This window comes from Chelon labrosus (genome assembly GCF_963514085.1).
Source record: "Chelon labrosus genome assembly, chromosome: 1".
Taxonomy (NCBI): Eukaryota; Metazoa; Chordata; class Actinopteri; order Mugiliformes; family Mugilidae; genus Chelon; species Chelon labrosus.
Genome location: NC_140337.1, coordinates 28,677,637 through 28,821,815, shown reverse-complemented (window position 1 = coordinate 28,821,815; position 144,179 = coordinate 28,677,637). Strand labels below are relative to the sequence as shown.

The following is a 144,179-nucleotide window of genomic DNA, read 5'->3' as shown; positions in this document are numbered from 1 at the left end:
GCATGTGTTCAGTGCTATATACAGTAAATGATGTTATTTAGCGTTGATGTAAGAAGATGGAATCTCGAATCAGAAATCACATTGCAAACATAGTCAGTTTCATGCCTTGGTTTGTGCAGCATATTACTGATTTCTGTCTTTGATACTTAAAGCTTCCCACTGCTGGGACTATATGAGGTGCAACGCTCATCGTCCAGCTGTCTGCGCCTGCAACATCTGATGATTCCGGCAGAACCTGAAGACCTGGAGGCTCTTTACATTTCTTCTATCGCTGTAACGCAACTTAAGGACTGAAGCGACAAGTCACATGAACAGGAGCTGGACTGTCTTTTAGATCTTGTGCCGTTAATAAGAACAGACTGGATGTGTTATGAAATGAACGCTTTTAGCACAACTTTCTTATGCAGAATAAATCTTTTCTCCTTCCTTGCAAAATTAAAAGCCTGAAGCATTGAAACGAGCAGCTCTGTGAGTTTGTGTTGCCTTTCTTGTTTTAATGGGTGACACACATTTCCCTTGTCGCTCAGAAACAATTCTTCCATAATTCCATAAAGTCAAACGTTTTTTCAGAGCCAAAACCTGGTGATTTGGACAAACACATTTTTTACTGCAGACGAGACAGCACAGAATACACATTAGAACCCATAAAACTGCTATTAACACCATAAACGGCCACCAGAGAGGATGATTTTTAGCGGAGTCCACAATGAAATAATTTGAAATGATAAAACAGCTTGGTATTAATGCATGAACATAACTGAGGATGCTAACAAAGGAGGAAATCAATAAACAAAACCATGTTGTATGTGGCACATGTATGTGAGCCTCTCTGGTCTGGTTGATGTTGTTCTGTTGGACTCGACAGATGAAGCTGTTGCTGTGTCTCTTGTCCACAGTCACTCTGCTGTTGACAGTATAGAGGTCATCAGGACCTCTGACTGTCTCTGGAGGTCCAGCAGAAAGCAGGTTTCCCTCAGGCTCCAGCCACAACGCCTCAGGCTCTGGATACCAGCCTCTCGATTCACAGCATACAGTTGTTCTTCCATTCTTGTTGGAAGTAACCTCAATGACAGGTGTAGAGACTGAAACCTGATGATGAGACATTTTTCAAATAGTGAGCTCAGATCAAAGTAAACTTAGTAAATCAGTCTTTATTAAAATGCCTCTGTCAATGTTCTCAAATGGTTTGACTCACCAACAGTGAGTTGGATGGAAGCTTCTTTCTGTATCGATGGAATGTATTCCACCAGACAGTTCCACCTTCATTATTTTCATGGAGACGTTTCCATTCTTCAGTTCATCTACAGACAATCGCGTGCGGTAATAATGAGATGGTTTTTGAATCTGGTAGACCAGTCGTCCATCTTCACGGACATGGACGTACTTTGGGTCCAGACCAGGTTTGAAGGTCTCTGAAGTTAAATTGAACTGAAGCTAGTAGTTAAACCCATGAAACAAGCCCACATCCCTATAATACTAAAGAAAATACCACCGTTCAGTACATGGTGACCAGCAGACATGAGTGTTCAGTCATCAGTCATGTTGTTTAATCTGTTGCACCATCTTGTGGTTGAAATGAAACATTGTTCTACAAACTACAAACACTTCATTTTGAAGAGATATAGAGCAGACGGACATGTTTAGTTTCCTGTTCAGCTGTTAACGATCACTCCGCCACACAAAACCTCTCAGCTGTGAATATATGTAAAGGTTTAACGTTTTCTATCGAGGTGAACTCAACACCTTTTGTCTTCTTGACCGTTCTCAGACATTTCACACCCCTAACATTCTCTCGTCATAGCAGATATTAAACACAGATTAAGTAGACCCTCCTGATGTGGAGCCATTGTAAGAGACCCTATTCAACAGCTTAGTCCAGTCACTCCATGGTTCGAGACGAGAGCTGCTCGGTTTATTAAGAAATTAAAATAAGTTTTTTTCCATCTATGGAGATGAACACATGTTTAATAGAACCTTCTATGTTGGCATTTGTTCTGCTTTATTATTCAGCAGAACTGGAAATTTTCAAGAGGACAAACAATGAGAGGAAAATACAAAACCTCAGTCATTGTGATGAGCATTGATCGAAAAAGTATGTAGGGTCGATTTTTGAGAGACGGGCAAATAATACTCATTACAATCAAGACACGTAACACACACTCACAGAGATGTTTGTTTCAATGCTTCAGGCTTTTAATTTTGCAGAAAAACAACAGTAAAGATGAGTTCATTGTGCAGAAGGAAGTTTTGCTAACAGCGTTCTTTTCATAACACATTCAGTCTGTTCTTAGAAAAAGGCACAAAGCCTCTGAGACGACCCAGCTTCTGTTTATTTGACTTGTCGCTTCACTCCTTTAGTTGCGTTACAGCGATAGAAGAAATATAAAGAGGCTCCAGAGTGATTAGCTTAAGAAATAAGAGCATGAAAACACAAACATCAGCACTCATCCACCAGTGTTTGTGACAGATGCTTCTGTTTCTGGACTCATCTTTTTTTCTTAGCGCAGACAGATGGGCGATGTTCATGACACTGTAAATCATCCCAGCACTTGGACCCTGCAAATACCAACAACAACAAAAAAAAGGATTCAGTCCAGTGCAATACCAACTAAAACCTGACACTGACTACATTTATATGGACAATATTTCCTTATTTCAATTAAAATAATTCAAGCTAAACTGTATACATTGATGCTAAATAAAATGACCTGATCAGATATTTCAGCAGATGTTTCTCACTCAATCGACTGTTTTCTTTTACTATTTATCAGTTAAACCAGTAACACATTCAGTTTTCAGATGAAATTAGGAATTACCTCCATGATTCATTTGTATGCAGTGTTGGGAAGCCTTGTGGTTATTGGGCTCTCCAGGACACCAGTTTGAATAGTGGAAACGTGTCCCATCACTCCACAGCCAGGAATTCTCCTAAAACACAGATTTAAATAGAATCTGCATAAAAAAAAATATATATATATTTTCTGATATTTTCATCAATGGAAAATCAACTTGATCTCATATTTTCTATGTATAGCTTTTAAAAAAAGAAATTACTGATTTACAGATGCAGCACATATTATTACAAATCCAAATGGTTGAACAAAGCAAACGTGTTGCTGGAGTTACAGGAGAATCTAAAAACCTGCAAAACATTAGTTACACTGTGAATGTGGTGTCAGCAGAGGGCATTGATAGTAAATGAAATAAAAATATGCTGCATGAACATAGATGACAACTGGAGGAGGATAGGAGGAGGTGGTGGACACAAACTAAAATAACTTATTCATCTGAAATGATGAACTAAATACCTCTTGAGCATCACTGCCTCCAATCCATGTTTCTTTATGCTCATGAGTGCACATCAGTATCAGCCGCTGGATCTCATGGTACTCGAACACATTATGGATCGATGCAAGGTTTCCACCCAGGGACTGACAGTTTTTCTGCAGTGGAGATAAACAGAGATAAATGAGTTGTCAAAGCAATAGCAGGACTCACAATCAAGAGGATGCAAGACATAACAAAATAAACCCAGTGATTACCTCAGCTTTAGCCCAAGTCATGCTTTGTGGAATGTAGAGGAAATGGCGTCCCTTGTACTTAGACCAACCATGACAACGTAAAGACCTCTTGATCAGTTGACTCTTTCCTGAAAACAGTCTCCAGTTATAGGTTTAATATATAAACTTTTATTGAAACATGATGTAATAATGTGAGCTGGAAGAGATTTTCACAGCATTCATTAACTACTGTGATGAGTCTCATGTCACTGTATGCAGACGATACACTCACCATCAGCTCCAGTCAGAGTCATCACGACACAAACAATCACCATCACTGGCAGCGTCTTCATTGTGGAGATGATGCTGATTTCTAGCTTCAGTCAAGAGAACCAGACATGTTGGAAATATTTAACACCCACATGATGAACATTCAATAAAGGAAAAGACAATAAGAGTTGGTAGCAGACCTGCAGCAGAGTGATCCTCTCTTCTTCGTTCTCTCTACCAGCCTGAAGCCATAACCTTTCAAGATAAGTGACAGCTATTAAATGCAGTTACTTATCTTATCATCTTTCACAGAATGAGGAACTGGCACAGGTCAACAAGAAGAGAAATACCATTATCAGATGATAAAGCATGGTCAGGACACCAAATGTACAATTTGTACAATACAAACTTGTAGAGTCACCATTATTAAGCTTCAATAGGCATTTTCATGTATCAGTCCTACTCGCAGCAGTGGCTGGAGGTATCGTGTCCTTTTGTGCATTTGTTCCATTCTTGTGAGTCTGTTATTCTCAGGAAGTTCCCTCAAATTTGTCCTAAACATTGTCTTGGAGTCAAGGATGAATGGATTCAAATTTGACTGCCAAAGTTCACAAAACACGCTGCTGACCACAACACAAGAGTTCACGTGGTGGTTAAGGACACAATGACACCCTCTTGTCTTTTTCTTCCTGCATATGAAGTAGGACAGGGGGCCTCCTCTTCCTCTGTTAGATACACCAATCAGCCACAACATTAAAACTACTGACAGGAGACGTGAATAACATTGACCATCTTGTGACAATTCAGAGTTCTTGAGAAAAACTTTTGGACCTGGCATTCATTGATGTGGATGTTACTTAGACATGTAGCACCCACCTGGACCAGACCAGACACCCCCACCCCATAGCAATGACACTCCTTGATGGCAGCAGCCATCCCCAGCAGGATGCAGCCTGACACAGGCACACACACAAAAACGCTTTAGGAAAACTTAAAAAAAAAAAAGAAGAAGATGAAGAACAGCACAAGGCCTCCAAATTCACTAGATCCCAAACTGATCAAGTATCTGTGGGATGATCCACAGAGGCCCCTCCCCTCAAAGTCCCCCCACTAACAACATTCTGTTGGTAGACGTCATAGGACACCCTCAGAAGGCCCATGTCCATTCTCTGATGAGTCACAACTGTGTTGGAGACAAAAGGGAGGCCTACACAATACTAGGAAGGTGGTTTTAACGTCATGCCTGATCAGTAACCATCCATTACAAAGCAAGTGTCTATTATTTGTCATCCACTTACTCCAACCAGCATTGTCCATCACGCTCCAGAACATAGTAGTAACCAAGAAAACAAAAATGGCTCCTCATCCCTACTTGGCAGGATTGTGGTGGTAAACATTCAAACCTGGGCTGTGCAATATGTGCCTCGTTTAAAAAGGTCTTGGAGGAGTCGAATCACTGGTTGGCCTACAGGAAGCTGAAACAAAAGATGATAAATAGGGAGGGAGCACCGTACCACACAATCAACTCACACACATATGACTCATAGTCATAACACATCTGTTAATTAACTTTTAAGCAAAGACCTAAAGGCTCTCGATCAAAACTGACTGCTACATGGAGATATTCATGATTCCCTCCAGCAGCTGCAAATGATGCTGCTGCCACCACCATGCTTCACCATGAGTATGGTGTACTATAGCTGGTCTGCTGTTTTATTTAAGCAAAAATTAAACTTTTTAGGCAAAAAGTTTGATCTTGGCGTCATCAGACCATAACACATTTATCCAAATGGTTTTTCAACAACAGACACATATTTATTCCACTATGAAAGTCTTTGTAACCCCATAGATGCATTTCGTTTTTCTCAGTATGAACTTTAGACAAACTTCAGGATCTTTCATGTGCTAGTGCATTTCCACAAGCGTGAGAAAGTGAACTCAAAGGAGAAGTTAAAAGGGTGACTTCGGCAGTTTAGAGTTATTTATATTTGTGCTGCATCATTTTCTCCATCAGTGACATTTAGTATCATGCTGAATCATGGTAGATCCCCATCTTTGCCGGGCCACTTCCCAAAACCACAAAGACAAATGCTCCATGTGTGTGGTGCAAACAACACAGCACATCAGCCAAAGAACACAATGTCATATATTACCAGTGAAGTGTGAGGGTCAATGCATCATGCTGTGGGGCTTCTTTTCTTCAGCTGGATCTTACGTGGAGGTGGAGGGAATCTTCTGTTGTCTGCTAGAGAGGTTTCACATGTGCATGACAGTAATTCAAAACACAAATTCAACACTTCAGCAATAAAAAAAGATTAATGTCTTGGAAGGACCAAGCCAGAGCAGAGACCTGAACCCTTACAGAAAATCTGTCAAGCAACCTGAAGAGTCAAGTCACCAAGTCAAGTCACTTTATTTCGTCTCCCCAGGGAGAAATTTGTATTGGGTATAAGGGAAGTTACTGCATCAACTAACAATACATGCACATACCACAGACAGCAAACAGCATTGTAAAAAAAAGAGACAGTCAAGGCATAAAAAGTACAAATATACAACAGACATTTGGGTTTCTGTGCAAACTCGCCTTACATGTGCGTGTGCAAAGAAGCTATACAACATTCATTCCACACATACCATCCATGCTGTGCAATAGAGCTATCCAACATACATTCTGTTCTAACTTACACACACTCATTCGTACTTACATCCAATTCATGCTAACAACATTCATTCTGTACTGCCTTACATGCCTCACAAACACTCATTCTTGCTAATGTGGCCGGGCGGTGGCTATTTTACCCTAATTTTTAATGAGGGAAAGGATAAGTGAAGGAGAAAACTTGAGGGAAGGAAACTAATGCAGACAACGCCACCTGGGGACTTGCACCCCAGGATATAACCCGAAATAAAACAATAAGATAAGGACACAGGTTCGACCACTGAGGAGTCAGAGACCGTAGTTCTTGAGGAACAAATACTTTTATTATAAATGAGGTAAAGTCAGGAGCAGGACTAAAGAAAAACTAAAACTGGTACTGCTGCTGAAAGTAGATAGAAGAGAACAACAAGGTAAGTATAAGACAAAAATATTTTATTAATACAATCTAAAAAATCTACAGTGACGCTAAAACTAAACTAACACACATGGGCTGGGGCCTCAGGGGGAGATAGACTATGTGGTGTGCACCCCGTCCTACTGGTACAGCACTATGAAATAAAACAAAACTCAAATCACTCAAACACATGCATAAAAAGGGTGCTCCAGTGTCTACTTGCATACAATGGACAGGAGTGCTCACCACTGCGTCCGCCTCCCACCTGACGACTCCCAGGCCACACGGAAAACAAAAAAGGACAGAAACTTCCTGAAACACAGGCAGAAATAAACAACAAAAACCACAACCCAATTGCTTATTAAAATGATCCCTAACCATAAACCCAAAACAAAGAATCAAACAGAAATATACTTAAACTAAACTAACTTAAAGCTGGACCAAACAAAACAGAAACAGAACAGCAGGTGAACCTAAAAGACAGAAAAAAAAACATGTTAACAGGGACAAAATAAAGCTAAATCAAGTTAAAGAAACACTAAAAGGACCCTACTCACCACCTTAGCACTCAACCACCTGGAACCAGCAAGAGAGGCTGAATGAAGCCATCTTGGAGCCTTAAATGCTGCACCTGGGCAGAGGGGGAGGAGCTAAGGGAGGTACCCTGACTGAGATTCACTACAATCTACCCCCAGATTTTCAATAGTCGGCCCGACGATTAACACTCACTGCCATGGCCTAAACACAGCAGAACCACTAAGCACAGGCCTCAGAGAATCAGCAGCCCCAATAGCGCTACTCCCAGCAGCCTGAGGGAGGTGGTGAAGGTTTAGGTGTCTGCCTGCATTTGCACGGATGGTTCTTCTCAGGGGGGCGCCACTGGTGCTTGAGGTTGCAGCATTGGATGGTGGAGTCACTAGACCCCCACGTGGTTGGGGCATTGCAGCAGCCTCAGGTCGGTGTGATGGAAGAGTGGTGGGAACTGGCTGAGCTGGTGGATGATTTCCTGGGACAGCCATGGGTTCAGAGATCACCACAGCCCAATCACCACCAAAAGACTCCTCGTCAGCAGGGGTAGATCTCCTCCTTTCCAGGGGCTCACTGGGGGGACAATCCACAACACAGTCCACTTTGCCTTTTAACAATGAACGATGAACATGCTTTACCTGCTGGAGGTCCTGGACAGGAGCTACAGTATACACTGATCCTCCCACCCCAGGAGCTTTCAGTACTTTATATGCTGTCGAGCTCCAGAGGTCTTGAATTTTGTGACGGCCCCTTACTCCAGTGTCTCTAAGGAGGACCAGCTGCCCTTCTTGCAGGGGGATATCTTTAACATGCTTATCATAATGTTCCTTCCGCCGGGCAGCTGCAACATCCAGGTGTCTGGTTGCACTCTCAAAGGCATGACGTAGCCGAGTCCGATGTTCCACGATCCAATCATTGGGGTGGCCAGCTACAGGTTCCTGTATTCTGCCCAAAAGAAAGTCAACAGGCAGCTGTGGGTCTTGACCAAACATCAGGAAGAAGGGGGACTCACCAGTGGACTGATGGGCAGTGGTGTTATAAGCAAAAGTCACTTGAGGCAGGTAGCTGGACCAATCCCTCTTCTTGGTCATAGGAAGAGTGCGGAGGAGGTTGTGCAAAGTGCGATTAAACCTCTCACACTGGCCATTTCCAGCTGGATGGTAAGGGGTGGTATGACTCTTCTCAACACCATACATATGGCAGAGCTGCTGGATGAGGTTACTCTCGAAGTTCCTGCCCTGGTCTGAATGGAGACGACTGGGCACACCAAACCTGCAGAACCACTCATTAACCAATACTCTGGCCACTGTTGATGCCCGCTGATCATGGGTTGGGATGGCTTGAGTGTACTTTGAGAAAACATCAGTCATGACCAGGATGTTCTCTGCCCCATTCTTTGCAGGTTCCAGGATGGTGAAATCAATAGCCAGGATCTGGTTTGGACGAGAAGCAAGCAAGTGACCCATATATGCACAGGCAGTAGGCTGAGTGTCTTTGGCTACCTGGCAGCGCTCACATTCCCGACACCACTGCTTGATATCCTGGTGCATCCCAGGCCAATAGCACCGTTGACGGACCAGCTCTATTGTTCGCTCAGCACCTTGATGTCCATGTTCATTGTGTAACTGCTGCAGTACCTGTGTCTTGAGTGATACAGGAAGTACCAACTGGAGCACTTCGTCTCCTCTAGGGAGGATGACACGGCGATGGAGCACCCCTCCTTGTTCCACCAACCGGTCCCACTGTCTGACCAGCACAAGAACCTCTTTGGAGGCCTGGCGTCGCTCGGCTGCGTCAGGGGCCCTCTTTCTAGTCCAAAATGTCATGAACTCTTTGATGGTGGGATCAGCTTCCTGTAAAGCATACAAGTCAGGTGTAGAAAGGCAGGGCAAAGCTGAAACAGTGGCTTGGGTCACCTGGTTCTCCCCTGCAACCTGTTGCAACAATCCTGGGACCGACGTGCCTGGGGCTATGTGCTCTGAGGTGCAGCTGCATGGTGGATGCTGCCTGGAAAGCGCATCTGCGTTCTTGTTGCTTCGACCAGGTCTGTACTTGATAGAAAAATCAAAAGAAGCCAACTGTGCAGCCCAACGATGCTCTGTAGCACCCAGCTTTGCGGTGGACAGATGACTGAGAGGATTGTTGTCCGTGTACACCACACACTTGTGTCCCAATAAATAGTCCCTGAATTTTTCTGTCATGGCCCATTTAAGGGCAAGAAATTCCAATTTCATGGAGCTATAATTTGTCATGTTGCGTTCTGTTGGCTTTAGGCCACGGCTAGCATATGCAATGGGTCTAATCTTACCCTCTTGCTCTTGGGAGAGTACAGCACCCAGTCCGCTGTAGCTGGCATCAACCTCCAAGATGAACGGTAAGGAGAAGTTGGCATAGGCCAGGACTGGAGCCGACACCAGCTTCCTTTTCAGGCCCTCAAAGCCCTGTTCACACTCCTCCATCCATGCAGTGGGCAGGCTTTCTCCTGATAGCTTCCGGGATTTAGTGGCAGTGAGTTGAGCAACCAGGCGATGTAAAGGGGCTGCCAGCTTGGCAAACCCCTCAACAAAACGCCTGTAATAGCTGGAGAATCCTAGGAAAGAGCGCAGCTCCGACACATGGTTAGGCCTTGGCCACTTTGCAACTGCCTCAATTTTGCTAGGATCAGTGGCTACACCTTCTCTTGAAATAATGTGACCTAGGTAGCTCACCTCTGGCCTAAAAAAAAAAGAACACTTCTCCAACTTGGCTTTGAGTCCTTCTCGTTGCAGGCGACCCAGCACAGCATCCAGGCGTTGAACATGCTCTGTCACAGTGGCAGAAAAAACAACATCATCCAAATATAGCAACAATGATTGACCATGCTGGTCCCCAAAAATCCTTTCCATCAATCTTTGGAAAGTGCTGGGGGCATTGCACAAACCAAAAGGCATCCGATTCCACTCAAACAACCCAAAAGGGGTGCAGAAAGCAGTCTTTGGCCTGTCTTTCTCAGTGACTGGTACTTGGTTATATCCAGCAGCCAGGTCCAAAGTGGAAAACCAATGAGCCCCTGATAACGCATCAAGGGATTCTTCGATACGTGGCAAGGGGAATGCATCCTTCCGGGTCTTGCTGTTCAGAAGTCGGTAGTCCACACACAACCTGAGACTGCCATCTTTCTTTTTCACCAACACGATGGGAGAAGCAAAGGGGCTGCTGCTTTCTCTGATGACCTGTGCATCCAGAAGCTGACGAATATGGGCCTTTACAGCCTCATACTCTGAAGGTGGAATGCGCCGATATCGCTGACGCACTGGCACATCATCTAGCAATGGAATATCATGAGAAATGAGGTTAGTACAACCTAAATCTCCCTCAAAGGCTGAAAAGATATCACTATATTTCTGCAGTAGCATCCTAACTTGACCCTGCTCTTCCTGAGTGAGTGCTGTTAGATCAACTGCAGCAATCTTATCCTGCACCAACCCTGTAGTCTGTGAAGAGACATTAGCTGCTACCCCCTCCTCCACAAGGTTATCAGGTGGGTTGACAAGGTAGGCCTCACTAACGGTACCTAAAACGGTACGAGGGTACAGTACAACATCCTGGGCCCCCACATTGACAATGGGAATATACACAGTACCTTTAACCATGTGAACCAGAGCTGGGGATGCTAACAGCCCAGCAGGCAAGCCACTGCTAAGGGGTTCGAACAAAATCTGGTCTGCCAAATGTTGGGGGCCTGTGGCTGCCACCATTTTCATAGTACCCCCTGGGACTCTGCAAACCCTCCCCCCTTTTACCTTTACATGACCTGAACATTCAGGAGGGGCTTTAAATGCTGCACCTGGGCAGAGGGGGAGGAGCTAAGGGAGGTACCCTGACTGAGATTCACTACAATCTACCCCCAGATTTTCAATAGTCGGCCCGACGATTAACACTCACTGCCATGGCCTAAACACAGCAGAACCACTAAGCACAGGCCTCAGAGAATCAGCAGCCCCAATAGCGCTACTCCCAGCAGCCTGAGGGAGGTGGTGAAGGTTTAGGTGTCTGCCTGCATTTGCACGGATGGTTCTTCTCAGGGGGGCGCCACTGGTGCTTGAGGTTGCAGCATTGGATGGTGGAGTCACTAGACCCCCACGTGGTTGGGGCATTGCAGCAGCCTCAGGTCGGTGTGATGGAAGAGTGGTGGGAACTGGCTGAGCTGGTGGATGATTTCCTGGGACAGCCATGGGTTCAGAGATCACCACAGCCCAATCACCACCAAAAGACTCCTCGTCAGCAGGGGTAGATCTCCTCCTTTCCAGGGGCTCACTGGGGGGACAATCCACAACACAGTCCACTTTGCCTTTTAACAATGAACGATGAACATGCTTTACCTGCTGGAGGTCCTGGACAGGAGCTACAGTATACACTGATCCTCCCACCCCAGGAGCTTTCAGTACTTTATATGCTGTCGAGCTCCAGAGGTCTTGAATTTTGTGACGGCCCCTTACTCCAGTGTCTCTAAGGAGGACCAGCTGCCCTTCTTGCAGGGGGATATCTTTAACATGCTTATCATAATGTTCCTTCCGCCGGGCAGCTGCAACATCCAGGTGTCTGGTTGCACTCTCAAAGGCATGACGTAGCCGAGTCCGATGTTCCACGATCCAATCATTGGGGTGGCCAGCTACAGGTTCCTGTATTCTGCCCAAAAGAAAGTCAACAGGCAGCTGTGGGTCTTGACCAAACATCAGGAAGAAGGGGGACTCACCAGTGGACTGATGGGCAGTGGTGTTATAAGCAAAAGTCACTTGAGGCAGGTAGCTGGACCAATCCCTCTTCTTGGTCATAGGAAGAGTGCGGAGGAGGTTGTGCAAAGTGCGATTAAACCTCTCACACTGGCCATTTCCAGCTGGATGGTAAGGGGTGGTATGACTCTTCTCAACACCATACATATGGCAGAGCTGCTGGATGAGGTTACTCTCGAAGTTCCTGCCCTGGTCTGAATGGAGACGACTGGGCACACCAAACCTGCAGAACCACTCATTAACCAATACTCTGGCCACTGTTGATGCCCGCTGATCATGGGTTGGGATGGCTTGAGTGTACTTTGAGAAAACATCAGTCATGACCAGGATGTTCTCTGCCCCATTCTTTGCAGGTTCCAGGATGGTGAAATCAATAGCCAGGATCTGGTTTGGACGAGAAGCAAGCAAGTGACCCATATATGCACAGGCAGTAGGCTGAGTGTCTTTGGCTACCTGGCAGCGCTCACATTCCCGACACCACTGCTTGATATCCTGCCGACAACGCCAAATGTGGCCGGGCGGTGGCTATTTTACCCTAATTTTTAATGAGGGAAAGGATAAGTGAAGGAGAAAACTTGAGGGAAGGAAACTAATGCAGACAACGCCACCTGGGGACTTGCACCCCAGGATATAACCCGAAATAAAACAATAAGATAAGGACACAGGTTCGACCACTGAGGAGTCAGAGACCGTAGTTCTTGAGGAACAAATACTTTTATTATAAATGAGGTAAAGTCAGGAGCAGGACTAAAGAAAAACTAAAACTGGTACTGCTGCTGAAAGTAGATAGAAGAGAACAACAAGGTAAGTATAAGACAAAAATATTTTATTAATACAATCTAAAAAATCTACAGTGACGCTAAAACTAAACTAACACACATGGGCTGGGGCCTCAGGGGGAGATAGACTATGTGGTGTGCACCCCGTCCTACTGGTACAGCACTATGAAATAAAACAAAACTCAAATCACTCAAACACATGCATAAAAAGGGTGCTCCAGTGTCTACTTGCATACAATGGACAGGAGTGCTCACCACTGCGTCCGCCTCCCACCTGACGACTCCCAGGCCACACGGAAAACAAAAAAGGACAGAAACTTCCTGAAACACAGGCAGAAATAAACAACAAAAACCACAACCCAATTGCTTATTAAAATGATCCCTAACCATAAACCCAAAACAAAGAATCAAACAGAAATATACTTAAACTAAACTAACTTAAAGCTGGACCAAACAAAACAGAAACAGAACAGCAGGTGAACCTAAAAGACAGAAAAAAACATGTTAACAGGGACAAAATAAAGCTAAATCAAGTTAAAGAAACACTAAAAGGACCCTACTCACCACCTTAGCACTCAACCACCTGGAACCAGCAAGAGAGGCTGAATGAAGCCATCTTGGAGCCTTAAATGCTGCACCTGGGCAGAGGGGGAGGAGCTAAGGGAGGTACCCTGACTGAGATTCACTACACTTACATAGTCACCCATACATCCAGTCCATTCTATATACATTCCTTCATCTATACCTCCATTTCTGTACCCCCATACATTCAACCTTAAAAAGTACTTTACTTCCTAGTCTATATACAGTCATGTGTAAATACTCCATTTCTGCATTCAGCCCTGACCATGCGTTACAGTCCTACAAAAATATACATTTGTGGAAGAGGGCTGCAAACTCATGTTGTTCCATTTTGTTCCAGGCTGGTAAACCAGTATCCAAATAATAATAATTAAAGGGAGCTTCGACTACGTATAACCACAGGGTTGTGCACACTCATGCAGTTGGACTATTTGGTCACACTGTACTGTAACTGTTCAATTAGATGACATAGATAAATTTATTGATAGATAATATAAAGTGTTTTATGCCTTTTTGCCTGAACCGAAATGTAGCATTTAGCTTTTTTTGGTGGCGACATCTTCAAGGGGCATCAGACAGTATGAGATCATGACTGGTCTTGTCAACTCATACTGTCAGAAAAAGTTCTGTTCCGCTTCAAAGTACCATCTGACCGAGTAAGGTCCAAATACCAGGATGTGTTCTTGCGCCCCCCGTTCCACTGAAGACGCATCTGGAGGTAACTTGTTTAGTCTTGGGACAGCAAGGCATCCCAGAATGCGTTTGACAGGTGTTATGAAATGCGCTGCTGTATTGCAGAATGACCGTCCTGCGTCCTCCTGTCCTCCACAGTCACATACTTGTAGGTCTGGACTTGACAGGTTTGATTCTGAACTACGAATAGACAAGTTTACAGACTAGGTGGTGATAAATGCACAGTGTAATGGGTCATTTTTGAAATAAAACCGGAAACACATGGAAAACAAGGCCGACAGGACACAAGGACCAGGGCGTTTCCAATATAGAAAACGGAAAACACACTGAATAACAAAAATCCCGAACTCACTAAAGACTACTGTGATAAATACAGGAGATATGACAGAGTGCCTTGTTCTGTAAATGTTCTTTTGTTTGAATAACTGTTGCAACAACATCTGTGTTTTGTCCTGTAATTGTTGTTACACTGTTGTGACACTAGTTGGCACTACAGAAAAGGTTGTTAGGTATTGGGATTAAAAAGGAGGTAAGAAGAAAAAGATGGATCGTGGAGAAGACGACTGAAAGCCTGTGACTCTGCTGCCACATTAGTTGTAGTAAACATTACTTATCATTAGCAGTAAATTCAGCTGTGATGAACCTGGAGGAAGCTGCTGTTTCAAAATGTCCTCAGTACAGAATGGCAACTGACACATAACTGGCTGCCACACAAATGACATCAAAATCTAAATTTCACTCATTCTTAAGAATTAAAACTTTTTATATTAACGTTTATACCAGAACTCATTTCCTGTTTTGCAAGGTGCACACAGCAGCATCTGATGCATCTGACGGTTTCACTGATTCCTCTGAGATACCGAGAGTTACATAAGCATTGTTTACGAGGCTGCAATATGTATTTTAAATAGAACATCTCCTTTTAAGGAGTCAGCTCCTGTAATTGTAGATTTGCTGCTGCTGGTGTAGTGGTAACATGCCAGAGTCCCATCCTGTCATCCCGGGAACTTTAAATCCACAGTGGCACCTCCGTCTGAGATAACACGACCAAAGTGACCATCGTGGATCGGTTCTCCAAGGCTGTACATCTGATTCCCTTCCTAAACTCCCGTCTGCCATAGAAACCGCCAACCTGCTGGTCCAACATGTGTTCTGTCTCCATGGCATTCCTGAAGACATCGTGTCTGACCGGGATTCGCAGTTCTCTTCCCGAGTTTGGAAGGCTTTTGGTCAGTCCTTGGGCACCATTTGTAGTCTTACCTCTGGCTCTCATCCCCACTCCAACGGCCAGGCAGAACGGGCTAATCAGGATATAGAGGCTTCTTTACACTGCGTGGCAACATGTCTCCCGGCTTCCTGGTCCACTCACCTGCCATGGGTTGAAAACGCCCACAACTCCCTGGTCAGCTCCGCCACAGGTTTGTCTCCTTTCATGGTTACGCATGGGTTCCAGCCCCCGCTGTTCCCGAGCCAGAAGGCTGAAGTGGTGGTGCCATCAGTCCAGGCTCAGTTCGCATAGCCGACAGACACCGTGTTCCTGTCCCGGAGTACCAAATGGGACCGCAAGTCTGGTTGTCAGCTCGTGATCTTCCCCTCCAGGTGGACTCCAGGTGCCTCATGTATGAAGTCTTGCTTGGATTTCCTTCTAAAACATGGCGTACGCTCAGATTTAGAAGCATTTGTCCTTTGTACATTCCAATCGAGCGTACCCGACCCCTTCCTGTCCATGCCAAATTATATTTAAATTGACCCTGCACCTGAGATTCCCCTCTCTGCACGATCAGAAAATGAAAACATAAGAATGAGACGGGAAAAAAGAAGAACTTCACAAAAAGTGAATTGGAGACGCTACTCACTGGAGTGGAGGTGTGCAAAAATGTCCTCTTTGGCACGCTGCCCTCCACGCGCCACAATGTTGGTTAATTGCATTTGCGCATCACATATGATCTGTATATTAATCGAATGAAAATGTTTCCTGTTGACATTTACAAATTCATCATGTGATGGCGTTTTGAATATCAATGTGTGTGCAGTCGATAGCTCCAATTACATTCAGAAAACCGGTTCTCGCTGCAAATTGCTCTTTAATGTTGACCTGTTCAGATGCACTGTATGGGAATTTGATATACCTGGCTGACATGAGGATAATTCCGTCCCACACGGCTGGCATGGCTCTGCTCAGGGTCGACCAGCCATGGTGTGGGCGTAGGCACGTACAAAGTTCGCGGACATTTCACTCTTGATACATCTGAACTTTTCCGTGAGCGAGTATGTACGGAACGTTTTTGTACGCACGCAACCTTCGTACATGAGGCCCCTGGTGTTTTTGTTCTCTTTTCCTGCTCTCTCTCTCTCCCCATCATTAGACTCACCTGGGCAGGATTCTGGCAGAGCATATGACACAGCTGCGACCACTCTTCAATCAAACACTCTTTAAAAGACTGGCCGTGGCTTCCCTCCAATGCCAGATAATTCCACATGTCATGGTTTGTGCCAGCTCTCCTGTATTGTCTTGCGTCTTTAAGGTTTAACCTTTGCCACTTTTGATTTATCTCTTGTGTTTCTTTTTCTTCCCTTCCAGTGCCTCCCAGAGAGAGCCAGAATCCAGCAGTTTCCAGCAGCTGCTGTTTGCCTTCTGCATTTTTGTTTTTGTTCTGGGATTTACAACTCAGCTAAGTCTTGAGAATAAACTGAACTACACTGACTTTAATACGCGGTCTCTGTCTCCTCCTTTGGGGCCCGGCCCCCGGCTGGACACACCTTCACACATGTGGCCTTGTGTTACTTCAGTCTCTTTTCTTGACCATATTTATCTAATCCCAATGGCATTTTGAAGACTTTGCTGTACATCCTGGTGGAATGGATCAGTGATAAGATGTCCCCTGGCATCCAGCTTGATGTCATAGGGAGGTGACTGATGGTTGCACCGTTCCTTAGACAATATTTTCTGCTTGGTCTTTGGAGGCGGCCTCTGGTGTACAGCAACTCTCTGAAGTTAAATTGCACTGAAACTAGTAGTTATACCCATGAAACAAGTCTACATCCCTAAAATACTAAAAACAAAGCAACTTTCAGTACATGATGACCAGCAGTCATTTAGTTTCCCAGTTGACCTTCCTCTGTATAAATGCTGACTAACACTGATTTGTAAGGGAAGCTGTGTTTAACCCGGTTCATGGTACGGTGGTGTTCAGTCATCAGTCATGTTGTTTAATCTGTTGCACCATCTTGTGGTTGAAATGAAACATTGTTCTATTGCAAACACTTCATTTTGAAGAGATATAGAGCAGATGGACATGTTTAGTTTCCTGTAAACTAACAGGTCAGTAGATGATGCAGTCAACATGGCTCTCCACTACATCCTGCACCACCTAGACTCTGCGGGGACCTACACACGGGTCCTATTTGTGGACTTCAGCTCTGCATTCAACACCATCGTCCCAGAGCTCCTCCACCACAAACTGTCCCAGCTCACTGTGCCCCCCTCCATCTGTCAGTGGATTACCAGTTTCCTGACTGACAGGAGGCAGCAGGTGAAATCGGGTAACACCTGGTCCCTCAGCACTGGCGCCCCCCAGGGATGCGTTCTCTCCCCACTGCTTTTCTCCCTTTACACCACTGACTGCACCTCAAGGGACCCTTCTGTGAAACTCCTGAAGTTTGCAGACGACACCACCGTCATTGGACTCATCCGGGACAGCGACTTCCCTTCTGCATACAGAAGGGAAGTGGAACAGCTGGTCCTCTGGTGCAGTCAGAACCACCTGGAGCTAAACCCGCTCAAAACTGTGGAGATGACAGTGGACTTCAGGAAGAGACCCCCATCAACATCTCCTCACCATACTCAACAGGACAGTCCCAACAGTCATTCAGGTTCCTAGGCTCCACAATTTCACAGGACCTGAAGTGGACCTCCCACATAGACTCTGTAAGGAAGAAGTGTCACGGGGCAGAAGTGTGGGTTTTAGTATGATTTGAATATTTTGTTTTATTGAATTTTAACCTTTGCATGCTTTTACTTGTGTTGTTTTTAACCATTTTATTTATTATGTTTTTAATGCATGCGTGTGTTTTTAACTAACTACTGCCCGTGAACACACCACCATTTGCACCTGGGAGGCTCCGCCCTCTCCCCGTACCACGGAACCAATCGGTAGCGGGGGAGAGTGGCGGAGGGGTATATAGAAAGGTACGACCCGGAAAAGAAAAAAAGGCACAATGGGAGAAAGACGCCAGAGGTCCGGCGATAAGATGTAAGAACACAAGGAGAACGTGATGGATGGATGGATGGATGGACGGACGGACGGACTGACTGACGGACTGGGAACTGAGAGGACACGAGTCACCACCATGGGAGAGGAACGCCAGAGGGACGTCGTGGCGGCGTGAGGGGAGGAGAATGAAGAGGAGGCCGTGATCGAGCCGAGAACGAGGCGAAGGCAGCGGGTGTCCCAGCAGCGGGTGTGCCGGCCGCACGTATGAAGAGACCGCGGAGCGTTACTACATGAAGTTCTCGCAGCGGCAGGGCAGTGCGCCCTGCCTGGCGGGTAGGTTTCGCCCTATGGGCCGTCAGTAACGCTCTCGTGTGTGGTTGTGCGGCGGCACCTGTACCCGTGCGATGTGTGGACACCCGTACTGGCCATGTTGTTTCTTATCTTCCAGGTGTCAGCCGGGCAGCCCACTGCTAAGGGCCAGAAGAGGCGCCTGCGGCACCTGCGGCACCTGGAGCGGTGGAAGGCCTCCGTCATCTCCCCTCTGAGCCGCCTCGTCCCCGGTCTGGCGGCCATGATTGACTCTCTTTTTATTTTGTTTTAGTAGTGGACAGTTTTTAATGTTTATTTGTATTCTTTTAACTTTTGGTTTTAAAACCTTTTTAAGGTTTTAACGTTTTGTTCTTTTATTGTTTTTTATTTATTTTAAGTTCTTTTAATAAACCTTTTGTTTTTAGTACACCGGCTCTCGTTGGTTTGCCGTCCTCTCTCTCCTCTGGTCGCTGTCAGCGTGCTCTCCCCCGATAAATCACCAGTACCTGTGCTTCCCCCCTTTCCCTTCAATAACAATAATAACCTTCTCTTCATCTCATCATATCCACTTCTCATCTCCCCCTCTTTCCCCTCGTTACAGATTTTGGCGTTGTCGGCAGGATCGGGGTAAGAGCACCTGCAGTGACTATGAGAGGAGGCGGCCATGTTGTATGCCGGTGTACCCTGATACACCTAGGTCAGAGTTTTTAGGACCAAGTGACTGTTTTAAAATGCAAGGTTGGAGGAACACGGACGAAGCTGGAAGGAACTCGGACAAAGTTGGAATGACCCCCCAGTGCGATGTGAAGACGGTTAATGTTTGCAGGGACTGCAATTATTAAGATCTGGGGAGATGTCACGGGGCAGAAGTGTGGGTTTTAGTATGATTTGAATATTTTGTTTTATTGAATTTTAACCTTTGCATGCTTTTACTTGTGTTGTTTTTAACCATTTTATTTATTATGTTTTTAATGCATGCGTGTGTTTTTAACTAACTACTGCCCGTGAACACACCACCATTTGCACCTGGGAGGCTCCGCCCTCTCCCCGTACCACGGAACCAATCGGTAGCGGGGGAGAGTGGCGGAGGGGTATATAGAAAGGTACGACCCGGAAAAGAAAAAAAGGCACAATGGGAGAAAGACGCCAGAGGTCCGGCGATAAGATGTAAGAACACAAGGAGAACGTGATGGATGGATGGATGGATGGACGGACGGACGGACTGACTGACGGACTGGGAACTGAGAGGACACGAGTCACCACCATGGGAGAGGAACGCCAGAGGGACGTCGTGGCGGCGTGAGGGGAGGAGAATGAAGAGGAGGCCGTGATCGAGCCGAGAACGAGGCGAAGGCAGCGGGTGTCCCAGCAGCGGGTGTGCCGGCCGCACGTATGAAGAGACCGCGGAGCGTTACTACATGAAGTTCTCGCAGCGGCAGGGCAGTGCGCCCTGCCTGGCGGGTAGGTTTCGCCCTATGGGCCGTCAGTAACGCTCTCGTGTGTGGTTGTGCGGCGGCACCTGTACCCGTGCGATGTGTGGACACCCGTACTGGCCATGTTGTTTCTTATCTTCCAGGTGTCAGCCGGGCAGCCCACTGCTAAGGGCCAGAAGAGGCGCCTGCGGCACCTGCGGCACCTGGAGCGGTGGAAGGCCTCCGTCATCTCCCCTCTGAGCCGCCTCGTCCCCGGTCTGGCGGCCATGATTGACTCTCTTTTTATTTTGTTTTAGTAGTGGACAGTTTTTAATGTTTATTTGTATTCTTTTAACTTTTGGTTTTAAAACCTTTTTAAGGTTTTAACGTTTTGTTCTTTTATTGTTTTTTATTTATTTTAAGTTCTTTTAATAAACCTTTTGTTTTTAGTACACCGGCTCTCGTTGGTTTGCCGTCCTCTCTCTCCTCTGGTCGCTGTCAGCGTGCTCTCCCCCGATAAATCACCAGTACCTGTGCTTCCCCCCTTTCCCTTCAATAACAATAATAACCTTCTCTTCATCTCATCATATCCACTTCTCATCTCCCCCTCTTTCCCCTCGTTACAGAAGGACCAGCAGAGATTGTACTTTCTGCGTCAGCTCAGGAAGTTCAACCTGGCTCAGGAAGTTCAACCTGCCTCAGGAGCTGCTGATCATCTTTTACACTGCAATAGTCCAGTCTGTCCTGACCACGTCAATGACAGTCTGGTTTGGATCCACCACCAGACATGACAGGGACAGACTGCAGGGAACAGTCAGGTCTGCAGAGAGGATCATTGGTACCAACCTTCCCTCCATCCAGGACCTGTACCGGTCCAAAGTCAGGAAGCGGGCCAGTAAAATCTCCACAGACCCCTCACACCCTGGTCACAACCTGTTTAGACTCCTCAACTCAGGCCGGCGTTACAGAGTGCTGTACGCCAAAACCACCCACCACAAGGACAGTTTCTTCCCCCGTGCTGTCGCTCTGATGAACTCTGAGCAGTCACAGAGTGTGAGACCATCCACATGAACAAACAATAACTCTGCACTACTGTATATAGTCACTGTACAAAACCCTGGCTTGGTGTATATATCTGCTCTTATTCTATATTTTATGTGTATAGATTGAGATTTAGTTTATTTTATCTTATTTTTACTTTTAATTTTCTTCACTTATTTAAGTTTGTGTGTTTATGTACAAGACAGTAAAGATACCTGAGTCAAATTCCCTGTATGTGCACATACCTGGTCATTAAAGCTGATTCTGATTCTGATTCTGTTCAACTGTTAGGGATCACTCCGCCGCACAAAACCTCTCAGCTGTGAATATATGTAAAGGTTTAACGTTTTCTATCAAGGTGAACTCAATATCTTTTGTCTTCTTGACCGTTCTCAGACATTTCACACCCATAACAATTACTCGTCATGGCAGATGTTAAACACAGATTAGGTAGACCCTTCTGATGTGGAGACTCTACAAGAGAATCTATTCAACAGCTTGGTCCAGTTACTCCATGGTTGGAGACTCAGATTATTAAGAAATTAAAAGAAGTTTTTTTCCATCTATGAAGATGAACACATGTTTAATTGAACCTTCTATGTTGGCATTTGTTCTGTTGCATTATTCACCTGAATTGGAGATTTTCAAGAGGACGATCCATGAGAAGAAAATATGTAGGGTAGACTTTTCAGAGACAGGCAAATAATACTCATTAAAATCAAGACACGTAACAAACACTCACAGAGACGCTTGTTTCAATGCTTCAGGCATTTAATTTTGCAGAAAAGCAGCAGTAAAGATGAGTTCATTGTGCAGAAGGAAGTTTTGCTGACAACGTTATTTTCATAACACATTCAGTCTGTTCTTAGAAAAAGGCACAAAGCCTCTGAGACGACCCAGCTTCTGTTTCGCTTCACTCCTTTAGTTGCGTTACAGCAATAGAAGAAATATAAAGAGGCTCCAGAGTGATTAGCTTAAGAAATAAGAGCATGGAAACACAAACATCAGCACTCATCCACCAGTGTTTGTGACAGATTCTTCTGTTTCACGATTCATGATATTTTCTTGGCGCAGACAGATGGAAGGCGTACATGACACTCTACATCATCCCAGCCCTTGTTCCCTGCAGGTACGAAAAAAAAAAAAAAGAAAAAAAAGAAATTGGTCCAACAGCACACCAACTAAAACCTGACACTGACTACGTTTACATGGACAATATTTCCTTATTTCAATTGAATAATTCTAATTTATCCATTTACCTTGATACTAAATAAAATGACTTGAACAAATATTTCCATTAATGATTACGAACAGATGTTTCTCACTCAATCAGCTGTTTTCTTTTACCATTTATCAGTTAAACCAGTCACACATTCAGTTTTAAGGAGAAAATAGGATTTACCTCCATAATTCATTTGAATGCAGTGCTGCCCATTGCGGGGATTGGGCACACTACCAGACCAGTTTGAAAAGCTGAAAGGTGTCCCATCACTCCACAGCCAGGACCCGTTCTAAAACAAAAATAGAATAAAATAGATTCAGAATTAAAAAATATTTCCAGAAATACAAACACTGGGCCTTGTGCAGTGATGGAAACTCAAATGTATCTCATATTTTCTCTGTATAGCTTTTAAAAAAGAAAAGATTGATTTACAGATGCAGCAGATATTATTAAAAATCCAAATGGTTGAACAAAGCAATCGTGTCACGTTACAGGAAAATCTAAAAACCTGCAAAACATTAGTTACACTGTGAATGTGGTGTCAGCAGAGGGCATTCACAGTAACTGAAATAAAAATATGCCGCATGAAGATAGATGACAACTGAAGGAGGATAGGAGGAGGTGGTGGACACAAACTAAAATAATTTATTCATTTAAAATGATGAACTAAATACCTCTTGAGCATCATTGCCTCCAATCCATGCTCGTTTATTCGCATTAGTACTAATCTTTATCATCCTCTGGATCTCATGGTACTCGAAGACATCGTGGACTGATGCAAGGTTTCCACCCTTGGACTGACAGTTTTTCTGCAGTGGAGATAAACAGAGATGAATGAGAGTTGTCAAAGCAATAGCAGGACTCACAATCAAAAGGATGAAAGACATAACAATATAAACTCAGTGATTACCTCAGCTTTAGCCCAAGTCATGCATCTTGGAATGTAGAGGAAACAGCGTCCATTGTACTCAAACCAACCATGACAACGTAAGGACCTCTTAATCAGGCGATTCTCTGCTGAAAACAGTCTAAAGTTAAAGGTTTAATATACAGACTTTTATTGAAGCATAATATAATAATGAGAGTCTTTGTTGAGGGTAAATTGAAACTGATGAGTTGTCAGTTGTCTATTAGTAACTATGTCTTGGCATTGAAACATTCTTAACTAGTCATCAAGACTTTCTGGGAAGATAAACACCAACACTAGTCTGACTGCAAAGGATGACAGCAACAACATGCATCAAACGTCAGTAGAAATCTTTGAGATATACCCACTGACCAGTTTGAATATCACTGGACTTTGCTTCTGGAGGAGTTTGAAGAGATTTTCACAGCATTCATTAACTACTGTAACGAGTCTCATGTCACTGTATGCAGACAATACTCTAGTATATACTCACCATCAGCTCCAGTCAGAGTCATCACGACACAAACAATCACCATCACTGGCAGCGTCTTCATTGTGGAGATGATGCTGATTTCTAGCTTCAGTCAAGAGAACCAGACATGTTGGAAATATTTAACACCCACATGATGAACATTCAATAAAGGAAAAGACGATAAGAGTTGGTAGCAGACCTGCAGCAGAGTGATCCTCTCTTCTTCCTCCTCTGTGCTAGCCTGAAGCTACAACCTTTCAAGATAAGTGACAGCTATTAAATGCAGTTACTTATCTCATCATCTCTCACTAAATGAGGAACTGGCACAGGCAGAGAATACCATTATCATTTAAAGCATGGTCAGGACACCAAATGTCCAATCTACACAAATCAAAAGTTTTTTAATCCACAATTATTGTGTTATATAAATGATCAAACATCCATAAACTTGCAGAGTCACAATTATTAAGCTTTAATTGGCATTTTCATACGTCAGTCCTAGTCACAGCCGTGGCTGGCAGTATTCATTTCTTTCTGTACATTTGTGTCATTCTTGTCCGTCTGTTATTTCGAAGTTCACTAGATCCCAAACTGATCCAAGTATTTGTGCGATGATCCACAGGGACCCCTCCCCTCAAAGGCACCCCACTAACAACATTCTGTTGCTAGATACCACAGGACACTCTCAGAAGGCCCATGTCCATTCTCTGATGAATCACAACTGTTTTGGAGACACAATATTAGGAAGGTGGTTTTAATGTAGTGCCACTTGTACCTTTGTGTAACAGATGATAAAGTGTTGTGCAAAGCCTAAACAATTGATGAATGCCCAAATGTCCTACTTTCATATATGCAAACAATACTACCCAAATAGAAACACTGTAGAACCTCACTGCTAAGAAAAGAGACATGTTTTGTCTCAAAGATGAAGACATTTAGGAACAAAAATGACAAATCATTCCTAGAACAACAGCAAATGACTTAACTAAGACACTTGAAAACCATCATTAGAAAACTCAGAGTATTGTTTGAAGATTACTCTTTGGAGAAATGTTCTCTGCTCTGCATTTGACAGTTTGGCCGCACTGGCCATTGCCATGTCTGGAGGTAAAAGAGCTGAAGACTAGCAAACAGAGAACACCAACCCAACCATGGTGCACAGGAGTGACAGCATCATGTTGTGGGGGTGTTCTGCTTTGGAGGTACTACTTTAGAGTGGTGATCTTAACTAATCCTAATAGCATTAAACTCCAGGAGTTGTGAAAAAAAGATTTGAGATGTATCTGGCTAAGGTGTACTGTACATAAACAGAAAATGTATCTGTACATCCCAGAATGTGAGTACTGGTTTAGGACCAGCTTGATTTGAATTGTTCTATTTGAGCTACATTTAAAGCCTTGCAACCAATGCTACTTTACACTATATGAGGAAATAATGTCAGATGATGCATTTAATCTTCCATGTTTGCTGTATTGTCAGAGAAAGTTTTATGACATTGAGATTTATACCAAAGAGGTGGACCCAATAAGTTAATAGAGTTTTGAGAGCTTTGGCAAAATGAATGAATACACCACTTTATATCTCACTGTACTCCTGTACACTAGTATGAGAGTGACAATCTTTAAGAATCTGATGGGGTTGTTGATAAGAGTTATGTCTGCTGGTTCTGCATTCTTCCTAAGGCAGGGGCAGACTGAGCTCAAAGAGATTGAGGAAGTAGTCATTCGGCCGTATGACAGCAAGATTAAGTTAATGCTTATGCTAACAAAAATGCTTTTTCCACACAAATTGTGATTGTCTTTGTCACAGACACACTTATACATACTTATATATAGTAAGTAGATAGTTTTAGACAAACAAGTGAAGACAAAGGAGAAATTGAAAAGTTCACAGAAGGTGAGAGTTCTATTCATTTATATAGTTTTCACTGTGTCACTGTCTAATATACATTTTATATAATCTGCATCATTGTGGAAGATATTCTTAAAGTACAGATAGATGCTTTTAGTAATGAATTAAATGAAGTTGCACATGCACACACAAACCTGCTTCAATGGTTCAATGCAAACTGTGGGGGAAAAAAATTGCTTATGTGGCAGTGTGGATAAAGATGTCAGGAAATGTTGAAACACTCCAGTTTGGTTATGACTGAACCAGACAGTGACTGTTGTCTGTCATGTTTTTTGACGACAGATAACAAAGAACGAACAGAAAAACCACAGCTTCAGTTTTTGCTGCAGTCTGTCTCTTTCATGGCTCAATTCAGCGTGAGAAAATGTAGAGGCATCCAGCATCTTTTCACTTTCAGTTATTTTGTTTGGTTCAGATAAACAGAGATGAATCTGATCTACACATCTGTTCTATTAAACAACTAAACTTGCTAGATTGAGAACGCTCAGTTTTGCGACTGTAGACCTAGGCTGCTGGGAGATGATGCATTGAGCACCTGTCCTCAAATTCTTTTGTTAGCACTGTGTCCCTCTCTCCATCTCCCTTTCCCTTAATTGAATTGAACACTGCAAATATGTGTCAAGGGGGTTTGCGGGTAATGGGGGGGACCCAAATGCAGGACAGAGCGGCAAAGGCAGGGGTAGGCAAAAGGTATTTAATGAAAAAAGCAAGACAAAACTAAAGGCACTGCAGACATGGCATGTAGGCACCAGCTAGAATTGGTTTAGGGTTTGTTGCTATGGTCACATACGGGGATGTGGGCCACGTGGTGGTGCATCAGCCAGGTAGTAAAATCAGCTGTTCACCTGGTGAAGAATGACTGAACTGAAAGGGTGAGGGGGGAAGTCGTACTTTTGCTGACCACATGTTCTCGAATAACTGACTCAGTGTTTTTTTTGGATTGTTGGACTACTCACCGCTTGTGTTTTAACAGCAATAAATATGCACAAACCTCAAACTCGAGACATGTTTTATTGAACAGCCAGCGCGTCCGGCAGGTAAAGTTTTTCCCCTGTTTAGCCTCTCAGCGACTATAATGTTTGTAAGATGGTCGCCCAACATGGCAGGTATTCTAAACTTGACGAAACAGAAATTTCTATGAAACATGATATGTCAGAGAGCAAAGGCGAAGGCAGGGCTATACGGTATATACACAAGAGACATAGGGGGTGACGAGACACAGGTGAAACAATCAGGACGGAGTACACAAGGAGAAACCAATGACAATCAAAAGGGGGAAACACAGGAAATAACACAAGACAGGAAACCAAAAACTTAACAAAATAAAACAGGAAACTGAATACAGGGAAACTAATCACCAAACCATGGCAATATGGACACAGGTGGACAGGGGATTTAAACCTTCCACCTCACAAATTCTTTTGTTCTAAACAAAGGGATGCTGGTTGTTTCTGGTGTTCACTCATGCACATGTTCACTCTCTTTCTCACACACGGAGATAGTTGGTAGATTTTATGAGACTGTGGACAGTCATGACTAAGCGATGACATTTTATAGTCATTCAAAGTGGTCATACACAGTGTATTCAGATAAAACCTGTGTTTACACAGATGCTGAAAACTTTATTTTGTTACTGTTTAATGTTTTTGACTGTGCTTGTAAGAGGGTAGACATGTAGTAAGTGATACAACGGGTGTACTTGGACTGTTTCAACCATTTATAAAGAATGCCTGCATAAGTCCCAGTAGGTACACACAACTCAACACAAAGTCTTTTGTGGACATTTTAATTCAGCGTTACAGTTTAGAGTATTCTGTGGATGGTCACTGTCGTGTCTAAAGGATTCATATGAACAAACACTTGTTGCAAAATCAACAGTAGTCAAGTTACAACATCAACCAACCCTCCCTCAAGAAATACGCTGGAAATGGCTGTGTTTACTGATTATTTGGAAACAGATATCTGACCCATCTTTACCACGTTATACTCTGTAAACAGCATCGCTGGGAAACATGTCAAGTTAACAGAGACTTTAAATATTGATTTTTATCAAAGCTCAAAGCTGCAACCTTTGCTGAAATAAACACCAATTATCATTTAAGAAAATGAAACTCAAATGAAATTACTTTTCAGTGATAAATATCATGATATATTGGTACGGATTACCACTCCTGTTATGTCTGGGGTCAACTTGACCCCATTCAATGATATGGTTTCGATGTCCGGTACCCATGTTGTACTCATCAATGTTCTTTGGGGTCAGTTTGACCCCCACCTCTTTAAACTGTATAAAACATTTAAGAAATTTCAACATTTTGTTGTGGTTGTGCAGTTGCATAATATTCAAAAAGCTTCAGGGCCCTAACTTATCATGCTGTGGGGGCAGGAAGATATTGATAGTTCACTCAACATAGGGTGAAGTAACATATGAAAGCTTCCACAGCAGCCTTCTAAACCTTCTGAATTTCCCTTGATGCTTGTTACGCCACGGTGTAGGGCTTAAAGTACGTAACATGAACACATGTTTTTAAATCACATCATATCTAGGTTTAGAGTTCTGCTTAACTTAGTTTGGGTAGGCCCAGGTCATATTACCAGTTTTGTTGGAAAAGTCGCGCTCTGGTGTGTTACTCTTTTAGTTGGCAGTTCCTGGTGGAAGGGCCAATCTGCTGTTCCAGTGCTGAGGACAGATTCCTCAGCAGGCTCTCGCGTCACTGCTGTGAAGAGAGGCCTGGAGTAGCTCCTTTAGATAGCAGGCTACTGAGGCAGCCATGGGGGTAGGACCCAAACGCAGGACAAAGTGGGATGAAGCAGAAGTTGGCAAGAAATATATTTAATAAAAATAAGACAAAACTAAAGGCACTGCAGACATGGCAGGATAATCCAAAACATGAAGACACGAAACCACTGGGAGACATGAATACGGCGAGGTGACAAGAAAAGTGACTAGAACGAGGTGACAGAGAACAAAGGGGAAGGCAGGGCTATTGCTGCGTTCCAGAAAACTGACAGGTTGGAAATTTCCAACTTCCTACTAGGAAAACTGCTCTGGAATGCCACTTGAAGTCGGAGGTCCTACTAGTGAAGTCGGAGTAAACAAATCTACGCCGACTTCATGAGATGTAGCAGCCTGACGTCACAGAACAATGGCGGCGCCCACGGACATGCATACTGTGAATGTTAAAACATAATTTACTAGACTACAAAATGCATTCATGTTTTTTTTTTTTTGGTCATACTAGATATCGTCCTATTACACAACATGACTTTTGCGTGAAGATATGTCGCTATAATCTCTCTGCATGAAGTTGAAGATGAAATGTAGCCTAACGTAACGTAACAACAACCATCACAGAGAGAAAGTATATTACCAAATCTGGTGAAAAGAAATTTGGGAGACCTCAATTTCGACCATTGTCAGTAACTTGGGAAAGTCTTTAAAAGGCTGGCCATGGCTTCCCTCCAGTGCCAGATAGTTTCACATGTTACGGTTTGTGCCAGCTCTCCTGTGTTGTCTTGCGTCTTTAAGGTTTAACCTTTGCCCCTTTTGATTTATCTCTTGTGTTTCTTTTTCTTCCCTTCCAGTGCCTCCCAGACAGAGCCAGAATCCTGCCCCAGTAGCTGCTGTGAGTTTTTGTTTCTCCTGGAGTTTCCAGCAGCTTTTGTTTGCCTTCTGTATTTTTGTTTTTTGTTCTGGGATTTACAACTCAGCTAAGTCTTGAGAATAAACAGAGCTTCATTGATTTTAATACGCGGTCTTTTCTCCTCCATTGGGGTCCGGCCTCCAGCTGGACACCCCTTTACACATGTGGCCTTGTGTTACTTCAGTCTCTTTTCTTGACCATATTTATCTAATCCCAATGGCATTTTGAAGACTTTGCTGTACATCCTGGTGGAAGGGATCAGTGATTAGAAGTCACCTGGCATCCAGCTTGATGTCATAGGGAGGTGACTGATGGATGCACCATTCCTTTGACAATATTTTCTGCTTGGCCCTTGGAGGCGGCCTCTGGTGTAAAGCTCTGAAGTTAAATTACACTGAAACTAGTAGTTATACCCATGAAACAAGTCCACATTCCTAAAATACTAAAAACAAAGCAACTTTCAGTACATGATGACCAGCAGTCATTTAGTTTTCCAGTTGACCTTCTTCTGTATAAATGCTGACTAACACTAATTTGTAAGGGAAGCTGTGTTAAACTCAGTTCATGGGGCGGTGGTGTTCAGCCATCAGTCATGTTGTTTAATCTGTTGCACCATCTTGTGGTTAAAATGAAACATTGCTCTACTGCAAACACTTCACTTTGAAGAGATATAGAGCAGACGGACATGTTTAGTTTCCTGTTCAGCTGTTAGGGATCACTCCGCCACACAAAACCTCTCAGCTGTGAATATATGTAAAGGTTTAACGTTTTCTATCAAGGTGAACTCAGCATCTTTTGTCTTCTTGACCGTTCTCAGACATTTCACACCCCTAACAATCACAGCAGATCGTAGATTAAACACAGATTAAGAGACCCTATTAAACAGCTTAGTCCAGTTACTCCACGGTTGGAGACGAGTGCTGCTCAGTTCATTAAAGAAATTAAAAAACACTTCTTTTCCCATCTATTGAGATGAACACATGTTTAATAGAACCTTCTATGTTGGCATTTGTTCTGTTGTATTATTCACCTGAAGTAGAAACTTTCAAGACCATCCATGAGAGGAAAATACAAAACTTCAGTCATTGTGATGAACACTGATCGTAAAAGTATGTAGGGTAGACTTTTAGGAGACTGGCAAATAATACTCATTAAAATCAAGATATGTAACACACACTCACAGAGACGCTTGTTTCAATGCTTCAGGCTTTTAATTTTGCAGAAAAACAACAGTAAAGATGAGTTCATTGTGCAGAAGGAAGTTTTGCTAACAGCGTTCTTTTCATAACACATTCAGTCTGTTCTTAGAAAAAGGCACAAAGCCTCTGAGACGACCCAGCTTCTGTTTATTTGACTTGTCGCTTCACTCCTTTAGTTGCGTTACAGTGACAGAAGAAATATAAAGAGGCTCCAGAGTGACTAGCTTAAGAAATAAGAGCATGAAAACACAAACATCAGCACTCATCCACCAGTGTTTGTGACTGATTTGTTTGAGGATTCATCATATTTTCTTGGCGCAGACAGATGGAAATTCTTCATTACACACTCCATCATCCCAACGCTTAGACTCTGCAGGTACCAAAAAAAAAAGAAAGAAAGAAATCAGTCCATCGTTACACCAACTAAAACCTGACACTGACTACATTTACATGGACAATATTTCCTTATTTCAATGAAACTAACTTATATTTAACTGTTTACATTGATGCTAAATAAAATAATCTGATCAGATATGTGCATTAACAACATTACTAAAAGATGTTTGTCAGTCAAGCAACTTTTGTCTTATACCATCAGTTAAACCAGTCACACATCCAGTTCTCAGTTGAAATTAGGATTTACCTCCAAAATTCATTAAGATGCAGTGTTGTACACCGCTCAAGTTATCGGGCTGTCCTGGACCCCAATTTGAATAGTGGAAAGGCGTCCCATCACTCCAAAGCCAGATTTTCTCCTAAAACACAGATTTAAATGGATTTCGAATTAAAAAATATTTTCTGAAATACTTGATAAACACTGGTACTTGTGCAGTGATGGAAAATCAGATGTATCTCATATTTTCTCTGTATAGCTCTTAAAAAATAAGAATGATTTACAGATGCAGCAGATATTATTAAAAATCCAAATGGTTGAACAAAACAAACGTGTCACTTGTGTTACAAGAAAATTTAAAAACCTACAAAACCTTAGTTACACTGTGAATGTGGTGTCAGCAGAGGGCATTCACAGTAACTGAAGGTCCACTGTTACATGATGCACTAAATACCTGTGAAGCATCACTGCCTCCAATCCATGTTCGTGGATTCCCATCAGTGCTAATCTTTATCAGTCTCTGGATCTCCTGGTACTCGAAGACATCACGGACCGATGCAAGGTTTCCACCCAGGGACTGACAGTTTCTCTACAGCGGAGATAAACAGAGATAAATGGGAGTTGTCAAAGCAATAGCAGGACTCACAACCAAAAGGATGAAGGACATAACAAAATAAACCCAGTGGTTACCTCAGCACTAGCCCAAGTCAAACTTCTTGGAATGTAGAGGAAACTGCGTCCTTTGTACTCAAACCAACCACAACCAGTGGAGGCTTCTGCTGAAAACAGTTTGGCAGATGTCCAGCAAAAAAAAATAACATATAGACTTTTATTGAAACATAATATAATAATGTGAGTCTTTGTGTCATGGTATTGGATTTTGAATATTTGTGACTCTGTTTCCTTGTGGTGTTCCTCCCTCATTAGTCTCATTTTTCCCAAAGTTAAGAGGCAAGAACAAAATGTCAATAAAGATCTTTGGGACTGTTCAGACATTGCATTAAGATCTGATCTGGGAAATCTGATCGCAAGTGGCCAGTGTAAAAGAGAGGTGTTCACCCTCAGGACTCGGAGTGATCCGATCTCTGACCACCTTTGGAGGTGGTCTGGGACGCATGTGTCCACTTTTCTTCCTTCGTGCGAATGCAATGTGTCCTGGGTCTCATATAGTCAACAGGGTTTGCCCTGCATCAGTGGAGTTTTTCCTCATTCATTCAGAAAAAAAACAGACATTCAGTATTATTAATTATCGCCTGAATAAGTCATGTCTGTTCATCAGTAATGAGAGCCTTTTAACATATTCTGTCCTAACTAAAGAAGAAATAAATCTAGTTACACTGAGGTCACTGTGTGTGATTCTGCCATTAAATAGCGTATCAGCATGTGGTTAATTATTGATGTGGTCATGTTGATAAGGAGCCATATGTGGTTAAGTTACATATTCATTCAATCACCGATGTCTTTATATTCATGTATTACCAGAGATCACAGTGCATATGGAAGGTTTCCAGGGTTGGAGTTATAATCTGAGTTTTGTGCAGGTTTAACTACCGTAAGGACGGAAAAAAAAAATAACTCGACTTGTGCCAAAGCCATGACGCACACACAGAAAACAGAGCTGTTCTTGGTTCTGGAGCAGCAGTAGAGCTCCATTAGAGACAGCCGCTGTTAAAAAATTCTACTGCGCCCTCAGACGATGACGGGGTTCATTTGCATGCTGAGAAACTGAGACTGGAGTGTGTTGGTCTGAACACACTCACCTAAAGCTGGTCACTTTCAACTGGATTCACAGATGGGACCTTAATGTAAGGTCTAATTAGGCCCTTTGAGAATGACCCACTGACCTGTTTGATTGTTTCCGGTCCGTGGTTCAGGGAGAGCTGGAGAAATGTTACACACCATCCATTAACTATTAAAACTAGTCTCATGTCACTGTATGCAGACGATACTCTACGATATACTCACCATCAGCTCCAGTCAGAGTCATCACGACACAAACAATCACCATCACTGGCAGCGTCTTCATTGTGGAGATGATGCTGATTTCTAGCTTCAGTCAAGAGAACCAGACATGTTGGAAATATTTAACACCCACATGATGAACATTCAATAAAGGAAAAGACGATAAGAGTTGGTAGCAGACCTGCAGCAGAGTGATTCTCTCTTCTTCGTTCTCTCTACCAGCCTGAAGCCACAACCTTTCAAGATGAAGGACAGCTCTTAAATACAGTTACTTATCTGTCATTAAATGAGGAAGTGACAAATGTCAACAAACAGAGCCATACCATTATCAAATGATAAATAATGGTCAGGACACCAAATGTCCAATCTACATAAACCAAAGGTTTGTTAACCCACAATGTTTGCCTAATATTAATAATTAAACATCCATAAATTTGCAGAGTCACAGCCATGGCTTGAAGTATTGTGTCCTTATGTACATTTGTCTCATTCTCAGGAATTTCCCTCAAATTTGGCACAAACATTGTCTTGGAGTCAAGGATGAACAGATTCAAATTTGAGCACCAAAGTTCCCAAAACACGCTGCTGACCACAACTCATCCACCCCATAGCAATGACACTCCTTGATGGCAGCAGCCATCCCCAGCAGGATGCAGCCTGACACAGGCACACACACAAAAACGCTTTAGGAACAACTAAACAAACAACACGAAGAACAGCACAAGGTGTTGACCTGGCCTCCAAATTCACTAGATCCCAAACTGATCAAGTATCTGTGGGATGATCCACAGAGGCCCCGCACCTCAACCCATAGGACCCAAACCTTTCTGTAACAGATTACTCCATGTTATTCATGTTAATGGACACTAGTGCACCTTACTATCATTCCTATGTATATAATATATATTTGTCCGTCTCTATTTCTTGTACATTTGTTCATATGCTAATTCTGTACATTTGCTTATACTATTTTTATTTTATTTTACTAGATTTTACTTTTATCTTATTATATTTAATCTTTCTTTTACTTTTGGTTCTTAAGAGTGTTTTTTTATGTGCAACTAAGCTACTGTGACCAAGCAATTTCCCTTGTAGTTCAATTAAGTTTATCTAAGTCTAAATCAGAGACTGATTCAACCATTTATAATGAATGTCCGCAGAAGTCCCAGCAGGTACACTCAACTCAATACAAGTCTTCTGTGAACATTTTATTCAGCATTACATTTAAGGTTATTCTGGGAATGGTTCGTGTCCATCGTGTCCGATGGATTCGTATGAGCAAACACTTGTTGCAAAATCAACAGTAGTAAAGTCACAACCAACCCTCCCTCATGAAATACTCTGGAAATGGCTGTTTACTGATTATTTGGAAACAGATGTCTGACCTGTCTTTATTACTTTATACTATATATATAAAGATCATCGCTGGAAACTTGTCAAATTAAACAGAGACTTTGCTCGTTGTTTTTCCCTTTAAGACACAGTGAGAAGTTTTCTGCTTGACCGTGTCACATGAGCTCTTCTTGGACTACATCTGCTTTTATTATTGCAAATACATCTGCAAATTATTATTATTATTATTATTTTGTCAGTAGTGGATCAAAGACATCACAAAATGAAATCCAAAGTAAGTGTTACCAGGCTCATAAGATTGGCTATGCTAGGCTACAGATGAGTAGGACAGGAAACTGAATCAGGTTAAATACAAATGAAATTGTAGCGCTGTACAGCTAACATGAGTAAAACAATACGATAAATCATCCAGTTGTACTTTACATTAACACATTAACATCAGTTTGGAGGCTTGCTGCAGCTCATTCAATGAAATTAAATATTGATTTATAGTCAAAGCTCAAAGCTGCAACTGTAAGGGAGGAGGGGAGATGAGAAGTTGTTATAATGGAATAGAAAAAGTTATTTTAAGAGGGGATACAGGTTCTGTAAAAAATCGGGGGAGAGCACACTGAACCAAAGACAGAATCCACGTTGTTGCGTAATTCTAAAACACTCATTAATTTTCAGGGTGGGTGGATTTACCTCCAAAGGTTCAAACAGCATCAAACAGCGCTGCTCCTGCTTGGCAGACTCTCCATGACAGAAGTTGTTCAAGTTGTCATTGTGATCAAAATAACTCCTTAACCATGAGGAACCCTGTGAGGAAAGAAAAACACGACTGATTTATACTGGAATTCATACTTATTTCAAGAATGATGATTTCATGATGATGAATTCCATACCTCTGCACTTTTAGGGTCTCTAACCCATACTTGTCCATGCTCCTGTCCAGCTCTCTTCATCATGCCATGGATCCCTTCAGCGTTCCCGGCTTCAGACACAGATGCTAGAAATCCAGGCATTGCTATTATCTTGGGCCTGCAGTTTTGCTGCAGTGGAGAGGAGCAAAGAGAATGGAGTGATCAAGGAAAACAACCTCAGTGATGAGACACAAAATGTGCAGAGTTAACCTACCTCAGCCTCAGCCCGAGTCATCTTCTCAGGAACGTAAAGGACGCAGTGAGTATCAAATGAAATCCATCCATGAGGGCAAGATGGATACCAATGATGATATCCACCATGAAGTGTAGTATCTACACAAGACAAATACAGAAGAGAGGGTGACGTTTAGTCGTGAGTAGTTGCATTAAACCCTTTTGACAAAGTGTCGTAACTGTTGGCCATGCCTAGCTGTTTTCATCTGTGTGAGATAGAGATGTTATCATTGGATCATACCTTAGCAAAAAGAAGTTTTTTCAAGTATACTACAAGTATACTTATTTTATACTAAGAATAGTATAGTGAAGTATACTTGGCTTATACTGAAAAGTATAAAGAAAAGTCTAAGACTAAGTATATATATACTAAGACTTACACTTATACTTTAAGACTAAAGCTTATACTTGTACTTTGGTATACTTTTTACTACTTTCTGCCACAAAGTACTAATACTTAGTATATCTTAGTCCAAGTATATAATAAGATCAAGTCATTGACTTGTGCATATATTTAATTTAGCAGAATCAAAAGGTTTTTCCACTACACAATTTATTTGTGGTATTACCCCTGTTAGAAACTCAAGATCATATAGTGCTGGACTTTAAAAGTTTACAGTAAATGGTATGTGTGTTCACTAGCATTATATTTATGTACCTTAAAAACATACACAACAACAGAAACATTGCAGAGCTGCCGACCTTGAAGAAATTTTATGAGTACAACCCCCCACATCGGCCACCCCACACACACGTCATGTCACTTTATGATGATGAGGCCTCATAAGGATTGTTCAGCGTTTTCCAGTTCAGCATTTTCCAGTTTTACATGGAGCAGTAAACTGAAACCGGCGAAATGCGAGGTGCAACAAAATGCGTACCAAGAGAGCAGCGAACCGTACAAGCGTACTTAAGCGTGCCGAGTACGAAAAATGCGTACATGTTGGCAGGTCTGACATTGACTTGACTTTATTGATCAAGTTCTAGTCCCTTTCATAAGAGTTTGGCAATGGTGTTAAGTACACATCATCATCTGTTTCAACAAGAACACATTTAGTTTCATGTCAGGCCACACAGCATTAACAGTTTCGTTTTTTTATCCTCATATATAAAGTACTTTGTACTGTGAATCTTTACATACAGGCCTGTCTGATTCAGTAAGTACCTCAACTAAAACACAACATAGTTTGGCACATGAACAAAAAGCAGAAATTTGATGTCAACACGTTTGTTTAAAAATAACCAAGTCATTAATTAAACTAAATGTATCATCTTTCAAGCATACTGCACTGTTGTAGCTCTTCTTTAGTCTGAAATGTCCACATCCAGTTTGCTTGTGGTAGGGTTCTCAGTGTTGACTTCATCATCATCTTCTTCACTATTGGAAGTGTTGCTCCAGTGTTCTTCTGTGTTGATTAGGTTATCTTTATTATCATTCTACATGTGAACCAAGGAAAGAGAATGAACAATGTAGTTAATAAAACGATGACTGAAATTGTACAGGTGGTTTACTGTAGCCTTTGCCTTGTGCTGACAATGTTCTCATTCGTCTACACTTGGGTTAGACTAGAGGATAGGTCAAAATGTACCACAGTTAAGATAAACTGTCTGTTAGATGGTATGAATGCACTCAACTATTACAGCAAACCTCTAACTACATGTACAGTAAACTACATGTGTGCACTGTTGACACTTTTTGAGGGTGTCACTGGAAGCCCTCTGATGAATATTATATAAATCAGTGACGTGGCATATGACATGTGGTAATGATTATACCTACTTGGGGAGCTGACAGCACAGTTTAGGGAAGATTCTTAAAGTTGAATCAAGCAGGATAAGAAAGTTACCCAGATACATGGGGGAATGTATCCTGGCAACAGAAGGTGTCCTGACATATTTCAAGATTGGATGTCTGTAATAACTTGGACAAACTGTGTCATTGTATTTACCTGTTGAAAGGCAGTATCCAAAAGCCTAGGTGTGGAGGAGCGCCTACTGTTGAATCATCTCTAACTTCTCTGTGGGAAACAATAGGTCGACTCATGTCATCTTGTGTGTTGTCCTGTAGTTCTATCCTGTCCTGGAAAGGTGGGGTGTTCAAATATGAATGTTTATTATTACTCAAGTCATTTCATTCCCCATGGGTATACTGACTGCATTTTTAACATAAAATCATCCCAACATTTTTTGGGAAGATGCATCCAAAGGAGACTGTACATAGTGCGTGGGTAGCAATTACCTTTGAAAACAAAACCAGATTCAACATTTCGCCTTAAATTACTATAATTATTTGTACAATATATACATATTCAAAACTAGGCTACAAATTGATGAATTCAATCAATGTTGCTCAAATAAATGTATTACAAATTAATGCAACTAGTAATTTATATAGTCCCCAAATAAACTAAAATAAAACATTACATTTTAGTCTGACATTTTCAACTGATGATGATTTTTCTTACATATCAAACCAGTTCAACATAAATATTCAACTGTAAACGGTCATTTAATGTAAAGCTAGACACATGATAATCTTGGCGCTAACCTCACATCACCAGCAGCCTGTGGAAAGTAATGGAATGGAATATTCTACCAACTGTGTTGAACATAAAGCTCTGCTGCACTGTAAACAGCAAGCTAGCTGCTGTGTTCTGATCTTAGACATCATGAAATCATAACAGTCTTAATTCATTATCTGTTACTTACTTTTACTTTCCATCTGTACTTGTTATACCTTGAAGTCTCTGCTGTGTAATCATCCAAATGTCTTTTATAAGGTCTACGACGTTTCTCCATGTTAGCTCTAATGAGCTAATTCAGAAGCTTCTCATCTCTCGCTGTCACAGTGTCGCGCACATAAACTGTACGGTTGCGCTTTGCACTTCCGGTCCATGTTCCCGCCTCCCTACCTGGCAGCCAATGGGAGCCTAATTTCAAACTGGCGTCCATCGCTGCAGGTAACGATCTTGTTCTCCAAAGAAAAACCAACGGTCCCGTTCTCAACAAGGACAGAAGGAGAAAACGACATGGAGGTGAAGTGGAACATTAAAGGCAGAGAAAAGTCAGACGGTCCAGCCTTTTTCCCAGCAAAGGTTTTAATGTTTGGTGGTAAGTTGTTGCATTTGATTTCTTCCCAGTTACCTTGATAGCATTGATTTAATCTGTCACTTTGTCATAGCCCAGTGGTTTGCACGTGACGTCACCGCCGGCATGCTGCTCATTGTTTTCCATCAGTTACCACTCTGTCATATTCAGTCTAGATCAGGGATGGGCAACTGGCGACCTCACTCGAAGTGGCCTTTAGATTAATTTTTGATAATTATGAATCTGTATCCTCTGCGGCACTGAATCAGTTGTAATGACACAGTTGGCCACTAGATGGCCTCTAATGCAGACGCTGCCCCGTCTGCATTAGACCCGTCTTCTCCACCAGTGAAGAAGAGACGTTAGCCACGGCCAGTGCCATCGAGAGTTGTAAAAAATGGCGGCGCTTTTAACCGCCTACTTCCGGATTTGAAAGTCGGATTAGTTCCAAACACTGCCATTTAGGCGTTCGACCTCATTCATTTACATTGCTGCGAGTTGAGTTGTTCCAGAGCTAAGCTGCTGAAATATCGACCTCTTTTGAATTGTCAACTGTCTATATTGTGTCAGAGGCCCTTTGCGATGCTTATACTGGTCTTCATTTGTATATGCACAGCGTAATTATTTATGTTTTATCTTGGTTGTTTCAACCAATTTTCTAGCATTGCGTGCTAGCTAATTAGCCAGCGCGACTTCCCCTGCTGTGAAGGTAGTTCGGTAATGAATCGCTACCACCTTTATAGCAACTTTTATTTAATTGAATTTTGGGATATACTAACTTTTCATTATGTGACGTGTTGGCTGTACTTAATTTGTTGTACTGTTCCTGTTCCATGTTCACTTGGCTAGTGTACAATTTGCCCAGCGCTGCTTGCTGATGCTTGATGAGATGCTGATAGATTGCTATCCCGTATGTCAAGGCATTGTCGTGACTCGTGATTTGAGCGAGGGTTATTTAATTAGGAATAACGGGAATTTTAGGACTGGCGAGTTTGGTGTTGTGGTCCTGGGGGTGGCCACTCATCAGAAGAAGTGAGCTAGCTTCTAGGCGAATTCTGGAGAGACCGCCATGGCAGACCTCTTTGCGTTATCACGAAGGTAGGCTAATAGCTGAATCGGAATTTATAAGCAAAATCACGGGAATCAATAGCCTAATACAGCCCAGTTGTGTTCAAATGAATATCATGAGACGTCTACCATCAGATGAATGATATGGAAAAGTTAAGTTAGAGCCTCTAAAGCCAGTGCTACTACCCATGCGACTACTACTCTCTCGATCGAGAGAGAGAGTTGCGACACTCTTTGATGTCGCCGCTATGGCTGTCACGTGGTTCATGTAAACCCAATTAGTTCCTAAACATGCGCTGGCTGTCATGTTCTTCTATGGGACAGACAGCAGCGATTGCATTATTGAACAGTAAATATAAAATAAAACACACACCCAAGTACTTTTTCAGCTGTTAGTACATTATTGCATTTTTGTTAATGTCAGTTTTGCATTTGGAGAGGCAGGGTGACAACGGAAAAAATTATACTTAGATAAGTTTTAGGCTACATGGAGGGAAAAGCTTAGTGTTCATGTTCGCATGGGTAGTAGCACTGGCTTCAGAGGCTCTAACTTAACTTTTCCATATCATTCATCTGATGGTAGACGTCTCATGATATTCATTTGAGCATAACTGGGCTGTATTAGGCTATTGATTCCCGTGATTTTGCTTATGTGGTTGCTCATGAGCTCATAGGGTATCTCTGTGTACAGTGTTTTGAGACCATGCTTATGGTGATACTGCACTCTAAATATCAATAAACTTAAACTTAAACTTAAACTTATAAATTCCGATTCAGCTATTAGCCTACCTTCGTGATAACGCAAAGAGGTCTGCCATGGCGGTCCGTCCAGAATTCGCCTAGAAGCTAGCTCACTTCTTCTGATGAGTGGCCACCCCCAGGACCACAACGCCAAACTCACCAGTCCTAAAATTCCCGTTATTCCTAATTAAATAACTCTCGCTCAAATCACGAGTCACGACAATGCCTTGACATACAGGATAGCAATCTATCAGCATCATATCAAGCATCAGCAAGTAGCGCTGGGCAAATTGTACACTAGCCAAGTGAACATGGAACAGGAACAGTACAACAAATTAAGTACAGCCAACACGTCACATAATGAAAAGTTAGTATATCCCAAAATTCAATTAAATAAAAGTTGCTATAAAGGTGGTAGCGATTCATTACCGAACTACCTTCACAGCAGGGGAAGTCGCGCTGGCTAATTAGCTAGCACGCAATGCTAGAAAATTGGTTGAAACAACCAAGGTAAAATATAAATAATTACGCTGTGCATATACAAATGAAGACCAGTATAAGCATCGCAAAGGGCCTCTGATACAATATAGACAGTTGACAATTCAAAAGATGTCGATATTTCAGCAGCTTAGCTCTGGAAAAACTCAACTCGCAGCAATGTAAATGAATGAGGTCGAACGCCCAAATGACAGTGTTTGGAACTAATCCGACTTTCAAATCCGGAAGTAGGCGGTTAAAAGCGCCGCCATTTTTTACAACAGAGGTCTATGGGAGTGTCGCAACTCTCTCTCTCGATGGCACTGGCCACGGCTAAGAGCGGAGGAGAGAGAAAACTTGATCGAGAAAATCGTGTGTGTGTTTCAGGTGAAATGGGAAGAAGATTGTTCACAGAATTTAAAAGCAAACCTATGTGCTTAGTCTGCTTAGAGACTTTATCTGCCATGAAGGATTCCAATTTAAGTTGCCGCTACAACACGTTGCACAAAGTTAAATACGAGAAGTAGGCTATACTGAAGCTGCAAGGCCTGCTATCGTAGCGGACCTTAAATCAGAAGTACGCAAACAACAGCGACTTTTTACCAGTGCCCACTGCTAGTAGTGGTGAGATAGAGTGGGTATACAGGGACAATGTTGAACTCTTTATTAGTGTAAAAATTTACAAATAAGTTCTTGCAATTAATGTTTGTCTAATGTTCTGCAGGTTTCTGCCATCCTTGAAGAGGATGGTGATTTGTATGTTTTATTTTCATGAGCCCTTTGTACTAAAAAAAATAACCAAGTGGTTATTTTTGTTTGCTTCAAGAAACACGTGTGTGTGTGTGTATATATATATATATACACACACACACATACATACACAAACATATTTAAAATGGCAGTTTTATCATATATGGTTAAGTGAGCGGTCCTATGTGGCCCTCTGGTAGTGTCGATGAAAAATTGTGGCCCCCTCCATCATTTAAGTTGCCCATCCCTGGTCTAGCTGATTCAGGTGTGATGTATGTGCATTCCCTCTATAGAGTTTTTTTTTTCCTGATTGCATTTAAGTTCAGACATGTACCTGATAAACCATCCTTCATGCCTCTTTAACAATTGCGTTAATTGTGGATGGTGAATAAAAATAACACTGAAGTAATGTTTTGTGTTTTTCACTCACAGTCCATGTCCAGGCCAAGTTCCCCCGACACCACCATGCAAGATGTGAGAGCAATCAGAAGAAAGAAATGCAACAGTATAAGCTATGCCAAGCAAGTAGCTGAAAAGAAGTTATAAAAGTAACGTTTTTGTTTCTGTCAAGGTATTTATTATTTTTGGTTCCAAACACGGGCACTTTTCTTTTACCTTTTTCTTTTGACAAGAAAGGACTTCAGTTCTCAGTTGGAGACACTGTTTTGTTTACATTTTTACATGTAAATGTGAACAGCAAAGAAGGACTTGATTTCATAGAAGCTCTTTGTTTTTGAAATGCACATCTTTAATGATTTAAGCAGGTATTTGTAAATACACTGTATGGTATGTTATAAAATGTTATAAATATATCAAACTTGTTCTCAACGTTCTGTCTTGTGATTTTGTAAATACACTGCAGTCTAGTGTACACACAGTATGGGTTAACTTTAAGAATACTTTAAGAAGTATATTTCAAGTATATAAATAGTGTGCTACAAGTGATATGCTAAGCAAACTTACAAGTATACTTGTAGTATTACGACAAGTAAACTAGTAAAATACCAAAAAATTGTGTTTTTCAGTTTCAGTAATTCTAAGTTCATACTTACCCTTAGTAAAAAGTAGTATACTTGAAGTTAATTTTATTAAGTATGCTTGAGTATCAGTATACGTATAGGAAGTATACTACAGACCATTTACTTGTAGTGTACTAGAAAGTATACTAATTTAATACTTCTTCAGACTAAATTGGAATATTTTTAAGTTTATAAAAGTATACTTTAAGTATACTTTATAAGGTAATTTTAAGTTTACAAAAGTACACTTTCAAGTATACCACAAGTACACTCATCTATATACTACTAGTGTACTAGTTATATACTTCTAGTCCATGTTTTAGTTTATAAAAGTATACTCTAAGTATACCACAAGTACACTCATTTATATACTGCTAGTGTACTAGGTATATACTTCTAGTCCACATTTTAGTTTATAAAAGCATACTTAAAGTATACTTAAAACGTTCCAATTTAGCCAGAAGAAGTATTAAATTAGTATACTTTCTAGTACACTACAAGTACACTCATCTATATACTACTAGTGTACTAGTTATATACTTCTAGTCTACATTTTAGTTTATAAAAGTTTACTTAAAGTATACTTTTATAAGTAAACTTAAAGTATACTTTTATATACTTAAAACGTTCCAATTTAGCCGGAAGAAGTATTAAATTAGTATACTTTCTAGTACACTACAAGTACATGGTCTGTAGTATACTTACTATACTTATACTCAAGTATACTTAATAAAATGAACTTCAAGTATACTACTTTTTGCTAAGGGTACCGTAGATATGTTCATGTCTCAAACAGGCCTCATTCTAAATCAGAGGAACCAACACTTCTTCGACTCAGGTTGGGTCGCAGTGCTTACACCTCAGTTCCACATCTTATTTCCATCTTCTTCTGCATCGTCTCTGATTACACTCAGCGATTAACACAAATCTGATGAAATACAGGTTCACCTGGTGGCATACTTCCTTCTGTCCAAGGTTGATCTGTGGGACCTGTCAGAGCTGCAACGACAGTTTGATCAGGGTGTTAGAACGCAGACACAAGAAATAATCACATCCTTTACTTCATGATAATCGTCTTCTCTAACACCGATGATACAACACGATACAAACACAGTTTTTCAAGTCCTGTATTCAAACGTAAAAGGTACACTAATAGAGGATTTTCACCAACATGTAAATAAAATGTAATAGCCCAGAATGTCCTTTTATGAAAAGTAAAATGCGAAATGTGATGGAGTAGAAGTATTAAGAGTCAGAAAATATTGATGTTGAGGTAAAACACTTCCTACTTGTTCTCATGTACTTTACACCACCAGCATCAATACTCACCAGCAGCTCTAGTTAGAGGCATCACGGCGCACACAAGCAAAGACACAGCCAGCATCTTCATGGTGGACAACCTTTCAGAGAGACAGACAGTAATGTCTATGTGGAGCAGACAAGCCAACACCGATGAGAAAAGAAGATGATGGGTGAGTCTGAGGCAAACCTGGTGTAGAAAGATCTTCTTCTTCACCTTCTTCCTTCTCAGTGTCAGCCTGCAGGGAATGTGTCAGACAGGAAAGAGCTTCTCTTAAATACACGTGTCCAGGTGAAAGCAGGATCAGAGGCCAAGATTATTGACTATGCAAAGATATAAATGCAAACACGAATTTGAAGAGCTTGAACTAATTTGAATGAAACAAAGAGCTAAAGATGAGTTAAGTTGAATCTGATCTTAGAATATTTGACTTGAATTATAGTTTAAACTGATTAATTGATTAATACATATTGTGTTTTCAGTCATGTAGAATAATTTATATTGAGATGATTGAACTGCCAGTGATTATTTTCCTAAGCAGAATTATTTAAATAAAAATTTAACGGAGTTGATATTTGATTGGCTCTGGTATTTTATATTATGTCTTTCTTGTGTAAATACTGTGGACTTGATGAGTGATGCAGGTCTGCCCCCTGCTGTTAGAAAGACAAACTGTGTCAAATCTTGATTTCATTAACATAAAGAGAAAATAGAAGAATGTTAAAATCAAAGGAAATGAATGGACTCATATATTCATTCTTCAAACCAAGAACCTGCTATGTGGGCTGTTTATCCAATAAATTGTATTTTCTTCTTTAATTATAAACACTTTTTCCATTCAGATCTCAAACGTTTGGCGAACAGAGACGGTGCCTGACGACCACTGACCTCTGAGCTCCCTCATCAGCATGCTCTTCCCTTCCGCTGTCCTCTTATTTACGTCTCAGTGTGATATCCGACTCGTCCTACTGCAGTAAATAAGCAGGAACTCTATCGATTATATTATTTATTAAAGAGATGGTAAAAAGGCATGCTTCTCATTAAAATCAAGACACGAAACACACACTCACAGAGACGGTTGTTTCAATGCTTCAGGCTTTTAATTTCGCAGAAAAACAATAGTAAAGATGAGTTCATTGTGTAGAAGGAAGTTTTGCTAACAGCGTTCTTTTCATAACACATTCAGTCCGTTCTTAGAAAAAGGCACAAAGCCTCCGAGACGACCCAGCTTCTGTTCATTTGACTTGTCGCTTCACTCCTTTAGTTGAGTTACAGCAATAGAAGAAATATAAAGAGGCTCCAGAGTGATTAGCTTAAGAAATAAGAGCATGAAAACACAAACATCAGCACTCATCCACCAGTGTTTGTGACAGATTCTTTTGTTTCATGACTCATCCCATTTTCTTCGCGCAGACAGATGGATATTGTAGACTACACTTCTCGTCATCCCAGCACCTGGATCCTGCAGGTACAAAAAACAACAAAAAAAAAATCAGTCCAGCTCAATACTGACTAAATTTACATGGACAATTTTTCTTTATTTCAAGTAAAATAATTCTAATTTAACTTTTTACATTGATGCTAAATAAAATCATTAGATCAGATATTTGCATTAACAACATTACTAACACATGTTTCTCAGTCAAGCAACTTTTGTCTTTTACCATTTATTAGTTAAACCAGTCACACACCCAGTTCTCAGTTGAAATTAGGATTTACCTCCAAAATTCATTTTTAAGCAGCTCTGTGGACCTTCGTAGTTATTGGGCTCTCCAGGACACCAGTTTGAATAGTTGAAAGGTGTCCCATCACTCCACAGCCAGAAACCCTCCTAAAAAACAGATTTAAATAGATTCTGAAATAAAAAAATATTTTCTAAAATACTTGACAAACACTGGGCCTTGTGCAGTGATGGAAACTCAAATTTATCTCATATTTTCTCTGTATAGCTCTTAAAAAAGAAAATATTAATTTACACACACAGCAGATATTATTAAAAATCCAAATGGTTGAACCAAGTAAACGTGTCACTGGTGTTACAAGAAAATCTAAAACCTGCAAAACATTAGTCACACTGTGAATGTGGTGTCAGCAGAGGGCGTTCACAGTAACTGAAGGTCCACTGTTACATGATGCACTAAATACCTCTTGAGCATCACTGCCTCCAATCCATGTTAGTGGATACTCATCAGTGCTGATCTTTATCAGTCTCTGGATCTCCTGGTACTCGAAGACATTACGGATCGATGCAAGGTTTCCACCCAGGGACTGACAGTTTTTCTGCAGCGGAGATAAACAGAGATAAATGAGAGTTGTCAAAGCAATAGCAGGACTCACAATCAAAGGGATGCAAGACATAACAAAATAAACTCAGTGATTACCTCAGCTCTAGCCCAAGTCAAACTTCTTGGAATGTAGAGGAAACTGCGTCCTTTGTACTCAAACCAACCACAACCAGGGGGGGCTTCTGCTGAAAACAGTTTGGCAGATGTCCAGCAAAAAGTTTAATATATAGACTTTTACTGAAACATAATACAATAATGTGAGTCTTTGTGTCATGGTATTGGATTTTGAATATTTGTGACCCTGTTTCCTTGTGGTGTTCCTCCCTCATTAGTGTCACCTGTGTCTCATCAACCCCTCAGCCCATGTATATGTATATATACGCCTGCCTTTCCCTTTGTCCCTGGTCAAGCTGTCTGTCAAATTACTCTGTTGAGTTAAGTCTGTTGAAGTTACTGCCGTTTACTTACCAACTGGTTCCTGTATGCTTTTTGTGTTTCCTGGTGGGTAAATTGAAACTGGTAAATTGTCAGTCCTCCATTTGTAATTTTTGTAAAACCTGCACTATGTTTCAGGACTGAACCATTTTTAATAGCATTAAGAGGCAAGAACAAAATGTCAATAAAAATCTTCAGACATTGCATTCAGATCTAATCTAGGAAATCCGATCGCAAGTGGCCAGTGTAAAAAAGAGATGTGCACCCTCAGGACTCGGAGTGATTCGATTCGATTCTGATCACATTTGGAGGTGGTCTGTGTCTGTTTTTCTTCCTTAGTGTGAACACAATGTGTCCTGGGTCTCCTATAGTCAACAGGGTTTCTCCTGCAACAGTGGAGTTTCTCCTCATTCATTCAGAAAAAACATACATTCACTATTATTATCGCCTGAATAAGTCATGTCTGTTCATCAGTAATGAGAGCCTTTTAACATATTCTGTCCTAACTAAAGAAGAAATAAATCTAGTTACACTGAGGTCACTGTGTGTGATTCTGCCATTAAATAGCGTATCAGCATGTGGTTAATTATTGATGTGGTCATGTTGATAAGGAGCCATATGTGGTTAAGTTACATATTCATTCAATCACCGATGTCTTTATATTCATGTATTACCAGAGATCACAGTGCATATGGAAGGTTTCCAGGGTTGGAGTTATAATCTGAGTTTTGTGCAGGTTTAACTACCGTAAGGACGGAAAAAAAAAATAACTCGACTTGTGCCAAAGCCATGACGCACACACAGAAAACAGAGCTGTTCTTGGTTCTGGAGCAGCAGTAGAGCTCCATTAGAGACAGCCGCTGTTAAAAAATTCTACTGCGCCCTCAGACGATGACGGAGTTCATTTGCATGCTGAGAAACTGAGACTGGAGTGTGTTGGTCTGAACACACTCACCTAAAGCTGGTCACTTTCAACTGGATTCACAGATGGGACCTTAATGTAAGGTCTAATTAGGCCCTTTGAGAATGACCCACTGACCTGTTTGATTGTTTCCGGTCCGTGGTTCAGGGAGAGCTGGAGAAATGTTACACACCATCCATTAACTATTAAAACTAGTCTCATGTCACTGTATGCAGACGATACTCTACGATATACTCACCATCAGCTCCAGTCAGAGTCATCACGACACAAACAATCACCATCACTGGCAGCGTCTTCATTGTGGAGATGATGCTGATTTCTAGCTTCAGTCAAGAGAACCAGACATGTTGGAAATATTTAACACCCACATGATGAACATTCAATAAAGGAAAAGACGATAAGAGTTGGTAGCAGACCTGCAGCAGAGTGATTCTCTCTTCTTCGTTCTCTCTACCAGCCTGAAGCCACAACCTTTCAAGATGAAGGACAGCTCTTAAATACAGTTACTTATCTGTCATTAAATGAGGAAGTGACAAATGTCAACAAACAGAGCCATACCATTATCAAATGATAAATAATGGTCAGGACACCAAATGTCCAATCTACATAAACCAAAGGTTTGTTAACCCACAATGTTTGCCTAATATTAATAATTAAACATCCATAAATTTGCAGAGTCACAGCCATGGCTTGAAGTATTGTGTCCTTATGTACATTTGTCTCATTCTCAGGAATTTCCCTCAAATTTGGCACAAACATTGTCTTGGAGTCAAGGATGAACAGATTCAAATTTGAGCACCAAAGTTCCCAAAACACGCTGCTGACCACAACTCATCCACCCCATAGCAATGACACTCCTTGATGGCAGCAGCCATCCCCAGCAGGATGCAGCCTGACACAGGCACACACACAAAAACGCTTTAGGAACAACTAAACAAACAACACGAAGAACAGCACAAGGTGTTGACCTGGCCTCCAAATTCACTAGATCCCAAACTGATCAAGTATCTGTGGGATGATCCACAGAGGCCCCGCACCTCAACCCATAGGACCCAAACCTTTCTGTAACAGATTACTCCATGTTATTCATGTTAATGGACACTAGTGCACCTTACTATCATTCCTATGTATATAATATATATTTGTCCGTCTCTATTTCTTGTACATTTGTTCATATGCTAATTCTGTACATTTGCTTATACTATTTTTATTTTATTTTACTAGATTTTACTTTTATCTTATTATATTTAATCTTTCTTTTACTTTTGGTTCTTAAGAGTGTTTTTTTATGTGCAACTAAGCTACTGTGACCAAGCAATTTCCCTTGTAGTTCAATTAAGTTTATCTAAGTCTAAATCAGAGACTGATTCAACCATTTATAATGAATGTCCGCAGAAGTCCCAGCAGGTACACTCAACTCAATACAAGTCTTCTGTGAACATTTTATTCAGCATTACATTTAAGGTTATTCTGGGAATGGTTCGTGTCCATCGTGTCCGATGGATTCGTATGAGCAAACACTTGTTGCAAAATCAACAGTAGTAAAGTCACAACCAACCCTCCCTCATGAAATACTCTGGAAATGGCTGTTTACTGATTATTTGGAAACAGATGTCTGACCTGTCTTTATTACTTTATACTATATATATATATAAAGATCATCGCTGGAAACTTGTCAAATTAAACAGAGACTTTGCTCGTTGTTTTTCCCTTTAAGACACAGTGAGAAGTTTTCTGCTTGACCGTGTCACATGAGCTCTTCTACTGCAAAAAGGCGGCTTTAAAAAATAAGAAAAAAAAGTAATAAAATGAGGAATATATTACTTGAAATAAGCAAAATTATCTGCCAACAGAACAGGAAGATTTGACTTGACAAGATTTTTAAAAACAAGTGAATATATCTAGCCTTAAAAACCCAGGGATTTCTTCAAACTAGTGTGTTTAGACTAAAAACAAGTAGATTTGTATGGATTTACGGAAAATATTTAAGAATTATTTTCTCAATATGTAGGACAATGTGCTTAAAATCAGCATATGCTAGTGCCATCATCTTAAAATAAGGTTTCATGTAAGTAAATATATCTTAAAGTCAGTACAACCAAACTTAAAACAAGTACATTTGTCTAGATAAGTAAATCAAATTTAAGAATAATTTTCTTGATATATAGACAAATATGCTTGTATTCAGCATATGCTAGTAGTATTTTTTTTTCACTGGAAAAAATGCCCCTCCAAAAATAAGCAAAAAAACAACAAATAGAAGACGTTTTTGCTTGAAATAAGCAAAAAAATCTGCCAATGGAACTAGTGAAAATTGGCTTGTCAAGATTTCTTGAAATAAGATGTGATATTTAGGACTTTTGAGATAAAGGTGATCTTGAAATTAGCCAGGAAAACTTATTTTGAGCTATATTTTAGTGTATTTAACTCGTTTTAAGTTCTAAAATAGTGACATTGTCCTAGATTTCAGACCATCACCAACTTGATATAGGATTAGGAAGTGATTATTTAAGCATTTTAGGATAAAATATGCCTTGAAGTTAGCTGGAAATACTCATATAATGCATTTTTTTACTCATATTAAGAAGACAATTATTCTCAATTCAAGTGCATTTAACTAACAGTAAGCTCTACAACTAGATTTAAGACAACCACCTACAATGAAAACAAGCCTTGCATTAAACAAACAAGTATTTATTTTCTCTGCATAAGAAATGCAGGAGTAAACAGCTCTTACAATTGAGTGCAGTTAGTCAGTTACACTGAGAATTCACAGCATGTAGTGTATGACTGGAGCAGTCATGTTTTGGCTCACAGTATGTATGGGACTGTAATAAAATAATAATAATTTAAAAAAAACCATAGCAAAAACATAGCATAACATGCCATATATGTGTAACACATGGATTACAGTCAGACATGAACATCTGACATCTGTCCCCTCAATACACTTACAAAGTGCTTATTGCAACATCCAAGTTAAGGGTCTTGGGCTAACATTAACATGACTATCTGACCAATGTGTCTCTCAATACATTAACAAAATATTATTGCTACCTTAACATTGGGCTACATTTGCTAAATTACGAATACGAATGGAAACGGCTTTATTCACCAACAAAAGCTTTCCAGTCAGCCATGCCCTTCTTGAAAGATGGTGTGAGGTCTCGCTCATGGATTGTGTCCAAGAGGACCTCCGTTTGTATGACAGAAAGCAGAGTAGCTACACACCTGGGGTAAGTAAGATGTAGAGCATCGTAGTAGGCCATAAGGTATAAAACACCCTCTGTAACCTTGTCTTTTGGGAGCGTAGTTATCGGCACATCTCCCACAACCAGGAGGCAGTTGGACGAACTCACGATAAGGACTGGACAGGAGAGAGGGCGTTTCTTCAAGTAGTCATTGGGGTCTTCTTTCTCCTTAAACACATAACATGGACATCTTTCCATTAGGATAAAGCACTTTTGTTTAAATGATCAATTCCATATTTTTCTAACTGAGCCCTTTAGAAGTCAATCAAATAACCTTCTAAAGCAAAATTTGGATGAAAGGTGCAGTACACATTAAGTTACAGCTGAAGTTGCTACTTTTAACGGTCCTCAATGCATTTCCTGTTCACTTACAATCTAAGCCTTCCAAAAGACTGAAATCATACAAAGCAGTGGTATGCGAAGCAATCGCATTAAGTAAGCCTGCATCGTAGTCGTGTTCAAGTGTTGTGATGGGAAAACAGTAAACAGAGCTAAAATGAAAGGTTCTAAAAACACACCGATTGTGGCTGCAAATGGGAACTATTAGCTATGAGCTAACCAGCTAACCAGCTTCTAAATCTGTGTCTGGCTCCCAGTTTATGCTAATATGGTTTGTGTCCAAGGGTTTGAGAGAGGGAGCGCTTTGGTTGAGAGATATAGACAGTCAATGAACAAAAGAAGTGTAAAATATGAACAACCACACAATGGTAAATTTGTAAATGCAATGTTGGAACTCACGTCTGGCATTGCTGCCTGAGTCTGGGGTACTACTCCCTTCAGAAGGGCAGTCTTGAATGCTACTCCCTCGTGAGGAGCGATCCAGAATGATTGTTGAGTCACTTGAATCAAATTCATCTGGGTCACTTGGCAGCTCAGATTGGCACTTTGGCTCCTCAAGTCGACGCCTCTTTGGATTGGTCTTTTGGGGAGATCTCACATTTTGCAATCTTTTGTGTAGCTGTGACAAGACAAATTCAAATAAATGCTTCAAATATCAAACAAATACCAAACATGAAACACCTGGTCATCACCTGGATTTGACCTACCCATGCATTCTTGCTGCTCAGGTCTCGGTCCTGGAGCATGGGGTAGTACAGCACTATTCTCTTTGCCATAGCTGTAATTTCTGGTTTTGACGGGTATCTGTCTCCGTCCCCCATTGTCCTCAGGATTGCGATCATACTGGTCATGGTGTTTCGGATGAGCCGGCATCTGAGGTCCTTTGACATTTGGCATTTGCTCTCTCTACCTGTCTTCGCGAACTCAAAATATTGTTTTCGGACTTGCTCTAGTTCGGTGTCGGTGTGCAATACATATTGTGGGACGGATAACTTCACAACCTTTTCAGGTGTTGTGTGCTTTGCGGGACATCTTTTCATTGGAGTGGATGTCTGAGGTAGGGGTGACCCATGAATAGAAGTAGAACTGCACGTTGATTTTGAGTCTTCTCTGGCAGTTTCCTGTAAAAGATAGAAAAGATAAAAGCAATTTTTCATTTCCACAGTGTCTTAACAAATTGTGATGCAGCATTGACAACTCTACAAAGGATATAACAATAATCATAAATAGTTTGTATTAATATTCTCCTTTTAGTGATAATAAAATACTAAAGGTAGGTTTGGTGATTACCTTATGGTGTTACATATAAATAATTACTAAACAAGCAGAAAAGGAATAAACTTAAACCTGTCACTGTCAACTAAACTAAATCAACAAACAAACAATTTAACACACCTATTGGTTAACATACCTGTTCCAAAACCACTTAGCTAATTAATGTTAGATAGATAGATAGATAGGTTTTATTTGTCACATGCACAGTTATACATAGTATAATGCACAGTGAAATGTATTGTTGTACCTGCAGCCAGTAGTAAAAACATATATAAGTACTACAGTAAATAGTAGAGTGTTGTGTCAGAGCAGAAACTGACCTCTTCAGAAACACCGTGACAGATTCGCCAGACCGCTTTTCGGCGCAAGAAGTTCTCTGGGCCTGGGAAAAGGTCCCGCAGATCTTCACGAGACAGACTGCTCATCACTTCTTCACTTATGTTTGCAGCTGTGACATAATGTAAGACACACATTGCAGGATGAATTAGTGCCAGAGAACAGCCAAACTACATGAAACTAGTAAAAGCTGTCATTTCATTCAGCTAGCTAACGCCAATTTCATTGAAATCAGTTCAGAATTAAGAGTTACTACCGATTTTATAGTGAGGACTGCAAGTCTCAATACACATCGTATTTGTTTAGCCTTAGCTGATCTTGACCTCTCTGATGAATCAGATTTAACTGCCAAATAGGTTTTCACTTACAAGGAATTTGTCTTGGCAGGGCTCTCAAGTGTCACGCATTGAGCGTGACAGTCACTCATTTCGGTCTTTTGTCACGCACTCCCGCCACACATTGAATTTCTCACGCAGAAAAAATATTTATATTTAATATGCCTCAGCGCCCAAAATTTCTCTGGTCGTGCCTCTCTCACTATGGAACCGGCAGAAATCAAGCGCGTCTCCCTAGGGTTGAGCATGCCACTGATCTGCCAATCAAAAAAAAAAGGGGGCTACACAATAGCCAATCAGAAAATAGCATTATTGTATCTGGGTAAGATTTAATGCAACAACCAATGAAAAAAAAGCATATCCTGGAATTGTTCACGTGATTCTGCTACGACGTCTTCCGAACGAGAGGCAACCATGGAGCTCCAAGCATCGCTTTGAGCACAGAGTAACTCCTGTTGTAATGTTACAACAAATTCACAACTTGTTTGACGCAAACAATGAAAACTTGACTGCTGTTAGACAATGTTTCTCAGATAATTAGCTTTCTGCAAGTCTGATCAATTATTATTAACAACAACAAAAACACTAATAGCCTAATAATAATATTATTATATTATTAACCCTTTCATGCATGAATTATGATAAACTCAGTCAGGATTTTTTTACTAAGTGTTTTTATACATCCTTAGGGATGTAAAACAAGGTTTGAAAAAAAAAAAATTTCTATGTGTATTCTATAAAGAAATATTTATCTGTCCACTCAAGTGTACTTCATGCATTTTGTACTGTAAAAAAACATCAATGTAATAACATGGTAGTTATATAGGTATAGCTGTAATTTAGTTATACAGTTGTAATATGGTATTCTGTTGGAATGGTGGTTCCTCCACTACTCTGTAGTCTCTCTCTGAGGTCAATGCCAGCTTGTCTTTTCCTTTCTGGACAGCGTACAGCACAGGTGTAAAACTGATCCGTGAAAGGGCCGCTGTGGCTGCAGGTTTTCATTCCAACCATGCAGCAGCACACCTGACTTGGCTCAATCAATCAACTGAACTGCCTTCACACAGTCATTTCAAGTGTCCTCTTGCTTGATTGGAACAAAAACTTGCCAGCCACACCCACTGCATGGGTGCTGCATGGTTGGAATGAAAACCTCCAGCCACAGTGGCCCTTTCACGGATCAGTTTGAGACCCCTGGCGTACAGGTTTGTATTGTATACAATGTCATCAATCATATCCTGGGTGAAAAGATGCATGAAGAAATCTATTACATCTGCTCCCTCAACATTCATCTTGCTCTCTCCTAAGAAAAGCGGCAGGTCTCCCTCAAACTGGTTATCCTTAGCTTTCCAGACATTTCTGACACTATCTTTACATAATATGTCACCTTAGATGTTACTTGATGTAATTATATTTTTTTTACCTGCAATGGTGTCTTTTTATAGAAGGTAGAAACCGAAATAGCCGAGGTGTTTTGTGTTTCTCCCTCTCTGTCAGCCATCTTGGTTTCACTGACTACTTTTTCCCATTACAATGACCAGCCAATGGGATTTTTTTGTATGGGATGATGCACTAGCTTCCACTAGAGTGGACTATATGCAGCAGTGCCCAAAATTGCAGGCATATATAGAGAAAAAACACTTTTAAACAGCTGTACACTGTAGTGACCTCTATGCATGAAAGGGTTAATATATCACCCCCATTCCCACAACCATCCAACCCGGCCGCCTTTTGGGGGTTGGTGCGACGGCGGGGGGGGGGGGGGGGGGGGGGGGGGGGGGGATATGTCACTCTTGCCTGTCTTCAAAACTTGAGAGCCCTGTCTTGGTGTTACTGGTGCATAATAAATATGACGTAAAAATAAAACAATGACTACGTTAAAAATGTATATTTGACTACATTACCTCTTAAAATCGACACCGTGGCGTCATCAAGTTCATCCATGCTGTTAGCGGTTTTAGCTAGCAAGTTAGCTCAGCTAACGTTAGCTCGTGCTCGGCTGCAACAGTATAAACTACAAATATACATTGAAACATGGATAATATTTAAAACGTATGTGACTAAAAAACACGAGATACTCGATACAACTTACCTGCAATGAAATACGAATTCAAAGCGTCTCCGACGGACGAGGTGTCTTTATTGCGCGCTTAACGTTCCCTCAGTAAACCGTACTGCGCATGTTCTTCTTTGTGTTTGGTACTGCGCATGTCTCTCAACAGATACGATAAACACGTGAGATGTCTCACTCCTTAAAAAAAAACAGATGAATGTATTACGCTCACTTTTCGTTTTTTTCAGAGATAGAAATAGCCATGGAGTGTGCCATCTCGTTTTCGTTTAATCTTTAATGAGGGCTGCACCTGGACAGTAACGTAAAATAGCGGGACAGCCTGCCCACTGCTGAACCATAGACTGTTTATGTCAGTAATTAATTTTTAAATCAATTAAAAACAACTAGTTTCTGAATGTATGAGGAATTTATTGTATATATATGAATGTCACAATTGTGTTTAGCTTAAAAGTCGCTGCATATTTCAGATTAGTTATTCTGTAAAGGTGACTAAATAAGAATTTACACCGTTTATCCCAACATTTAAAAGTTAGGAACTACCGATAATTTCTCCCGGGCTGGATATAACGTGTTGGCTTGCTGCACTCGTCTTAACGTTGAACCTTGCTCTTCCAAGATGATTTGGCGTTATTTCATATGCTACATTATTCTTGAAGGTGTTGCCCCATATGAAATCAAATGTGTTTTAAAGCATCTTGTGCTTTCATATGGAGTTAGACACATTCAACAGTGCAATTATTGGTTTCCCTTACTCTCTTTGGATGCAAGAGATAATCCTTGCCCCATATCTGTAAATACACTTTCATCAAATGACAATAAACTAAAACAGTCAGCAGGGCAGATGCTGGTTTTGTTAAAGATCATGCCATTTCTTATTGACACAATTGGAGAGAATGAGTACACAAATGCTCCTTAAATTGTTAGAGATAGTCAAAATTCTGTTTTCACCTATTATTGCTCTCCCAACTCCTTCAAGGCTCCTTCAAAGAACTGTTTCCAGATACAAATATTATACCTAAACAGCATTACCTTCTGCATCTTGCTTCTCAGATTAAGGCTCTTGGTCCTATGGTGAGGCATATGCGCTTTGAGTCATAGCATTGCTTTTTCAAGCAGTGGGCTTTGAAAAGTAGTTTGAAGAATATTTATAAGTCTCTTGTGAAGCACAACCAACTATATGAATGTAGTCACAATGTGCATGAGACAAGTCCAGTTTTTTCAAGTGAAGGTGAAATTGGCCCAGTCTGTGAGGTTAAAAATGTTCACTATGTAGAAGGAAAGATTAAAGATTTGGTAAAGTGGATTATGCAACATGGAAATAAGTATACATGTGAGAAAACTTTGGTTATTTGTAACAGAGTTTGGACGAGTAAATTCTTCAGTGTATTGTTTTGAATGCCAGCCTCTCTCTATAAATGAGTGGAATGATCATTAGCTTATGAGGTAGAAGTTCCCTACCTAGCTCAAGCCAATGTTTTTGTGGATGCTGAAAAACTTGATTAATACAAATTAATACAAATACTTGAGTCTGTTTAGTGCAGAAATTAATGTTTTTAACCACAAATATTAAGACTTCAGAACAGTGTAATAGATGTCACTACTTATTTAGAGAAAAGGTTGATGTGCTGCTTTTTTGTTTTCTTTTTTTAAAGTTTAACTTGATTTTCTGGGGAGCATTTCATTGAACTTTTCCTTTTTCTCCTCCCACTATTGAACCATTTAGATAAGATCGGTGTGTATGAGATACTTTATTAAGTAACTGATTATTATTTATTTATTTATTTATTTATGTATTGCATTCATGTATGAATGGGGTTTCGGTATATTATCATTATGGTATTGTAATATGTTCTGAATAATATTCAGATAGACTGTTAAATATCATTTGAGAAATGACATTCACTTTTTACAGTTTCAAGTCATACATAACAGTTTATTTAGCTTTTCAAATGTGGAGATGTTAAAAGATCCTCTTTGGATTTGCCTCTGGTAATATGTGCATCATTATGTTTTATTCCATTTTGTTGGAGGTTTTTTTTTTTTGGTTAAAGGAATAGTTCAACATTCTGGAAATCCCTAGTCTTGTGATCACCATGAGGCAAACAGCAGAGACTCCAGAAAGTCACAATGAGTTTTCGGCAAAATCCATTGAAACTTAAGGCTTTCCAATAAACAAGATGTATTTTCTTAAATCAAGTAAGTCTAAATCCTGAAACAAGATCATTTATCTTTAGCAAATAACACAGCAGCTTAAAAACCTCGGCAAAAGTCAAAACAGCTTGTTTCATATGACATATGACTCAAAACAAGATATTTTCAAGACGTTTTCACTTAACAAGATATTCAAGATGTATTGTCTTAAAACAAGTCCCTATGTCTTGCTGAAATTGTACTCTTTAGGCAATTGTGTCTTATATTAAGTGTAATGAGATATTTTGACTAGAAATGAGACAAATATACTTGGTAAGATTTAGATTTTTTTGCAGTATTCCATACTGGGTACAGATGTTCCTGTACACTATTCCAGCCACTTGGTTGTGTCTCTCCATGTACGCTGACCCGGCTAGCATCTTACACCCTGCTATTATGTGCTGGACTGTTTCAGAGGCATCTTTGCACAGTCTGCACCTTGGATCTGATCTACTCTTGTAGATCTTGGCCTCTATGGCTCTTGTACCTAGGGCCTGTTCTTGTGCTGCCATGATCAGTGCCTCTGTGCTGTCTCTGAGTCCAGCCTTTTCTAGCCATTGGTAGGTCTTCTCGATATCAGCCACTTCTTCAATTTGGCGGTGGTACATGCCGTGTAGGGGCTTGTCCCTCCAGGTGGTCTGCTCCTCTTCCTCTGCACTCTTATCGGGTTTCAGTTGCCTGAGACATTCACTTTGTGGCCATTTTTTTGTGGCCATTTTTCTGATGTACTCTTGGATTTTTGATGTTTCATCCTGGATAGTGGCCTTGATGCTCACTGGTCCTCGGCCTCCCTCTTTCCGCTTAGTGTACAGTCTCAGGGTGCTGGATTTGGGGTGAAACCCTCCGTGCATGGTGAGGAGCTTTCTTGTCTTGATGTCTGTGGCTTCTATCTCCTCCTTTGGCCAGCTTATGATCCCAGCGGGGTATCTGATGACTGGTATTGCGTACATGTTGATGGCTTGGATCTTGTTCCTGCCATTCAGCTGACTTTTCAGGACCTGCCTCACTCTCTGGAGGTATTTGGTTGTGGTTGACTTCCTTGCGGCCTCCTCATGGTTTCCATTAGCCTATGGGATACCAAGGTACTTGTAGCTGTCTTGGATGTCACCTATGTTGCCCTCTGGTAGGTCGACCCCTTCAGTTCTGATCATCTTGCCTCTCTTTGAGACCATCCGGCCACACTTGTCCAATCCGAATGACATCCCTATGTCGTTGCTGTAGATCCTGGTGGTGTGGATCAGTGTGTCAATTTCTCGCTCATTCCTGGCGTACAGCTTGATGTCATCCATGTAGAGCAGGTGGCTGATTGTTGCTCCACTTCGGAATTGGTACCCGTAACCACTCTTTGTGATGATCTGACTGAGGGGATTCAGGCCTATGCAGAACAGCAGTGGTGATAGTGCATCTCCTTGGTATATGCCACATTTGATGTTGACTTGGGCAATTGGCTTTGAGTTGGCCTCTAGGGTTGTCTTCCACATTCCCATCGAGTTCTGGATGAAGGCCCTTAGGTTCCTGTTGATCTTATACAGTTCCAGACATTCCAGTATCCATGTGTGTGGCATTGAGTCGTAAGCTTTCTTGTAGTCGATCCAGGCGGTGCACAGGTTGGTCTGTCTGCTCTTACAGTCTCGGGCGACTGCTCTATCGACCAGTAACTGGTGCTTGGCTCCTCTGGTGTTGCTACCAATTCCCTTCTGAGCCCCGCTCATGTATTGAGCTACGTGCTTACTCATCTTAGCCGCAATTACGCCTGACAGGGCTTTCCATGTTGTGGAGAGACAGGTTATTGGCCGGTAGTTGGATGGGATAGGCCCCTTCTGGGGGTCCTTCAGGATTAGGACTCTCCTGCCCTGGGTTAGCCAATCTGGGTGGGACCCATCCCTTAGCAGCTGGTTCATCTGTGCTGCTAGGCATTCATGGAGTGCTGTTAGCTTCTTCAGCCAGTAGGCATGGATCATATTGGGGCCTGGTGCTGTCCAGTTCTTCATCTTTGACACTCTTTCTTGGATGTCTGCCATTGAGATGGTTACTGGTTCTTGTTCTGGGAGGTTGCTGTGGTCTGCTCTTAGATCCACTAGCCACTGGGCATCTGAGTTGTGTGATGCCTCTTTTTCCCATATACCCTTCCAGTATTCTTTCACCTCAGCTCTTGGTGGGTCTGGCCGGTTGTTATTTCCTCCCTGCCACTGAGAATACACCTTGGCTGGTTCAGTGGAGAACAGCTTGTTTATTCTCCTGGCCTCTGCCTCCTTGGTGTATCTCTTCAACCGGGTGGCCAGTGCTGTTCGTCTCTGTTTGGCAGTTTCGAGTGCTTCAGGTATGGAGAGCTTGGTGTACTTTCTGGGTGCCCCTTTATTCACCATGTTGCCTTTCTGCAGTTCTGTTAGCTGGCTAACTTATCTCCGTGTTGCCCTTATCTTGGCCTCTAACCGTATTCTCCATGGTGGGTGCTGCCTGTTATGGTCTGAGCCCATCTTGTAGCCAAGCATTTCTAGGATTACTGTTGCTGTACTGTGTATCAGCTTATTGGTCTCAGTGATGGTTCCCGTAGGGATTGTTGTTAGTGCAGCATTCACATCTACTAGTAGATCTTCTGAAGGTACTTTACAAGTCAGCTTCGGTATTCGTCGGGGGTTCCAGGCTTCTAATTGTGTCATGATCTTCATTCTCAGGTCAGCAGCTCTTGCACTGAGGCTGGTGTCTGTTGGGGCTTGGTACCCAATCTCTGATTGTGGGGGTGATGGTGACATCCCCCCGCTGACCTGTCGTCCTGACGCCCCCTTGCCGTAGCATTGTTGTTGTATCTCATCAATCTCTAGTTGTGATAGGAGTTTTCGATTGCGGATGTTGGAACACTGGGCTAACAGCTGTTTCGTTGTTAGCCTTGATTGTGGGTTTCGAAGTGACCATTGGTCCCACATTCTCTGCATGTATCCCTTCTCTCTAGGGTTGCTCATATAGTAGCATTCCAACAGTTCTGTGTTTTCCGCCCTTGTCCATCTATGTCTTGTTCCAGTAGCCCATTTCTCATCAGGTTGCCCTGGTTCCCTAGCACCTGTTGACCCGGGCGACGTCCGAGCCGGTGTGACTCTGTCATTTGTCTGTACTCTCATGTTCCTGAGGTAGGCCTGATACATTAAGGATCTTGCCCAAGGATCCTCACTGGATGCAGTTGTGTTTTTGCCCTCACTGCCCTCCCGTGTGGTAGTCCACGTTCCTAACCGCTCGACTATCCAGCATATATATATATATATATAGCCCTTACAATATTAAAAACCCAACAGTTACTTATTGAGCATCACTTCCTTTTAATAGAAGAAACCTCTGAGAGAACAAGTGAGGATGAGAGATTGTCAGCCCTGACCAGTCAGCGTAGAAATGTGAATGAACATGTGGTATCCAGTGCAGCTTTTATCATGAAGCTTTACAGCCAGCTTGCTCTGTTGTCAGGAAATATTTCTGGCTGCACTGAAGGAGGTTGGGGCATGAAGGCTGATACATTTTTTTCATGATTTAAAAATGTCTTAACATTTGATTTTAAAAGCATGCACTAAAGAATTCCTTTTTTGTTATGCATTGAGATTTTGGACTTCTGAAGTTTGCGGGTCATTGAGAGACGTCTCTAAGCTAATGGCTGGCTCCCTGGCATGATTAGAAAATAAACGTGTGATGTGTACTGAGCTGGAAAACAAATGTACATTATAAACAGATTGAAAAGCACCAGATCCAATAGTGAACCTTGGGGAACAAATCTACCTACTGGCAAGAGGTAAAGAGATTTCAAGAGATGCTGAAACACTCTGGTTTGGTTGTGACTGAACCAGACTGTGTCTGTTGTCTGTCATCCTTTTTGAGGGCATATAACAAAGAACGAACAGAAAAACCACAATTTCAGTTTTAGCTGTTGAACCCTCTCATGGCCCAATTCAGTGGGAGAAAATGTAGAGGCATCCAGCATCTTTTAACTTTCAGTTATTTAGGTTGGCTCAGATAAGCAGAGATGAATCTGATCTAGACACAGTGGTCTATTGAACAACTAAACTTATTATCAAATAATATTTACTGCTTATCAACAGAGCGTAAACTTAATGGATCTGAAACTTGCAGCAGCATAGCATTAGCCTGCTTACTAAAAGCAGTGTTGTTTTCGTCAACGATGACGATGACGAAATTATTTCGTTGACGAGCCTTTTTTTCATGACGATAACGAGACGATGACAAGCTAAACATGGCTCTCTCATGACGAAAACATGACGAGATGTTTGTAAGCTTTCGTTGACGAGACGAGACTGGACGAAAATGTTAGTGGGTGTTTTCGTCAACGATGACGAAATTATTTCGTTGACGCCCCTTTTTTTCATGACAATATGTTGTGGGTGGTCTGTCAGTCGTTCGAAATGCATGACAGTTCTGCCTATTGTCTGTCAAAAGCTAAAAAGTATCAGCAATGGTGCTGCATCCTTGTTTGGTCACGCCCACCACATGGCATCACGCCAGCAGACCTTAGTGGCAGCGGCAAGGGCCTCGTTGGTCAGAAACGACGAGATGATCTATGGCAGGGGTGCTCATTACGCTCATTGCGATCGACCGGTAGATCGCGAAGGTAGTGCGGGTAGATCACGTGCCACTGAAAACTTTTTTTAGATGTTAGCATTGACTGTATATAGGATGTTAGTCTAAAACATTTATCTGTTGCAACTCCAAAACAAACAGCAAGACAAACCTTCATCTTTATTTATTTTACTTTATATTTGCAACATGCCCTCAGATCAGCGGCACACATCCACAGCCACTCACATCTTCAACAACAATTCAAGACTACCGTCTTTCTTAAAGAGACAGCGCTATTTTATCTAAAGGTGCAGTGCACCAGTTTTTCCTCATAAAAATAAAAACAAAGCTGGATAGAGCTTTTAACACTGTAGCACCAATTAATATGACTGTTACCATTTTATCTGTGTGTAATGCATAATCCTTATAGTAGATCAGAAAGTATTTGCTGTTGGGTGGAAAACTTGTCTGTCTAAATTCCTTTATTATTGTAATTATTGGTGAAAATACTTTTTTTTCTTTTAACTAAAATTGACTAAAACTAGACTAAAACCTTTTTGAGTTTCCGTCGACTAAAACTAGACTAAAACCATCACATATAGACATGACAAAAATGTGACTAAAACTAATAAGCATTTTCATCCAAAAGACTAAGACTAAGACTAAATCTAAAATGGCTTCCAAAAACAACACTGACTAAAAGCTGAGTCAAAGTGCTCTGAGAGCTGAGAGGATGAGAAAAATCTCCCATTGCCAAGTGATCAAAAACTAATAATAAATATGTTGTCTCCACGAGGTCAATGACAGTTCTTCCCTTCATCTGCTAATCTGTGTTTGTCATGTGAGCCTTAGTCAAACAAAGAAAAAGATGGGCCTGAACACCTCTTGTGCAGCAAGTCTGGAACGCTGGGGCTGCTGCTGCTCTTCAAACTCAGGCTACAGCGTCTGTGTGGACATAGCTCTATAGCTCAAAACAAACGGTATACATACAGCTACAGGATGAATCCGAAAATAAAGATTTTCAGAGGAGTCCACAATGAAATCATCTGAAATGATAAAAGTATGTGGTATTATTCCATTAATTTTCTACATTTCATGTAAAAATCATTCAAAACATCAGTTAATTTGTACACAAGTCATGAAAATAGACAAAGAGGACCCAACCAAACTAATAAAACTAAAATATTATACTTTGGTATTTGTTTATTCAGGAAAAAATGAGCCAATATTATATATCTGTGAGGTGCAAGTTAATTTCAAGGCCGAACTAGAGTCCATCTGTTCAGAAGTGTTTCCAATCAATGTCAAGAGACTCAGGTGTCGATCAGTTCCTCATTCAGTTTAAAAACATCAAGGATTTGTCTCAGTCTGATCTTCACAACACAACAAAATGTCAGGACATGTGTTCACAAGCTGAATCTGAAGAGAAACTGGGTCTTGCTGACCCAAGTGGTTCTACAGAAGAATGGATAAAAAGAACAAGATGAATGTTTAGCAATGGCCAAGTCAAAGCCCTGACCTTAATCCAATAGAAATGTTGTGGAAGGACCTGAAGCAAGCAGTTCATGTGAGGAAACCCACCAACATCTCAGAACTGAAGTGGTTCTGTTCTGAGGAATGGGCTAAAATTCCTAAAAGCTGCTATAGACAACTGTTCAGCAGTTACCGGAAACATTTAGTTACAAGCAGAGCCGGCCCAATGCATAAGCGAACTAAGCGCCTGCTTAGGGCCCCGCGACCACTAGGGGGCCCCAGAGAGCAATTCACAGATTTTTTATTTATTTTATTTTTTGATTTATCTTTGCATGTATGAGTGATGCTTTCTATATGATCAAAGATATACTACTGTACAAAAACACAATTTTATGTCAACAGAGTGCTGCTGCTGCTGCTGCTGATGTAGGCCTAGTGGTTCTTACTGCCTCTCTGTAAATGTCAAAGCTCCGCTGCACCGGTCATGTGCGCCCAGAGCCAGCCTAAGTTTCCATGGGGTCCTAAGCAACATTTGATTTTGGGGCCCTCTATTTCTGCCACCGATATTGATTGTTGATCATTCACACACCTACTATAAACTCATTGCAGCTCTGGCAGTGTTGTTTACATTATCCTATTGTCAGCCTGACATGTTAATTTGTAATTTCAGTGTGTAACATGTGTAACAAAAAGAAACCAGTAGACAACATATTTACTTTGAAAGTGTAATCTGGTTTATTATTTTTGGTTTCAAAAAACTGCAACAGCAATGTACAATAATAATTTGTAGTGCAAGAACAACAATAAAATGCAACAAAATGGGCAACAAAATGGGCCCCGAAATCAAATGTTGCTTAGGGCCCCATGGAAGCTTGGGCCGGCTCTGGTTACAAGGAGGTCACAGCAGATACTGGAAACAAGGCTTCACTGACTTTGGTTAAACAAACACAAAACAATAATACGTATTTCTTTAATTGGGTTCTCTTTGTCTACTTGTGTGAAATTGCAGACATTTCTGAGTTGTGCAAATACTTTGAAGCGGCACCGTATATTGGAAAGCCAGCAAAGCAGTAAATCATTCTATGAATTCATCTTCTACCTGGAACATGTATGTGAGCCTCTCTGGTCTGGTTGATGTTGTTCTGTTGGACTCTACAGGTGAAGCTGTTGCTGTGTCTCTTGTCCACAGTCACTCTGCTGCTGACAGTATAGAGGTCATCAGGACCTCTGACTGTCTCTGGAGGTCCAGCAGAGAGCAGGTTTCCCTCAGCGTCCAGCCACAACACCTCAGGCTCTGGATACCAGCCTCTGGATTTACAAGATAAAGTTGTTGTTCCATTCTTGTTGGCAGTGACCTCAATGATGGGGGTGGAGACTGAACCTGATGATGAGACATTTTTCAGATAGTGAGCTCAGATCAAACTAAATATGTCAGTCTTTATTAAAAGGCCACAATCAATGTTCTCAAATGGTTTGACTCACCAACAATGAGTTGAATGGAAGCTTCCTTTGCTAATTGTTTAACAATACACTTGTATTCTCCTCCATCAGACAGTTCCACCTTCATTATTTTCATGGAGACGTTTCCATTCTTCAGTTCATCTACAAACAGTCGTGTGCGGTAATAATAAGATGGATTTTGAATCTGGTAGACCAGTCGTCCATCTTCACAAACATGGATGTACTTTGGTTCCAGACCAGGTTTGGTCCACACCACTGTCATGGAATCAGCTCTGATGGAAGGTTCAAGGCGACATGGTAAAATGACATCATCACCAGCCAGGGCTGTGATTGGTCCACGGGAACGAATCAGATCTGGATAAACTTCTAAGACAAGAAAAACAATAAATTCCAGTTAAAAGGTCATGTTCACATTAATAAAGCTACACAGCTGTAACAGATGAAAGAGGTATGATCCAGTGAGTCTTTGATGTCGTTGGTGGTTGAAGACAGATTATTTATGTTGTGCTGCAGATTAAGAAATGTTCCTGAATTCATTTCAGTCTTCAGCCACTAGAGGTCACACTAGAGCTGCATCAATAGTAAAAAAGGTTGTTGCTTTTTCAGGCAGTCAACCACTGACTTGTGTCATTGGTATTTACCCGTGAAGGTCAAACAGTATCTCAGGTCACTTTGAGAAAACTATTATGGTCTTAAACAGTATCCAGATCTGACTGAAATATAAATATCTTTTTATTCAGCTTCAAAATTAAAATATGGGGCGGCACAGTGGCGAGGTGGTTAGCACTGATGCCTCACAGCAAGAAGGTCACCGGTTCGAATCCATGGGCCGGCTGGCCTTTCTGTGTGGAGTTTGCATGTTCTCCCTGTGTCTGCGTGGGTTCTCTCCGGGTACTCCGGCTTCCTCCCACCATCCAAAGACATGCTCGTTAGGTTAATTGGTGATTCTAAATTGGCCGTAGGTGTGAGTGTCTGTCTCTGTGTGTGGCCCTGCAATGGACTGGCGACCTGTCCAGGGTGTACCCCTGCCTCTCGCCCGATGACAGCTGGGATAGGCTCCAGCAGACCCCCGTGACCCTTAACAGGACTAAACGGGTATAGAAGATGAATGAATGAATGAATTAAAATATATGAGCTTGAATTTGAAAGAATTTGGTCAACAGTGTCATGAGGGAACTCTACCACTCTGTGTTGATGTTTGCTTCTCTTCTCTTTGCACAACATTTCTCACATGACTGTGAGTGTGTGTTCTAATTTTTGCACATGTCATGTAGAGCATCTTTCAACCAGTGTTCAGCCTCCAGGTCTGTATTCAAGAAGAAACTAAAGATGTTTCTGAAGTGTTTGCAGATTACCTCCATGTGACAGCGGCAGAAGAATGAAGACAAAAGCATGAAGGGGAATAATGTCACTGAAGAACAGTTTGTAATCAGATGGCATCACTGGATTCAACATGTCTGGAAAACAAGAATTACTGTCTGTTTAGGTTCATACATGTTGTGGGACATGAATCTGAAAATATGACTGACTAAAGTCATGAAAACATTTCTTTTACTCTGGGGATTGTGGTCAGATGAAGACATTCATGATTTTGTCTGGTTCTGACACAAGTCAACAAATACGGTAGACAGGGGAAAGAAAATACTGTCAAACAATGTTCCCTCTAATTTTTCATGTGTCATGCGGACCACTGTGAGCAACATCAGAAGCTGGGGCCACACACCAGTATCACACCTATCCAAAACCCGAGATCATAGCAAGTTACATGGCTTATTAAAAGAATCAAATTACAGCAGTAATTTCCATTAGTTTGCTTCTAATATAAGTGATTTGGCCCACTTAACATGAAAGAGACAAAAATCTTGTTGTTCATGAGCTGTGTAGTATGTTATATGTCAGTGTGAGGGTCTTGCTGTTGTCTGGGTGAGGGAGAGTCCTGCTCTGGAAGAATTGAGACATGTACACCTTTCAGAGATAAAATTTTGTTCACATTAAAACATTGACATTTTGCACAATGCTGTGTGCACTGTTGCACAAGCATGTGATACAGTGTAAATTCCTGCAACTCTTTGTCAGTAAAATATGTAATTACAGCTTTTTTATTGTGTTTCTACTACCCATAAATGATCTAGTAGTAACAGCATTTTTTGCGGAGCAGACCTTTCTCTGACAGTGTCAAACATGTCCAAGGACAATCAGAAGAGTTCAAACTCTGAGCCAGTAGGCCAACAAAGCCAGACCCTTTCAAACGAGTCTGATTCTTACCTGGTTGGTGAGAAGAAACCTAACAAAGAAGAATCCAAGAAAGTCTTGTCCAAATAAGTCCATACAATGTGCTACTACTTGCAGAATGGATGACAACAATGTGGTTCGAACGGTTCCTCCCCAGCTATGTTTATTTTTGTGTTCTCGTGAGAGTGAAGAAAAAGGAACCAATGCAGTTAAACTGAAAAACAAACTGAAATTACTGTGATTGAACCTCAGCTGCTTGGCGTCTGGTTTGACTCTGACCTAAACTTTGAACACCACATTACTAAATGCAACAACCATGTATGTACAGTCACAATATTTATTTTTATTACTATTATTATTATTCTTTACTGGGTGTTTGGTATTTGGGCGTATTATACTGTTTCCTACATGTATGTCAGACAGTGCTGTATGCCCTGCGGGAACCTCCCAAACACATCAATAAAGTTGTCTATCTATCTATCTATCTATCTATCTATCTATCTATCTAACATAGTTCAATCCTGGCTTCAACATCTCAGAAACATTTCTAAACCTGGCTCATTTAATCTTAACTAAAATACAGGCACTATTTCACATGCTTTTATTTCACCGTGTCAACATTATAGTTTCAGCCTGTTGACCTGTCTGAAGGATAAATCCATTTCAGGACTTAAGATTCAGCTGCCAGGCCTTAACCAGGAAACTAGATCATACAGGTCTCCACTGACTCCAAGCATATTTTAGAATTAATTTGAAAATGTTGCCGATTACTTAGGGAGCCCGAGAGGGGGGCAGGGTGTTTGCAGTCAGGGCCCCACAACTGTGGAGAAATCAGGTCAGCTGACTCTGTCAGTTCCTTTAAATCACTATTAAAACATCTTTTATCAGAGAGCCTTTCCTGGTTTTGCTTGAGTTCCACATTTTTAATTGAGATTTGAATAATAATAATAATAATAACAATAATAAAAACAATCTGGAAAAACACAAGAGAAAAGGAAAAAAGTTGTTAGATAGTCATAATCAAAAAATTAAAAATATATATTAATGGCCAAGATAGCCAACCATTGGTGGAGAACAGAATCTGGTTTGGAGTAGGCCGCTTTAGAGCCATGCCATTTTATCCTATAGATGTGTTATCTCAACATTTGGAGGATAAAAATATAAAAAGTGATGTAAATCCAGTCATTAAACATTCGTTGTGAGGTTTGGGTGAAGGTTCAAATCGGGAAACGGAAGGTTTTCTGGAAACACTGGCTGGATCAGGGAATACATACAATAAGCGATCTCTACAAAGGTGGCACATTTAAGTCTTTCAGTGAATTAGTTCAAAAGCACAGCCTGCAAGAGAAAGGAGACTTTTGGGAGTACCTGCAGATCAGAAACTGTGTTGTAAAAACATTTCAGTCAGGTGTAGGAGTTGGTAAATCAATTGTTGACTATCGGCAAATCCCTCTTAATCACAAGGCATCTACATTTTACAAAAACTCAATTTATCTAAGCAGTGATACCTGTGACAGTCTGGGAACGGTTTGGGAGAGAGACCTTGATTGTCAGATTGACAAAGATACATGGTCACAGATCAGCTTACAATGGTAAACACATTAGAGAAACAAGAGGGAAGTTTATTCAACATAAAGTTCTGCACCGGTACTACTGGACACCAAATAGGCTTTTTAAAATTGGATTAATAGATAGCAAAACATGTTGGAAATGTAATGAATATGTGGGCACCTTTCTCATCTCATGTGGGAATGCCCCCTGGTCAGTCCATTCTAGCTGAAGGTTTTAAAATACCCACACAATTGACATCGCCAGAGTGGAAACTCTTAAAGGGGAACTACTGTTTTTTACAATCTGGACCTTATTTCTAGCATAAAATAAAAGCATAAAATACGGTCGTTAACTCACCCATATAACTTTTGTGTCATTTACACTCGTTTATGAAATAATTAGATCAGCGTATACCCATATAGCGGGAGTGACAATTTGCTACTGCTATAGTTCGTCCACAACCTCAGAGTCGGAAAAATATTCAGCCATGTTGCAAAAAACTAGCAGTCGCAAATTACAGGTAAACAAGCCGACCGTCGCGGGTGCGCGCGCCGCTCAGAGATGACATCATCCAGGTCAGAGGTTAGTAGGTCAATCTACAGACCCCGGATGATGATAACAGGTAACTCTGGACTCAACAGGGAATAGCACTAGCGTATCACAACAAAATATTGGTGAAATGAACGAGTTTCGTGGCAGATAATGCGTTATTTAGAGGCTGCGTCTCGGTGCCCTGTCACTCCAGCTATATGGATATACACTGATCTAATTATTTCCTGAACAAGTGCAAATGACACAAAAGTTATATGGGTGAGTAAACGACCGTATTTTGTGCCAAAAATAAGGTCCAGGTTGGAAAAAACAGTAGTTCCCCTTTAATGACTGACATGGCGTCATATGAGGTCACACTAGCTAGGATAAGGGGCAAAAGGACGGCAACATCAGGATGTTGGAATTACTTTGTGACTCACCTTACTTTATTCTTTATTCTTTTTTCTTCTAGGAACACTTGCGTCTCTTTTGATTGTCTGACCTCACCCTTTGTGTCTTATGTTGTACCATTTTAGCGGCCATTGTCTTCTTTTTTTTTTACTGTGTTAAATTATTATTATTATTATTATTAGTAGTAGTAGTATCTTGTACTTTTGTAAAGTTCGGGCAGGGGTTTGCTTTGATGGTTCCTCTTTTCTTTCTCTTCCTGGACCCTGCTGACCGAGAAGTGAAAGGAACCCCCCCCCCCCCCCCCACCCCCCATTCATGGTCAGGAGCTTCCTTGTTTTGACATCAGTGGCCTCTTCGTGGTTTTTTAGGTGTCATCTGACACGTTGCCCTTTTCTTGACCGTATTTATCCAATCCCAATGGCGTTTCGAAGTCGTTGCTGTACATCCCGGTGGTGTGGATCAGTGATCAGATGTCACCTGGCATCCAGCTTGATGTCATAGGGAGGTGACTGATGGTTGCACCGTTCCTTAGACAATATTCATACCCATTCTTTGTAATGAAGTGACTGTGGGTGGGGGGGTTAGACCTATGCAGAACAGCAGAGGTTGCAGAGCATCTTCTTGGTATATGCTGCAATTGGATGGCGACTTCTGCAACTGGTTGGGAGTCTTGGAGTCGGCCTCTGGTGTACAGCAGCTCTCTGAAGTTAAATTAGTAGTTAAACCCATGAAACAAACCCACATCCCTAAAATACTAAAGAAAAAATAAAGCAACTTTCAGCTTTCACTTCATGATGACCTGCAGAGATGGGTGCTTCATTTCTCAGTTGACCTTCCTCTGTATAAATGCTGACTGACACTAATTTGCAAGGGAAGCTGTTTAACCCAGTTCATGGGACGGTGGTGTTCAGCCATCAGTCACGTTGTTTAATCTGTTGCACCATCTTGTGGTTGAAATGAAATGTTGTTCTACTGAACAATCAAACACTTCATTTTGAAGAGATATAGAGCAGACGGACATGTTTAGTTTCCTGTTTCAGCTGTTAGGGATCACCACACAAAACCTCTGTGTGAACATTTGTTCAGTTTCCATGTTGTCTTTTGTCAAAGTGGATATCAAACACAGATTAAGTAGATGATACTGATGTGGAGACATTGAAAGTGACCGTATTCAACAGCTTGGTCATCCAGTCATGAACTTGCTCCACAGGGTTGGAGACGAGAGCTGCTAGAAGTTTATTAAGAAAAAAGCAAACGCTGACACTTTCTTTGCAGTTGATGTTGAAGGTTCTAGCTTGTGTTTGTCCATCTGCTCACGGACACTGTCTGGTCTCTTTGAGCTAAGCTTGTGGTTCACTGAGCTCTGGTTGATTGTCAAAATGTGTATTTCAAGCTCTTGTTCTTTGACATCTGTTCATTTTTGTATTTCTTTGCGTTTTAATTTGTAAAAATGTGGTTTCAGCTGCACTGGACCAGAAAAATCTATAATACACACGATAAAATAATACACAACATGTTTCCAGCTCATTAAATGGAAGACGGCATTCCCCGCCTCTCTTCTCCTCCGCTGGATAAATAAAGGATTATCGCTAAATAATTAAGGTGATTATTGTTGCATTTTGAATACAACGCACGCTTTGAGAATGACGTAACAGAGTTGGGGTGTTTTCTTTTCCTGTTGTCGGCTCCGTCGTCAAGGGATGCCACCTTGAGGAAATGCCCAACTCACTGGACTGGATCGACTGGTGGAAGACAAAACAACCCTGAGGCACGTGCATGCTGTAATGAATTCTCTACCATTGAGTGATTGAAACTGGTTAAATAAACAGGAATAAAAGATTGTGTATGTGCACACACCCATCAGCCACAACATTATGACCACTGACATTGATCATCTTGTGACAGTTCAGTGTCCTGGCATTCATTGGTGTGGCACCCACCTAGACCAGACCAGGCACCCTCACCCCATAGCAATGACACACCTTGACGGCAGCAGCCATCCCCAGCAGGATGCACGGCGACCGCCATCAAACACATCACGACCAGTGAACTCTGACCTTACCAAAAAATCCTCCAGGAGGTTGAATGAAGCCAAAGCAAGTCGAGCTCCCCCTGGTGTCTGGCTGTAGTATAGGTCATAAGCTCCACACTTCAAAAACATTTTTTTCAAGGATGGTTTCTGTCATTTTAAGCTAATATAACGTTGATGCATGTTCAAGCAGTGTCAAGTTTTTGGACAGGTTTCGTTTTATGTAGTATTGCGTAGTATTAATTAAACAAAAACTCGAGTGAGTCTGGAGGAACTGCACGCGGGCCATCCATATCGTGGCTCCACTTTCGAAGCGCACCGGGCAGACTTCGGCTCCAAACTCGCAAGATGGCGCCGCCCGGGAAACAGGCACCAATGCAAGGAAGTGGGGACGCGGTGTCCATATTTATACGGCTTGTGGTTGAGTGGTTGCAAAGACGTTTCACAAACAGCTGCATAAAATGAATCGCCTTCAACGTCTTGCTTGTTGTTCTGCTCCCGCGTGCATGCGCACCTATAGATACACGCAGTGGCGGTTGAAAATCACACTTAAGAGAATCCAGTTATTCAAATATTGCAATTAAAACAGGAAACACACTCTTTAATGTACAAAGTCTCCACCTCCAATATAGGTAGATGTCAGGTCTAACAGGGGAGGTGGGTGGCTCATCCTGACCAGTGGCAGAGGATGCTCCAAAATATTTTAGAAGTGCCCCTGAAATTACAATTGAAAGTGACATCAACTTTTAGTTCTGACTGGTTAAACTATGTTTGACATCAAATAGAGTTGTAGCAAAGGTTCATCTTTGAAACTACCTATAGATATGAATTAATTACAGAACCCAACGTGATGGAAATAAATAATAACTGAACTTCAATCTTACGGTGAAATTACATCTGGTGATTCTTAAGACGAATTACTGTTGTATAAGCATTGCAAGCATCATAGCAAAAAGTCAAACAAACATATACCACCAATTAACATTAGCCCTTCATTCATGACATGGATACTGTAATCATACAGAGAGAACATAGCATACCTTTATCTTTTGCTCGTTCCTCCTCTTCTTCTTTTCTTTTTTCCCTAAACTGGACACCTGATGGCTTTGACCTTTTTCTGTCCATCTCTGCATGACACTCGACAATCAACAGATTTCCATCCTCCAGCGCTGTCACTCACGACCAGAAGTCAAGACTAAACCAATTCACCTTGGTGACCACATAATCGTTTTGTAGTACCTATTTTTATTTGGCCATTTCACACAATTCATAAAAAACAAAACGTGCAGGAATTATAGGCCTGTATTTATAATATTATGAATGAAATGTGCGTTATATGGAAGAATGTCAAGGTGTGACTGACTTAAGCCCTTTTATACAGTGGATTGTTTTTTTCACCATGGTGATCTTGAACACACCACGAGAGAGCCAAGCCCTCCTAAAGAAGTGAATGAATCAGTCTGCTCCACTGACCGGTTTAGGAGTAGTCTCTGGAGTAGTCTCCTGAAACTTGGAATCTATTTCATTAAAAAAAAATAATAATAAAAAATAAATTTAAAAAAATCAAATAACAATAACTTCAGTGCTTTGGTGATGAGTCTTTGTCTTACGCCCCTGCTTGCCAGTCTGATCTCCTGTCCAGGTATGAATGAATTTATCACTTTTTAATTATTAGTATTTGTTTTATTCGTATTCGTTTTAATAACAGATTACAAACTAACTGGTAGGTAAAAGGTTGGTGCTGCTGGGTGAGAGCTGAAATGTTTACCGGGACGCAGTCTGCCTGCCCCCCCCCCCCCCCAGAAATTCCTAGATTCATGGGACACTTTGTCAAAACACGTTCAGAGACGCACAATTTGAATCTGTGACGCACTCACGGTCAAGATATCAACAACAGTCCTGCTTTTCTTCGTGGTGACTGATCCGGCCTTTTAGCCGGTTTTAAAGTTGCAGTTTTTGAAGCAGACCTTACCAAAAAATCCTCCAGGAGGTTGAGGATTCCACTAGAGGGCGCTGTTCGTGTGAGTTCTCCTCCAGAGCCATTAGAAAGCAGCAGATGTTGCTAAACTGCTGAGCGCATAGACTGTATAAAGATGGACAGCGGAACTGTTCCTCTAAAATGAAGCCAAAGCAAGTAGAGCTCCCCCTGGTGTCTGGCTGCAGTATAGGTCATAAGCTCCACCCCCTCAATGTTAGTGGATGGGACTTGGGCCAAACTACAACACTATAATACATGTCAAAAACATTTATTTCAAGGACGGTTTCTGTCATTTTAAGTAGTTAATATAACGTTGATGCATGTTCAAGCAGTGTCAAGTTTTTGGACGGGTTTCGTTTTACGTAGTATCGCGTTGTATTAATTAAACAAAAACTCGAGTGAGTCTGGAGGAACTGTACGCGGGCCTTCCATATCGTGGCTCCACTCTTGAAATGAGAGCTGAGGTGTTTGCAAACTGGCGTCAGAGTCACTTCCTCAAGTTTATTAAACAGGGCCGAACTCTGATCACTTGCATTGCATCATTACTAAAGTTGGACTGATTTTTTTCCAGCCTCATTAAAGTGACTCTTGTTACTTTCGGGTCCTCGGACCTTGAACATGTTCTGCTTTTCTGGGGTTCCACTTCCACACACTGTTGTAGTGTGGAGCTGGCTACATTAAATAAAAAAATAAAAAAATAAAATCCTTGGAATTTCCAGATCTGAACTAACACATGTTGAGTTCACGTGTCCATTCTGACTGTTGGAATTAAGAAACACCTGCTGCTACATAATGCGTTCATATAGTATTCATTGCAATTTTATTAAACCTGTCAGTTTTGTGTATTTGTGTTGTAATAACAAAAAACAAAACATACAAAATATGAATAAAGAAAAGTCTTTGCTTCAAATAGCTGTGTATGTTGAGCAACTTTTTGTTGTTTGTTTATTTTTCCCCATAGTGATCTTGAACACACCAGCAGAGAGACAAGCCTTCCCGAAAAGGTGAATGAATCAGTCTGCTCCACTGACCGGTTCAGGAGTAGTCTCTGGAGTAGTCTCCTTTAACTTGGTATCTATTTCATTAAAAACTGAAAAAATAAAATTAAATAACAATAACTTCGGTGCTTTGGTGATGAGTCTTCTTCTTCTGCCCCTGCTTGCCGGTCTGATCTCCTGTCCAGGTATGAATGAATTTATCACTTTTTTAATCATTAATTGTATTATTATTAATATTGTAATATTGTTTAAAAATCTATCGTTTTAATAACAGATTACAAACTAACTGGTAAGTAAAAGGTTATTCATGCTGTTGGGTGAGAGTTTGAAATGTCAGAGCCACTTCCTGGAGTTCACCGTCTGCGTCAAACCCTGATCGCTTCAGTCAGAGCAAATCAAACACGATCCAGCCGATAGAAAAAAAGTGAACGTTTTGTTTTTCTTTTTGTGTCAAAGAAGTTATAATGAGACCCCGGATTAACGTGCCTCATGGTGATGCGTTTAGAGTTATAATGAGACCAAAGAAGTTATAATGAGACCCCGGATTAACGTGCCTCATGGTGATGCGTTTAGAGTCCCCCAATTCGGTAGGGTATTCTGTTGCTATTGAGATTGTGGCTGAATCAAATGTCTGGGCTCCGTCTACACCTCCTGATTCAGATCTGGAAACGACAACAATATAAACTGAACATATCTCTGGAGTCAGCCTGAATGGTGCATGCTCGCTTTGTTTTATTATTAGTATTATTATTATTTCATAAATGCACGTGTCCTGCTTTGTGATTATTCATATTTTGGTTGTTCCATGAATCTGGACCCACAGCTGTCCTGCTTTTCTTCGTGGTGACTGATCCAGACTTTTAGCCGGTTTCAAAGTTGCAGTTTTTGAAGAAGCTTTTGCTTTCCGTTTGTTTTTAATTCATTTAAGGAAAAGGAACATCACACAAGGTACACGCTGCTCTAATTTTTCACAAAGGCTTTCGCTAAAAATAACTCAGTCAGCTGCTCTACTGTACTACTGCCCCAGTGCAGTAAGTGAGCTCACTTAGTAGTAGTACTACTGCACTGGGGCGTGTTCCTGTTATTTTGCCGTGCTTTTCATTCATGTCTTAAACGTGTGTGAGCTTCCCCCGAGAGAGAGAGAGACTTCACAGCTTGTTCTGAAATATGTATCGTCTCCACAACTCAGTCCAGTTCAACAGCACCACAAACCCCATCCTCCACAGCGACCGTCCAGGTGAACCACCACCTTCCTGACGTCGTTTCTCCATCAGTTTAACATTAGAAAAGTCACGAGGGAGCATTTAGCTGTTAGGGCTGTTGTATTAGAACACATTTATCATCATCTCACGTTAACAATCGTCCCGGACACAAGTATCCAACAGATGTCAGGACGGAGATACATAAATGAATAAATAACTTCAGCTTGTTCCAAAATAGGTATCGTCTCCCCAATTCAGTCCAGTTCAACAGCACCACAAACTCCATGCTCCACAGTGATCCTCCATTAGACTTTAGACATAAGAACAGCCACGGAGGGCTGGTTAGACTGCATTCAGCAGTGTACCTAATATTTTGGGAAGAGAGACAGCAGGTGTACGTACGTTATTTTTTTTTACCAGTAGTAATTAAAGGCTGATGAAGTCGGGCACCACCTTTTCAGGTTGCAGTGAAACCAGGGTGTGAGCCGGGAGTATCAGAGGGATACAGGAATTTAACTGTATTTACATTTATTCTTAAAGGACATTTGAGGCTTAACATTTCTGCAGCAGCGCCACGTTAGGCCGCTTTCAGGCGCTGGGTACGTGTCATTAGTTCTTTTGCAGAGTCTGAATGTTTCAGAGTCTCCTGGGTTTCTTAGAATTCAAGGCAAAAGCGGTGCGAAAATGGTGTAAGAATAACTTAACTGTGTGGTTCAGTCACCGCTAACAATGCTCATGACCGTGAGGTGGAGAAGCACTTCATGTTTCATTTACTGCGTTTTATCTGCACGGTAAACTGAGAACTTGAATAAAGACTCTTTTGGCTGTCAGCCACACACACAGCCCTATCTATTGTGCTTCTTCTAGTGCCGTGGAAGATACAGATTAAAAAAAAAAAAAAAAGGGCTGCACAAATGTGAGTCATGAGAGTTTATTATTTTTTTCCGGAAGTTGCAGGCCTGCCCATGTGTGGGAGATGTATGGGAGAGTCATGTGAGGCAACGTTTACTATAAGTTTGCCCTCTGCTCTCGGTTCAGGGCAGGGAGAAGAACAAGATTGCGTAAGAGGTGGAGGGGAGACAAGCGTGAAAACCCAACTTGTCATTTTTGGCTTTCAACTTTTTGCAACGACAGTAGATTCTTACACGCTTGTTGATCCACGTTTCTAGACCTTGCACCGAAGGCTAAAACTTTGCCACTATTTTATGTTTTAATAGGAATCAGTTCAAATGAAAATCTCCCAACTTTAGAGAGCTGCAGTACCAACGTTGGCCACAGTGATTAGAGATTTGGGCGGCACAGTTGCGAGGTGGTTAGCGTTGATGTCTCACAGCGAGAAAGTCCCGGGTTCAAATCCATGGGCCAACTGGGTCCTTTCTGTGTGGAGTTTGCATCAGCTGGGATAGGCTCCAGCAGACCCCCATGACCCTTCACAGGAATGTTCAGAGATGTATAATGTCAAAAAAAAAAAAAAAAAGCGTATCTCATGCAGCCAGTGGAGCACTATGATCATATAAACAGATGGCAGATTAAATCTCAGTCCACCTCCTCTGTTCAGAGAAGGGTTTTCCAGTCTGACATGTTTGTTTGGTTTGGTTTTCCCAATATATAAGTCTGTACACCCCTCAGTGCACTGAACAGCGTACACCACAGTACTCTGTTTTTGCCTGGGTGTTTTGTCTGTAGGGTGGACCAGTCTTTGCCTAAGTGTATTCTCTGGTTTGAAATAAACTGGAATGCAGTGATTTCTGAAAGTTCTCCTGAGTTTCTCGTACACTCCAGCCACATAGGGGATGACAATGTTTTTCCTTCTGTTGCTCTTCTCCTCTCTGAGAGACCCACGGGGCGACAGTATCCCCACATAGATATGACAGATAATAGAAAACCATGTAGCGGTGCAGATTTATTCATTCATTTTTTTCCAAGTGCTCGTGCCGCCCCCCTTGTGTCATGAAGAACTGCCGTCCCGGGCGGCGACCCGGTTCGCCCGTGCCTAAAACTGCTACTGGATACACGTGAATTTATAATCGAAATGAGAGCTGCAGTGTTTGCAAATTGACGTCTGAGTCACTTCCTCAAGTTTATTAAACGGGACAGAGTCTGCGCCAAACTCTTTGCATTGCATCACTCCTAAAGTTGGACTGAATTTTCTCCAGCCTCATGTTCGCAGCTCCTCTGGTTGGTTTATGATTAAAGTGACTCTAGTTACTTTCGGGGCCCTGGACCTTGAATGTGTTCTGCTTTTTTGGGGTTCCTCTTCCACACTACAACACTACTTGTGCTACATTGGGGGGAAAAAAATAAAAAATCCTTGGAATTTCCAGATCTGAACTAACGCCCACGCAAAGATAGTTTGACATGTGGAGTCACGTGACAAGAAACGCCTGCTGCTACGTAAGGCTTTTATATATTATTCATTGCATTTTATTAAACCTGACAGTTTTGTGCTGTAATAAAAAACAACAAAAAAACATACGAAAAAATATAAATAAAGAGAAGCTTCAAATAGCTGTGTATGTTGAGCAGCTTTTTGCTGTTTGTTTTTTTTTTTCCCCCTTATCTTGAACACACCACGAGAGAGCCCAGCCCTCCTGAAAAAGTGAATGAATCAGTCTGCTCCACTGACCGGTTTAGGAGTAGTCTCTGGAGTAGTCTCCTGAAACTTGGAATCTATTTCAATAAAAACTGGAAAAATAAAAAAAAACAAATAACAATAACTTCAGTGCTTTGGTGATGAATCTTCGTCTTCTGCCCCTGCTTGCTGGTCTGATCTCCTGTCCAGGTATGAATGAATTTAAAAAGATAAAGATAAAGAGCCTTTACTTGTCATTATATCATACAAGTATCATATAACGAGATTGCATGGTCAGACATGGAGGGTTGGTCCTGAGCCGCTGCACTCGCGCGCACCGCCACTGTGGGCCAACCTGACCGGTTTATCACTTTTTATCACTTTATATCGTTATTAATATTGTTAATATTAAAAATCTATCATTTTAATAACAGATTACAAACTAACTGGTAGGTAAAAAGTTATTCATGCTGTTGGGTGAGAGCTGAAATGTTTGCAAACCCGAAGTCAGAGCTACTTCCAGGGGTTTACCGGGACGCAGTCTGCCTGCGTCAAACTCTGATTGTTGATCAGATTACTAGCTTCAGTCAGAGCGATCCAGCTGATAGAAAAAAGTGAGCGTGAGCCTTTTGTTTTTCTTTTTGATTACAATATTGTCAAAGAAGTTATTCCAAGAACACGGATTAATAATTAACGTGCCACATGGAGTCCCCCAGTACTGCAGGGTATTCCGTCGCTATTGAGATTGTAGCTGAATCAAATGTCTGGGCTCCGTCTACACCTCCTGATTCAGATCTGGAAACAACAACAATATAAACTGAACATATCTCCGGAGTCAGGCTGAACATAACGATACAGATTTTGGTTGTTCCATGAATCTGGACCCACAGTGAAAAAAACAACAAAACAAAACAATTCCTAGATTCATGGGACACTTGTCAAAACACGTGCGACCCACATTCTGAACTGAATCTGTGACGCACTCACAGTCGAGATATCAACAACTGTCCTGCTTTTCTTTGTGATGACTGATCCGGACTTTTAGCTGGTTTAAAAAGTTGCAGTTTTTGAAGCAGCTTTTGCTGTCGGTTTGTTTTTAATTCATTTAAGCAAAAGGAACATCACACAAGGTACACGCTGCTCTAATTTTTCACAAAGGCTTGTGCTAAAAATAACTCAGTAAACTGTTCCACTGTCTTTTCACTTAGTAGTACTACTGCACTGGGGCGTATTCCTGTCATTTTGAAGTGCTTTTCATTCGTCTTAAACGTGTGTGAGCTTCCCCCGAGAGAGAGAGAGAGAGACTTCACAGCTTGTTCTGAAATATGTATCGTCTCCACAATTCAGTCCAGTTCAACAGCACCACAAACTCCATGCTCCACAGTGATCCTCCATTAGACTTTAGACATAAGAACAGCCACGAAGGGCTGGTTAGACTGCATTCAGCAGTGTACCTAATATTTTGGGAAGAGAGGCAGCAGGTGTATGTACGTTATTTATTTTTTTTTACCAGTCGTAATTAAAGGCTGATGAAGTCGGGCACCACCTGTTCAGGTTGCAGTGAAACCAGGGTGTGAGCCGGGAGTATCAGAGGGATACAGGAATTTAACCGTATTTACATTTCTTCTTAAAGGACATTTGAGGTTTAACATTTCCGCAGCAGCGCCACGTTAGGCCGCTTTCAGGCGCTGGATACGTGTCATTAGTTCTTTTGCAGAGTCTGAATGTTTCAGAGTCTCCTGGGTTTCTTAGAATTCAAGGCAAAAGTGGTGTGAAGTCAATTTGTCACATGTCGGCTGAATTAGTTTTATTCCTCTACAGTTAGTTGTTACTACTACTATGGGGACCGCTAACGCATGTTCAAGTGTTTCTGACATAAACTCGATGACAAATAATAATGATCTACAAATGGTGTCATAATAACTTAACTGTGTGGTTCGGTCACCGCTAACAATGCTAATGACCGTGAGGTTTTGTCTGCATGGTAAACTGAGAACTTGAATAAAGACTCTTTTGGCTGTCAGCCACACACACAGCCCTATCTATTGTGCTTATTCATGGAAGATACTAATAAAAAAAAAAGGGCTGCACAAATGTGAGTCATGAGATTTTTTTCTTTTTTTCTTTCCCCTACTGATTACATCCGGAAGTTGCAGGCCTGCCCATGTATGGAAGAGTCATGTGAGGCAGCTTTTACTGTACGTTTGCTCTCTGCTCTCGGTTCAGGGCAGGGAGAAGAACAACATTGCATAAGAGGTGGAGGGAAGACCAGCGTGAAAACCCAACTTGTCATTTTTGGCTTTCAACTTTTTGCAAAGACAGTAGATTCTTACACACTTGTTGATCCATGTTTCTAGACCTTACACCAAAGGCTAAAACTTTGCCACTATTTTATGTTTCAATAGTAATCAGTTCAAATGAAAATAATCATGAAAGGCCTGAAGCCTGGCAGGAATAAAATCTCCCAACATAAAAGAGCTGCAGTACCAACGTTGGCCACAGTGTAGGGGAGGGTCAATGGGGCAGTGGTGCTCCGGAAGTTGCAGGCCTGCCCCTTTATGAGGCGGTGTTTATGACACTCTGCTCTGGGCACGGAAGAGAACAAGATTGCTCAAGAGGTGAAGGTGAAAAACACAACTTGTCGTTTTAAGCTTTCCACTTTTTGCAAAGACATTAGATTCTTACATATTTTTTGTTTCTAGACCTTAGCATAAAGGCTAAAATCATCCCACTATTTATTATTTAATAGTTGTCAGTTAAATCAAAAATTACTGTGAAAGGCCTGAAGAATAGCTAGAATGAAGTCTTCCAACTTAAAAGAAACTGCAGTACCAGGTTTTGGCCACAGTGTAGGGGTCAATGGAGCAGTGGCGCTGTTTCAACATTTACAGTTGAGGGGGAAAATGTCTGGAACCTGGAAGCAAGGCCAACTCCTTTTTTATTTTTTTTTTTATTTTTTAATGGTCCCTCTGATTAGTTTGAGGACTAATCCAGATGCAGACTCATATTCTGATAAGATTTCAGCTTGTCTGTAGCTCCACCATCCTGTCACAAATATGGTCACTTCTGGCACCACAAAACACAAAATGCCAAACCAACCATTTTTTCCGTAGCTTTACTTTACGTGTACTTCCACTAATTTCCACTAGTTTTGGTCTCTACAGCAAATATCTCCTTCCACAGCAACTGTACAAGGACATTTTTTATTTTAAGCATCTGTTTAAATTATTGGCAGGTGCTGCCAAGTTGGGGGACGGCCAAGACACCACACTGAGCTTCAGAATGACTCTTAAAGGAACATATAGGTGACGGCACAAGGGTTACCCCATCTTTACATATCTGGGGAAGTGTGTTTATATCGCAAAGTGTTGTAAGTTTATTAGGTACACAACCAAAACCATTGAACACAACCCTGTGATGAACCTCCATCAAAGTCATTGATTCATTTTTCATTTTTGAAGTTCGTGGTGCTGTTAAGTTGTTCTGTTTTATGTTGAAAGGCGTTTGTCTGTTTTTTTTTATTGCATAACCTCTACATAAACTTATTTTATGTATTTGTTTGCAGGCGTGTCTTCCGTAGATGGTCAACTAGAGAGGGTCCAAGCCTTTGCTGGCGGTCATGCCATTCTACCCTGCAGTTTTGACGTTGTTAACCATGAGGAATCTCCAGAATTCGAGTGGTCAAAGGAAGGCCCGGATCCAACGTTGGTCTTCATCTATCGGCAAAACCATGAAAGCTATGTAGATAAGAGTCCTGAATTTGACTACAGGGCAAGCGGCATGATGAGAGAACTGAAAGACTGGAACGTCTCTTTGAGGATCTCCAGCCTGAAGCTTTCAGATGCGGGAATATATACATGCAAAAATCTCAAGAACTACCAATCCAGGAGGGCTATTACAAAAGTGGAGCTTCTTGTGGGTACGTCCATTCAACTTTATTTTTTATAAAGCTGATTCTTAGACCTTGCTTTAACATCCATTCTGGGCAATCTGATCAGAAGTGTCGATGTCCATTAACCTCCACATGTGACCTCTTTCCTTTGGTAGTGTGAACACACAATGAGTCCTGGGTCACATTAAAGACCACCTACTCAACAGGGCTGATCTGTGGAAGAGGAGTTTAACTCTTTCATTCAACCACTATTAGAAATGATCACATGAATCAGTGATGTCTGTTCATTAGTAATGAGAGCCTTTTAAAAGACTAAAGAAGAACGAAATCTAAACAAGAATAAACTAACAACATCACTGCAAATGAGTGCGATCACGTCATTGTGTAAGGAGCCACATGTTACGTATTTCCCCAAAAATCATCAGTGTCTTTATTTCCATTTATTAACAGAGATTTTACAATCACTGGCACAAATAAATAATGAGAGAGAGACAAGTCATGACTCACACACAGCAAAGTCCTGTTCATGGTTCTGAAACAGCGGTAGGTAGAGATCCGTTAGAAACTGCTGTTGTAATATTCTACTGCGCTTAAAATTAAGTCATCGGTTATTTACAGAGAGACAAACTGAGATCAGATCTCAAACACATTTTAATGCCAGGTGTGAACACGGGTACTTAAAGAGCCACACTCGCCTAAATCCTTGTGTGTATATCATCACTTCAAAGAGACCTGCACCGGTTTTAGCACTGACTGATCTGAGTTTTAAGAGGCAGGGTTTAGGTTAGTAAAAATCTAGGTTACATTCTTGTCTTGTAACCTTGTGAAAGTAGCTTGTATTTCTCTATTTTTAGAGAAATTCACAAACAGAACGTTTTGATTATTGTGTGAACAGGAGATTTAGATACAGTAACAGCAACAATCATGCCACGTTTTGTTCGTGTGAAGAAAGAAGAAGAGGAATGTATGTCGAAACTGTGGCTGAGAGGCTCAACCAGTTTGTCATTAACTTTTCCTGGCGCCCACGTAATATGAAAAAAAAACACACACACACAAAACATCAGCTTTGAAGTTATGTGTTCACACATTCTGTTATCAAATGTTTATTTGATTTGATGCCCTATACTGCTAGGGGGCTTGTTGGAGTATTGTCCATACTTACCCTTTAACACAAAGTCATTTATAGTCATATTTCTTGCACCAGTTACTGAGGCTATATTTCACAGAGAACCCTGTTGTAAACAATTGGAGACTTGTCATCTGCCCCCTGGTGGATTCATTCATGCTCTGCAGTCAGTAGCTTTTGGCAGCCATTTTTCAAAATAGCTGCCTTTACAATTTTTTATTTATTTATTTTTTCTCGGGGAAAAGAAGCCAGATTTCTTTCTGGCTTCAAAGGGCAAAACCAAAAACAGAACAGGAAATGATGATATACGTATGTGTTGGACACAGCGTTCAGAGGCCACGCCTTTGTGTAATCCTTCTTTTCACTTTTGCAGCTGCCGAGCCCCAACTCTACGTGGTTTCAGCCGAGCCCGGATCAGTGACTCTCATGTGTGAGACCGGCTGCTGGCTGCCACAGAAACAGCTGGAGATGACGTTTCTGGACGCCGATGGACACGAGATCACGGCTGAAGATCCAAAAAGACAGCAAGATGAGCGTGGATGCTACAACATGACAAAGATGGTCACTCTGCAGAGAAACAGAAGCAGGTTAAACTTCCATTAAGATTCTTACCACTTTTAGAATGTCAGAGAACACAGACAATTATCCTTAGAGGGTTGCAGAGGGACTGCAGTAACATGTTCTCCCTTACAGGGTTAGGGTTTGCACAGAAAAGCCCCAGGTTTAAGCCCTGAATCCTCTGTGAAGTGACAGTGTTTCCATGGCAATAAATCAAATGATGTGATCAGACATATGTGTTTACATCAAAATGTCAATAACTATAGCACTTAGTAGGATACCATAAGTGGTTCTGCTGCTTTTTCGGCATGGAGATATCAAATAATAAAAAGAAAAATTAGGGGGAGAAGAAGAAGAAGAAGAAGAAGATATGAGATGCAAAAAGAAAAAGTCGAAGAAGAAGATATGAGATCCAAAAAGAAGAAGTCGAAGAAGATATGGGATGCAAAAAGAAGAAGTCAAAGAAAAAGATATGGGATGCCAAAAAATAAGAAAACAAAGAAGAAGATATGGGATGCCAAAAGAACAATTCAAAGAAGAAGATATGGGATGCCAAAAGATAAGAAAAGAAGATATGGGATGCAAAAAGAAGAAGTCAAAGAAGAAGATATGGGATCCAAAAAGAAAAAGTCAAAGAAGATATGGGATGCAAAAAGAAGAAAACAAAGAAGAAGATATGGGATGCCAAAAGAAGATTTCAAAGAAGAAAATAAGGGATGCCAAAAGATAAGAAAAGAGGATATGGGATGCAAACAGAAAAAAGACGAGGAGGATGATATGGGATGCAAGAAGAAGTTAAAAAAAAAACTGATATGGGATGCAAAAAGAATGAATTTATTCCAGCCAGAGAGAAACCAGCACATCAAGAGTTTACATGGTCATTAGGAGATTATATTGTCAAAGATTTACACCAGCCCACGTTAACTGACACAGTTTTATTCTGATTATTAGTGGAGTATTACACACATACTTAAAAAAACTATAACTATAAATTATGTTTTTTTTTTTGTTTGTTTTTTATAGCAAAGTCATCTGCAGAGTTCATGAGCCAGAGTTCGGTCAGACCAGGGACACCTGCATCCTTGTAGCAGGTAAATGCCGCTGCTACCCAGCTATCCTTATCTATCCACGTGGTGGTTGAAGGGATTTAAACTACAAACAGAAATTTGTGTTTGTAAAAATGGCTCATTTAACATGTTTTATGGAATACTTAAAGCAGGTTCTGCAGATTTCAGGTTTACACAAAGCATGCAACATGTTTCTATGTCATGAATCACGTTTTAATCAACTGTCTGAGCCACAGACTTTGAAAGAGATCAGCTGATGCAGACATATTCTGACGGTGTACATGATATTTATAAAATATCTAAATGATTATTGTTCTTTCAGCTGACTGTGAGTGCTCCTGTGTGTGGCCCATCATCATCACCATTGCCATTGCCATCGCCATCGCCATCGCAGGGGCAGCTGTAATTTTTGGATTCATCTTGCGGTGGAAGACTTGTGGCAAATCTGGTAAACTGAGGTTTTAGTTAGTAAACACTGTAAAATTGTTAATCCAGGGCTTGCCTGGTTATACAGCACACTGATCAGATGAGCGTTCTCAGTATGCAGTGACCACAATCTGCCACAGGATGGCAGACGAGCTCTTTTTAGACAGGAAACGTTCAGGGAAATGTCATTGACACATGTAGAGCAGAGCAGTGTGGAGGCCACACCGTCAGTCAGTACATTCAGAAATCCAACAGCGCCCACTTCAGGAGTAAAGAAGTCCTCAAAAACCCCTGAAGAGATTTTACTTTCAAACCGATGAAGGACACTTTTAAATACATTACGCAGATCATATAATTCTGCTGTTTACCTCCAAGTGGCCAGCTGAGTGCAGACCTCCATGAGTACGACAGAAACAGACATATTTACAGCTTGGTACAGGAGCTAATTTAAAAGAAATATATATCAAGGTGGTGTGGTGGTTAGCACTGATGCCTTGAGTAATTTGAATGGAAAAATGTAGAAAATTCTGAAGGGTGCAAAATGTCTTCTGAGTCATGTGCTTGAACACACCTCAAAGACTTCAGCTAATGACCATCTAGTACATACAGTAAATTCTGCACCTGTGAGAAAACAAATAGCTTGTCATACTAGCAGATATTAAGACAGGGAGCTAGAAGTTAGGAAGAGCTACTATTTGCTGGGTGGCTTGGAATAGCTACTGTTACTTGGGAGGCTAGGATGCTAGGAAGTGTCTCAAGGCAGAAAAGGAGCTAGGAGGAGTTACTATTTGCTGGGAGGCTAAGAAGAGCTACTTTTAGTTGGGAGGCTAGAAAGAGCTACTATTACCTGAGAGGCTAGGAAGCTGGGAAGAGCTACTATTAGCTTGGTGGCTAGGAACACTTACTATTAACTGGGGGGCTTGGAAGAGCTACTATTTCCTGAGAGGCTAAGGAGCTACGAAGAGCTACTAATAGCTGGGAGGCTAGGAAGCTAGGACGCTTCGGTGTTATGTTTTCTCGATGTAATAAAACCTGCAGCGAAAGCTATGAAAATATAGTTCCATGTCGTAATAAACATCAGCATTGCTAACAGCGCATCTTTATATTTTTGTATTCGCACAGCTGAGAATAAACAACCAAAGCTCCAGCACCAAGAATCGGATGAAAGTATGAGGAGTGGGGAATCTGAAGAAAGGATCCTTCTGCCACAGAGCAGCAGGGCCGTGAAGGCTGACAACGAGCTAAACGTCACCATCGAGAAGCTGAAAACACAAGTGGCCAACTGCGAGACAAAGATTTGCGAGCAACATGAGATCATCCGCCAACTCCAGAACAGATCTCCAATAAGTCCTGTTGCCTGCCACCACAACAAGCCAGTGACTGGAAGAAGTCCTTTGAAACCCACACCTGACGTCCCAAAACCCCCCAACCAACTTCCCACAGTTTCAACCACAGGCAACTCTCAGAAATCTGTTGGCCTACCCCAAGGTCAGAATCTTCCCATCCAAATGTCCTTCAACAATCCAGCAAGTGGCAACATATTCCAAACAAGCCAAATGAGGAGTCTCTCTTTTCTCCCTTTGCATCATCAAGATCCTCCCTCAGCCAGCAAAGTGAACAAAAAGCCACACCCCTTGGAGCGCTCACAGAGTTTTTGCCACAACAACGGCAAACTCCTCAGCGTTCATCCTCCGCGTAGAGCGTCCTTAAGTCTTTCAAACCGGTACAGCCCCCTATCAGAGTTGCCTGGAGAGTGAAGAGTTATAAGTCTCAAATGAAAAGAAAACAAACGCAAACACATTCTCATACATTGATACTGCTAACGTTAGCGAGGACATGCTGTACGGTTGTTAGCTTAAAATGATCTTTTTTTAAAAAATCAGTTAAAACGCAGTAAAAGATTATGAATAGGAAATTCAGTACCTTTTTGAGAAGGCTTGGTTCATGATAAGCTAACCTGATTTAGGCGCAGGTTTTTTCTCTGCAGCACTTGACAGGCCAAAAGATGGTGGTGCTAATGATTCTTGCCTGCATCTTGTATATAGAGCATCTTTTTAAATGGATTTCATTCTCAAGGCTGAAATCTGAGTTTTCGGGGCAAACCTGTCCACTACATCTTGCACTTTAGCCTTTTTGTGCTTCACTGGGGTAACTTGAGGGAAAATGTCTTTTGCTAGCACACTCTAAAAAAATTAAATTATATTCCTGTAAACAGGTGCAAATGTAGATAACACAACCTTTTAATGGCATTAATATATTCACTTCTGTTGTATATATGTAGGGTTTAAAGCTGCTTTGTATGTTTGATGCATTTATATATGTTGTAAAAAAAAACAAAAAACTTTTTTTTAACTTTTGTATTGCTATTTCACTCTTTCCTGAATTCAAATAAAGACATATTTCAGTTAAAGTGCTTCCCCTGCTGAATGTTGAGCATTTGATCAGCTTTTCCAAACATTTATTTTCAGTTTTGACATGATAAGTGCAATTTCGTTTGGTCAAACTGACCAATATGACAAGTTCTGCTGTCCTTTGTTCAGTTTCTCTATTTTAATCTATCTGCACTTATTAACTATAAATGGGAAAATAAATGTGAATAAGAATTGGCACCTTGATTAGCGCCCATCCACATAAAGCAATTTGTTTGTCATTCAACTCTTTAAAGGTGACCATTGGTCACCAGTGGATGTTCCAGGCTCTGGTTGCCTTGGTAACCTTTTTGTACAAACCAATTGTTTCTGAGCGAGACAAGCAGTAGTAGGGTAGGGGGGGGGGGTCACCTGCACCCGAAAGGTATATTTTTTTAACCTAGTTTTTTGTAATCCTTAAGGTGTCTAGAAAAGGAATTTTGATGTTCCCCACACAGATTATTGTCCCATATGTGATTTTTTGTATCATCTTTTGTGTCCGTGCCTGATTTTCGGCTGTGAAAAATGAAAACTTTAAATCTACATAGAATCTGAACAATACATCCTACAGACACAATCCACCCCATTTTCTCTTCATCTTTGCATGAGGAATTGATAGATATGAGGATTATGATGATTAGATGATGTATGGTGCATAAAAACTCAAACACCAAAAAATGTAAAAAAACGGTGACATTGGATCACTGGAACTCCTCCCCTATGGACCCTATTGGTATATGTTTTCTAACTTTTGTATTTTTACAGTCTGTAAGATGTCTAGTAAACAAATGTTGATGATCCCCACCTGAAATATTGTCACATGTTGGTCGAAATGAACATCTCCCATAATAAGGAGTTACTATTCAAACCGTTATATTGGTATTATATGTATTGAAACAAATCAGAAAACCACTCATATAGTCAAATATGTGTATATATAGGGTATAACAAATCCCCATTAGAATAAACTGAAATAGAAAAAAGTGATTTTAATCAAAGGTCAAAAGGTCAAGAGCAATGATGTGTATTCATCATACAGCAGGGGCCTCATGTACGAACGTTGCTTAAGTAGAAAAACGTTACGTAAGTACTCGCTCACGTAAAAGTTCAGATGTATCAAGAGTGAAATGTCCGGGAATTTTGTACGTGGCTACGCCAACGACGTGGCTGGCGTCAGTAGGATTCTACAGATGTCGATCCTTTGGCGACACTTAGAGGTGATGCCAGGAAACTGTCACCAATGTGAAAACTATTACTCCGACCGATCGGGACTGTGCCGGTCGACCCTGAGCAGGTCCATGCAAGCTGCGTGGGACGGAATTATCCGCATGTCAGCCAGGTATATCAGATTCCCATACAATGCATCTGAACAGGTCAACATTAAAGAGCAATTTGCAGCGAGAGACGGTTTTCTGAATGTAATCGGAGCTATGGACTGCACACACATTGCTATAAAAGCGCCATCGCATGAATTTGTAAATGTCAACAGGAAACATTTTCATTCGATCAGTGTGCAGGTCATACGTGATGCGCAAATGCAAGTAACCATTGTGGCAGCGTGCCAAAGAACACATTTTACGCATCCCCACTCCAGTGAGTAGCGTCTCCAATTCTATTTGTGTGAAGTTCTTCTTCTTTCCCGTCTTACTCATTCTTATGTTTTCGTTTTCTGATCGCGCAGAGATGGGAATCTCAGGTGCAGAGTCAATTTAAATATAATTTACATATTTAAAATGAGCGTGGACAGGGAGTTGCATATTTAAGAGGGGCGTGGATAGGGATTTGCATATTTAAAAGGGGCGTGGACAGGGAGGAGTCGGGTACGTTCAATCGGGATGTACAAAGGAAATGTGCTTCGAAATGCTTCTAAATCTGAACTTACGTCTTACCTACTGACGCCAGCCACGTCGTTGGCGTAGCCACGTACAAAATTCCCGGACATTTCACTCTTGATACATCTGAACTTTTACGTGAGCGAGTACTTACGTAACGTTTTTGTACTTAAGCAACATTCGTACATGAGGCCCCTGCTGTATGATGAATACACATCATTGCTCTTGACCTTTTGACCTTTGATTAAAATCACTTTTTTCTATTTCAGTTTATTCTAATGGGGATTTGTTATACCCTATATATACACATATTTGACTATATGAGTGGTTTTCTGATTTGTTTCAATACATATAATACCAATATAACGGTTTGAATAGTAACTCCTTATTATGGCAGATGTTCATTTCGACCAACATGTGACAATATTTCAGGTGGGGATCATCAACATTTGTTTACTAGACATCTTACAGACTGTAAAAATACAAAAGTTAGAAAACATATACCAATAGGGTCCATAGGGGAGGAGTTCCAGTGATCCAATGTCACCGTTTTTTTACATTTTTTGGTGTTTATTTGAGTTTTTATGCACCATACATCATCTAATCATCATAATCCTCATATCTATCAATTCCTCATGCAAAGATGAAGAGAAAATGGGGTGGATTGTGTCTGTAGGATGTATTGTTCAGATTCTATGTAGATTTAAAGTTTTCATTTTTCACAGCCGAAAATCAGGCACGGACACAAAAGATGATACAAAAAATCACATATGGGACAATAATCTGTGTGGGGAACATCAAAATTCCTTTTCTAGACACCTTAAGGATTACAAAAAACTAGGTTAAAAAAATATACCTTTCGGGTGCAGGTGACCCCCCCCCCCTTCCTACCAGACTACAGAGCATAAAAATCTTTATAGTGTGTGGACGGAGCTAGATCTTCTTCTGTCTGAAAATAAAACCTCATTAATGCAGCTGTTGGCCTCAACGTTAAGGAAACTTTAATCATCCTTCAGCTCGTAACTATTTTAACCTGGAACACCAATTTTAGCTCCCCACAAATTTTGATTGGTCTGGAGTCTCTCTGCTGGGAAGTGATTGTGCTGCGCCTATCAAATTTTGGCGGGATTTATGGGTTGATGGGCAAGGAGAGTTAAGACTGATGTAGTCATACACATCATCTGAGCATTGTAGAGTTGAATTAGTTCCCAAAAAACTGGCTCTGATTGTTGGAGATAATTGCTTCATGCAACGGAATGTACATGACTGAAGATGGATCAAATTAAGCTTTTATTTTTATGTTTCTTTGGTTCTTAATTTTAAAATCGTAATTTTGGTGGTTTTGTACTGATATTTAAAAATCAGTGGTGACTGTTCTTTGTTTTCCCCCAAAAAGGGCTGGAGACATATTGCGCGTCCAGATCTATATGCGTGTAAACCTCTATTTATTGGAAGAGACCAAAAATTACTGGACGGACATTTGCTGTGTGTTTGGGAACACAACACAAAATGTATTATAATATAAGTACATGTCTGCTGGATGCAGATGAAGCCAAATCTTAGTGGTAGTAACACATTCCGCAATCTCTTAAATTGATGCTAACGTTAATTTACCGCTAGTCCTGCTGCCCCCAAGTGGCCATGCGTATTCATTGAGCAACTTGATTTTTTCTTGAGCTGAACTAGCACATTTGAATGTGCGTGGCGGCTAGAGAGGAAGTAGCTCAGAGCTTCAGGTTGTCTGTCAGTTGGTGGTGAGACAGGATGCAGTTAACACCGTTCTGCCTGGTCCTGAGTGAGTACAAACGTTTGATGTGTTTCTGAATTCAAATGTCATTAACTCTTTTAATTAGTTTGCATTAACCACTCCTCAATTCTTCATATTGAAATATTTTTGTGTTCCATTTTTTCTTAATTCTCTCACTCTCTCATGTTCTTTTTCTCTGTTGCTTACTGCCTGTCCTTGTTTTTATCGCTCTAACCTTTTTGTTTTACTCTACCACTTCCTATTTTTTACTATTTATTACTGTTCTTCTTTCGTATTTTACTTTCTCCATTTCCTTTGTACCTTCTTTTGTCATTTACGTTTGCTTCTTTCTTCTGCTCTTTACGCCCTCAATTCATACCATCCATGCCATACTTTATTTCCTTTTTTCCATCCATTTATGTCTCTTTCATGACATTTCATTTTCTTTATGTTTCCTTAAACCTTCCCCTCAATTCTTCCTTCCTTCCTTCTCCCATCCCATTCCGGGAAGCCTGTCTTCGGGTCAGCCCCGACAGGTCCCAGTTCTTCTGGTACGACTCCATCTCTCTGAGCTGTGAGGATCAGGTCAACTCCACCGGCTGGAAAGTGAAGAGGCAAACGGCCGCTGGCGGCGTCCGGGCCTGTTCCTACGGCTGGGGCTCGGCCTCCTCAGGACCGACCTGCGTCATCGCAACCACCTACCCATCCGACAGCGGGTTGTACTGGTGCGAGTCAGTCGACGGGGAGCGGAGCACCGTCGTCAACATCACCATCACGGGTACTGCTCAGTAACATCAGAATTAGAACAGTTAAGGATGCAGGAACAAAATTAGATGAACATAATTTCTTTCCAATTTTAAGAACGCGCTGTGCTCATGGAGAGTCCAGGCCTTCCCGTGTCCGAGGGAGATGCCGTGACCCTGCGCTGTAAAGCTAAAACAGACTCCACCGACCACACGTTTAATTTCTACAAAGATGGCCAAGTCATCAAAAGCAACTCTGGGGGAGAGATGACCATTAACAGCACTTCCAAATCCGATGAAGGGCTCTACAAGTGCAGCGTCTTGGGAGGTGACGAGTCGGAGGACAGCTGGCTGGCTGTTGAAGGTGAGAGAAAACCTCACACACGTGCAAACATTGTGATGCTTACAGCTGATTTTTAAGAGCAACTTATAAACAACTGCCTGGTTTTCAGTCTAAAAGTACCTGGAAATATTTTGAGCACTAGTTGAGTTACAAATTCAGCAAGATGCCCATGAGCTAAACAATAAACTCTAAGTTGCTTCCAGTGGCACCAAAGCACCTTCAGTGGCAGCTTCCGCCACTTTTGTGTGAGTGGTTAAATGACAGACACAGTTGTGAAGGTAGAAAAGTGCTATATAAGAGGTACCGACCACCAAACACTGTCCCCAAAAAAGTCTTTGTTGAAAGTAACTTCTTGAGACTTTGATGGTAAAAAGTTTTTTTCTCTCCTCAGCTTCCCCTCTGCCCTCAACTTTAGCTCCGCCTACACCTTCCTCTTCATTGCCTTCAGACGGTGACACCATTGTCTTCAGACTAATGCGTCATCTGGTGGTGGGAGTGCCTTACCTGCTGTCCACCATCTTACTAGGACTTATCTACAGAGACAGGAACAGAGGTACATTTAACCTTGGAAACATCTAAGCAGGCATCTGTGCTTCTTCTAGCTAATGTTAGCCAAATATCCCAGACTAAAACAGAAAACTGTGTTGTGAGTTAGCTGGGCTATTTCCTATTTTGTAGAAAATTGCTAATTTTCTACAACATTGTTTAAATGTTGTGACTTGAGTTGTCTAAAAATAAGTGTCATCTGCATATTTGTTTACTTTGCTCAGTATTAGTTACACAAATGTGTCAGTTTCACTGTTTAATCTTAATTTAAATCATTGTGGTGCAAAGACATTTTTAGTTACAGAAATTGTATTGGACGTCTGTGGCATAATGACAGTAGCAAAGATGCTTATCAGCTACAACACAACACACAGCCTGTGTGACTCATCTGGTTTGTAGAGTCAAGCTAGCTGATTGTACAAAAATGTACAGCTTGCATCATGTAAAGGACAGTTTGTAGTTTGGTTTTACTGGTTGGGATAGACAGACCAGGCTAACATATAATGTAGCTAGGTCAGTTAGCACACAGTGCTATTGCTAGCTAGCATAGTATTTGTGGAGCTCGAATGAAAGTGAAGTATTTCATTGGTATTTTGTTGAGCTGGACACTTTGACGTAAGGTCAAAATAGATGTCATGGTCTGGCCATTTTGTGAGATTATTGCAATCACTGCAACCGGTAGAAAAGTATTATTCTAAATTAAGATTTATCGTTTCGGCATCAAAATAGTTCTTATCCCATCTGTCCTAGAGTCTGTGTAGAAGCATTTGCAGATGGCATTCCTTGATATTCTAACATATTTAGAGTATAAAAACATAAAAAAAAAACACAAACAGAGGGAGTGCAGGCAAGCAAAAGTGATTTTTTATCGCCATCAAAAGCTCCCCAAGCTTTTCTCGGCAGCAAACAAGTTTGCTGTTGCCATCTTCACTCTAATCATACAAAGAATGAATCAAAGCAATTGTCTTTTAAGGCTGACGTTGGAGGTAAATCCCAGCAATGCGACGTACTATGCAGGTGACTTAAGCTGAAACAGGTTAGAAGTTTGCTCTTAGAGGAAATGAGAACATCTTAATGTGTTCATAATTAAGTAAAGAAACTTGGCCACTGACATCGTGTTTTGTTTTCTCCTCACAGCGGCTCAGACACCTAAGAGGGGCAGCGGCGACGTCATCATGGATGTAGTTGTCTGACCAGGCAAACTGGTGAACTACACTTACCGGCAGTATTTGAGTCTAAGGCCAAGTTTTCCATCAGTGGAAGACTTATTCAGTCATGAGAGGAGACCCTCAGTCTTTCATTCCTTCAAACACCTCCTGGAAAACTTCATCATTGTGAAATGATTTTACGTGTGTCCATAAACCTTCAGATATCAAAGTCTTTCAAAATGTTTAAAGTTTCCCCTTGTCACCATAAACGTTGGCTTTCATTTTGGGTATGCATTTAGAAGTTCTTACTGTTGGTCTGTGTACGTTCAGAGTTGCCCATAAACGGGCAAGAGGCCCTACGTTGCTCGTTGTGGTTTGCATGCTCCACCTTTTTGACATTTGGAGAGAGTACTCATTAAAACTGGCAGAGCAAGAACACATCCAGGTATTTGGACTGTACTTGGTCAGATGGTACTTTAAATTTCAACAGTACTTGGACAGAGACTGATGACATTTCACTAACTATTTGTAGAAGTGTGTATTTAAACGTACTGACTCCTTAAGCTCTTAAAATGTTTCTAAACTCTGTGTTTCGGTCTTGTTTTGGTATGAAGATTCATAAATGACAGCACACTGCCTATTATACATTACAGTGGATGGGAACTGCATAGCTGTTGTGTTGAGTGTGAAGAGGAAGTGGAGCTTATATTTCGACAGGTGTTTGTGGTTTGCTGTGCAGAAATGTCATCAGTTCTTGTCCATCTGTGTGTTGTTGTTTTTATTATTATTTTTTCCATTTGACATTTAACCTACAATTCACCCACATTTCTGGAATATATGTCTTTTTCTGCACAATATCACACTTGTGAAACGTATGTCAATAGAGAGTTACGTTCTTCGTTTAACATAAACTTAAAAATTACCAACAGGGTAACGTTTTATTGTGAGATTTACAGAGTCAGCCGTTTATTCTCATGTGGGTCAGCTGTGGTTTCAGCTCTGAAAGCAAAGGTTTATTTCTCGGAGGCGGGACACTGTGCCATTTTAAAACCCACAACTAAAGAAAAACGGGTCATCTCTTATTGTGAAACATGTCAAAAATGAAGTGTATGCACAACTGAGACAGGTGGGCAAGTGTGAGTATGTGCTTTGGCTGTTTTTTTTTTTTTTTTTTTTTTTGCAGTGTGGATGGAAACAGCTGTGGTTTGGCGGACATGTCATGTTGCTTTCTGGCAAAGGCTAGAATCACAGTGAATAGATTTTTTCCTGGTATAACGGAGGTGTAACAAGAATGCAGTGCACAGGAAGCTTGTTTGGACAGTTTATTTGAATCTGTTTAAAAGAAAAACAAAGAACATGTTGGTCCAAATAGCCGTTTAAGTAGCCCAGAAAACCATTAGCATTAACTCCATCGTGGTCTAAGGTTAGCAGTTTTTCTTTGTACCTCAAACAATGGGTGAGGAGGTTTAGCATCAACTGAGATTAAGTTGAATGCTTCAGGCCAAATTTAAATCAGATAGAATGAATTCTCTGAAGCTAAGACTTCTAAAGTTTTTAGACAGTTACTTAAATACTGAGTTTGTTGTGTATTTGTTTTATTCATTTCATGTATTTGTTGTTGCTCTTGTCATCCTCTACCACAACCCTAGCCCTAGCCCTAAACCTTATTTGATATTTGCTCAAATTAGATATCCCATCTTTTCACACTGTGTCTGCAAACTCAGTCACAGCTGAACAACTCATTCTGCAGTGTTACAGCCACCAGCATTGCTGCATATCTTTATAGTGCGGTTCCCTAACCTTAATCCACCAGATGGAGCCAAAGTGACTGTTCAGTTCAGCCACACAAGCGAATACATCGTTTCATGTTTATTACATCCAAAAGGTTGATTAAAAAACCTGTTAAAAAAGTTACAGCTGGATCTGGTTATTGTAGATCCATGTCTTTTAGTTCTCTGTGAGTACAAGTAAAAAAACAGTTTTAACAGTTTGTCACATTCATAAAATCACCTTTATCCTGGTCACAGCAGAGCGTTGTGACTTTCAGGTCTTTGAAAATCCCCTCACAGCCCGTAGCGCAACGCCAGCAACATGGCGAACGATCCGACACTGAACTCCACACCGGCGAGTTTTCCTCCACCGCTTCTCTCGACAGCTGAAAGTGTGTAAGGAAGAAGCAGGAGTTGGAGTTGTTTTAGCGATTTATTTATTTTTAAATGAAGAAATTAAACGGAGATTTACCTTGCACGTCGGGCAACACAGCCCTGTTTCTCAAAACGTCTGCCTCAGTTGTCGGAGCTGTTCAAACATCAGAAAGTCAGAGATTGGAGGATTTCACTGCAAAGCGTCAGATTTCCATTATAAAAAGAAAATCTAATGGGTTTAATGAAGCCAACGCTCAGGTTTCATCAGGGACACTTGGAAAAGAAACGTTATTAATGCTTTCAAAACTTTTTGCAACCACTCTGTTCTGTTTGAGGTGGTTTCATTTTTAATATGAGTGGAATACTAGTGTCCGTGGAAACACAAGTGTTGATTTATTTAGAGGCTGACAATATATTCCATCTGCATTTTGTCCTGATACTGTATCTGATGAGGGAATATAATATCCAAGAGACTCTAGGAACGCTGTATATTTAGGATTCATAATGTTGGGTTGAAGTTTGTCTTTAAAAATGTCCACAGTGACCTGAAGTGGGTCTCATCACACAAGACTTGAAATCCGGTTTAGCATTTAAAGCTAACAGGAAGCTCTTCTACAGCTCACGTACCGAGAGTAGTGTCGTCTGTAGTTTGCAGGGCAGTGGTCGGCAGAACAGTTGAAGTCGTTGGCAGAGTCGTGGTGGTGGGTCCTGAAAACAGAACGAACAAACAAGACAAACAGAACTGTGAGAAACGATGAAGGAAAATAATTAAATATGTGAACAAATATCAAAGTGTTGACTCACTGAGGCCAACGCTCACGATCACACATCGCAGGTCAGAGTGATACGTGGTTGGACTAAAAAAAAATTACGTTAAGATGAATACAAAGCTTTTCACGATACCTAGATATTATATACCGTGAAGTAACACCACACTGACTTGTTCACTGCCTCCACTACGAAGCAGATTGGATGGTCCTCTCCATCCTCCACGTCGGACGGAGTCCAACTCAGAGTGAACTGTCCTGATCCTCTGGGTTGGTTTACAACACCATGCGGCCCACTGAGCAAAAGCTTGGAAATTCTAAAAGACAAAATCACCATCAGAGAAATCACTGTGGTTGGTCAGCAGATGCTGTCAGCAGAAGGAAGATAGTAAAGTATCATGTTAGGTCGACAGGCGATTGTGTTGTTTTAGTTGGTTTTACTCACACAGAGTTGGCTGTGTCTGCTGTGATGTTGATTTCCAGAGTTTCGTTAATAAAGGCGTAGAGCCGAACCCCGTTTACTGGGGTTGGAAGCAGAAACCTGGGCAAGTAGTGTCCCTCAGTGCAGGACGGTACTGCAGGGTCCACTGGAACAAAACAGGAAGTTTAATTTAAATATATAAATCTGCAATCCAAATTTTAATGGAAACAGCCATCCAGTCCCTGATCTATGCGAGAGCTGTGTCCGTGATCTCAGCACGAAGCCAAAGGCTTTTCCCGTGGGCGTTGGACCGTATGGGAACCTCAGACTTGCAGCGCCACTTTTTGAAGATGATGTGGTTCTATGTGTGTAGCCTCATCAGACCCTGAACTTCAGGGGCGGTTGACCACTCCACGGTCCAAGGACATAGTGCTCTGCCTGAAAATTGTGTGATAGTTCTCTCCAAGTTGGGGCGTGAGTTTCTGCCCCAAGTGAAAGGGTTTAAGGATGTTGGGTTGCTGTTTATGAGTCATTTATACGGGTGGTTTTTTTTGTCATACACTTTGGGTAGTGATTGAAAGAATGGCAGATACTATAATAGTTTAAACTTGTTTCCATGGGTTGATTGAGCTCAGCTTTAGGGATAGGGTATAAATAGGCCAGTGGAGGTGTTTCGGGCATTGGTTAAGGATGCCTTCTAGCCTGACGGACTAGAATTTATTAGTCGGGAGGTGGACGTCTGAAGTTGTTTGCTTAGCCTTGTGCCACGTTGACCTGACCTCGGGTAAGTGGATGAAAATGGCTGAATAATGAATTCAGGCTGATTGCATACGTCCTATTTGTAGAAGACATTTAGTGTTTAAATAGTAGGTTTAGTGTCTGCCCAGCTGATAGGAGTGATGGTTGTCCAATCAGGAAATATTGGCAATAATTGGCAACCAGTTCTTACACAAATGACTGTGTCAAACGTTTGCAATATATATTTGTTTTAAACCGCTCATGTTGTCACCATATTGGTAGCAAAGGCGTCAAGTTCAAGAGGAAGAAGTCGATGCAAATACATGACATTAGTTTCCCTCGGCTGTCTTTATACAGATGAATAGAAACAAAAGGGCCACCTACCAATGAAAGCAAACCTCAGAGGTATTTTGCTGAGGGCGTCGCTGGGAGTCCTCGTCGTCTCCTCGCCATCGCTCTGAAGGAGGGTGATGGTGTCTTTGGGGAAGTCCTCCATCTCCAGCTGCACCGCATACGGACCTTCATTACCGATGCCGGTGGAGTGGAAGGTCATCGTGCAAGCCTGATGAAACGGACACAAACGTTTCACACCGGCCTCCTGCACGCGTCTGTCAAAGTGTCAACTGCTGAATCACTTTGTCTACAGACCAGTAGCTTTGTCTTTTTCCAAAGGGTCCATGGACATTTATGTGACTGCTCTCTGTGTTCTATATGCAGGTTTAATCTGTTATGTGCCTTTTTTATATTTTTTATAGTTTTTATATTTATTGACTCTTTTGACTTTTTTTTAATCTCAGATATTCATATTTTTAGGGTTTAAGTTCACATATGACTAAATAAAGCAGACTTTGACTTTTTCAAGAATAACTTTAACAAAATAATTTACTCATAATTTACTTAATGTGCTTTTACTATTACTAGCAACTAGCTGTCAAATGTTTTTCGAAAAGATAGTCTTATTATGATGAGTGGCATGAAATTGAAATGACATCAAGCATCTTCTTACTAAAATAATTAAAGTGAAACGACTTCCTGCAGCCGTGTGGCACCAGACACTTACCGTCATGGTTTTGAGTTCTAAATGTTCCCTGTGACCCTGTTTGGTTTTCCTTCTGTTTCCTGGTTTTATTTTGTAAAGTTCTTCCTAGGTGTTTGTTGTCTTGCTTTACTTCCTGTATTTCCCCCACTTTGTCTGATTGGTTTCTCCTTGTGTGCTCCGCCCTCATTAGTCTCACCTGTGTCTCGTTAACCCCTCTCCATGTATATATAGCTCTGACTTTCCTTTTGTTGTCCTATCTTTCATTTCTTGTGCTTTCTTGTGTTCTGTGTTATTGTCTTGGTTTTGGTCCTTACCTTTTTTTTTCGGAGTTGTGTTTTTGGATACCCTGCCTTTCCTTCAGGGCCTTTTGTCCCCTTTTATCAAAGTCACTTTGTTTCCAACTCCTGCCTCCCCCTTTGTGCCTTGCATTTGGTTACTGCTTTGCCAGAAACATTTATTTTTTTAATATTTGTTTGTATATTTCTAAACTTTACCAACAGAGATTGCTGCAACTACCCAGAGCCCAAAGTCACACATTTGCGGCACCAAATAAATCCAAAAATGCATTCAAGTAGTGAATTTGTCACATTCCAGAAACTGCAGTCTAGAAATGTTGGGCAGCTTTACACGTAGGGATTGATTTAGTTAATATTGGATAGAATAGAAAACATTTTCCTCTGAAATACGTAGAAGTATACATTTTCATTTTCAACAATTACAGGTAAAGTGCAAGTACCTCAGAATTATGGTACTTGAGTAAATGAATTTCTAACCTAACTAAGACTTATCGGATTATGACAGTATTTATTTCATTATGGGCCATGTTTCAAATGACACCACAAATTTTGTTGTTAACATTTTCTATTCCATGGCGCTCAGATGACATATACAACTAGCGTCACTCTTCTGTCCATCACCACATAAAGCCCCGCCCAAATGATTTGATCGTAAATATTCCTCCCCAAACACTGCAAAAAATAAATAAATAAATAAATAAAATAAAAAAAATAAAAAATGAGGGTTGGGAAGTATGGTGTAGCCCCCAGGCTACATCAAACCACCTCGCTGCCACTAGATGTTATCACTGAGTCATTATGCTACCGCTATGTTTTTTTTTTTGTTTTTTTTTTTAATGCGACTCACTGGTGAAATAGTCAGAACAGACGGCGGCAAACAAGGATTACACTCTTCTGCTTCTGTGCTGCCAAATCTGCATTTGACCTCGTCTCCGTCAGCGTCAAAGGCCAGCAGGCTGAAGATTCTGGGACAGTTTGAGGGAACTCTGTCTCGGCGACATCAGGGGAAATAACGCCTTCAAACAAATGTTTAAACAAGCATCTGACACAGTCTGATGACCATGAGATGAGAAATCTGGGTGAAAATCTGATCTGCTCGGCTCACCGCAAGGCTGGAAGGATGGTGGTCTGAGGCGACCGGTTGGGTTCAGCCGTATCGGAGCGAGCCCTCAGGTCCACATGAGTCATGGCTCGCCAACTACTGATGCCGTTTTTGACGCTGATCCAGTCGCCGCCGTCCATCCTGGGTTGGAATATCACTTAAATAGTCAAGCAGCAAAGTTGAACAAGGAGTTATCCAACACAGAGGAACGTCTAGGCAGCCCTTTTTTCACCTTCTCTCCAGTCTTTCTAGGAAAAGTTTGATGTTACCTTTTGATCGCTAAGGCCAACCTCTGCAAAACGGTGACCGTTTTAAATAAATGCAGCAAACTTACTGTTCTGTTTGTTAAACTGCTGCAAAACGCCGCCTCAATGCAAACGTGTAGGTCGACAGCAACTAGGTGAAAGTCTTAGATGCCAGTTATAAGTCACCCTATGCACATATCATGTCACTGAATTAATCACAGGTGACATGTTGCTGAAATCATGGCCGGGTTAACCTCCTGAAGGTCCCCTGAGCCAAATGTTGTCCTTAGAAGGGAGTATTAACTGATCTCCCCATTTTTTTATTTATTTTTTTTTAATCACAGTAAACTCAAATATGTGTGTTTTTGGTAATGATAACTTCCAGCTTCCGTGTATGTTTCGCTGTATTTTCGACGTTTCTTACATTTAGCAATCAGTCATCAGTTGCTGCAGAAAACAACTTAATCACTTACAGACCTACAGATGATGAAACTGTTTATTGGTAGAAGCTTTACACTAAAAAAGCCATCTTACCATTTGAGTGTTATAGATCAGATTGGATTCAACTTTATTGTCATTGCATGTAATACAGGTACATATAGAAGGAAGTGCAAATAGCAAGAAAGTACAAAATTAACCAAAAAATAGAGAACAAGCTACGACTATTGTATAAGCTATGGCTATTTTATTAAGTAAGTGAGTATTTTACATTAATCGCATTTTTAAAAATGCGATTAATGTAAAATACATTATATAATGATATATGCAGGATATGTCTGTATATGTCAGAGTTTGCGCTAGACTTTTTCGTTGTCGGTCATTTTGACTGACAAGGTCATAAAATTCCCATCATAATCTATTTTTAACCGTCACTTTAATTTCTTAAAATGATGGTCTATGGTTAGCCGAGCTCTGACGTGTGCATCAGTGTGATCGGTGTATCAGGAAATCGTGCAAAAAGTTCTGCGATGTGTGGAATGCAAACTTCGATGAGAGGCAAGAGCCAATTAATAAAGTCACTTGCCACCAAGTGGTCAGGGGCGTGAATGGCAATCTGTCAAAATGACGGACGGCCTTCAGATTTTTCCGTCAATTTAAAAAAAAAAGGTCAATGACGGAAAATATTCAGTTAATGCGACCCCTGCTGTATGTACACATATGCACTTAAATATATTCACATATTTTTGTGGAATAGTGGAATAAATGGATCTGTTATTACTGTTACTCACCGCAGCTGAAACGGAGCGTTGGTGGAAACCCGTCGAGTCATGACTCCTTCGCTCTGACACCACTCTACGTCCTGGTTGTCCACCACGTTCAGCTCCACACTCTGAGTCCCGCAGTCGCCGCTGACGCAGTCCCATGAGTCCTCGTCCGAGCATGAGCGAAAGCTCAGCTTGTAGTGAAAGACCACCTGCAGCGTCGTGACCAAATGGTAACCATATCAGAAACTGTTGACGCAGGGATGTAACGTCTAGTAAAGAGGTTTTAAAGGAGAATGAGGACGCAGGTTCAGTTCAGGACCCGACATTAGCAGTTAAGCTGTAGAGCCAAACACGTGAACGTGTGAGAGAGTTTGTTCTTGTGTTGTCTAATGCGAGGCTACGTTTGGAAACCATTACCACTAATTTGAATTCTTTATGGTAGAATAATGATTTTTTTGTTGCTGGTTTCATTTTGCGTGACTCAGAAAGACATAAAAAGGGTATAAAGAAGCTTTTTATGACTCTTCAACTTTTTTATTCTCATCAAATGACACAGTCTGGACTGGTTCTGCCATAGGGTCACAAAGTTGGCATAAGGAGGAGATGGGGTGGATGGATGGCTAACATATAAGGTTCTCAGTCATCCGGGTTATGGCATATCTAAAAAAAAAAAAAACTGATGCAAAAGCAAATAGACTTGTCCTAGGTTCCTCGAAGACTTCCAGAAATTAAAAACAAAAAAACATCCAGTTACTTTTACTGTAACTCTGCGATGTGTCCTGCAACTCTGGCGCCAATAGATCCCCTCTAGATGGCTTTCACATGATGAACAATGTTGAATTGGCAGCAGAGGACGTTGATGAGAGAAGAAGAAGAAAAAGAAGTGATGATAGGTGAAGAAAACGTTTAATGACGTGAAGTGGGCGGTATCAAGTTGGACTATTCTCAACTTTGAGGCAGTGACCAATGGGAGCCTCTGATCAAGTCGATCCCACCCCTACCAAAGAGACTGACTGCGAGGTGATGAGTGAACCTCTTTATATTTGGGCGGGACCAAAAAAAGATCATGCAGCTTAGTGAGCTAATCATGAGCTACCAAGAAACTGAAGAGCAACCAGTCAGCAGCATTCGGCTCTGTAACACAGTCTGGAGCTCTTCCTCTGAGCCTCCGAACTGATCCGAGCTAGTTCCAGTTTCTGTTTTTTTACAGTGTACAGTTGGGCGTTGGCTGGAGCCTTTGTGGTGCGTTCGATTGCAACAACTCTTTGATCTTGGATCTTTGAGTCCTCACCTCACCACTGTTTTCATTTTTTTTTTTTTTTTTTTTTAAAGATATTCAGTGTAGTTCTTTGTAAATACGGCTGCAATCTAAACTTAACTGCATGCACTGTAAAACATTTCAGTTCAGTTAAACTGCTGCATTAAAAAAAAGAACAAATTAAACTCAACTTGAAGAATACCTCTATTTCTAATTAAAAAGCCAAGTTGTAACTAACGATACTAAGAGTTAAACAACTTGTTAGGATACATTATCCATAGAATAAAACTCATTTTATCTTGTCAAATTAACTTTGTATCTACTCAATTTTTTTTTCTCCCGTCCTCCTCCTTCTCCTCCTCCCATCACTTTTTTCAAACTCAGTAATTAAAGAAGTTAAATGAACACTGACCACACAGATTAAGACTCGCACCAAGTCAAGGCAATGGCAATGATTTTAAGTTTACACTTTGAAAACTTATAAAACTCAGCTACACTTTCAAAAACTTGTCGTGACTGTTGGAGTTAAAGCGAATGGGGCTGGTGATGTTTTACAGTGTGTTTACTACTCTAACCATGAGAAAATGATCCTTGCTTCAACCCAACCAAGATGTGCTAATACCAATGCCATTAAAGGGTTGTTTTTATTTCTAGGAATCCAAAATGTGCATATGTATATCCTCAGTGACGTTTAAAGTGAACGCTACTCGACTGAGATTATTGGCATCTTGGAATATGAAAAAAAAAAATATTAGATGCTGTCATCCATAGAGTTGGAATAAAATGTGATATTTTCTCAAAACATCAGAGATCAATCTCTTCCAAACATATCTGATGAGTATAAATAGGAATAAAATGAGCAATGTCTCTGGAAACAAAATTATTACAACTTTATAGATATAAATAAATTAATATGGATAAATCCATTTAATTTCACTTTCAAATCAAAGTTACAAGTGCATCATAAACAAAGTCATTACACACAATAAAATCTAAAATATGCATAGATTAGAATAAGACGACACTTCTTCCACGCAGGGAAATAAAGAGTTCTGGCTTTTTTTATCGTTTGTTTACCTACCCTGACAGACCCGTCGTCCCCGCTGTCCTTCGGGGTGAAAGTCATCACTGTTCCATAGTAATGCGAGGCATGAGAACCAGTGAGCAGCAGCAGAAGAAGAAGAAGAAGAAGATGGAGCGTCAACGTTCCAGCCATGGCTGCATCCACTGTACCTGTGGTCTCTACACAATGCAGGGAGGGCGAAGCTTTCGGAATCACTTCTAATCCGAAATGGATGAAGACAAACAAAGGTGCGACCGTTAAAAGGATGACCCAGTCGCTCCTCCTCCTCCTCCTCCTCCTCCTCCCTTCACCACAATCCCACAGCTGAGAGGAGAGGCCGCTCACTACATTTCTACAGACACAATGAAAGTCTTTCAGTTCAGTTTGTAACAGATTCTCATATCGATCTTGTTTACTTTAAAGTAACTCTGGCTTTTTTTGCTCTAATCATGGCCGGATTAACCTGCCAAGGGGCCCCTGGGCAAAACTTTGGGCCCCAAATAGGCACCCGTTATCCACCCCTACCTGAATGCATCATTCTCCAACCTGCCTATGATCCCTCAGCAGCTAGCTCACCTGTTATGGAACAACTACCGTCACTAGCAGCATTATTTATATTCACTATCAAACTCTCATATAACATCATTGGCTGTCTCTTGTATCTGTACACCGATCAGCTTCTAGATGTGCGCTTTAGTCAGATGGACACATCTATGACAGATCGATCTCTTTTTCTGTCTCCAGACAGATGTTCCCCTCCATACAAGATTAAGGTTCTGCTCGAGGCTTCTTCCCGTCAAAAGGGTTATTTCTTTGCCAATGTGGCCTTCGTGCTTGCTCTGGGCGTTTCAGGCCGTGTTCTGCAAAGTTATTGATGCTGTATAAATAAAGCTGAATCGAAAGTTGCCAAAATGCCAAGAAGCCTTGTCTAAACTCCTCGTCTGCCTATTTTGCCACTGGCAGTTGGTGCCTAGGGAACGTTCCAGGCTCTGGTCGTCTAGGTAACCCTCTTGTATGTTGCCCAAACATGCGGAGCCTTAAAATATCGCGTAGGAATTTTGCATGTGCAGACAGAGCTTGCACTTCTTCTAACTGTAAAGAAAATACCATCAACGCCGATCCTTCAAGGCTCACCCCGACGCACCAAGCTGGTATCAGAACGGGTTTAATTTGATTGTAGCAGGGTTTCGAGCATTAAAAATAAGAAGCAGAGCCTTGTCCAGGTTCTCAACGTCCATCTCGCTGTAGCTGACGGTTCGTTAAAACTGTACATGTAAACAAGCACAAGGCAGCAGAACGACCAGCAAGAAACCAAGACATTAAACTATATTCATTTTATTCAACTCTTCTTGAAACGTCTTTTTAAAAACTCAACCACTCAATAGTTTAGCGAGCTAACGATCGGTCAACTTCTGCCGCCTTCTAATGGATTAGATCCCTCAAGTGGTATCCTCAACCTCAGAGGTCAGTGTTCACAGGTTGTGATGTGTTTGATGGCACAACAAGGTGTTGACCTGGCCTCCAAATTCACTAGATCCCAAACTGATCAAGCCCCCCCCCCCCCCATTAACATCATTCTGTTGCCAGACACCACAGGACACCCTCAGAAGGCTCTTGTCCATCCTCTGATGAGTCACCGCACGGGAGACCTACAAAATATTAGGTCATAATGTTATGCCTCTTTGCTGTGACAGTTGATCAGTTACATGATGCTGCCACCACCGTGCCTAAATACAGCTAGCGCTTCTGTCACCACGGTGAATTTGGAGGTAGGAACGGAAATGGCGTTCAGTTCAACAGAATTTTATTTGTCCATATCAATCAATCACATCTTCAACTCTCAAGATAACTTAAGGGATTTTTGCAACTTTTCCATGAAATTAATTAAACCTCAACCAAAACATTCCTCCAGAAAGTAACTGTCATAGACCAGCTAAACCTTGGACTGAGCACAATGTTTGGGCAATGCTGCAAGAAAATACTATCAGACATGTAAACATCACCCCGCCCTTTAACACCCAACCGTCAATGCATGGCTGTGAGGTTGAGTCAGAGGCCTGGGAAGACCAGTCAAGACCCAGACTCTCAGCTTCAACGAGAGCCTCAGGCAGCTGTCTCCATGCACTCTCTTATCAAACAGTGAAGTGATACAGCGCTGAGACTTGATGGCCTGCTGTGCGTGTTCATGTAGGATATAATAATAATAATAATAATAATAAATTTTATTTAAAAGCGCTTTTCAAGATACTCAAAGACACTTTACATAAAAAGGACATCAAATTAGCAAAACAATGTGAAATATAACATCAAAAACACAATAAACTGAGCTAAACATTATAAGCAATTTTAAAAAGGTGTGTTTTTGTCAGAGATTTGAAGGTAGGAAGGTCGGTACAGTCGCGGATGTGTTTGGGGAGAGAGTTCCAGAGGGAGGGGGCAGCTGCAGAGAAGGCTCTGTCGCCCCAGGTTCGATGCTTGGTCTTGAGTGGTGGAGTAAGGAGGTTTGCGTCACATGAACGGAGGCTGCGGGATGGATTATGGCGATGGAGCAGGTCAGTGAGATAGGAAGGGGCCTGGTTATGGAGGGCTTTGTGTGTGACGAGGAGGATTTTGAACTGAATACGCTGTGTATGACCTCATGTCTCGTGTCTCCCTCTAGTCATTGGCAATAAGTGGGAATCTCACTCCACTGTGAGTTCCAGTGATATTATGTGGTGAGCTTATGAAATACAACTTAAAAGATTAAGCTTCCGTGTGATTGCTCCCCTACCTTCCTGTGGTTAGCAACATTTAGTTTGCTAGCGTTGCTAGCTTAGTAGCCCACGCTACAACGGGCAGGAGACCGGCGACACCGCTCCACCTTACCGGACGCTGAATCACCGCAACAGGCCCAGTCTTTGGGCCTGTTGCGGTAAGTTTTTAAATCTGACAACCCTATTACCACTGGCTACGATCTAAGGCTGTTTTACGTAGTGGGCTCCTGTAGAGGAGCCCTCTCGTGTAAGTCTCACTCCGTGCTGCTGTCCTCCTACAACTAGCACAACAATAACAACAGTAGCAACACACTCTATTTCTCAAGACACCCTTACTGGCCACAGCTATTTTTTCCTCCCCAGCATTCATCACCGCACAGAAATGGCTCCACTTACCTCTCCGTCCCAGCCTGGTTGTCTCAGCTGTGTCCGCCTCGCTGACAAGATATCCGAGCTGGAGAAAAGGATATCCACACTCTACCAGATCCAGGCAGCGGAAAATCTTATGGACACCATCATCTTCGGTCCTGCACAACCAGCTTCCCAGAGCCCCGAGATCATCACCCCCTGCTCCACCACCGATGAGGTCCGAACTACGTCGCTGGATGAGCCCGTGGACATCGGTCGTAATTCGGCTGCCGACGTCCCTCTGCCGGCGGCGGCTCCTGATGACACCTGGTCACGGCTTGGAGCGAAGCCTAAAGCCGCTACCAGCTCCACACCATCTCACCCGGAGCACTGGGTCCGAGTGGGCGCCAACAGTTGGAAAAACGGCCCCCCTGCAGCCCCCCACTTTAACATTCACCTCAACAATAAATATGACATTCTCAGCGTCAAGGATCCCCCCCCCCCCCCTTGATGATGGGTCTTGGGCCTCTCCACCTTCAGCACCTGGGCGCTCCTCTTACAGCAGCACTCGCAGGCAATCCCAGCCTGTGTTTACACCTGCTCCACGGAGACCCGTGGTTCATCGTCCCTCACCATCCACCCGGCCGCCACCTCAGATGGCATTACAGCTGTAGGGTCTCCACCATCGGATCCATCTCTCCAGATGCCTCCACGGAAATCAGACGTGTGCTCCCAGGTGCAGCGCCCCTCCTCTCTGCTTGTGATCGGCACATCGCTGGTCAGGCATGTATCGGTGCGCGATGGGAGGACATTCTGCCACCCGGGTGCCTCTGTTAACGTCATTTCATCGGCTGCACTGCACCTAAGTGACCAGCACAGATCGGCTTCCACCTTAGTCATCCAGGCAGGTGCTAACGACATAAAAAAACAGTCTGAGGTGCTCAAACAGGATTTTACTCGACTCATTGACACTCTGCTGAACACCGGGAAGCAGCTGGTGATTTCCGGCCCGCTGCCATCACCGTGTTTTGGCGATATTAAATTCAGCCGTCTCCGTCAGCTCCATACCTGGCTGAAGGGCTACTGTAGGCATAAAGGCATTCCCTTCGTGGACAACTTTGCTGCATTTCTCAATCGGCATCAGTTTTTCAAAAGAGACGGCTTACACCCAAACTCATATGGGTCACGCTTCCTAGCTTCCAACATCGAACTGACCCTCCGCTCCTGTGACCCCTGACTCGCATTGCCTCCGTATGGCTCCCCCTGTCGGCGCAGCGGTCTCACTGCACCGAAAAGCATCCCAGTAAATGTGACAAATAAACCATATAGATCACTTTATCTGTCTACTAGTTATGGGAACACTCTCTCCCTTCCCTCAGTGGTATTGCAGCAGACCACTTTTGTCACTCCCGTTCATTACATTTCCCACTTTTGGCGCCATCAGGCCACACCAACTCACCCACCCGGTCCCGCTGCCAAGCTCTGTTTTTCAAGCGCACCCCCAACGTCTATCCCAGTTAGAATAACCCAGAGGGTGGCTTGCTCTAATCATCAGCTACACCTAAGACGGGCTGTAACAACATCAAACTTGAAAGTCATTCTACCTCAGCCCATCCCTGGAAATTACATCAATTTTTCTTCCACTGCTCCCTCTATGCCAGCTCCTGATAGTCTTGAGTCATTTAAATCCAGAAAAGGTTTGGGAATAATTCATTGGAACATCCGCAGTCTCCTCAGCCATCAAAAATTGGATCATGTAAACGTATTAATTGCCCAGTCCCAGCCTGATGTCTTAGTTCTCACTGAAACCTGGCTTAAAAAATCTGTCCCTGACTCTTCCATATCCATCAATGGTTTCAATGTTTTTAGAATTGATAGAGCTGGTCGTGGTGGTGGTGTCGCCATTCTCACCAGATCCTTTCTCTCTGTTTCTACTCTATGTGCCATAACCATACCCAAATCCCTTGAGTTTATTGCTTTAAAAATTCAACTTGGACCACATAATACTATCATTGTTGCTGGAGTGTATAGACCCCCTTCCGCAGATGCTGCCTCTTTTGATCATCTTGCAGAATTAATATCCCTCCACTGTACAACCGAATCCATTATTCTTGGTGATTTGAATTCAGACTGGCTAAATAGTTCATCTAATTATTTAAAGCAGATTTCTGCCAGCCTAAATTTCTCCCAGTTAATCAATGAACCGACACGTCCCAATCTAGACAACCGACTCAAATCCACAGTCATCGATCTGATTTTCTCAAATCGTCCAGATCGAATCTCCTCAGCTAGTGTCTTTGATTTGGGAATCAGTGATCACTGCCCCATTGCCTGTGTCAGGTCATGTCATTTAAAAAGAACCTCTTGTAAAATTATTTTAAAAAGAAATTTTAGAAATTTTAACGAGCAAGCCTTCCTTGGTGATCTTGGTGATCCATCGCACCTCTGATATTCCCAATGTTGAATCAGCATTAGATTTTTTTACAAAATCGTTCCTCTCAATTGTCAATAAACATGCTCCACTGAAAAAAGCCAGAGTAAAAGATAGATCCAGTCCCTGGTTCACTTCTGAGCTTTCAGACCTACTCATTAAGCGTAAAAAAGCCTGGTCCTTAGCCAGACGTACTAATTCATTGTGTGGCTGGACCGCTTTCAGACAATTACGCAATAAATGTACTGCTTTAGTCCGCAATACTAAGTCTAATTACTACATTAGACTTACTACAGCAGGAACCCCCTGCTGTGAGAGAAGTGACGCGGTGGACAGATCAATCGGAGGCCGCTCTGCAGGGTGCGCTGGATTCAGCCGACTGGGACATGTTTCACAGCAGTGCGGGTGGAGACATCGAGGAGTTTACGGAAGCGGTTGTGGGATTTATCGGGAAAGTTGTGGATGACACCACGCCGAGGAGAACCATCAGGACTTTTCCCAACCAGAAGCCGTGGATGGATCGATCTGTCCGCGATGCTCTGCGTTCCCGCACCGCTGCCTACAACTCCGGACTCGCCTCTGGGAACATGGAGGAATACAAGTCGGCCTCTTACAGTGCTCGCAGAGCGGTGAAAGAGGCTAAACATCGCTACGGCCAAAGACTGGAGAAACTGATGGGACAGTCTGATTCCAGGGGACTGTGGCAGGGACTACGTACAATCACGGACTACAAAGCAGCACCCGCCCTCCCGGTGAGTGCCGACGCCTCTCTGGCTGACGAACTGAACAACTTTTTTGCGCGCTTTGAGTCGGGAAACCGACTGCCTGCTGCGCTCCCAGCCGGAGGGGAGGACACATTCACTGTGACGGAGCGCGACGTGAGGAGGGTGTTTAAAAGTGTGAACACCAGGAAAGCGGCTGGTCCAGACGGGATTAGTGGGCGTGTCCTCAGAACCTGCGCTGATCAGCTGGCACCTCTGTTCACAGTGATATTCAACCTCTCACTCAGACAGTGTGTGATCCCAACCTGCTTCAAGAAGTCCATAATAGTCCCTGTCCCAAAGAAACCACACCCCAGCAGCTCCAATGACTTCAGGCCCATAGCCCTCACATCTGTGGTGATGAAATGTTTTGAGAAACTGATCAAGACATTCATCACCTCCACACTGCCCACCACCCTGGATCCACTACAGTTTGCATACCGGCCGGACAGATCTACAGATGACGCCATAAACCTCCTCCTCCACAAGACCCTCTCCCACGTGGACACTGGTAAGGGAAACTATGTGAGAGTGCTGTTTGTTGACTACAGCTCAGCATTCAATACCATAGTCCCCTCCAGACTGGCTGCTAAGCTGCATGACCTGGGTCTGGACTCCTCCCTGTGCAGGTGGATCTACAGCTTCCTGACCGGCAGACCACAGGTGGTCCGAGTGGGTCACCACACTTCAGCCCCCCTGACTCTCAACACTGGATCCCCCCAGGGCTGTGTGCTCAGCCCTCTGCTGTACTCGCTGTACACACACGACTGCGAGGCCACTTCAGACTCCAACATCATCATCAAGTTTGCTGACGACACCGCTGTTGTAGGACTAATCTCCCACGACGACGAGACAGCCTACAGGAGGGAGGTGTCCCACCTGGAGGACTGGTGCCGGGAGAACCACCTCCTGCTGAACGTCAGCAAAACAAAGGAACTGATTGTGGACTTCAGCAGGAAACAGCAGAGGGACTTCCATCCACTCATTATCTGTGGCTCTGAGGTGGAAAGAGTGGACACTTTCAGATACCTGGGAGTGACCATCTCACAGGACCTGTCATGGACTCACCATCTGAACATCATCGTGAAGAAGGCCAGACAGCGTCTCTACCTCCTCAGACGTCTCAGAGACTTTAAGCTCCCTCTCAAGGTGCTCAGAAACTTTTACACCTGCACCATCGAGAGCATCTTGTGTGGGAGCATCACCACCTGGATGGGAAATTGTACCAGGCAGGACTTCCTGGCCCTCAAGAGGGTGGTCCGTTCAGCGGAGCGGACCATCAGAACCCCCCTCCCCAACCTGCAGGACATTTACACCAAACGTTGCAGGTTAAGGGCCACAAAGATCCTGAAACAGCCCAGTCACCCCGGACACTCTCTCTTCTCTCTACTGCCATCAGGCCGGCGTTTCCGTTGCCTGAGGACAAAGACTGAGAGGCTGAAGAAGAGTTTTTATCCCCATGCCATCCGCCTGCTCAACTCTGAGCCTTAACTGGACTTAAATACCACTGCACTTTATTCATGTAGCTGCTTAATATTTAATATTTAATACTGTAAATTATGTACATATACAACTACCCCCCCACCTCCCAAGTTTACCAGTCTATATTTTTATTCAGTCGATATTTTTATTTTTATTCTCATTTATTTTATTTTATTTTATTTTATTTTTATTTTTTATTTTTATTTTTTTATATTCTATTTCTCTATCGGTGTACATTACACTTATATCGCTTACCTTGTGTGCAACTACTGTTTACTGTAGTAACTACTGTTTACTGTAGTACTTATATATTTTCTTACTACTGGCTGCAGGTACAACAGTACATTTCACTGTGCATTGTACTATGTATAACTGTGCATGTGACAAATAAAACCTATCTATCTATCTATCTATCTATCTACATTAACCTGATTTCCAGCTCTCGATCAGACCCCAAGAAATTTTGGAAAGCAGTAAAAATCATTAATAATTCTACCACACCTGTACCTATGCAGCTTAAGCTTAATGACCTTATTCTTAAAGATCAACCTGATATCTGTGATGCATTTAACAGACATTTTTCTGCTGTTGGCAACCTCTCTGATAGTGAGACTGGGCCTTCTCCAGCTGTACCACCTCAATCTCTGGTTAATGAATCCTTTTTATCCCTACCTTCCTCCGATCGTCCTCAGTTCAATTTAAACCCTGTTGACATAAACTTTGTATTGAGGTCTCTTCGCACATTGGATACAAAGAAAGCTACTGGTGCTGATGAATTAGACCCCTTTTTTCTCCGTCTTTCAGCTAATTTGATTGCTAAGCCAATAACTTACATACTCAATCTCTCCATCTCATCAGGTTCCATTCCGAGTATCTGGAAAATAGCAAGCGTAGTCCCCCTTCACAAGGGTGGTGATTCCTGTAATCCAGATAACTACAGACCCATCTCTAAATTGTCTTGCTTGGCCAAATTACTAGAGTCCTCAATAAACCTTCAACTCAAAAAATTTCTATCTACTAATCTCATTTTGAATCCACACCAATCTGGCTTTAGGCCACAGCACAGTACCCTCACTGCCACCACTCTGGTCTTGAACGATATTATAACTGCCCTGGATAAAAAAAAGTCATTGTGCTGCCATTTTCGTTGACCTCTCCAAAGCCTTCGACTCAGTCGATCACACTCTGCTCCTGGAAATATTAATTAAGACAGGCTTTGGCCGCGTGACTTGCACCTGGTTCAAAAATTATCTATCAGATCGACAACAGTTTGTTTCACTTGGCTCTACTCATTCCCACCTCTTACCCATTACTAAGGGTGTGCCGCAAGGATCAATTCTGGGCCCAGTCCTCTTCACATTATACATTAATAACATATCTTCATCATTATCAAACTGCTATACTCATTTATACGCAGATGATACAATCTTATACTGCATCGCAAACTCACCTGAAATAGCCATAAAAAATCTGCAAACTTCCTTCAATATTCTACAGACAGCATTTTTTAATCTTAAACTTACCCTGAATGCACAAAAAACTAAATGGATGTTCTTTTCAAATTCTAACAACACATGCTCTAATCTTCACATCCGCACTCAACATGGTTCCCATATAGAAAGAGTCTCTGTGTATAAATATCTTGGCATTTGGATTGATGATAAACTTACATTCAACTCTCATATCGATCATCTTGTAAAAAAACTAGGTCAAAAAATTGGTTTTCTTTATCGAAACAAATCTAATTTTCCATTGGCATGCAGAAAGAAATTAGTTGAAGCTGTTTTCATGTCCGTTTTAGACTATGGTGACATCATTTACATGCATGCCTCTGCCTCCACTCTTAAACCCCTAGATACCATTTACCATTCTGCCCTTAGATTCATTACTGGTGCCACCTACTCCACCCATCACTGTACTCTGTATGGCTTAGTAGGGTGGACCTCCCTAGCTCAAAGACGTGACTCCCACATGTTTCTATTCATTTATAAAGCCCTCATCGGCAAACTTCCCATCTACATCTCTTCATTACTTGTTGAGTCCACAATCACTTACAATACCCGCTCTAGCAACTGGTTGCAATTGTATATTCCCAAAATTCGGACTGAGCTGGGGAGGTCTGCCCTCTCAGCTTATGCCCCACACATCTGGAATCATCTACAGCTAACTCTTAAGTTAAACTCACTCGTCCCATTCAATCACTTCAAATCATTAATTACTAATTCCCTGTCCACCGTTTGCAATTGTTTCCTCTGATCCTTTTTTTTCATTCTGTTCTTTATGGTATTTTATTGTGAATATCTGTTGTGTATTTTGTCTGTTTTGCTCTGTACTCTCGTCTGCACTGTAAATGAGGCTCGCCTCAGTGTACTAACGAGTTTAAATAAAGGCAAAAGAAAGAAAAAGTTTACAAAAAAATAAAAAATAAAATAAGGCCAAAGTGTCTGAGCTTCTGTGAGTAATTAGCAGTTCCATCTGGAAAACATTTCAAAACCGAAATGAAAACAGCTTTGTGGTTTAGAAGTTTTTCTCATTTTTCTTTTTTTTCTGTCATGATATTGCCCGGCTGAATGTTCTCTTCAGCTGATGTTCCTGCAACATTTACCAATTACCAACCTCGTGCGTTGTGGTTCACCTTCCAGACAGTAGTGTGCATGCAAATAAAGGCTGTGGGTCAGCACAGGAAGACGATAAAACTCTAATCACATTAATGTTCAGATGATTTACAGCAGAAGCGTGTTCAATAATAACACAGAGAACGTTCACTCTGGTTTCAGTCAAAGACAGATCCAGGGTTTGACTCAAAGCATTTTTAATGTTGTTCTGACATTTCACATGAATCACCCCAAAAAATTCTCCTATCACTTGATTCATTAAAAACACATTTTATAAAGTGCATATGACCATAGAGAAAGTAAAAAAAATCTGATATTGACAATAATTAAAAACAACAGGTTTTGAAGGAAATAAAAGGTTTAGATTAAACAAATAACTTTGAAATGTAATAACATGTTCACATTACATTTGATCCTTCATTCATTATTAGTGGACGTCACAGACTGATAAAAGGAGTAAACACACACACACAGTAAAATAACTATGAACAAAAATTACATCTGATTAGCTGTTTTTTTCATATTAAAGCTTAAAAAACCCATAATAGATAAACCTGGATATCTGTAAACAGTAACAGAAAACAATCTCCTCAACTGCACCCTGAGTTAACACCTGTCTCTCATTGTAGAGTGACACATAAGCACCAATAAGTACGGTGGTAGTGTAAAGTTCAATCAGAGGGAGATTAATACTAAGGTCTGTCCACACAACAGAACAACACACCCATGATGTATTGTCTCCATTGTGCCAATTCAAACGCACACGTACTCATTCATGTAATTATCCTGTCAGAGTGATTATCAACTGTTAGCACCTCAGATAGTTTCACTTGTAACAGCAGCCACTCTTAATGATTGACTCCGGTTCCAGTGATGCACCTATTAGGCCTTTCAGCCAAAAAAATCACAACACCTTTTCTTTTTGAGTACATTTAAAATAAATTAACTTGCTTGGCATCAAGACCAGATAGAAGCGATCAGATATTCACCACACAGCAGAAACTAACTCAGTGCAGTCATTTAAATACTTCAAATAAAAGTTTAACTTTATCTCCTACATCTCTATTTTTACAGTGCTCTTCAGATCAGTCACAGTGGGATGGTTACTGTAAGTGGTTAAAGATCACTGGCAATAAACAAAAACTTTAGAATACAGCCAGGCTATTTAGGCTTGCCTGTGTAGTCAAGGTTTGTTGTTCAGCCTGGAATGATGCCAAACTCAACCTGTAGCTGCATCACATGCCCAGCTTGTTCAAGCATGTAAACTGTTGGCTCAATGGACTAGTAGCAGTAATAATAAACAGAGAAGCTTAACTGTAAATCCAAATCATCTTGACTCAGATTATCTTTCTTTGCTTCACTTTCTCTCAGGGTCTCCCTCCAAACCTTAAAAGACAGCAGCACAACCAGTTTACTTCAGCATTCATTCTAACCTATTCTAAACCTAAACTGTTCCTCACCATCTTTTCCTGGCCCTAGCTTGGGGACGAGCAATTTATCAAGCTGCAGGTATTCTACCAAAGTCACCTCCCCTCGCTAGTACAGCTGTACTTCACATTTTGTAATGAAACTGGACTGAGTAGCCTGGCGTAGCAACACTCTATATGGATTTCATAGTATGGTATTCAGCTGATACAGAGAAAAAAATTCCCATTGCATAGTTTTCACAGTCATCCAACCAATCACAGCCATTTAGTTATTAATTAATTAGTAATTAGTGAACTAATTCAACTCCACGGAGCTCAGATGATGTGTTCGACTACTGTTACTCTTCCAGCCATCACCATGTTAAGCCCCGCCCACACAATTTAATTGGCCCAGCAGGAAAAAAAAACAAAACAGTATAACCATCATCTCACACCTTGTAGTTGCAATATGTGGTAATTTAACTCCTATTGGAGTTTGTTGTTGTTTTTATTCGTGATATTCATGAATGTCAACATATATATATATTTAACCTCCTTAACACTTTAACTCCTCAACCCAAATTGGTTGTTTCAACTCAGACTAGACACTGTGAATCTCTTTGATGCAATATGTAAATATTTTCTGTACATAACATATTTGTCTGCCGTATTCTATTTTTATTCTATTCTATTTTTTTGTATCTTCTACATCTTGCACTGTTGTTCCCTGCCACTGTAATGCCATAATTTCCCCACAGGGATAAATGAAGTCTTATCTTATCTTATCTTATCAAAATCTAAAAACAACAATCTCACATTTTAGCAGATGGTTCACAGCTTCCAAATCTGATTAGTGCTACAAACCTGAGATGTTAACACCATTTAAAAAACACACAAACGACTTCTCAGTGTTGAAAGGTGCACAAATAAAATGGATGAAATTCCTGAGCAATTGAAGAAAGAAAATCCTCCTATCTAAATCGTCATTTAATGTGCCGTCCTGAACAGCTGTACCTGATTTAAAGAAACAGAATAAAAATTATAGAATAAAAGAGTCTTCTCTTTTCAGGTGGTGCTTTCAACTTCCCAGTCTTACTGACTGAAAAGCTGCTGCTCTTGGTTCGCAGCACCATCATTCGGTTGTTGTGGGTTCTGCTGGGGTGGTTAAAACTGTTAGACACAAAACCAGTAGCATTAGCATTGTTGTTGTTTGTGCAGTCTGGTCAGTGAGTAAAACTCATAGTTCAGATATTAACTTGTGAATTTCTTCACCACTCGGTGCTAGGAGGTTAAACTTGCCTAAGAAGACGAAATAAATCAGGAATAGATCCAAAACTATCAGGTCCTTATTCATGACCCTGGTCTTCAGAGGTTTGACCAAACAGCTAAATCCACCCAAACTTGGCAAATAGTAAAAATCCACTGTATGAAATGAAAACTTTGCTGCAAAGTGGAAACTGACAGCTTTCCTATATTGGGTAGGCAGCTGTTTATTTTTAATAACTGGGAGTAAAAAATGTCAATTAATTTAAACCAAAACTGTTATTGTTTTAAAAGGATGGAAATGTCGGTCTGAATGTCATGCTGCAACCCTGTGGTTAGATCTGTGGTGGAGTTATAGGTTGATAGTGAAAGGCAGCAGCTTGGTGTGTGCTGGCTGGTAAGACTGGAGGCAGCCTTGATTCCACTGTTTCAAACTACAAAGTACTTACGGTGATCTCGATGTCTGATGTCTGTGTCGCCCCGAGGATTATCTATTAGGGGTACTGCAGCAGGTCTGGTCTCCTCAGTTGCACTGGCATTTGAGTCACGCCGTGGTCCCCCTCGTGTTGAAAAGAAGTTTCTGACTGAGAAAACAAAGACGTCACAAGACCGACGGTCAGAACTGGATGCAGACAAGGGAGATTCTTTTATATAAAGAGGCAGTCTGGAACATCTCTGTCCTATTTGTGACGCCTATAGTTACTGTTGATGACAGAAGTTGATGTCTACTATGAAGAAGTCAGACAGTGAATAGCTTTGTTCTCCATCTTTCTGTGAGCTACTGGGATCTGATTTTATGCTTCACACAGACTTTGATCAAACTGAAGTGCTGCTAAGAGCTGACTAACGACACTGAAAATGGCAAAACTTAATTTTTTCCACCTTCCTACATCCAACCAAACGCTAACGCCATCATGAATGTAACTGAGGAAACTGAGCTGAATAATCAGGTTGCTGTGGATGGATGTTTCACGTACTGTACATTATGTTTAATGTCAAGATGTGTGGAAGAAGAAATGGGCATCTTACCTTCTTCACGTTTCCAGAAAAGTACTGCACCAAGGACGAGAAGACCAACAACAAGAACAGCAACTGTTATCCCACCAATCATAGGACCTGGAACAATGTGAGAGATACTGAGTTGAGTCCAGGGAGATGAAACAAGCTACAGAGCAGATATTAACAGCTGACAAGCTTCCATTTGATTCAGTTTAAAACTATTTTCAGTCTATCTTATCATACAAGATATTGCTGATGATCAGTTTAGAAGCTCCGGCTGTCTCCAGGACTCCTCCTCACTCTCCCAGCAATTCAAAAAAGAGGTGGAGCGCGAGTGGAGGTCTGTGGTGATGGAGCCAGCCTCTAGTGGCCACTGGAGGAACTGTACTGTTCATAAACATCTTGAATCTTGAATCAATTTTCAGTCCTGAAGGTTGTAAATGGTCAGAGGTAGTATGCTAGCTATGCTATCTGTCTCAGTAAGTGATATCCATTAGCATCCACGTTGGTATCATCTGCAAACCTTGAAATGTGTCCAAGTTTGACATTCAAGAGAAGATATGTGTGTTTTCTTCTTTCATTTTTTTATGTCATCTTCACTTCTCCTGTTTAAACTGTGATGGTTTATCAGTCGTCCACTTCAGGCTCACGTGTGCACAAACTTTTCTTTGTCGTACTTTCATCTGCACGTTTCTTTTCTTACCTTTGCCATCTTCTCGGCTTCTGCTGGAATTTTGATCTGGTGATAAACATGAAATAAAACATTAAATATGTGATGAAAGAAATAAACATTTTGACCCAAAGTGAGATGAAAAAACAAATATTCACACTCACTAGAACTCCTGTCGTCTGTTCGCTCCTGAACTGTTGAAAAGAAAAAGTGAGTTAAACATCAACATGTTTAAAATGTAAAATAATTTCTTCTCTCATTTTAACATGTAATACATCAGCAGCACTCACCAACTTCTAAGGAAAGGTTCCCCTTCTTGACCTGACTGTGCAGTTTGGGAACATGGCAGGTGTAATCTCCAGAGTCATTTTTAGTTACATTGGTCAGTTTAAGGGAAATGTTTCCATGGACCAATTCATCACGGAAGAGAGAAGTTCTGCCTTTAAACTGCTGGTGTTGAGGACCGAAATCATCTTTCATATTACGATAGACGTGAACAAACTCTTTGTTGTATTTCCACTCCACCAGTAGAGTTGTCACATCAAATGGAGGCTCCAGGTGGCACGGCAGGATGACGTCTTGGCCGACTACTCCTTTAACTGGTCCACTTGAGCCGATCACCACAGGCACATCTGGAGAAACAAAACACTGCATTTAGATTACTGTTGCAACCAGTCTTCTAGACTTAGACTTCTTTAATGTCCATAAAACTTACATAAAATGGAAAATTGTCTTTGACAGTGGCATAAAGACATACAAGCAACACACCCACATCACAGACAACACTATGCACAATAGTCAAGTCTGCCTGTCAAGTTTCTACGTGACAGGCAGACTATCTACGACACTAGTGAAGGGAAAGTCTGACTCTCTGTGGCTATGTCTTTAGAAGACAACAAGGACTGATATTGGTAGGACAATTCTTTAACTTTATTTATAGGAACAATTTCTCCATATGACCCCCGCGACCTTTAACAGGAATAAGCGGGTACAGAAGATGAATGAATGAATGAATGAATGTATGAATTTCTCCATATTTACACTTGTCAACTGTGGACTTGATGAACCAAGTGGTTGAAACAACTAGAAGAAAAAGTATTTCTGGAAAGACTTCACCTACTACCATGGTGCGCTGGTAAAATAAAATATAAGGTATGTATGTTTGAGGAAGTTTGTAATTGGTTGGCCTGATGATTGGAAACCATCCAATTGGTGTCCGACTGGCTCATACGTGTATGTAACTTGTTTTACATCATACATTATTTAAATCGTTGTTTGCAGTGTGTTTCTTGATGACCCTGTGGTCATGCTGCATAAAGTACAGCTGGATAGTCGAGCGGTTAGAGACATGGACTACCACTCTGGGTTCGAATCCCGGTCAGCATATATAATTTAATGCGTGAGGGGCAAATACAACTGCATCCAGTGAGGATCCTTGGGCAAGATCCTTAATGTATCAGGCCTACCTCAGGAACATGAGAGTACAGACAAATGGCAAGGGCCGCGTCAGGTGCTAGGGAACCAGGGCAACCTGATGAGAAATGGGCTACTGGAACAAGACATAGATGGACAAGGGCGGAAAATACGGGACTGTTGGAATGCTACTATATGAGCAACGCTAGAGAGAAGGGATACACGCAGCGAATGTGGGACCAATGGTCACTTCGAAACCCACAATCAAGGCTAACAACGAAACAGCTGTTAGCCCAGTGTTCCAACATCCGCAATCGAAAACTCCTATCACAACTAGAGATTAATGAGATACAACAACAATTGTACAAGAGCTGCTGACCTGAGAATGAAGATCATGGCACAATTAGAAGCCTGGAACCCTCGACGAATACTGAAGCTGACTTGTAAAGTACCTTTACAATGCTCCAGCATCCTGAGACTGTACACTAAGTGGAAAGAGGAAGGCCGAGGACTAGTGAGCATCAAGGCCACTATCCAGGATGAAACATCAAAAATCCAAGTGTACATCAGAAAAATGGCCACTAAGGATGAACTGCTAAGTGAATGTCTCAGGGAACAGAAACCCGATAAGAGAGCAGAGGAAGAGGAGCAGACAACCTGGAGGGACAAGCCCCTACATGGCATGTACCACCGCCAAATTGAAGAAGGTCTTCTGATATCAAGAAGATCTACCGACCTACCAATGGACTCAGAGACAGCACAAATACCACAGAGGTGTCCGAGCAGCACAAGAACAGGCCCTAGGTACAAGAGTCATCACCACAGCCGCACCACAGAAGGTGGCTGAGAACAACAGGAACACAAAAAGGTTGAAAAGTAGCAAGGGTTGAAAGAACAGCTGGAGCAGATGTGGAAGGTCAAGGAGAGCGTGGTCCCTGTGGTAGTAGGAGCACTCGGGGCAGTGACCCCCAAACTGGGGGAGTGGCTCCAACAGATCCCAGGAACAACATCAGCAGCCTCAGTCCAGAAGAGCGCAGTCCTAGGAACAGCTAAGATACAGCACCCAAGAGGGTGAGGGGGACGTTTTTTTTTTGTTGTTGTTTTTTATATATATTGTTATATAATTTAAATATCTTTCACATTTTCAACTGTAATTCCTCCTGTTTCTATGTGATGAAGCTACTGGACACCAAATTTCCCATGGGATAAATAAAGCATCTATCCATCTACTACTAACTGTTGTTGGTGTCTTTACTTTTTTATAGTCCATGCTCTCATCCACTCTTCATCAGACCAGGTCTAGATAAACTAAGAAAAACACGGAGAATTCAAACACTGTTCATTGTACAAGTCTAAAAAACAAAGAGAACACTTTCAAAAAGATTCATAGAGAGACCAGGTTAGCCTTTGCCTAAATTTGAGCCCCTGGAAACAGGAGACTATTTAAAACTGGTTATAACTCCTTCACCTTTCCGTCAGTTTGGAGGTTGTGTTGATACGTTTCTTTACAGACATCATTATAAGATGGATTTTGTTTATCAAACAGCGTCCGTCCATCTTTGTGGAGGTGGACAATCCTCGATTCTAGATTGGGTTTGGTCCACTGTCTCAGAGACGGGGCTCATGGACGGATTAAGATGACTGGGAATAATAACATCCTCACCCAGCTGGGAAACAACTGGCTGAGATGAACATATCAAGTCAGATTGTCCTTCAAAAACAAAAAAACAAACAAACATACAGTTACAATGAAAACGTATTTGTCCTAAAGTTCACTCATTTACTCATTGTTTGTTGAACAGACTTAAAGAACTTACTTCCCCAAATAGGAACTGGTTAAATTAGCCTGCTCCAGTCATTTTCACATGCGATAAAAATAATGCATCTACATGGTACCTGGTAGGCACCTGGGGGGGTCTGTATGCCTCAGAGATGCTGTGGTACAGTTCAAAACTGTACATCGTCTTCACTGGTCCAAGGAGAGATTATTTAAATTCAAACCAGAATTGGATCCAACTTGAGACCGATGTAAACAAGTTCCAGCCACACTGTCGCATATGTTTTGGACATGTCCAAAGCTGTATACATTTTAGCAATCTATTTTTGAGGCCTTCTCTAAAATATGTGGGAAAACGGTACACCCAGGTTTATGTTGTGTTTGTTCAGATCGTGTCTGTTCGTGTAGTTTTGTACTGTTTTGTATAATTGGAAAAAATGTAAAATAATAATAAAAGGACAGGGTAAACTACACTCATAACTAAATGTCAACATGTTAACAAACACATTTAACATGGAACTGGTTCATGGTTCAGGGTTAACTGTGAAAGAAAATACAATGGGAAATTATTTTTGTAAATAAATAATTCTTCGTAGTAGTAGTAGTAGTAGTCGTATTATATCATACTATCCACAAAGGTTTTCTACTAATATTATTCTAATCCTATTATTGTTGCAATAATTATTTTAAAAGATCAATGCTTACATTTAATATCATGCTCTTGATAGTAAACACATTCATTTACTTATGGCGTGATTTACCGTTAGAATGCCTCCATCTTAAAATCGAAAGTAAAAAAAAAAAAACATTTTCACACGACGAAAACATTTCAAACTACCGGTATGTTCCGATTTTGGATTCTCAGGTTAACGTTAAACGACTGACGGACCCGTGAGAAGAATCTGAGCTGATAACAAGACAAATACAGATGTTGAATCTAAACTGATTAAACTACTCACCTGTACTTTGAGGCTGCGCACAGACCAGGAAGTAGGAGAAATGAATGAATCCGAGTAACTTCATTCTCCAGGGAGGAAGAACAAACTTTTAAAAAGAAAGAAAAAAAATAAAAATCGATGAGATGCAGTTAATTCACATCTGGTTTATTTGTTAAAAAAGAAAGCGGCGTAAAAAGCCCGTTGGAGACTCTGAGTGACGAGGTAGACCGAGGTAGTGGCAGTTTATCACGTCACGATGAGAGAAGCAGGAAGACATTTGACACAACGTTGTTGATCAATACGGTTGATGCAACAAGAAGCAGACACACGTGAAAATAGATTGTATACATTTAAATGCTGTATTATACGACATTATCTCTGTCTATCTAAATAAATATATAGAAATAAATATACAAATGTGTGTGTGTTATAATGTGTTTGTAACGTCTTCCTATAAGAAGAAAAAAAAATAAACAACAATGACTCAGATTCAAATATGAAATCCATTTCTATAATTTAATTTATTTAATAATTATTCATGTCACACTTGATTTTATTTTCCATATGGATTCATAAGATCTATAAAGAAAATACAGCCAGAAGGTTCTAGGTTCTAATCCAGGCTGACTGGTTCCTTTCTGTGTGTAGTTTGCATGTTCTCCCTGTGTCCGCGTGAGTTCTCTCCAGGTTCTCCAGCTTCCTCCCACCATCCAAAGACATGCTGGTTAGGGTCACTGGTGATTCTAAATTGAGGGTGAATGGTTGTCTGTCTCTCTATGTTAGCCCTGTGATAGAGTGGAGACCTGTCCAGGGTGGACCCCGCCTCTCACCCCATGACAGCTGGGATAGGCGCGACCCTTCACAGGACAAGCCATTACAGAAGATGAATGAATAACTGCAGTCTATTGTTTCTCTAGAAGTACTCCAGCCTACCAGCAGATGGCGTCTCTAAGCTGACCTGAAACAAGCCGGTTCCTCTTGTGTTACTGGAAGGTTGTTTTTTTTGTTTTTTTTTCTCACCACCACAAACCTGCAGACAAAGCATTTACTGAATTTCAGTGGAAACTGGGTTAAAACTTATTGGTAGCAGATATGTGTCTGAAAAGCTTCCTCTTGTCATCGCTTGAGAGTCTTTGTTTAAACACATTTGAGCTTTTGATGTTCCTTCTCATTATTGATATTGTTATTCCATTAACCAGAGCAAGAAAATAACAAAATGTGATATGAGCAGAGAGGAAACAGGGACACGGCGCTCCAGACACTCATATCCTCATGAAAGTGAAATAATAACCTTTTATCTTGACAGACGTTACAAATCAAAGCCATTTCGTTAAAGTGCTCAATGATGACAAATGTTCAAATGCAAAGAAAAGTGTTCGTTTTCTCGGTGTGAGGACGGATGTGAAGACGACTTCGCTGTGTTGGTGTGAGACCACTAGTGCAGCCTCCTGGTGGTTTGCACTTGTGACTTTCTGCAAGGTAACAAACTAATTTGTTTGAGGCAGTGAGTTTGTGCTGTTCAGCAGTGGCTCGCAATTTCCTGCCTTACAGGCCAGGATGTGGTAGACTACATGTTGAAGGTAGAACGTACTGGTGCAAGATGGCGATTGGATCGCTCTGCTTGATGCTCTGTAAGTAACTGACCCTTTCTTTTTTTTTGAAGATTTTGCTCTTTCCTTGTTTCCATCACTGAGAATTTAACTTTTCACTGAATGGTTTCCTCATAAATCATCCTAGAATAAGTTAAACTTGGCTTATATTGGGGAAAGTTTCTCCTGGACAACAATGTTAACAGTAATTTATTCTTCTGTTGTTTTTTTTTTGTTGTTGTTGTTTTCTTTGCTAATTTTCTCTTGTTTCTATGATAATAGACTTAACATTTGGGGACTTTTGTGTGTTTCAGGAAATTATGAATAAATACAAGATTTAGCCAAATTCACAATATAATTGAAAAATGTTCCATTTGCTGATGGAGGATTGTGAACTGAATAACTTGTTCTGCTTTCAAATGGAAGTCATGAATTTGTGATAATTTAAAGAACAATTTGACTAGAAAGATTTCCACTTACAAGGTCATGATTGCCACAAGAAGCCGCCGGGCATGAACTCTTCATGACCCCGTTTGGAGGTAGCCAGTGTTTTGAAAAAGCACAGCTGGAGTTTTGAAATTCAAAACTCTACAGAGGTCAGGAAAAAAAAAAAAAAAAAAAGCTGAGAGCTGAAAAGGAGCGAGAAACCATCTTAAAATGTTCTCTCTTCTGTTGGGTATGTTCTTATTCTTGTTATCTGCTGAACATTGAAACTTTTATTTTTTCAACAACTAGTCTATGCAAATTTTAAGTGTGGTTCTGACGTGGCTTTTTTAATTTTATCTAGCCATCTGCACTTGGCATTGAGTTTAAAAATATCTGCGTCATTGATGGTTATTATCAGTGGGTTCTACACCTGCTCATGTTTATTGAATCTTAGTTTAATGTCGCTCTGAGTTTTACCACTCCGGGCAGTTAAAGCATTTATAATCAAATTATTTTAACAATAATGGTGTGAGAAATGAGTATGTGAAAACTGTGACTATTTGTTAGGGGGCTGTTCGACTTGTAGCGATGAACTTAATCCACAAACCCTAACCCTACAGTTCCATTGACTCTCTGGTGTTTTAGTTGCATTTACCTCGTTGTTTAGCTCTCAGTACCCTCCAAGAGTCCATTTTCAGAGTTGGTGGTGACCAAAAACAGAGGCAAAAGAAACATTGGAATTATATTCATCTGGATATAAATAAGGCACCACCTAGACCGTCCTGGGCGATCCAGTCACAAGTGTCCATCTTTAAGCTCCCATATAGCAGTGATTCCATATCTGGAGTACGCAAAGTGACGTAGGGGTATGCAGAAGAGTTGACTCTGAACTCAGCCTGATTACATTTTGAAACTGAAAAAACAGATAACGGGTTGTTTTCTCATTTTCTGATTCTCCACCTAAATGTTATGTTAATAACTAGATTGTAGGACAACTGGCTTTGAAGCTATGTATAAGTCTGCTGCTAATGTAGCTAGCACTAGGTCACCTAAATAAGAAAGACGCGGATTCCCTGAAATGTTTGTGCCTGGTGGGCAGGTCCAAATCTCCTGATGATATAGCTCTCGCGAGTCGCAACAGTTATTTTCCCCCCAGAAACAAGCAAATCTCGTTCTTGATTGGGTCTTTAAATTATGCCGTCAACAATTCTGATAACTTTCAGTCATTTGAGCTGTCAAGTCATCAGTCTGAGGTTAACTAGGTCGCCCGGCTAACCGCCAGAAATGGATAAATGGCTAAAACGGATAGATTGCACTTCCAGAGAGACCTCAACTGTGGCTAGTGAAGCTGCTAGCATAGCCACCGACAGCGATGAGGAGTCTGAAGTGCGTGAGAGTAGGGGGCACATGGCTGGAGGTCAAATGTCTGAAGGGGTACGGGCTGTGAAAAGTTTGGGAACCACTGCCGTATAGGGTACTTAAAGGTAGTGTCCATCTGCTTGTTTCAGCTTGTTTGTTTTTTTTCTATTTATACTATAACCTGGATGTCTGAGAAGCTTCATACACGTATACATTCATATGTTTTTCCTCCTTGACTTTATCTTGGCAGCCACCCTGAGCATCACTCCCAACAGATCTCAGTTCTTCTCGTATGAAACCATTTCTCTGAAGTGTGAGGGAAACTCCAGTGGCTGGACAGTGAACAGGAGAACTAAGACAGCTACTCCTGAGAAGTGTGCGCAGACAAGTGCGTGGGCAGTCCCAGGGGAGTCCTCCTGCGTCATTCAGGACTCGCTTAAATCAGACACTGGAGCATATTGGTGTGAATCAAGCACGGGGGCGTGCAGCAACACCGTCAACATCACAGTTACTGGTACGGCCGTGATGTGTGAGCTTGTTTGGGTTTATCGGATGTTGGACAATAAGTATTGAATTTTGTCTTTGTCCTTCCACATGTCAGATGATGTTGTGATCCTGGAGAGCCCTGTGTATCCTGTGACAGAGGGAGACACAGTGACACTCGGCTGCTTCTACAGGAAAGACGACCAATCACAAATAACGTCGGACTTCCTTGCCACCTTCTACAAAGATGGTGTTTTCATCGGGAAGGAAAGTGCAGGGAAGCTGACCATCAAACACGTGTCCAAGGAGAATGAAGGATTCTATAAGTGTCAACACCCCTCAAAACGAGAGTCACCTCAGAGCCTGCTGACAGTGAGAGGTGAGTTATGCATGGTTCATGCTTCTGTGACAATTTGATAATATGGCTACGGAGACAGCCCAGACCCTACGTAGACCCTAACACCGTAGCCTCACAAGTATGAATGGATCCCCTTCAGGGATCTAAACCTGGTTTGGCTGTTTTTGAACACTTTTAATTTTGCCTTTATATATACCACATAAAAAAATGGTCACCATACCCATGTTTGGTATCTTTTTTTTTCAGCACACAATCTGTATCAATATAATCCATCACTGTTATGACACTAATACTTTTCATTTCACGCTATTATCCCCATATCATCACAAAATACCAAATAAGCAATGTTTCCACGTTGTTTTCTTTCTTTTTTAATACTTCCTTCCAGACTTAATATTCATCCATGCTCTCGAAAAGTTTATCCCAACATTAGATTTAAATTTGACTGCTTTTCAGCATGTGCTATTGATTATTTCGGATAGTGTGGAAGAGATTTTTCAGACTGCATTGCGACCCTGAAGGCAACATTGTGGTATTAACGGATTTCTTAAACTCTTTCTCATTTTCACAGAGAATCTAATTGCTCCTACCACTCCTCCTCCTCCTCTCGTGACTTTGAACCGGCTGATCGGTTTCGTCCTGTTGTTCGCCGTCTACACCATCATTCTCATACTGGCTATAGACTTGTACCGAAGGGTTGCTCGAGGTAAGAAAACGACTGCTGTGAAAATATAGATGTAGACGTTGAACAGCGCAGTTGTCATGTTTGTGGATGTAGGCCTCACTTTTAAGCAGACAGGGTGAGAGCTGCCGAATTTCTTTCTGAACAAACCTCATGTGCTAATCTGCTTAAAGGTTTTGCATATTGAGCTCATTCTAGTTTGCTGGAGCTCCTTCAACAAAATAAAACATCTAGAGTAATGTCTCATGGGTCGAGACAAAGACAGCACTAACAGGAAGCAGGAAGAAGAGAAAACTTTCACTAAACAGTGGCGCCCTCTACCTGATGTTCAGGGAAATGATGGGTAACAGGGACTGAATCTCATGTTAATGTTATTGAAGGCTTCTCTGAAAATGTCCATTGCTCCTATTCTCCTGCAGCCCGAGCCGAGGTTAAAAGAAGAATTTCTGATCATCTTGTGCTGGAGTGAAAAGTTCTGTTTCCTGTCGGTAAAAGCGGAAGAATAAGAAGAACGAAATATTTTTTATGTGTAGTGAAACTCAGTGAAAGGTTTTGAACGCAACCCAGATAGTCTCCTCCCTTAGCTCCTCCTCCTGCCAGGTGCAGTATAAAAGGCTTCAGGTAGCTCAGTTCAGCCTCTTGCTGGTCCCTGGTGGTGGACCTTTTTTTTTTTTTTTTCAGCGCGGCCTGGGTGTCGTCAGATGGGAGGCCAGGCACAGTGGCGAGGACCTCACTCCCGTTGTATGCAAATCGGCACTGGGGCACTTTTAATACATGTTTTGTCGTAATTATTTTAGTGTTGTACCCCAGGCCACTGAAAATCGACACTCAGGCCACTGGGAAGTGACTGGTAGTCTGCCTCCCACGGAGGCCCCATTCCACTGATTTTAGCTATTGGTAATAGTTATCAGAGTTTTAGCCTTGTTGTAGCTGGCCTTTTAGATTAGTATTGTTGATAAAATCATGTTTGCCATACCTTGTGTTATCTTTTCTCCACAGTTTTTTTTAGGTTTATCCCTTTATTTTAAATTCAATAAAAAATTATTTACTTTATCTGCTGTCTCTGTGTGTGTCCTTATTCTTTGTATCACAGGAGTTTAGTTTTCTGCTTTTTATGTCCTGGGGTCAAGTCCTCAGGTGGCGTTGTTGATCCCCTTATTTAATGCTGCAAAAACTCAAAAACTCCTCCTGCTCCTTGCCACATATAGATTTTATATATATTATTAGTGCATCTAAAAAAAAAACTGACATATTTTAAACTTTCAGTAAATGGTTTGTAACAAGACTTCAGTGATTTTGTACTTTGAAATTTTTCTGTAATGCTTCCTTGCTTGTTTCTTGGTATTTTCTGTAACACTTTTAACTTCAAGTATTTTGGATTACTCCAGATCCCCTCTGTATTGGATTACTCTTTGTTTTGGACTACCTGCTTTTACATGGCAACACTTTATGTGACCACCTTGAGCAAATCTTCAGCAAACTGTTATTTCACCCAGTCTCACCTGTGTGTCTGGCATTTGGATCCACACTTTGTTAAAACGTGACAAAGGCAGAGAGTTGGGTGTGAAAACAGACGTTCTACTCTAATGTCAGGGCCCGTCCACACGGAAACGCAAAAACGCCGAAACGCAGAAGTTTTTCATCGTTTTGGCCTTTCGTCCACACGTATCCTGTAAACGCATAGCCCTAAAATGCACTTTTCTGAAAACGGTCCCAGGGTGGAGAAATCCGAAAACACAGCTCTTGCGTTTTCATGTGGACAGCGAAAACGGGAAAACGATGACGTCATCGCCACACCCCTGAGAAGCCTTCCACATCACGCGAGACGTCTCGTAACAACATCAACAACAATGGCGGACTACATGCTAGTTTTCATGCTGGAGACGATATTGAGCCTATTAGGGTTACTAGGGCAACATATCATGCTCCTGTGCCACCACGCTGAGCAAAAAAGGCGATTTGTAAACAGCGCTCAAGATTTGTGCGCATGCTCCGCCTCTTCCTCTCCGTTTTTGGTGAATTTCTGAAACTTAAACAGCGCCACCTATAGGCCTGGAATATGGACTAGCGTTTTCGGTCGTGCTGAAACGGATCCGTGTGGACGCGGATATTTCTTGAAACGATCGTTTTCGTACGTGTGGACGAGGCCTCAATCTCCAAACCCTATTTAGGAGTCATAAACCAAAGGGGGGGATAGCCAACGAGAAAGAAACACCTCTACAATTCACAACAAGACTTTGAATTGAAGGAATAACCAGTGATGAAGTATTGCTTGTTGAGAATTTGGTCATTTAGATCAAGCTCAGGTTTACCAGAGGTATTTGAAGAAATTTTTTGTGTGATGTTGCTGAAGGTTTGGAGCCATCCACGATCAATCGGAGAGTTTCTTAAAGACATTTCACTCAAGTCTTTAAAAGACTTTTAGGGAGTTGGCTTTAACTAACAGCATTTAAAGCATTTTCCCTCAGGAAAACAATAAACCTTTAACTTGTGTGTAAAACTGATGTTTTAATTCCCTTTATTTGGTATTAATCGTGTGATCAGAGCAGATTATCTTGTTAACAGGCCCTGGTCATGTGAAATTCTCTTGAGAACCACCCACAAATGTTTCTAATAAAAACCTAAACTGTCATTTAGAACTGAAGACTTGGATGAAATGTCTTCAAGAAACTCCACAATCTCAGAACTGAAGCGGTTCTGTTCTGAGGAATGTGCTAAAATTCAGAAATTCAGATGTTCTGATTTGCTCAACAAATCAGAAACATCCAGATCTGTAGATCACAAACATGTTGCTCTGCAGATGATTTCTGTTTTCTTCCATCCTGTGTGATCAGTTTAACATACCGTATTTTCCGGACTATAAGTCGCTCCGGAGTATAAGTCGCACCAGCTAAAAAATGCATAATGAAGAAGAAAAAAACATATATAAGTCGCACTGGACTATAAGTCGCATTTTGGGGGAAAATTTATTTGATAAAATCAGAGACCAAGAACACATTTCATCTTGAAAGGCAAGTTATAGTAATAACAATAGAATAGAGAACAACGGGCTGAATAGGTGTCTGGTATGTTAACGTAACATATTAACAGCTATTCCGATAACTATAGCATAAACAACATAACATAACAAGTTTACCAAACTCTCGATCTCACTCCAAATCGCTAAATCCATTGAATTCTTCATCCTCTGTGTCACTTCTACGCCGCCGCTATTACGCAGGAGTAAAAGGAGTAGCAGATACTGGCACACAAGCCTAGAGCGCCCTCTCGCGGCTGTCAGTCTGAAATAACGAACACGTGAAATTATATATTTTAATATATAAGTCGCACCTGAGTATATGTCGCAGGGCCAGTCAAACCATGAAAAAAAGTGCGATTTATAGTCCGGAAAATACGGTAATCTGGTCTGAGAATATGTGCCCTTTGATTCAACAATAAAGTGCTGAATCCATGCATATTTGAATTACTGACTGATCATGTGAGAGTAGGAAATCATTGTGTGTACGTTTCTACTTGGTCCTGTTGTTGTTTTGTAGCTACCACGTTGTTCTCCCGTTGTTGAATTCTAAATTATAATTACAAATCTGCAGGTTTAACAGTTAATCATTTAGCAAGTTTCAGTTTTCAAATGGTTTAATGTCACTTTAAAATATCCACATTCTAGTTCTTGTTCTCTTTCCACTGATAAAAGCTACTTCTGTTCTCACAGTTGGAAACTTTCCTCTGTGGTGAATGTGGTTGAGTTAACCTGATTACACTTTTGACACAGAGACCTCAGATTTCATATCAGTCCTGTTTGGCCTCATTGGTGAACATGGTTTCTATGGTGATTGACATAAATAAAAGCAAGGCTGAAAACCAGAGTTAAGTTTAAAGATGTGAACCACTGCCCTCACTCTGTGATACAGGCCACTGGTTGTGGCTAAAGAGATGTAGTCAAAGGAAAGTCAGTCACTGCAACAGCACTACAGGAACAAAAGGTCAAAAGCAGGAAGAGAAAGAGCAGCAAAGCTTCCTGGTTCCCTGATGAGGCTTTACTCAGGCCTCAGGGCAGGTGATGTCTGACAGGTGTGGCCGAGCTGTGAATGTAAATAAGTTCCTTGATGTTCACGCTGTTTGTGTTGTACATTTAATCGTCAAAAGCTGTGATGTGTTTGATGCCAAGCCTTTTATAAAAAGTATATTATTTGCATTTCCTCTCTCAAATGTAACGTATTCTATCTTTATATAAACTGCCAACAAATGAGTTAATAAATAAAAATACCTGCATATTTTTATTTGGTTTCTTCCTGACAGAAAAGTTCCTGATGGGTCGGACAGAACTAGAGATATTTCAGCCTTCATCAAAGAGTCAGATGAACAGACAGATGTGAAAGTGTTCAAACAAACTGATTTGTGCATCATTAAAGTTTTCAGTAGGTGTGATAGCTGCCTCGTTATGAATGCTATTGGTATGTAGACACACAGAAGTGTGTAAATATTACATAAGTGTCTCTCGGGAGACATTTTCATCTGATGCTTCGCTTTAATTCAAACCTTTGGTCGATTAATAGAAGAACACTTATCAAATAATCATTTTCTAAAGGAACATCTGAAACTGGTGTTTGAAATATATCTGTTTGGATGTTTTCTGCTTTTATTTCTTTATTAATGAGCAGTAGCTTTGACCTGGACATCAGCCCAGTGAAGCTTTGCTGGTTTTCATTGGTGTCTGTCGCCCCCTTGTGGTAGAAATAACATCTCAAATAGAGATATGAAATAATCTGCTTAGACGCACTCCAACGTCACTATTTAACACAAACCAGGACAGTTTGTCCAAACGTTCCTCTTGTTGTAACCTGATACCTCGTATGCTTTAATAGACTTGTCCTTTATCAGCTGAAAACATGTCCATGTTGCAGTCTTTTCTTTTCCCACAAGTATTCCAGATCACCACTAGATGGCGTCTCTAAGCTGACTTGAACAGGCCGCTTCCTCATGTGTTACTGGAAGGCTTTTTTTTTTTTTTTTTTTTTTTTCTCACCAGCACAAACCTGCAGACAAAGCATTTACAAAATTTTAGTGGAAACACATTTGACCTTTTCCTGCTCCTTCTCATTATTGACATTGGCCGCGTTTCCCAAACGAGTTAAGAAGCTCTTAGCGCTAAGATCTTCTTTGGAGCGCTCTTAAGAACGCTGTGAAAGAAGAACGCGTTTCCCAGAGTCGCTCTTAGCTTAAGAAGATCTTTCACTAAGAAGGAAACGTAAGATCGATCTGACCCACTCTTAACAGCCTTCTTAGCGATCAAATGCTCAGTGATCATAGCCTGCCACCAGGGGCGTCTAGATTTCTAGGCTACAGTGATCAAGCTGCGTCAGGTAAATTTATATCCTCCACTTTTTGAAATAATAAAACAATGTTTAATGTTGAAATGCACTCATAGCTGTGGAGCACTGGCGCAAGAAACATAGGCTAATAGTAGAGAAGGAAAAAATATATATTATTGAAGTACACGTTTAAGTTATCCACACATCTGCATATGAGTTTACACATAAAAAACATCAACCACCCTGTGGCATTTCACAGATATCAAGGAAACAGATGTAATTGAACTCAGCTGAACCTAATCCAGAGAGGCTTCACCTGCTACTCTATAAAGGCGTTGCCAAAGTCCGCGTGTGTGAGAAACCATGGCTGCAACACAGCACATTCTCGCTGCTAATCAACAGCGTCGCCGAGCGCGGAGCCAGACGGTTTCTATAAATGTTTATGTGCGTCAGGGCGCACATTACGCACACGTCATGAACATACGCTTAGATAAATTACTTGAAATTACAAATTGCCTCGGACTTTTTGTTGCTAGGTTTAATACTCATTTCAATGCAAAATGATACACACAATACATGGTTGAAAAGGAAACCAAAGTTTATTGAAAGCATAATGGGGGAGGAGGGGTGGCGTCTCCGGCTTCACTGGGCCGTCTGGGCGTCTGCATCACCTGCAATGAAGGGGGATTGATTAAAGAAAAATTAAATGGGATACATTGCGTAATGCTAATAAAACAAAATAGAACTGTCCCGTACCTGAATCCTGGGGAAGGATGATTGGAACGGAGATGGAGGGACGGTTGAACTGTGCCTCGGACAGCGCCAGCTGTCTCCGGTGCAGCTCCAACCTCTCCTGCTTCATCCGGACCATCTCTTCCTGGAGAGCAGTTTGTCTCAGGAGCTGGTCCTCTATCCCCCGCAGCACCACCAGCTTCTCCCTCTCCAGGCGCACCAGCGTCTCGCTGCAGGTGCAGGTGGTTATTGCAGGCCGCCTGGTTAAGCCTCCCCGCATGCGGACACTGGGCCGTGCTGGTTGGCGCACGGGGACAGGGCACGGTTGTGCGGGGACAGGGCACGGTTGTGCGGGGACAGGGCACGGCTGTGTGGGGTCGTCCTCTCCTGTGGACGTGCACGCCCCTACTCCGCTCCCGGATGGCTCCTCTTCCTCACTTTCTGAGAGGCCCTCGTCCCCCTCAACGTCGATGCCCCCTGTGATGCCTTCAGAGGCCGTCTTCCCTATGATGGAGAGGACTTTCTCTTCATCGGGAGTGAGGGTCGTCCCACCCGGTGCTCCACCACCCGTGCCCATGGCTTCCCTTCTCACCTTGGCACTCTTCTTTTTGGTCAGGCTCTGAAACTCCTGCCACTTCTTTCTGACAGCACCCCAGTCACGCAGGCCACATGGGCTGGAGGGGGACATCTTCTCCGCTATAGCCTGCCATACACAGTTCTTCGCCGTGATGTTTTTTTTTTCCCTTTTGTTCCTCCAAATAAAACCTCACGGTGCTGCCACACCTCGTCCACTAGGACGCCCATCTCCTCCGCGGTAAACGACGGTGCCCGTTTGCTCTTTTTGCTGCCAGTTTCATCCATTGTTACATGTGTGTGCCAATATTCATGGGGGTATATATGCGCTAATGGGCTTGATTACTACTTGGATACACCTGATGGCACACACACACTTAAAACAAAAATTAACTTAATGCTATATCCACCTGCAAACACTTTGTTTGAGCAGGAGAGACGCTTATAAACAACGCTGTGTGTGACTGCGCGCTGCGCTCAGCGCTGATAAAGGAGTGGGTGATCGATTAGCCTGGCATCGATTGATTCAGTTTCAGCACCACCGCGGTTGACAGCTCCCGTTAAGAGCTTCTTAAGAAGCTTCTTAGGCTTGATCTTAAGGTTATCCTAAGAAGGCAGTTAAGAACGCTTCTGGGAAACACCCGTATCTTAGCGCTCCTTCTTAGCCGAACCCTTCTTAGGAGCCTTCTTAAGTCCTTAAGAACGATCGCATTTGGGAAACGCGGCCAAGGTCATGAATACCACAAGAAGGGGCCGTGTATGGACTCTTCATGACCCTGTTTGAAGGTAGCCAGTGGTTTGAAAAAGCACAGCTGGAGTTTTGAAAGTCAAAAAAAAAAGCACAGCACGAGGCAGAGCTGGTTCTTTAGAGTTGTGTCATAGGGCGTAACTCTCGCTGGCTGGATGGACACCAGAGAGGATGAAATAGAGAGGGAGTAACACCTAACAGGAAATCAAGAACTTAACAAAATAAAACAGGAAACTGAAAAACATGAAACATGAACAAAGCTCAAAGCATGAACCATGACAAGAACATACAATGAAAGCAGATCTAAAAGTACACAGAAGTGAGATAAGAGGGAAAGCACGTTAAAAGGAGTAAGATATTTTAAAAAGGTGACCTCTGAGTCTGGATTTGAAACATGTCAGGGAGTCTATGTTTTAAATGTCAGGTGGGAGAATGTTCCAAAGGCGTGGAGCTGAGTGACTGGATGCTCTAGAACCCATGGTGGACAGTCAGGCAGGTGGTGCGTGAGGTGATGACGGTGTTCTGTGATAGGGATGGGTGAAGTCTATTGATGCTGGGGAGGTGAAAGCAAGCCGACCGAGTCACGTTGTTGATGTGGGTTTCGAGAGACAGAGTGCTGTCAAGGATGACACCCAGACTCTTAACTTTTAATAGAGTGGACTTAGAACCAACGAGGATTTCTGTTGCAAAAGAACCTGGACATTTCCACGTCTTGAAAGGTCATCTGGACTACAACATGCTACTGATTCCCACTACAGGAGGCATTGTTTGTGTGTGCATTGCCTCCTGTAGTTCAAACATTTCTGTATTTAGCATTGATTAAGCCTGTGCATTAACACATTTTAGAAGTGTGCACATTATATATTCCATAAAAATATGGATATTTCCTCCATATTGTAGACACAATTAACTCCCCAGGGAAAGGAGTCATGAGGCATGTTATCTGTCTCTGTCAGGGTCTTGATCTGTACAAGATGTCTATATTGGGTAGGCAGTTTTTAATAACTAGGACCAGTGATGTCTGATGTCTGTCATCCACTGGATTACCTTGTAGGGGTATTTCCTCGTGCCATGTCTCTTCCGTCCCTCTATTTTGTCCTCTGTGTTCTTCTGTTTGTCTTCCCTCATCAACAAATAGTGTTCAGATCTATGTCCCCCTCAAAAAGTCTGAATCATACTCTGTCAACCCGCTGCTAAAGTGCTTAGATGACCTTAAAGCCTGGATGGCTTTAAATTTTCTGAATTTTAATGAAAAAAAGACAGAAGTCATGTTCTTAACACCGCATTATGTAATAACACCACATTATGTAATAATGTAATAAATTTGCACACCATTATGTAATAATTGCCGCATTTTGTAATAATCTGCCGCATTATGTAATAAACTTCTTGAACGCAATATGTAATACATTTTGCTGCATTATGTAATAAGTTATTACATATTGCGGTTGTTACTACATAATGCGGGTGTTGCCATTTTTTTTTTAGCAAAATGTAACAATTGGTGTATTATGTAAAAACCAACCGAAATTGACATTTTCATTGATTAAAAACAGCATGATAATGTGTATTTTACTCAAAAATGAAAATTAAGAGGACAGTATGTCAACTATTGCTCAGCTTACATTGTAACAATCCACCTTTTAACTTTGGTTGTGCTCATTTAAATGCACAAGGGGTTCTTTTCAATTAATATTTGCAGTCAGATTAGTCATGAGATCAAGTTTGGAGGTAAGTGCTTCTGATAGTTAAACAATTTATAAAATTGTCAACTAAATCTCTGTCTATGCTCAAGCAGCAGTAAAGAAAAGACATACAGCACCAAATAATTAAACATGGGCTGTGCACAGCAGCACCATGTAGTCTAGCCTATTCAATAAATGTCATGTTCCATGTAACCTTAACATTCCTTCATAATGCATATTTCCACCTACAGTAATAGTACCTGCATTAATGTAGCACTGGCAGTGTCACAAAATGGTACTAAGTATTATTCTGACACAAAAATGTAGGATAGCCTATATTATGCAAACCCAGAGTAAGAGACAAAAAATAGTTGCAGAACAAATGACTGATGTCGAACAGTTCATTATTTCAAATGATTTATTCTCTAAATGCCCAATAATGCCTTGTTTAGACAAAGAACAGATACCATCCTGTAGAGGTACAGACATCATGGATGAACAATGTGTAATGAACAGCAAATATTATGGCAATCTTTGATAATAGGCCTAATATCTCAATCAACTAAATGAAAAACAATCCAGCCACAGCATACAGCCTAACACGTCACACACACAATGGAACTATAGTGGATAATAAAGTGGAAACGTAAAATTTAACAGTGTTCTAGAACTATTACACAGCCTCACTAAAGCATTTTTTTGAGCTCTTGTCCGTTCAGCTACAGGTACATTGAACTCTCCCCTTAGCTTACTAACAATGACCTTGTAGACGTCCTCACTCATAGTCTGCTGCTGCCCGTACCCATCAGATGAGACCCAAAGGGTGCAGGTCAGCAGAGTGGTAAATAGAAGATCTGTGGGGGGAGGAAGTCATAATTAAATAGGGAATGTTCTACTGAATATTCAGTATATTCCATGGTAATGCTAATTCTTAATAAACTCTAATATGGCATTACCAATGTGGGAATGTGCCCTATTAACTTATGATTTCTGTTTTGTTAATAATAATAATAATAATAATAATAATAATAATGCATAGAATGCAGCTCAAAGTGCTTTACATTTGGAACATTTAACACAATAATAGAAGAAAATAACAATAGTAGACGAACATAAAAATAACAATAATATTATTATTATTATTATTATTATTATTATTAATAATAATAATAATAACGATAATATATTTTGAGGCTAACACAGCAAGTTAGCCTTAGTATGTTCTTAGCATTTGTTGCGATTATATGGATTTATATACAGCTAACAAAACCAGCCATTTTGAGCAAAGTGGAGCACTATGAATGTCTATAGTAATACTGATGCTTTAGTCTAGGCTACTAGTCTGTTAGCCTACTGCTAATTCTTTAAAATGCTCAAATATTCAAAAAGGTAGCGTAGCATCCTGTCAACTTACGCATAAATGACTCAATAAACTCAATAAACATGGACCTTTTAAAAATATTTTTGCATTATTCCTATCAATAGATTCAAATGTGTGAGAGAGAAGGAAACAGAGACTGTCAGATATTATATTATATTAGTTAGCTGGTGTTGACATAGCCAAACATAAGCTAAGCTAACACATACAGTACTAGCATAAAAGGTTTTCTTTTCAAGTTCATTGAGGACACAGTATCTCAGTCTAAATCCTGCTTAGTTTGTAGTACAATAAATAAATAAAAAAATCATAGATAATAACTTACGTTTAAACATTGCCTTTCCACTAGCAGGCCTAGCCAAGCCAGAATAGACACCATGAGTCCCAATCAGTACCTTGCACGAGGAGCAATGTCAAGTAGTGGCTTAGGCTAAGTGCCTGAACAGCATAAATCAAACAGAATTCTGATAGGCAGTTCCCTCCATATACTGTTTGGCTATATGTGTGTGAAATGTGAGTCATGGCCTGTTTTACTGTAGGTAAAGAACATTGTTAAAATTCACTTTATTATTCTGCAGTTCCATTGTGTGATCAGTGTGTTAGGCTGTATGTTGCAGCTGAATAGTTTTTCATTTAGTTGATTAAATACTTAATTGCCTCGTTATATTAATACTTATTTGTAAGCATTAATTTTGAGTAAAATACACATTGTTTTGCTATTTTAATGTCAATTTTGCTTGGTTATTACATAATGCACCAATTGTTACATTTTGCAAAAAAAAAAAAACGCAACACCCGCATTATGCAGTAACAACCGCAATATGTAATAACGTATTACATAATGCGGCAAAATGTATTACTTATTGCGTTCAAGAAGTTTATTACATAATGTGACAAATCATTACAAAATGCGGCAGTTATTACATAATGGCGTGCAAATTTATTACATTGTCACATAATGCGGTGTTATTACATAATGCGGTGCTACCCCCCCCCCCCCCCCCCCACCCCCACAGCTTCTATCAGTTAAGGCAGCTTGCAAAAATCAAACCAGTCCTTCAGAGACAATACTTCGAGACAGTAATCCACGCCTTTGTGACCACTCGGCTGGATTACTGTAATGCACTTTATATGGGGGTTAGTGGGTCCTCGATCATTCGTCTTCAACTGGTACAAAATGCTGCTGCACGTCTTTTAACTGGCACGTGCAAGTATGAGCACATTTCACCCATTTTAGCTTCACTCCACTGGCTGCCTGTACATTTTAGGATCCATTTTAAAATTATTTTATTTGCTTTTAAAGCCTTGAATGGCCTTGCCCCACCTTACCTCTCTGAGCTTCTGCATCCCTATACCCCTAGCCGATCTCTCAGGTCAGCTGACCAGCTGCTCCTGACGGTGCCTAAAACGAGGCTTAAGCTCAGAGGGGATCGAGCGTTTGCGGTTGCAGCGCCAAAACTGTGGAATGAATTGCCGCTGCACATTAGGCAGGCCTCCTCACTGTCTCATTTTAAATCCCTTCTTAAAACCCACCTCTTTTCTTTGGCTTTTAACACCATGTAGAGTGTTGATTATATGTGATTTTATTTTATTTTTGTGTATGCGTGCATATCTCTGTTACTTATTCTTTTATTGTGTGTTTATTGTTTCTATTGTGTTATTTATTTATTGTGTTTTATGTTGGAAAGCACTTTGGAAACCTTGTGTTTGTTTAAATTGTGCTATATAAATAAAGAGGATTGGATTGGATTGGATCAACACCATCATGAATGTAACTGAGGAAACTGAGCTGAATAATCAGGTTGCTGTGGATGGATGTTTCACATACTGTACATTATGTTTAATGTCAACATGTGTGGAAGAAGAAATGGGCATCTTACCTTCTCTCTGTTTCCAAACAGTGTGCATGTAAATAAAGGCTGTGGGTCAGCACCATGAAAGTCTGACCTCAGCCACAATCTCTAAAAATGTAGTGACTTGTCTCCAAAGATGAAGTTGCGTACAGTTCAGACAGGAAGACGATAAAACTCTAATCACATTAATGTTCAGATGATTTACAGCAGAAACGTGCTCAATAATAACACAGAGAAGAAATTCATCCTGATCACGTCTGACCTTCACTCTGGTTTCAGTTAAAGACAGATCCAGGGTTTGACTCAAAGCATTTTTAATGTTGTTCTGACATTTCACATGAATCACCACAAAAAATTCTCCTATCACATGATTCATTGAAAACACATTTTATAAAGTGCATATAACAATAGAGAATGTAAAAAATATGATAATGACAATAACCAAAAACAACAGATTCAGAAGGAAATAAAAGGTTTAAATGAAACAAATAACTTTGTAATAACATTTTCACATTATATTTGATCCTCTATTCATTATTTGTGGACTTCACAGACTGATAAAAGGAGTAAAAAACACACACACACACACCCACACACACAAACACGACAAAATAGCGACTCACTATGAACAAATTACAACATTACATCTGATTAGTTGTTTTTCATATTAAAGCTTAAAAAAACCCATAACAGATAACCCTGGATATCTGTGAACAGTAACAGAAAACAATCTCCTCAACTGCTCCCTGAGTTAACAGCTGTCTCTCATTGTAGAGTGACACATAAACGCCAATAAGTACGGTGGTAGTGTAAAGTTCAATCAGAGAGAGGTTAATTTTCTCAGGTCTGTCCACACAACACAACAACACACCCATGATTTATTGCCTCCATTGTACCAACTCAAACAAACACGCACGTACTCATTCATGTTATTATCTTATCAGTCTCATTATCAACTGTTTCACTGCAGATAGTTTCACTTTTAACAGCAACCACTCTTAATGATTGCCTCCAGTCTCAGTGATGCACCTGTTAAGTACATTTAAAATGAATGAACTTGCTTGGCATCCAGACCAGGTAGAAGCGATCAGATACTCGCCACACAGCAGAAACTAACTCTCCAAATAAAAGTTTAACTTTATCTCCTATGTCTCTATTTTTAAAGTGCACTTAATTCAGTCACTTGCCTCAGTTTTGTAGTCTCAAGAGACAGTCGAGGTTTGTTATCAAACCAGTTCAGCCTGTAGTGATGCCAAAATCAGCCTAGAGCTACATCACGTGCCCAACTTGTTCAAATGTGTAAACTGTTGGCTCAATGAACTAGTTATAGTAATAACAAACAAAGCTTAAATGATTCATGAGTGTGAATCCAAAACATCTTGACTCAGATTATCTTTCTCTGCTTCACTTTCTCTGAGGGTCTCCCCTCCAAACTTTAAAAGGCAGCAGAACAACCAGTTTATTTCAGCATTCATTCTAACCTGTTGTGGCGGCTGCATCAGCTGCCGCACGCTAGTGTTAGTGTTTCTTTTACACTTTTACACTTTTTACACTCAGACATTTCATCAAATAATGACATTACACATAGTCTTTTATGTTCATACCACACACTTTATTCATTTTGACAGTTTGTTGTCTAATTTGGGTGCACACAATTTAGTTAACATTCTGTCACATGGGTTTTAAGTTGCAATTAATACTTACTTTTTTGTTTCTCTGAGCTCCACGGGCAAAAGGCTGGAGACCTGGGCAAGAGGGCCTTTTAAGGACAGCCCACAGGAAGTGGAAGGAGCCAGGAGGGAGAGTGGAACAGGGGGGACTTGGTTTGAAATTCTAAGAGAAATCTTTGTTTGTTTTTTTTGATTTTGTTTCCTGTAAAGATAATTATTTTTCTGTATATAGCCCAAATTTTTGATAGCTTATTTTTTCCTAGTTGTTTAAGTTATTTGAATGACTTTATTCTGTTGTTTTGTTCAAGACATTAAAAATAATTCTTCTTTTTACACCGTTGTCCTTTTGCCTTTTTGCTTGGTCCCTGACACCCGTCCTAAACCTAAACTGTTCCTCACCATTTTTTCCTGGCCCTAGCTTGGGGATGACCCTGAATGTAGTCTCTAGTGGTAATGGCTGAAACGTCCTCTGATCCTAGGGATCACTACAACTGATGATGTGTTCTACAACTCGTGGTTTCTAAATCTAAGTAACCAAACAAATCCCCCCACTCTTTAACCAGATCCACCAGATTGGCTTCTTGCTATTTTTTTTTTACTCTATCTACCTTCAGAAGGATCCACATGAGCCATCGATAACATAATTTCAAACCCCTAACACTAAACCTTATTTGGTCTTTGCTCACATATTCCACCTTTCACAGTGTGTCTCCAGACTTGGTCACAGCTGAACAATTCATTCTGATGCTTTACAACCTTGAGCATTGCTGCGTATCTCACTAACCCTAACCCTACTCCACCAGATGGAGCCAAAGGGACTGTTCAGTTCCTGCACACTGTAGAAAAAACAAAAACCAACAGAAGGGCCTAGTGGAAACTGTTATCGATGCAGATTGCTAAAGATATGGAGCCCTTTTATGTAAAAGAAACTGATGTTTATCTGTAGGCTGAAAACTTTCCATCCTTCCTATCAAGCTGCAGGATTTTACCAAAGTCTCCTCCTCACTTTACTCCAAGTTCTGTAAAGAAACTGGACTTAGTAGCCTGGAATAGCAACACTCTATGTGGATTTCACCATGTTCAGCCCTTGCCACATAATTTGACTGGACCAGCAGATCGCTGCAGGAGAATCAGTTTCCAATGGAGAGACTCAAGCTAAAAATTCAAATGTTGTGGGCAGGGTAACCACAGGCTCATTTCCAGGATGTAGACCGGGAAGAGCACGTTGTGAATTACCTGCGACCTGAGGGGTATTGCACAAAACTAGAATAAAGAAATCCAGGATAATTGAGCAAGCGCGGCTTGACTTAGCCTGCTCGGCGCATCCTGGCTTAATTGGTTGCACGTTTGCCGAGCCAAGATTAAAAGGCGCGGCTATGTTAAACCAGATGAAGATAGCTGGGATAAGTGCGCGTTCACGGGATACTTAAACAGACCTCGCGATCGCTCACAGAATCACTGATGAGAACATAGATATAAGTAGAATTTAAAAGAGCCACCAATGCTAAGCAAAATGCACACAACAAAAAGTGACATTTAAGATCTTTTATTAACTAAAGAGAGGCTAAATCCAAAAATTAAGTGAAAAAACTTGCAATATATTGCTCCCTCACGAGTCTGCCATTAGTGTTGTCTGGGAAGATGGGAGCATTTTCCCAGTCAACATCAACAGCCACTCGGGGGGCCTGCAATGTTATGCAGTACTACACATGCAGCCATAACGTCACAGGCCGTGTCCGGGGGAACCCTCAGGTAGTGCAGGCACTGAAACCGAGATTTCAGAAGGCCGAATGTCATCTCGATTCGAGCCCTTGTTTTCGTGTGTGCATGGTTGTAGGCCTACTGTGGTGGGGTTTGGGGGTCTGCAAGGGGAGTCAAGAGGAATGACTCGCAGGCGTATCCTTTGTCTCCCAGCA

General features: G+C 41.3%; 7 protein-coding genes across 10 annotated transcripts; 2 read left to right on the top strand and 5 right to left on the bottom strand.

Annotated features, from left to right (window-relative positions):
* Window positions 1–21,427: 21,427 nt before the first annotated feature.
* LOC311493777 (type-2 ice-structuring protein-like) lies at window positions 21,428–24,120 on the bottom strand. Of its 3 annotated transcripts, none has more exons than XM_084552559.1 (6): window positions 23,954–24,120; window positions 23,776–23,860; window positions 23,286–23,392; window positions 23,050–23,184; window positions 22,556–22,664; window positions 21,428–22,276 (listed from the first exon to the last, which is right to left on the bottom strand). In XM_084552559.1, exons 2-6 carry the CDS (start codon window positions 23,834–23,836, stop codon window positions 22,206–22,208), a joined length of 483 nt encoding a protein of 160 aa, XP_084408685.1. In that variant the 5' UTR covers window positions 23,837–23,860; window positions 23,954–24,120; the 3' UTR covers window positions 21,428–22,205. The 3 variants fall into 3 exon arrangements, with proteins under 3 accessions (XP_084408685.1, XP_084408687.1, XP_084408686.1); XM_084552561.1 differs by having other exon boundaries at window positions 23,286–23,389; XM_084552560.1 differs by having other exon boundaries at window positions 23,286–23,389; window positions 23,776–24,120.
* A 21,285-nt stretch (window positions 24,121–45,405) lies between these two features.
* LOC311486029 (ladderlectin-like) lies at window positions 45,406–48,786 on the bottom strand (the record flags this gene model as incomplete). Its single annotated transcript, XM_084541777.1, has 4 exons — window positions 47,856–48,786; window positions 46,160–46,383; window positions 45,734–45,845; window positions 45,406–45,476 (listed from the first exon to the last, which is right to left on the bottom strand). Exons 1-4 carry the CDS (start codon window positions 47,953–47,955, stop codon window positions 45,406–45,408), a joined length of 507 nt encoding a protein of 168 aa, XP_084397903.1. The 5' UTR covers window positions 47,956–48,786.
* Window positions 48,787–74,713: 25,927 nt separating this feature from the next.
* Window positions 74,714–87,924, top strand: LOC311495457 (uncharacterized protein). 2 transcript variants are annotated; one of them, XM_084554898.1, is made up of 6 exons: window positions 74,714–74,859; window positions 82,014–82,367; window positions 83,840–84,053; window positions 85,048–85,115; window positions 85,414–85,539; window positions 86,640–87,924. In XM_084554898.1, exons 1-6 carry the CDS (start codon window positions 74,811–74,813, stop codon window positions 87,272–87,274), a joined length of 1,446 nt encoding a protein of 481 aa, XP_084411024.1. In that variant the 5' UTR covers window positions 74,714–74,810; the 3' UTR covers window positions 87,275–87,924. The 2 variants fall into 2 exon arrangements, with proteins under 2 accessions (XP_084411024.1, XP_084411025.1); XM_084554899.1 differs by lacking the exon at window positions 74,714–74,859 and adding an exon at window positions 78,575–78,658.
* Window positions 87,925–91,315: 3,391 nt separating this feature from the next.
* On the top strand, window positions 91,316–95,460 carry LOC311489365 (putative high affinity immunoglobulin gamma Fc receptor IB). Its single transcript, XM_084546424.1, has 4 exons — window positions 91,316–92,282; window positions 92,366–92,611; window positions 92,982–93,143; window positions 94,274–95,460. Exons 1-4 carry the CDS (start codon window positions 91,889–91,891, stop codon window positions 94,327–94,329), a joined length of 858 nt encoding a protein of 285 aa, XP_084402550.1. The 5' UTR covers window positions 91,316–91,888; the 3' UTR covers window positions 94,330–95,460.
* A 132-nt stretch (window positions 95,461–95,592) lies between these two features.
* Window positions 95,593–104,861, bottom strand: LOC311489356 (uncharacterized protein). Its single transcript, XM_084546412.1, has 11 exons — window positions 104,581–104,861; window positions 102,266–102,450; window positions 100,795–100,932; window positions 100,537–100,675; window positions 98,739–98,916; window positions 97,641–97,782; window positions 97,369–97,512; window positions 97,233–97,285; window positions 97,056–97,136; window positions 96,526–96,582; window positions 95,593–96,439 (listed from the first exon to the last, which is right to left on the bottom strand). The coding sequence occupies exons 1-11, from the start codon at window positions 104,713–104,715 to the stop codon at window positions 96,348–96,350; spliced, it is 1,344 nt and encodes a 447-aa protein (XP_084402538.1). The 5' UTR covers window positions 104,716–104,861; the 3' UTR covers window positions 95,593–96,347.
* Window positions 104,862–114,776: 9,915 nt separating this feature from the next.
* On the bottom strand, window positions 114,777–120,908 carry LOC311489265 (uncharacterized protein). The gene is made up of 6 exons (XM_084546263.1): window positions 119,581–120,908; window positions 119,455–119,484; window positions 119,324–119,359; window positions 118,651–118,737; window positions 118,071–118,205; window positions 114,777–117,528 (listed from the first exon to the last, which is right to left on the bottom strand). The coding sequence occupies exons 1-6, from the start codon at window positions 119,942–119,944 to the stop codon at window positions 117,491–117,493; spliced, it is 690 nt and encodes a 229-aa protein (XP_084402389.1). The 5' UTR covers window positions 119,945–120,908; the 3' UTR covers window positions 114,777–117,490.
* A 13,260-nt stretch (window positions 120,909–134,168) lies between these two features.
* LOC311494105 (uncharacterized protein) lies at window positions 134,169–135,064 on the bottom strand. The gene is made up of 2 exons (XM_084552980.1): window positions 134,381–135,064; window positions 134,169–134,295 (listed from the first exon to the last, which is right to left on the bottom strand). Exons 1-2 carry the CDS (start codon window positions 135,042–135,044, stop codon window positions 134,267–134,269), a joined length of 693 nt encoding a protein of 230 aa, XP_084409106.1. The 5' UTR covers window positions 135,045–135,064; the 3' UTR covers window positions 134,169–134,266.
* Between the last annotated feature and the right edge of the window lie 9,115 nt (window positions 135,065–144,179).

What these genes read in the sequence shown, in the direction of transcription:
- LOC311493777 (XM_084552559.1), bottom strand. Translation starts at nt 23,836, where the DNA reads ATGAAGACGCTGCCAGTGATGGTGATTGTTTGTGTCGTGATGACTCTG. An exon ending in TGACTTGGGCTAAAGCTGAG is followed by an intron (nt 23,185 to 23,285) that starts GTAATCACTGAG and finishes TCTCCACTGCAG; the next exon opens with AAAAACTGTCAGTCCAAGGG. An exon ending in CATTCAAATGAATTATGGAG is followed by an intron (nt 22,277 to 22,555) that starts GTAAATCCTATT and finishes TCGTACCTGCAG; the next exon opens with GGAACAAGGGCTGGGATGAT.
- LOC311489365 (XM_084546424.1), top strand. Translation starts at nt 91,889, where the DNA reads ATGCCATACTTTATTTCCTTTTTTCCATCCATTTATGTCTCTTTCATG. An exon ending in CGTCAACATCACCATCACGG is followed by an intron (nt 92,283 to 92,365) that starts GTACTGCTCAGT and finishes TCCAATTTTAAG; the next exon opens with AACGCGCTGTGCTCATGGAG. An exon ending in CAGCTGGCTGGCTGTTGAAG is followed by an intron (nt 92,612 to 92,981) that starts GTGAGAGAAAAC and finishes TTCTCTCCTCAG; the next exon opens with CTTCCCCTCTGCCCTCAACT.
- LOC311494105 (XM_084552980.1), bottom strand. Translation starts at nt 135,044, where the DNA reads ATGTCCCCCTCCAGCCCATGTGGCCTGCGTGACTGGGGTGCTGTCAGA. An exon ending in CATCCTTCCCCAGGATTCAG is followed by an intron (nt 134,296 to 134,380) that starts GTACGGGACAGT and finishes CCTTCATTGCAG; the next exon opens with GTGATGCAGACGCCCAGACG.
- LOC311489356 (XM_084546412.1), bottom strand. Translation starts at nt 104,715, where the DNA reads ATGGCTGGAACGTTGACGCTCCATCTTCTTCTTCTTCTTCTTCTGCTG. An exon ending in GGGACGACGGGTCTGTCAGG is followed by an intron (nt 102,451 to 104,580) that starts GTAGGTAAACAA and finishes ACGACGCTGCAG; the next exon opens with GTGGTCTTTCACTACAAGCT. An exon ending in TCTGAGGTTTGCTTTCATTG is followed by an intron (nt 97,783 to 98,738) that starts GTAGGTGGCCCT and finishes GTTTTGTTCCAG; the next exon opens with TGGACCCTGCAGTACCGTCC.
- LOC311495457 (XM_084554898.1), top strand. Translation starts at nt 74,811, where the DNA reads ATGAGTCTTCTTCTTCTGCCCCTGCTTGCCGGTCTGATCTCCTGTCCA. An exon ending in CTGCAGAGAAACAGAAGCAG is followed by an intron (nt 84,054 to 85,047) that starts GTTAAACTTCCA and finishes TGTTTTTTATAG; the next exon opens with CAAAGTCATCTGCAGAGTTC. An exon ending in GAAGACTTGTGGCAAATCTG is followed by an intron (nt 85,540 to 86,639) that starts GTAAACTGAGGT and finishes GTATTCGCACAG; the next exon opens with CTGAGAATAAACAACCAAAG.
- LOC311489265 (XM_084546263.1), bottom strand. Translation starts at nt 119,944, where the DNA reads ATGCAGTGTTTTGTTTCTCCAGATGTGCCTGTGGTGATCGGCTCAAGT. An exon ending in GAACCTTTCCTTAGAAGTTG is followed by an intron (nt 119,485 to 119,580) that starts GTGAGTGCTGCT and finishes TCTTTTCAACAG; the next exon opens with TTCAGGAGCGAACAGACGAC. An exon ending in CATCAGACATCGAGATCACC is followed by an intron (nt 117,529 to 118,070) that starts GTAAGTACTTTG and finishes TGTGTCTAACAG; the next exon opens with TTTTAACCACCCCAGCAGAA.